At 31.6% G+C, this 126,316-nt stretch overlaps 3 long non-coding RNA genes across 5 annotated transcripts; 2 read left to right on the top strand and 1 right to left on the bottom strand.

Moving 5' to 3' along the window:
- The first annotated feature begins 20,522 nt into the window (after nt 1-20,522).
- Nucleotides 20,523-22,310, top strand: LOC127729576 (uncharacterized). The gene is made up of 2 exons (XR_007994727.1): nt 20,523-20,646; nt 22,177-22,310. It is a non-coding gene; the product is annotated as an uncharacterized LOC127729576 (long non-coding RNA).
- Nucleotides 22,311-25,476: 3,166 nt separating this feature from the next.
- Nucleotides 25,477-93,692, bottom strand: LOC127729566 (uncharacterized). Of its 2 annotated transcripts, none has more exons than XR_007994707.1 (3): nt 93,655-93,692; nt 28,073-28,135; nt 25,477-25,738 (listed from the first exon to the last, which is right to left on the bottom strand). It is a non-coding gene; the product is annotated as an uncharacterized LOC127729566 (long non-coding RNA). The 2 variants fall into 2 exon arrangements; XR_007994706.1 differs by lacking the exon at nt 93,655-93,692 and adding an exon at nt 28,605-28,708.
- On the top strand, nt 36,601-84,213 carry LOC127729568 (uncharacterized). 2 transcript variants are annotated; one of them, XR_007994713.1, is made up of 5 exons: nt 36,601-36,618; nt 80,496-80,687; nt 81,129-81,230; nt 83,042-83,159; nt 84,076-84,213. It is a non-coding gene; the product is annotated as an uncharacterized LOC127729568 (long non-coding RNA). The 2 variants fall into 2 exon arrangements; XR_007994712.1 differs by lacking the exon at nt 36,601-36,618 and adding an exon at nt 70,863-70,906.
- Nucleotides 93,693-126,316: the final 32,624 nt, after the last annotated feature.

Genomic DNA, 126,316 nt, shown 5'->3' on the forward strand with positions numbered 1-126,316 from the left:
GTTGAGGTTATTCCGAATAGACAGAAAAAAATACAGTCACTCCTTAAATAAGCGTACAAAATATTCAGATTCCTTAGAAGTGATAAATCATAATTTATTCATAATTAATCAACTTTCTTGTATGAGAAAGGGCTATTTTTATAACAGACAATACATACACTTTTATTCATACATTAGGATTCTCTCTTTATATAAATAGCCTAAATGAGAAAATGATTCATGACGTTATGTGTTTCAGTAATTGAAATTTTATCTTAATCCGTTGAAGCACGTGTTTACAAATACGAATTTAAAAGAAATGATTAAATTTTCATTTCAGTTTTAAAATTCAAATCATATTATTTGCTTAACAAACTCTTTTTGACGATTTTTACCAATTAGTTGATTTAATGCACTATTAAAAGTGTTGCATGTAATCAGAAAGGTTGACAAGGCATATATAAGTTGTGTCCGTAATTGTTATCATAGAACTTTTGAATTTAGAAAATATTTTAAATGCTTTCGACTGAAAAACATTGATAGATTTATAAATAGTATATCAGTATTCTAAAACATAGTTGGTTTGAAGTATGAAATAAGTTGTGTATGCCTGTTGTGGCGGTTTTTACAATATTGTTATAGTTTGTTCTGCCATTTTTATTCTGGTGTGTACCCTCTATATTTGGCTATGTAGGATGGCCGACCATATTTGTTTATAGGTAAACCTGATTTTTCATGTGATTGTTAGGCTTTTGAAACTTTGTTACCAATTTGAATTCATTCAGGCGTAAAAACGCGTCTACCGGCAAAACTATTTCCCTATATTAATCGGTGTTATATACCATTTGTTTTGGAAACGAATTCGTGAAAGTTGTTGGTTAAATCCTATTTTTTTTTTTTGCTCATAAATGGTGCAATATTCCCCTTATGTTGAAAGTATGTTATATGCTTCTTATCATACTATGAATTTTTCATTGTTTGCTTTTTAAGCGCTAGCTAGTCGCTAAAGCACGTTGTTTTAAGATATTTTGTGACAGGCCACTTAACTCCTAGAATTGATTCCTTATGGAAGGATACGCTAAAACCTTCATTTTTGTTTTTTTGACTATGATAATTGATTTATTGGTCTAAAGCTGTTACAATAACCTTTTTGCTACAGCTTTCACAAACAAGGTACCCTGGTGTATTAATATCTTTAAGAACAGGGTGTTTTAAAGATAAGTTTTACTTTATAATTGTTAGCTAATTACAAATCAGATGTATTATAATGTAAACATATATCATTGCAAATTATTTAAATTTGTATTTACGTATTTTTTTTTCCGGATTTGACCTTTACTTTTCCATCCTTATACAATCTACCAGACACATATTTTACTCGTTTAGAAAAATAGTGCGTGTGTCCAGTGTGATCAAATAATCGTAATCTGACATGATTGAAGGATAAAATAGTGCATGTGTTAATCTTATTGATTTTTGATTATAATCAAAAGGTGAGGTATTATATGTTTCTTGTTATTGAAATAGAATTTTTTATTGTATTTCATACTATTTCGTGAATTTTGTATTATGATTTAAAGTTTTAAAATATGTGTAATTTAAGGTTTTTCTTAACGGACGCAGAGGTGTCATATTTAAATTTGCACGTGCAGTATCTCATTTTATGGATACATTAGTTATTATTCTATACATGATGCTTCACAACTATATATGTATTTGTATATATTTTTTTTAATCTAGCACATTTTACAGAAATTTTTGAAATTTGCGACTTAGATTACTTTTGCGTTTTTTCATATGCTGCAAACATTAAACTTTAATGAAGTTTGGAAATACGTCTTTTTATTAGAGCGTCACTGATGAATCTTTTGTAGACGAAATATGCATTTGGCGTACAAAATCGTAAGCCTGGCATCTATGATGAGTTAATAACGACTTGTTTTTTTAGTAACTATGCCGGTCTTTCCAAGAGTCAACATGAAACAATACATTGATACAGAAGTATAATCAATTCACATTTTCAAATTTGCCGCTACATACAATTACGGTATATATGTGTCACAGATGACCTCGAATATATCCAATGCAATATTCCTATCTGCTTTCGGTATTGTTTCATCACTACGATTTATTTTTGTTATTTCATTTGTCATAAGAAAAGCGACGAATGATTCTAATGAAGCAGGAACTACGTACCCTTTGAACGCTCCTTAATTCATCGACGATTTTTTGTGGGGTTCATATTGCTCAATCTTTAGTCGTATATGTGGTGATTTCAAGATTGTTTTTTCGGAATTTTCATTTTTGACCAAAGAAGTGTGCGTTTTCTTCGACTTATGGAAATAACGCGTCTTAGAATGTTCTTTGTTTTATGTTGATGTAAAAAATGACTGTGTATTAGGAATATGATACTTATTTTCCATTCGATTGCTGTGTTTGAGCTATTGATTGTGCCATTTATTAAGTGATCCCGTTTTGAATTTTCCTTGCAGTTCGGTATTTTTAATTTCTAACTTCATTATTTTTAACTTCTCCATAATCTGGAATGAAATTCAGCCTATGAAGTTAGTCTTTCCTTATACCCAAGTTTATTAGACTTTAAAACATATTCTAAATGAATCAAACATGTCACATAACACATGAATATTTTTTTTTTTCTAAAAGTGTAAACGATCGTTTTTTTAAACATTTCTAACAGTTTGTTGATTATTTGTTTTACCCCGGGGAGTAAAAGATATACAGGAAAAAAAACCACCAAAAATGAATTTCAACAAATGCTTAGCTTAGTAAAAGATTGTTCGTTCGTCCGATGCACTATGTATGGATTTACCTTCATTCGACACGCTTTAACATAAATATTTGGAAAGTCAAAAATGTATCAATGCAAAGAATCGTTAGGAGCTAGATGACAAACCTCTATCCCAAAAAAATATCCAAATTCATCCAAGATAATTTTACTTGGGGGAGTTAGAATCTTGGCTTTTCTTTAAATTTCTTAATCTATCAAAGGCAAATTGTAGAAAAACCTGTTAAAGATCATGACAGTACCGCTTGAAATTCTTTGACAGTGACCACATGATTCAAAGGTTTAATGTTTTGGTACATTTTGACTTTTTTAAATTTTAAACCACAGGAATCACATTTGATAAGATGTATCCTCAATGATTGTTTCATGACAACTGATATCTAAAAATTTACAAACTTTAACATAACATTACTCTTTTATCCACTTTTTCGAGCTTGGTTTTATTTTACAGATTTTTGAAATTGATTCGACAAAACATTAAAGATTTCACACTAATTTTTTAATTAAGCATCTTTTATTTTTATCCATCTGATATATAAGAACACTTAGCAATTAAGGGCAGCTGACTTGGTGGTTACTGATATTATGACAGATCAAACTCAGATGAGGAACTTCCAACAAAGGTACATTAAGACTTATTTTGTATGAGGGTCTGGATCGGGGTCTTCATTTTCTGTATTCTTCATTTTTATAGGGCCTTTTTTTCTCAATTCTTAATTTGCTTCGCTCATTATTCTCTAGTCTTTAACTCTATCTAAACACAAGGAAACAGTCAGTAGATTTGTAAGACTGTAACTTTTAAGCTATTGAACCAAGAGTTCTAAGTGGTGAAGTTGGCATCATCCCTTCGTAAATTTTTCAGACGCCATCACAAGTTGGTTGACCGTTATGGAATATCCGTTTCACAGATGACAACGGATATGTTCCAATTGTCGTAACTACAATCCCGTCCCCGTTTCCCCGAATGTGACTTACAAATTAGACTTATCACCAGATTTGTATTAACATGAGCAGCACGAAGGGTGCCACATGTGGAGCAGGATCTGCTTACCCTTTCGAGGCACCTGAGATCACCCCCAGTTTTTGGTGAGGTTCGTGTTGCTCGGTCTTTAGTTTTCTATGTTGTGTTTTGTGTACTCTATTTTGTATGGTTGTCTTTTTCTGTTTAACCATGGCGTTGTGTGTTTATTTTCGACTTATTAGTTTGAATGTCTCTTTGATATCGTCCGCTTCTCTTTTAGCGTAGAAGGAGGACAGAAATATAACTATAAGACTTAGTGTTAATTATAAACGAACAATGTTAAATTTAATGATTTCTTAACTATTTTTTTTAATCACAACAATTATCGTTATATAATAAATAATAGGTAAACATGGTAAAGGTGAAGCAATAATTTTACACAATAAATTGCACAGGTTCAATAACAATGACCAGATAAATAGTGAAATCATTTCTTAAAATACTGCGAAACAATTCATTTTGATTTATTAACTGGAATTGCCATAAAGTGCGTTTTAAATGTAATGTGTATTAGGTTTTGGATGGATTTTCAAGTATTGTGACTTCAAGTATCACTGAACTAGTATACATATTTGTTTAGGGGCCAGCTGAAGGACGCCTCCGGGTGCGGAAATTTCTCGCTGCATTGAAGACCCATTGGTGGCCTTCGGCTGTTGTCTGCTCTATGGTCGGGTTGTTGTCTCTTGGACACATTCCCCATTTTCATTCTCAATTTTATTAATGTACGAAACAGGTTATACCGTATACAGTTATAGTTACCACATTAATTACTCAAAACAATGAGTTTTGATTTATTTGAAATTTGAAATATACGACCATCTGCACTATAAGAACAATATACTTATCTAAAGTATTAAAATTCCAAAGTGATGGATATTAGACTGATCAATCTACGTTCATATTACATTATATTTTCATGGTTTTGTTACTACAAATTATCTCTTTATGTTTTTTTTTTGTTTTTTTTTTTGTAAAATAATAACATGAAATATATCAGCCACTTGTGATACAATAAAAGTATCTGTGTATAAAACTAATAAATAAAATTATCTTCTGCACAATGGAAGGTAAGATATTCAAGTTTTTTATTAAAACATGTTGTTTTTAATTTTGAAGGGCCAAAACTAGTTATTTCAAAATTAAGTTTAATTTAGGAGGAAATCAAATGTGTTAACTCGTCGACTTACTGCACCTGGTTTTGCTCTTTTTTTATGTGCATGCGATATCCGCAGTTTCTGTTTGTTCGCGTTATTTGTCTCTTTAGTCCAAGGCAAACCTTAATGTATGTTGCAATACCCAAAAAATATTACTAATATAAAGATATAATTTAATTTTGGATGTAACACTTCTTCTGATTGGCTTAAAAGTTTTTGTCTATCAGCTCATAGACATAATTTTGTCATTTGACCGTGATGTCATCAACCTTTTTTCATGTTTTACTCAGTAAAAAAAATTAGAATAAATTATAAGGAGTGATTGTAATATTTTTTTCTGTTTATTCGAAATAACCTAAAAAAAAATGTGGTGCACACTTTTTAATAACCGCAGAGTGTTATTCAAAAGTGTGCACCATATTTTTAGGTTATTTCGAACGCGGCGGGTTATTCAAAAGTGTGCACCACATTGTCGAGGTTATTCCGAATAGACAGAAAAAATACAGTCACTCCTTAAATAAGCGTACAAAATATTTAGATTCTTTAGTAGTGATAAATCATAATTTATTCATTATTAATCAATTTTTTTGTATGAGAAAGGGCTATTCTTAAACCAGACAATACAATGTTATTCATACATTACGATTCTCTCTTTATATAAATAGCCTAAATGAGAAAATAATTCATGACGTTATGTATTACAGTAATTGAAATTTTATCTTAATCCGTTGGACCAAAGCTAATTAATTATGCAAGAAACTCAATGTTTCCCACCTCACCTTCTTAGACCTTCTTGAAGTATGTGTTTTCAAATACGAATTTAAAAGAAATGATTAAAATTTCATTTCAGTTTTAAAATTCAAATCATATTATTTGCTTAACAAACTCTTTTTGACGATTTTTACCAATTAGTTGATTTAATGCACTATTTAAAAGTGTTGCATGTAATCAGAAAGGTTGACAAGGCATATAAGTTGTGTCCGTAATTGTTCTCATAGAACTTTTGAATTTAGAAAATATTTTAAATGCTTTCGACTGAAAAACATTGATAGATTTATAAATAGCATATCAATATTCTAAAACATAGTTGGTTTGATGTATGAAATAAATTGTGTATGGCTGTTGTGGCGGTTTTTACAATATTGTGTTGTTTTGTTGTCATTTTTATTTTGGTGTGTACCCTATATATATTTGGCTATGTAGGCTGGCCGACCATATTTGTTTATAGGTAAAACCTGATTTTCCATGTGGTTGATTGGCTTTTGAAACTTTGTTACCAATTTGAGTTCATTCAGGCGTAGAAACTCATCTACCGGCAAAACTATTTCCCTATATTAAACGGTGTTATATATCTTTTTTTTTAAAAACTAATTCGTGAAAGTTGTTGGTTAAATCCTATTTTTTTGCTCATAAAAGGTGCGATATCCCCCTTATGTTGAAAGTATGTAAAATGCTTCTTATCATACTATGAATTTTTTCATTGTTTGCTTTTAAAGCGCTAGCTTGTCGCTAAAGCACTTTGTTTTAAGATATTTTGTGACAGGCCACTAAACTCCAAGAATTGATTCCTTGTAGAAGGATACGCTAAATATTAAACTATGAAGAAGTTTTGGAAATACGTCTTTTTAAATCGAGCGTCACTGATGAATCTTTTGTAGACGAAACATGCATCCGGCGTACAAAGCTTAAGCCTGGCATCGAATGATGAGTTAATAACGACTTGTTTTTTTTTAGTAATGTTGCCGGTCTTTCGAAGAGTTAACATGAAACAATACACTGATACAGAAGTATAATCGATTAACATTTTCGAATTTGCCACTACATAAGAGTACGGTATATATGTGTAACAAATGACCTCGAATATATCCGATGCAATATTCCTATCTGCTTTCGGTATTGTTTCATCATTACGATTTATTTTTGTTATTTCATTTGCCATAAGAAAAGCGACGAATGCTTCTAATGAAGCAGGAACTGCGTACCCTTTGAACGCTCATAAATTCATCGACGATTTTTTGTGGGGGTTCGTATTGCTCATCGTATGTGTGGTGATTTCAAGATTGTTTAACGTTTTTTTCGGAATTTTCTTTTTTAACCACAGTAGTGTGCGTTTTCTTCGACTTATGGATTTAACGCGTCTTAGAATGTTCTTTTTTTATATGCTGTTATGATTCTGATGAAAAAAATGACCGTGTGTTAGGAATATAATACTTGTTTTCTATTCGATTGATGTGTTTGAGCTTTTGATGTTGCCATTTATTAAGTGACCGTGTTTTGAATTTTCCTTGGAGTTCGGTATTTTCAATATCTAACTTCATTTATTTTAAACTTCTCCATAATCTGGAATGATTTTCAGCCTATGAAGTTAGTCTTTCCTTATACCCAAGTTTATTAGACTTCAAAACATATTCTAAATGAATCAAACATGTCACATAACACATGGATATGTTTTTTTCTATAAGTGTAAACGATGTTTTTTTAACACATTTCTAACAGTTTGTTGATTATATGTTTTACCCCGGGGAGTAAAAGATATACAGAAAAAAAAACACACCAAAAACGAATTTCAACAAATGCATAGCTTAGTAAAAGAGTGTTCGTTCGTCCGGAGCGCTTTGTATGGATTTACCTTCATTCGATGCGCTTTAACATAAATATTTGAAAAGACAAAATGTATCAATGCAAAGAATCGTTAGGAGCTAGATTACAAACCTCTACCCAAAAAGAATATCCAAAGTCATCCAAGATAATTTTACTTGGGGGAGTTAGAATCTTGGCTTTTCTTTAAGTTTCTTAATCTATCAAAGGCAAATTATAGAAAAACCTATTAAAAATCATGACAGTACCGCTTGAAATTCTTTGACAGTGACCACATGATTCAAAGGTTCAATGCTTTGGTACATTTTGACTTTAAAAATTTTAAGATGTATCCTCAATGATTGTTTCATGACAACTGATATCTAAAAATTTACAAACTTTAACATAACATTACTCTTTCATCTACTTTTTTGAGCTTGGTTTACTTTTACAGGTTTTTGAAATTGATTCGACAAAACATTAAAGATTTTACACTATTTTTTTAATCAAGCATCTTTTGTTTTTATTCATCTGATATATAAAAACACTAAGCAATTAAGGGCAGCTGACTTGGTGGTCACTGATATTATGACAGATCAAATTCAGATGAGGAACTTCCAACAAAGGTACATTAAGACTTAATTAGTATGAGGGTCTGGATCGGGGTCTTCATTTTCTGTATTCTTCATTTTTGTAGAGCTTTTTTTTCAATTCTTAATTTATTTCGCTCGTTATTCTCTAGTATTTAACATGTTTAACTCTATCTAAACACAAGGAAACAGTCATTAAATTTGTAAGACTGTAACTTTTAGGCTATTGAACCAAGAGTTCTTAATGATGAAGTTGACATCATCCCTTCGTAAATTTTCAGACGCCATCACAAGTTGGTTGACCGTTATGGAATATCCGTTTCACAGATGACAACGGATATGTTCCAATTGTCGTAACTACAATCCCGTCCCCGTTTCCCCGAATGTGACCTACCAAATTAGACTTATCACCGGATATGTACTTACATGAGCAACACGAAGGGAGCCACATGTGGAGCAGGATTTGCTCACCCTTTCGAAGCACTTGAGATCACCCCCAGTTTTTGGTGGGGTTCGTGTTGCTCGATCTTTAGTTTTCTATGTTGTGTTTTGTGTACTATTTTATGTATGGTTGTCTTTTTCTGTTTAACCATGGCATTGTCTGTTTATTTTCGACTTATTAGTTTGAATATTCCTTTGGTATCGTCCGCTTCTCTTTTAGCGTAGAAGGAGGTTAGAAACATAACTATAATTGTTAATTATAAACGAACAATGTTAAATTTAATGATTTCCTAACTATTTTTTTAAATCACAACTAAAGTTGAACAACAATTATCGTTATATAATAAATAATAGGTAAAGGTACAGTGAAGCAATAATTTTACACAATAAATTGCACAGGTTCAATAACAATGACCAGTCCATATCAAAATTAGTGATAGGGGTATATTTGGAAGGGAGATAATTCGTTAATACAACTTCTTGTAAAAACTAGAAAACACTCATCACCCATCTACTTTTTTCTAGAATTAGGTATCTGTGGTGATTTAGTTTACAAACATGAATTATAATTGATATGGTTATTATTGTTAATCAACTGCTTACAAAACGTTGATGTTTTCGGAATATTAAGGACTTTCTACCCCTGGAAAAGATTGCCTTAGCTGTGTTTAGCAGGACCTTTCGGAATTTTGGGTCCTCTGTGCTCTTCAAATTCGTGCTTTGCTTGGCCTTTTTGGATTTTTTTATTCGAGCGTCGCTGGGAAGTTTTGTTGTGGACGAAGTGCGCGTCTGGCTTCCGGGGTTTGGTCCTCGTAGCTGTGAGGAATTTATTAATAATACACAGATACGTACCAATATTCAGGTTGTATTTGTGTATTTTGCATGATAGAAACAAGTGTTTTCTTTGTTTTACCAGCAAACTGAGGATAACTTGTTGAAGTCTGGTCAAACTTGTCAACGTCGGTTCATTCATTATGACGTCGGTGATATGTCCGGGTAGAAGTTATAAGGGCCGGGTCAAGGTATTTGACGTCACAAAGCCGTGGTGTGCAATGTTATTACCAGCTAAGCAGAGTGACACAGCCAGTGGGACGGCCGATAAGCAATTTTATTTAGAGTAGAGCATTCTGGTAAAGACAGTGGGACGACCGATAAATAGTGAAATCATTTCTTAAAATAATGCGAAACATTTCATTTTGATTTAAAGTGATATTGCCATAAAGAGCTTTTTAAGGTAGATAGGGTGTCTTCCTCCATCTTGGATTTTGAATACCTGAAAAAAATCGGTCTAGATCTTTAATAGAATGTGCAAATTTTGAGAGTAGTAAGTAATTCATGTGTAAGAATTTTCATTTCAATATAGAAAATGACATGTTTTATCATATTTATGGTTGTATTTTACAAAAAACAGAAAACTTTTGTTTGATTCAATTTTTTCCAACTTTGCTACATAAGGGGAGGCAACTCAAATGTAAGGGCAGATAATTCAGATGAAGGTACTTTTACAATAGAATGTGTTAGGAATTTACCTATTTTATTATGTAGCAAGAAAACGGGTCCAGTGACCCCATTTTTTCTTTTTCTTATCTGAAAGCATACTATAAAATCTTTCTTCTCATATTTTATCTCAAAATTCTATGGTGTAGTTTTCGTTTTATGGCAGAAAATTGGGTTTTCCATGTATAATCTATACAAAATCTGTTAATTTTGAACGACCTGTAGCGTGAAAATAAGCCCCGTGACCCATTCTTTTTATCATTTTTTTTTAAAAAGCTTGATATCAACTACATTTTGGCAAATTATTACAAAATTCTATGGATTATAATTTAGACACCCCATCTACCTTAAATGTAATATGTATTAGGTTTTGGATGGATTTTCAAGTATTGTGACTTCAAGCATCACTGAATATAGATTAATGCACGAAACATGTTTAACCGTTTACAATGTACAGTTATAGTTACCACATTAATTACTCAAAATAATGAGTTTTGATTTATTTGAAATATACGACCATCTGCACTATAAGAACAATATACTAAGTGATGGATATTGGACTGATCAATCTATGTTCATTATACATGATATTTTCTTGGTTTTGTTATTACAAATTATCTCTTTATGTTTTTTTTTTTTTTTTTGTAAAAAAATAACATGAAATATATCAGCCACTTGTGATACAATAAAAGTATCTGTGTATCAAACAAATATTTCAAATAAAATTATCTTCTGCACAATGAAAGGTAAGATATTCAAGTTTTTTTCTTAAAACATTTTGTTTTTAATTTTGAAGGGTAAAAACTAGTTATTTCAAAATTAAGTATAATTTAGGAGGAAATCAAATGTGTTATCTGGTCGACTTACTGTACTTGGTTTTGCTCTTTTTTTATGTTCATGCGATTCCCGCAGTTTCTGTTTGTTAGCGTTATTTGTCTCTGTCTAATAGACTATTTTCATATTACCGACTTTTGACTCCGGATTATATAATTTGTCGATTGGTTACCTTGGACATCATGGTACTCGGTCAAGTAAGAGCAACCAAAATAAGTAAAATCAAACATATAATCGGTGAAATTTGAGGGGAAAGTTTACTGTTTTCCGATGATCTTGTAGTGAAAAAAAATATTTACCAGGTAATTTTCCCCCAAAATTGTACCGATTGAAAGCTTGGTTTTACTTCTTTAGCTTGCTCTTACCTGACTTGGTACCATAATGTCCAAGGTAACCTGTCGACAAATGATATAATCCGGAGTCAAAAGTCGGTAATATGAAAATAGTCTATTGAATCGCGAGATTTAAACGTCGACAAACTACTGTCGCCTTTATTTACAAACGGAATTTAATGTGTAAATTCTGTTCATCTGATATTAACTGCAGTTCAAAAACTTTAAAGTTTTAAAGAAAAAAATCTTAAAGAATTAGAAATTAATGTATCTGATGATTTTTTTAAAAGAAAATCGTCCTTTTTTATTTCTCAAATTTTAAGTAAATCGCAGATTGGGAACTGACGTGCTAGAAAAAAAAGCTAGTAGTTTCAAAATTAAGTATAATTTAGAAGAAAATATGTAAAGTCAATCGACTTACCAACGGAATTTCATGTATCAAATCCTTATATCTACTTACAACTGCAGTCCAAAAGCTTTAAATTAGAAGATACTGAATAAAAAACAATTGGAAAAAATGTTTTGGGTATTATGTTTAACAAAAAAGGTGTCCTTGATAATTTCGAAAAGTCAATCGCTGGTTGGCAAAGAAAGAGTGACTACCAAGGGAACAGTCACAACTCTTAATCGAATATCAAAATGGGAAAGGTAAAATCGTATCGTTTAACGTTTGTCAAAAAGTTTAATTCTCAGCCAACTTCATTATCAATTTATAGATGTAAGTCAAGATATAATGCAGGCTTTACTGCATTTAGTATCTTTTATTTCAAATTTGATTTGATAGGTGTCATCAGCATAGTCTTAAAACCAAGAATGATTTACTGATGACATCATAAAGTGGAACCTAAATTTAAAGAAGTTAAAAGAATAACAGGTTAATAATGGCTCCTTTTTATTCTTGCAAAGCTCCTGTATGGAATGTACCTCAGGTTGCCACGTAAAAGGGACACAGTTGGTTCCCTTATGACTAATGATTGTCTACGGGAAAATACATCTCCAATATTGAATGTAAATATACGCGCTCGGTTGGGATTAGGACGCTATGTTCATGTATCATATATATTTTGTCAACACCTACACCTGTGTTAATATATCTACTTATATATAAACTGTTAACCATAAAACAATGAATTCCTTAATCATGTACTGTTAAGATTAGAGTTTTAAAAAGACAGATATATTGTTTGCTAGCACACAATTGAAATGGCGGGTTAAACAGAAAATTAAACAAAGTTGAGCTTTCCCTTAACAATGAAGATTGTCTACGGGAAAACACATCTTCCAAATAGGGTGTACATTTACGCGCTCGGTCGGAATTTGGACGTTAATACCTATGGTCCGTATTGGGAGAATGTTTTGTGTCTTGAATATGGATGAAATATTTGCCTTAGGACATTTAGCAATCAACAATTGATCCTCAGACGCTTTATAGCTTTTAAACGATTTTACCACAGACATTATCTGACTGATTTTTTTTTCGTTAATAAGCTTTTCGATGTTTGCAGAAACGAACCAATTTGATTATCTGTTTAATTTTCAATACTTTTTCATGTATCATAATATATGTTTTTCTAATACCTTCACCTGTGTCAATATATCGACTATTGCATTACTAACGGGTGACACACGAGTTGACTACGCTTCCTTAACACCTTAGATGGTTTTGTCCGGTTCTCTTTGACTTTAGTGCCTTCAGCTTTTTTTACCAGGATATCAGTAAAATGAAATAAATAAGTTGAATATCAAGTATCTTTATTTTACAGTGAATTTGTAGAATTAAGGATTATGTGTAATCCCTTAAATTTTCAGGGATTATGCATAATCACTGGTAAATTAAAATGATTTTATCTAATTACTAAAATTTTCAGGAATTATACATAATCACTAGAAAATGTCAGGATTATACATAATAACTGGAATTAAAAGAAAATGAATAAAAGTAAAATAGTATACTGAATAAAATCACATTTGAACATCTTTCGAATCATCAACATCAAAATCTTAAGCACAATATTCTAATACAAATCATTAATTTTAATAAACTACATTGTAAATTTGGATGACATCTGCTATGAGGGTCTTGATTGGGGGGTCTCTCATTTCTTCATTCTTTAATTGTTTACATCATTTTGCTCTATACTATATATTTTAACGCACTATTATTCTCTATTCCTTTTTTGTGGGTCTATTTTTGTCTATTATTTTTCAGCCACCTATTTTTCACCGTTTGTCCATTATTCTCTATTCTGAAAACCCAATCCAAGTTAAAAAAAAAAAAAAAAAAAAAAGAAAGTTCTCACATACTGAATCTGATTTTACTTCACTTTAAAGATAAATAAAGTGCTCATTAGACACATCTGAAGGTGCTCAAAATGTCAATCAGACACCTTAAAAGATTCCTTCCTGTATTATCTGAGCATAATTTCATGATGCGTAGTCAGGAATTATCCTTTTCAACCATTTTATGATCGATGGCCATTATGGTTTCTAGGTTTCCCTTTCCACGATCAACATGAGGAATTGGTATTACAGCATTCTGCAAAATTGTGTTCAATCTGTCAAGCATGTGTTCTGTTTGTGTTTCTAAACGTGTAGTTGCATTTCTTTGCTCAGTTCGAATTCCTTGTTCGTAATCTTTCATTCTCTTTGTTTTATAGCAGGAGTGTTTGTTGTGTCTTGCATATTAATAAACAAAATTGCCATTGGACGTATATCAAACAACTATTGTTCCTCAGACGTTTTACAGCTATTAACCGATTTTAGTACTGACATTATCTGACTGATTATTTGTTTTGTTAATAAGCTTTCCAACGTTTGTAGAAGCAAACCATTCCGAATATCTGTTTGTGTTTATTACCTTTTTCTTGTATCATATATGTTTTGTAAATGTTAATACGTTGACTTTAATTTTGTATCAAAATTTGTCCGTTCTTTTGTTGGTATTTTCGGGCGTTTTTTATTTTTCCTATGTTTTTTATCGTTTTCTCTTTGACTTTAGTGCCTTTTGCTTTACCAGGAAATTGGTAAAATAAAATAAATAGGTAAATTATCAAGTATATACGCTTCAAACACATTTACACATTTAGAAATGTGTGTCGTCTTTATCGTTTTCTCTTTGACTTTAGTGCCTTTTGCTTTACCAGGAAATTGGTAAAATAAAATAAATAGGTAAATTATCAAGTATATACGCTTCAAACACATTTACACATTTAGAAATGTGTGTCGTCTTTATCGTTTTCTCTTTGACTTTAGTGCCTTTTGCTTTACCAGGAAATTGGTAAAATAAAATAAATAGGTTAACTATCAAGTATAAACGCTTTAAACACATTAACACATTTAGAAATGTGTGTCGTCTATATTTTGTATACTACGATATAGCATAGTGTTAGACTTGATTAATGTCCTAGAAAATTTTTAGAATACTAATTTTAACTAGTACTCGTTTGAAGTTTTATTTTGTAGCTTTTATAACAAATGTTTGAAGTTACCAACAAGCAATTGTAAAAATGGAAACATCACGTTATAAATTTCATGTATCCGAATTATGTATTAGGCAATTGTGATTTTATTTTGTCAATACAAGCATGAAAACGTTTTAAGTGTGTTGATCATTCTTAAAATGAAGTTCATTGGTTATTTACTGACATGTAACTGTTGTAAAGACTGTTTATTTACATTATTTATGAACAGTGAAAACAGATCATTAGAAGGTTTTCACATTGTTTCGTCCTATTTGGTTTTGTTAAAATCCTAATTCTATAACATAAAAACTGTCCTTTGAAACATTGAATTTTAATAAAGAAGCTGTCCAGCTAAGAATCCTGCAAGGGGTGATACATCAATAGTGTGGGATATTTATCTGCTATAGTTAAATTGATTCAACTTGAGGCAGAATTTATATAAATGGCAATCATCACACAAAAATTCAAGATGTTGCAAACCTAGCAACAAGGTCTTAACTGGTCTTAAGAACCTTTAATTTGTATTGTTTTTCTTATCAAAACAATACAGTAATGATAAACTGTTAAGAAAATATATACTAGATCTTACAATCTACAATGTTCAACTTAAATAGGAAACATTTCAAAAAATGGATGCAAGCAAGGCAAATTGGGTACCATGGCAACCAAAATATAAAATATTTTCATATCGGAAAAATGTAAAAAATTGTGCGTTTTCAAACTTGATTATCTTCCTAGACCAGGGTAATATAATTAATTTGTTTGATCATACTATTGCAGTTAACTCTTGTGTTAACATATAAAAAATAAAAATATGTAGCCTAGTAAAGAATTTTTTTGAATGTTCATCATGTCTTAACGTCTTTTACAATATTTATGCACTCTTTTCTCAATTATCATATAAATAAGCTTTCTGTACTCAACCTTATTCACTTTTTAGTACTAGTTTAATGTGAATGATGCTTTTATACAATTTTCAAAGATAGTCTATTGAAATTTGAAGCAAAGGCATAAATAATTTTGTGAAAATGGACTTTCTAAGGTAAATTTGATCCGTTTTTGATCAGCTTCTTTAAAAAACAATCCAACTTGAGATTTATGAAGACACATGAATAAGTAGAATGTTACATGTACTTAATTTTGCTAATCAATTCAAAGCATGCTGCGTTCAATTTTCTCGCTGCGTTGAAGACCCACTGGTGGCCTTCGGCTGTTGTGTGCTCTTTGGTCGGGTTGTTGTCTCTTTGACATATTGCCCATTTCCATTCTCAGTTTTATTCAATATAGCACCAACAAAAAATATACTGTGTTTAATGGTTTAACATGCTCAATATAATTACGAATTCAGTAATAGCTTAACAAGACCTTTCAATACAAAAAGGAATGTAAATTTCTGTGATTGACTGTGTATCACTATTTCATCATTTTGCATGATTCTTAGCCAGACTGCTACGTAATCATATTCAAAAACGAACACACGGTTTAAAGAATCAAATTTCTGAATTTCATAGTAATAAAGAAAAACGATGTATATAACTGTATTAAATATACATAAAATCGATTTAACGATGGAGTTAAGAATTATTTCAATATTAAACTTTATGAAATATAAAGACAATAACTGGGAAACTGTTAATCATAACACAATGAATTCCGTAATTGTGTACATTCAGGATCAGAGTTTGAAAAATACGGACATATCGTTTGCTAGCACACAATTAAAAGGGCGGGTTAAACAGAACAAAATTGAGCTTTGCCTTTAGAGTAGCGCTGAAAATTTAGTTCTTGGTATAATTAATTGGTATGTAGATTCATCTAATTTATGAAAGGTAAATTTACAAACAAAATATATAATTTTCAAATCATGCCAGTACCAAAGAACCGGCTACAGGGCGGATTGTACACTCGGAGAATGAAAGTATTCATGTAGCGGTGCTCACTTAGAAAAAAAAACGATGAAATAATCAACTACGCATCTTACTGTGATCGAAACGTGTTACTCAAGACTTATATTAGTCACACGAGACTCTTGAAAGCATTAAACCAAAAGAGCTCATATATAAATTTTAATTGATAAGAAAAAAATCCTCCAGGTAACCGTTGATTAATTGAGCTGTAGTTTTAGTGCAATTACATAACTTCATTGATTGAGTAATTGGTGTTTAACGCTACTTTCAGCACCATTGTCATTTTGTGGCGGTCAGTTTTTTTATGGGTGGAGGAGGCGTAACGACTGAAGAGAACCACCGACCTTCGGTAGGAAAACTGACAATCCTAGTCAATTAAGATAGGAGTCGATTGCACATGTTGCACCTGCCACGTGCTAGGTTCGAACTCAAAACCTCAGTGTTGACAGGCTATGATAGTGATCATACATTAGTTGAAATACTTAGACCACTGTGCCACCGAGACCCCACCAATTACATAACTAATGAACTGCGAAAATTCAGATAAAATACACCCTTGTGTCATGCCACTAGAGGATCGTGGCTACTTACTTGGCCAGAATGAAAATCATGGAGAGCAGCGGCAGAGGCGGATCCAGCCATTTTTAAAAGGGGGTTCAAACCCAGGATAAAGGGGGGTTCCAACCATATGTCCCCATTCAAAAGCATTGGTCGTCAAAAAAGGGGGTTCCAAAAAGGTTGGTACTATCTCTATTTGACCTTATATACTTTGATGTTTGTACGATCAACAAAGATGATGTATATATAACGTAAAAACATAAACTTGAAGATTCGCATATCGGTTGAAATTGAATTAATAAAAGTGTTAAATTAGTTATCATGGTTATTACTAAAAACGTTTAGCATGTTTGACTTTCCAACATCGGAGAGTTAGAATACTCCCAGCATGTGCTTTCAACAGCACGGCCATGACTGTTTGACGTCTCTTCAGCAAAATCTGCCAATATTGTCTGAATTTGTAACTTTTTTCACGATTCATAGTTCTTGAAAAACTGATATTTTCTTTTACCGATAAAGGTTTAATATTTGCGCTTTTGGCAATACTTTTTGCCGAAAGTGCAAATGGAACTAGAGTCCTGATGAGACCTTATAAAAAGATACAAATGTGTCCAGATGGCAATGTTCCAGATCAAGTTTTTCCAGATCAAGATCGATTCACATGCAAACCTGGACCTGGGCCTGGTAAAAATGTTAGGTGCAAAATATTCCGTAAGTATTTGATTTAGACGAATACTTCAATATGAATTTACGATTTCAACTTTGAAAATTGAATGTATAGTAAATTGTAAAAAGAAAATCTGCAAATGAATAATTAAACTATAATTATTGAGATAAAGAGTAAATGAAAGAAAAAAACTTTGTTCACCAGTCTAGTAACTCCATATTCTTATTTTTGCAAAGTAATGATAGTGATAATTAATATTATATAAGACTTCCTGGTTTCTAAATTTTAATATTATATAATAAATATATTTTTTACAATAGAAGAATCGGCGATTAGTCCTAAAACAAAATTGTTTTTGAAATGTTACCAGTATACAATGAATAAAGTGCATCTTTGGTTCCTATTTTAGGTCAATATATAGTTTCCTGATTTTTAACATTTTTTTATATTTGCGGCTCAAAAAGATATGTATTATATTTGACGTTTTATTTTGGAAGATTCCACGGTGAGCAATTTTTTCCAGTGTCCTAAATATGGTTACTTTAGTGGCTGGTTCCTCCTTGGTTTGAAACGTATGATGAAATGTTGTAGAGAGCAAGGTAAATATATAATATTCTTATTAACAGACATGCATACATCAATGTATAAATAACACATAGCTGGTAATAAAGCAGATTGTTTCCCCGAGAAAACATTGTCTACTGAGGTGAAGCCAAGGTTGACAATGTCTTTTCGAGGGGTAACAATCTGCTCTATCACCCTCTCAGCTATGTGTTATTTAATCTATTATACTGAATGTTCTGTCAATTAAATTTCAAATTCAAAGTAATAAACTATGTTGTCTTGTACATAACAATCATCCGTGTTTGTTAAAGCGCACACTCGAGCAAGCGTCTCCGTGAATGGTAATTTGCCATGGGATAGAGAAAATTGTCTCCCTCGTATTAACCAATCAAAATCTGGCATTTTGACATGACGTATTATAAATCAATTTATTTCATTCCTTCACGTATTCTAATGACATGGGAACGATCCCATTCACTTGATGTTCAGTAAAACAAGATTATTGGTAGACGGATATGTTCTTGCAATGTTATCGAACATGTAAATTTTTTGTAAGATGATATTTTCTCGCTACAAATATATTGAGAACATTCAAGCTACCATAGTCGACGAGACGCTAGTGTTCAACAAACTAATGATTTGTTGTAGGACTATGACACCAAACGTTGAAAACTGGTTCTAGAAATCTGGTGATATTTTGGATGTTTGGTCTTTAAAATTATCAGGATATGTCTACCATTAATTTCCAAGTACGTCAAACTCAATCAATTAAGATCTGAAACGGAATTTACGGGTCAGCAAGTTTTATATTGAGTATACATAAATGATCTTGTACATTATAAAGGCGAACAAGTCAAGCCTCCAAAACCATTTACATATTTGTATATTTAAATTTATTATACTTCACGTAAAAATGCAATATTTTGATTGGCTTATATGAGGGTGTTAATTTACTCTACTTTATGGTAAATACTCTATTACCCTTCACGGAGACGCTTGATCAAGTGTGCACTTTATTAAATACGGATGGTTGTTATGTACAAGACGTCATAGTTTATTACTTTGAATTTGAAATTTAATCGACAGTAATAACAGAACATTCAGTATAATAAATTAAATAACACATATTTGAGAGGGTGATAGAGCAGATTGTTACCCCTCGAAAAGACATTGTCAACCTTGGCTTAGCCTCAGTTGACAATGCTTTCTCGGGGTAACAATCTGCTCTATCACCCTCTCAGCTATGTGTTATTTATATAATCATTGAAAGATACTCAAACCTGTTTCCTGTAACAGTTTTATCTAAAGAGTAATAGTTTCATACATAGTACAACAACTGGAATGGAACACAAAGTTATCATGAAGCTATCAATTATACAAGAATGTTCAATATTTCAGTCTGGATGTCAAAAGCATGAATTGGAATTGTATTTTGTATAGACGGGAACGGGATGAAATGCTATCAAACATTTCGGCACATGTATTACGCGAGTGTTTAAGGGTTTATTATTGTGCTTGAAATTTACATTTCATGTGTTTTTGCAAACCTTGTTGTTTAACGACCTTGACCACCAATGGGGGTCTCGTACGGTCGGCCTAATTTTCATGAAAAAAATTGAAAACAACAAATGTCATAGAAATGTCATAGAAATTGTATTTTACACGTCAGGGAAAGAAAGTCTAATGCTTGATATAAAACTGCAACCAATTGGACTGACGTCAATAGACTGAATACATAAAATAAGAAAATCACATGGTATAAATGTAAATTATTTTTTTTGACAAGATTTTGTACGGCACAACCATTTACCAGCAGGCTATAATGCAGTCTCGAGGAAAACATTTTTTTTTTATTGGAATGAACAAATCATTCCGAGCATATATTACATAATGCAGAATAAGTCAAAATTATTTTTTTGAAATTTGCTTTTTTGGAAACACTTTAATGGATAAACGATCACAAGGAATGTTGAAACTGAATTCCAAGAGTTTAAAGAACCAAATGTGTTTAAGGGTAGCATTACCAAAAAGGAGTTAAAACAGCTAAAGATACCATGAAATCATGTAGTGAAAGTCAAGTTCCGCATCAATTTTTATGTTTAAACATTTTAGTTCTTTAATTAAATTGAACTTTCTTTAGGTATACAGTACTCCCTAAAAGATTGCAGACTTGATTATAATGCCATGGTTCCACAAGGACGAATTTTTAGAGTAGATAAAGGGAAGTTCATCACCACATCTTGGTCTCCTGATGGCGGGTTTGTATAAACGTAGTCACAATCGTTCAGGCCTCTTAAATATCCGATATATCTGTTAGTGAAAAGAATGATAACTCTAGTTTTACAAAACTATATGTATTTATAATAAATAATTCAAGGTTTTTATCAATTCCTTGTGTTCTCTAAATATATATTACATGTATAAACGGTATGTTCTAAGCGTAAGAAGAGTCGTGAAGTATTAGCACATTATGTAACTCAAGTTTAAACCTGGAGTATAGTTTAACATTCTTTTACTCCAGGGGTCGCAACCCATACAAAGCTATACTAAGCAGACCCTAACACAGGGAAGGATTACCTTAGCTGTATTTGGCAATACCTTTTTGGGTCCTCAATGCTCTTCAACTTCGTACTTTATTTAGCCTTTTTAACTTTTTTTTATTTGAACGTGAGTCTTTTGTGGACAAATCCTGTCATCTATGATGAGTTTATTCTAAACCTTAACCTTAACCATACACATACCTAAAATTTTCAGTAGCTCTAACCGTAACTGCAAATTGAACCAGGGGTCCGATGGTTGGTTCTCGCCCGTCTATTTTTGGCATTCTCCTTGTAAATGATTAAAACAATCTAGAATCCAACTTGCAGAAGTAAACATTAATCGACTACTGAAGATATATAAGCCATTGTTACTGAAATATCATTACATCAAAAAAAGGAAAATAGTATAGAGGCTTCATTAATGTTACCTATCGTTTCAAAATGAACACAAAAAAGATAGAGCCGATAAACGTACGTCCGAAATCGTAGAATAAGAATACAATAATAAATGAAAACAACACGTTAAATAATTTCATGCGTATGAAGCCCTTTCTGAATTTACCTTAATTAGGAACGCTCAAAGCCGAAAATTTGAGAGCCTAGAATGTATATGAACCGAAACAGTTGTAGAGCTATATGACAAACAAATACCTAAAAAATACCCAAATCCATCTATAATTCCAAAATTTATAAACGGGCAATTTTAGGGAGCTACCATTTGATTTTTATGGGGAGGGGGCTAGGATGAAATTTGAAAAAAATAGTCAGGACAGGAGTTTTGAGTAAAAAAAAAGGCAGGATGAGACACTTGCAAAAAAAAAGTGGGGATGACAATTTAGTTAAAAAAAAGTCAGGATAAACTTTAAAAAAAAAATAAAAATCAAATGGTAGCTCCCTTAGAAAGGTTCGTTATAAATCATGTCAGCACCGACGTACTGACTACTATGCTGATGATACTCTCGGGGACTGGTGGTCCACCAGCAGAGGTATCGACCCAGTGTTGTAAAAAATGAAAACAACACGTTAGATAATTTCGTGCGTTCAAAGAGCTTTTCTGGATTTACCTTCATCAGAAAGAATGATTTGTAGGATCTTTTCAAAACACTGAAAGTGAACTGAATCAAATTACCTAAATGGCTTTAAATTTACGCACGACTGAATTTTGGGGGACATATAACTGTCGCTTTAGCAGTAATATTTCACGTTTAAAATCAATTTTCTATATCAGATCAAGATTTCTCTTTTCAGGGTTACATGGTTTACCTATCAGTGCGCATACAACACAAGTCCTTCAATCACATATAAGAACTTTTTCAAACCACCTGGTAACTGGTAAATGTGTCAGCTTGAAAAATAAATGTAAAAGTTATCGTATAATTTAATGAATGTTGACTTTGTTATAACTTAATATATATATATATATATATGACGAAGTTAGAAAAAAAGAATAACTCTCTTTTCTTTTTCTTTTTTCTTTTTTTTTTTGTAACGACCTTTCCATGCTTATCATGGGAAAAAAACTTAGATCTATTGCAGTGTTGACAGAGCTCTTCTGTGATATAAAGAGTGCAAATGTTTCTACACATTTGAATTGGTAAAGATCCATATGTTTAAATTTGTATAAAATTAGATATTATATTCATGGATGTTTAACATTATAATAATAATACTTTATTTCCAAAAGCAATACACCTTTAAGGCATATTACAACATTAACATCATTCGTACAATAGTTGGTAAAATAACCTCATGTGTAAATGTATTTTTAAAATATATTAGCTCTGAACATTTATCATTCTTTAAATTGAAACTGTTCGGTGTGCTGATATAAAGAATAATTCATTTAAAGTTTTGTGAAAAAAAAACTTTCGAAATGTGTAACAAGTGATTATCTAAATCCCCACTGGAAGGCCTCTGACAGACTGTGTGAGCTTAAAATCATTGTTATCGATAGCCGATGACAAAGAAGTTAAAGGTAAATGATTCAGTATTATTAACAAGATACGTATTGCTGTTGTCCATACTGTCACGGTTTTACCTCTATGATCGCGACAATGTATATAACATATTTGTATAAACTCAAAATTGACATTTGACAAGTCTGAACAATAGTATAAAGGCAAATGCAAGAAACGTGAATACTGCAGAAAATTAATTCCAAGAAGAAAATTACCTTGAACATATGCAAAAAGGTTTAAATAATTTACCATCAACATCGGTGAACTGTTTAACACAGTTTTATTCTTTAATTTGATATCTAAAATGCGTTTTATCTCACCTTGACTTTCTGATGAAGAAGAGCAAAGTCGTGTATTAAAATACCATACACTTTCGTTTCCACTAAATTTGGTAAAATGACGTCGAATATATTCGTTCTGATTATGCCTAAACACCTACCACTGAATGAATGTCATGTAACAAACAAATTATGGCAATTCATACGAAGAAAAAATAATTATTGGTAAATTAATTGTATATTCAGGACAAATTGAAACAATCATTTAAATAGGAAAAGAATAAGAAAGCCTCCCAAATAATATTGCCGAAATGGATTAATCCTATGTGTAAAAATCTATCATTCAGACTAAATAAAAACTGAAATATTAAGGGAAAAATTAAATTGCTTACATCATTGAAGAAAACATGTTTCTTTATAGAATTAAAGAATCTTGTTAATTATCATTTTTTAAATATTGAAAGTAGCTTTAATTATACAAAATCATTTTAATAATATTGGTACTGAAAAACAAATTCAGCATTGTTCAGTACTTTTCATAAAAGATTTCAACAGTAATATGCCTATGAACGGTCCATAATACAGACTTCTCTTAGAAAATGGTTAAAGGGGCACTAGCTACGAGATATATAAAAAATCTAAAGTATGATTTTTTTTGTTCAATCATTAATGATAGTGAAATAGTGAAATAATAATTCGCTTTTAGCATCCAGTTTGGTTCAATTTTGTCAAAATAGCTAAGAAACAATGATGATGAATTATTCACTTGCAAGACTGGCGTCAAAACTAAAATACACACGAAGCAGAGCTACATATTATCGAGCCAATGCCCTGTAAATAGTTTATTTTAGACTTTTTATAATTTGGATAAATGTTATACATGGTTATAAATCAAATATGAGAATTTGAGTCAAATCGGTGAACATGAATTTGACAGCTAGTGCCCCTTTATAACCCATAGAAACAATGTATACACTGATTATAGAGAGCTATTGATTTGCTTTTTATCTCAACTGCACGCCAAGCGATAACTTTACGGCATTTATATGATAAGGAAAGAAAGACATGGTTTTGGAGCTTTAGGGGCTATTTCAATCTTCAAAATGCGCAAAAAAGTGAAATGATTGTGCCATTATAAGGACATAAGCTTATACAACCCGATGACCATTGATACAAAATAGCGGGGGCTAGGATGAAATTTGAAATAAAGGCAGGACACGAGTTTTGAGTAAAAAAAAGGGCAGGACTAGTAACTTGGCAAAAAATAGGCAGGAATACAATTTATGTAAAAAAAAAAAAGGTCAGGAAAAACTTATAATAAAAAAGGCAGGACCAAATAGAGTGAAAAATAAAAAGGCAGGACAGAGATTACAACTAAAAAAAATGCAGGACAAAATTTTCATCCTAGCTCCCCCCATAAAAATCAAATGGCAGCTCCCTAACATTCCGTAATCCATGATGGTCAATATTCATTTATTTCATTATAAAGTAGATTTAGATAAAAGTGAATTCTATTGATTTCTACTAAAACCATTAAATCGTCTTGGTATCCAGATTTCAATAAAACGCAACGTAATTGATTCGAACTGAACAATTTTATTGAGTGGTTGATATCAGGAAACGCTTACCCTGTTGGGGCACCTGGTCTTGCTTTGTTTAGATTTCACGTGTTTCCCTCGGTATTTCACGAGATTTAAACATCGATAAATTGCTGTTGCTTTTATTTGTACTTCAAAAGTAACTACAACAACAAAGTACTGCCATGACACAAAAAAGAGACTTGACAGATACAAGGACGAAAAAAAGTGTTTCGAATCCAGGTATATAATCTGTTTAAAGTAAAGGAAAATTATAATTATTTTCGGATCTTTACTGTTTTTGTGTGTTGTTTTTCTGTAATGCGTATATAATTTTACATTTTCTGGTTTAATATCAACTGTACATGTAACTGTTTATTTATTACTACCACTAAAATGCTAACGAAAGAGGAACCTAATTATGAGACCTTGAGAAATACAATAGGGAAGATTGAGTGCCTCGACTCATGTTAGTTTGTCTGCACAAAATCATGCTGTCATTCTCCATGTTTTCGATTGAAAATTTGATGTGGAAGTCAGTTATCATGGTTATTTGGTTGTCTGTTTTGATCATATTCACAACACAGTACACCTATACTTAGGGCGATTGAAAAGCTTACTATACACACTTGTCGCTAGTTTATTGAACAGGCGAATTTTAACTGTCACTGATGTTGAGTACTTGACGTTACCCCACATTTCCTGGTATTCTATAAATTATTAGTAATTTGGAAATTCAGTAAAGAGAAAAGTTTAATTAAAAAAACAAAAGAATTGTAAAGCTGCATAAACAATTAAATCATATTAATAGTTAGCGCCCTCTGTATCTGTTCCTGTTTCGGTTCCTCATACAAACGCGATCGACTCTACACTGGCAACGTCCTCGGACTTTTCTTTCACAAATTCCTGCACAACCTGCACACGTGGGTCTTAAAACTCGTCTCAGAGTCTTCCACACATTACCTTCAGCTAAAGGCGGGTTATTCGAACACAGTTGCTGCAATAGAAGAAAAGATTATTTAATAAGAGGTCAACCATATAACTTTAAGGGGTATGTCCTTTTTCTTCCGACCCCCCCCCCCCCAAAAAAAAAAAAAACAAAACAAAACAAAACAAACAAAAAAACAAAAAAACAAAAAAAAGCAACAAAAAAAACATGTCAGATAGTGATCCTAAAGCAGGGAACAGGGATAATTTTGTAAACTCCTTAAAGTTATATATAAAAAAAACTCGTCGCCGTTGTACTTATCAGTGAGAGTGTCATAGTAAGATTATTTACTTTTTGCACTTTTAAAGTCAACCCATTTTCTTTTCCTTCAGCACTTTGCTACAGATCACAACAACAGAAAACAAAATTCCCATCACTTCTATCTAACATTAAATGCTGTGTGCTTTCTGCAGAATCTGTGGTAACAGGTTCGTGTCATTTAAGAAGATCTTTGAAGATAATACATGTAAAACGCGTATAAAAAGCCTCAACTCATATTTAAAATTGTAAATATCTTTATATAGGTTTTTGATTTACCAGAAAAGTTAACAGTTCAGTTTTTGAAATATAAAATTGTTACATGTATGCCCATAAAAAAGTTCCAGTTCGTCTTTTTTGTCTATACGGTATGCCGTAATTACGATAAATGTTTGTTTTTCAATGTTGCCTTAGTCGGCATCCGTATATCTACAGCAAAAAATTAAAATAATGCTTAAAAAAGAGAACAGGAAACACAAAAAATACTAACTACAGACGCCCGACTAATCCGAAAACAAAAATTCCCAAAATTAACAACAACGAACATTTTTTCGTGGTCCAGATACTAGGCCAAATTTGTACGAGCACACAACGTGGTGCGGATGAACCAGTTTACCTGCACACAACGTGGTGCGGTAGAACCTGTTTACCTGCACACAAACCTCATTATTTGCCTATCTACATCATATGACGAACAAAAAATACGACGGCATATAGTTTGGAAAGCAGAGTTAAAATTTGCTCGCTATTACATAAAAGTAGCCAGAGGTATTGGTTAAATATGTCCTACTCTTTTAATTATCATAATACGGTATCATTATAAACTTTTTTCCCTGGAATACATGTACAAAATAGGAATAAAACTGCACGCCCCCACCTTTTTTCTGTAGTTTTCTGATCTGATATTACACCAACTTTGAATCAATATAGTAATATACAATGATGGTTCGTTGAAAAGGTGAACAACTAGGGTTTTTTGGGATGACAATTTTGGAAATTTATCGCTTCTAAGGGGCCGCAATTATTTTTCTTTTTTATAAAAAAATTTTAGACAAAAATCTGACGCGATGAAGTTAAAATTATTTTGACGTTTTGTGGCATTTTTTCACCTAGCACGCCACTTTGAATGATGCATACCGTTAAAACGAAGTCGGAGACTAAATTATTTTTACATCATGAAAAAAAAAATTCTGTACCAGCAGCATATAGTTTTTAAGAACAATCTATGGATTAAAAATTAGAAGTTTTATGATTTTAAGACTAATTTAAGAACGTTTTCCGAAGTTTTTTTGTGCTTTCTATACAAATCTTCACCTATTTTGAAAAAAATTCAATTAGTAATATTTCAGAGAAAAAGAAAGATAAATGCATTATGTTTTTGATTTTCAGTTAGAGTTCAACGAGCCAAAATTTTAAGAAAATTGGTAATAAAGCCTATTTACTGTAACTTGACTTTAAGCGCATACGATACAGTTTTTATTCCCACCATGAATTTTTGGCGAACAGAAGCTATTTTTCACCTAGTCAATTTAAATAATAAATAAAAAATATACCTTCATGTGCTACTTTAAGAGATGAATGGGGTCGACATTTTAGACATTTACTTAAATTTTCATTTATTTGATATTTCCTGTGGACAGACATACCTATTTTTTTTTTGTTTCAAAAGAAAAACACAAGCGTTTTTTGTAAAAGAATTTGAAATATCTTCTTTACATAAGTAGTGCTTTAAATATGTGTAAACAATATCATGGAAATAGTTCATTTTTATTAAATTTTCATAATTTTAGAAAAAAAGGCATCTCTTGCTGTATATTTATCTAATTTAACAACAAATCATCGTTGATTTGTTCATAAAAATTGGTAAAATTAATCTTCATACATAATCAAGCCAAATGTCATTTTCAAAAAGAGGGGTCCATGCACTCGTTTTCAAGCTAGTGGTGAAAATCAGTCGAGAAATCATCTACATCCGATATGTCACAGATTGACGTCGCGAAAAATAACATTTTACAGTAGCAACGTTATGACCTCTCATGTAAGTTGTAACTGTATCGTATGCCCTTAAATAGTATGTATACTTACTATTGATATGAAGGTCAATACGAAGAAAGCCAACTTGAGATGTAAAGAATTCATGGTGTATTTCTGCAATATGAAAATACTGGTTCAATAAGTCGTTCATATAATGAAATTGGTGCTTCGGACCCTCCTAAATTCGTTTCTAGTGAATGAAAGATGTAAATTTAGAAATTAAAAGACTTAGTGCAGTATGTCATCTCTTTCAAAAGAACCAAATTACACTGAATTTGAAAAATAGTACGTCGATTCTGCCGTAAATTTGCTTGATTTTTTAGTGTGTATTCTTTGTGTGATAAAGTTTATACGTATAATTAAGCATCATAAACGAGAATAAAAGAAGATTTGAAGTATACGTCAATAACACAGAAACCCAACAACACAAAACCAATGAAAAAAAAACAATAAAAAAAAAAAAAAAAAAAAAAACAAACGACATATCATTTTCCCCCAAATTGCATATTGAATAAAAGTATGCATTGAAAAGTAATCCTTATCAAACATCCCCCTTTTCGCTAGTGTACAATATAAGTCTTACCTTAGAAATGTTTTACATTCAAATAAAACAGTTAAATGTAATACCGAATATAATTTCAACTGCGCTAGTTACATTTATATATGAGATCAACTGAAGTGGTCACTTAAAAACAAACTTTCCAAAAATGCTATTTATAACGGGAAATACTTTCAAGAAAAGATGTTTACTGTACATCATGTAACTGTACTTGTTGCCACCGATGTGGGGTCTCTGATAACTGGCTAATCAGACGTTGATTCTTGCTGCCATCTCTTAACCAAACAATTTCTAACAATTCCCCATTATGTGTATCCGTGTTAACAGTATCACCATAAGACCAAAACACATAATTTGATTGACTTCCAAGTTCAGAATACATTTAAGAACTACGAAAGCCGACAATTCTGCAACACTTCTAAAATTTCAGATTGTTAATGAAACTCCATCTAAGATCAATTGTTTGCATGTGTATATGTGATAACAGAAAAAGGTTATGCATCCACACTGTCTAGGGTGATTGTGGGGTTACGATCTTGTTCTCTATAGCTCTTTAATACATTTTCTTCTTTTCCTGTTGTATGTCCAAAACATATACATTTTGTATTTTATATCACTCCGTACAACCAAACATGTTTTGTAAGACCCGACGGTTACTATCACGCACCACTGTAAACTTTGGGGCGCTTCGGGAAGTATGTATTTGGATATTATATAAATAATAAATAGCTGAGAGGGTAATAGAGCAGAGTGTTACCCCGAGAAAACATTGTCAACTGAGGAGAAACCAAGGTTGACAATGTGTTTTCGAGGGGTAACAATCTGCTCTATTACCCTCTCAGATATGTGTTATTTAATTTATTATACTGAATGTTCTGTTATTACTGTCGATTAAATTTCAAATTCAAAGTAATAAACTATGACGACGTCTTGTACATAACAACCATCCGTATTTAATAAAGCGCACACTTGATCAAGCGCCTCCTTAAAGGGCAAAAGAGTATTTGCCATAGGATAGAGTCGTATTTAATAAAGCGCACACTTGATCAAGCGTCTCCATGAAGGGTAATATAGTAAGTTAACACCCTCGTATTAGCCTTTCAAAATATGGCATTTTAACGTGAAGTATAATAAAAGAAGATGTGGTATGAGTGCCAATGAGACAACTCTCCATCCAAGTCACAATTTGTAAAAGTAAACCATTATAGGTCAAAGTACGGCCTTCAACACGGAGCTTTGGCTCACACCGAAAAGCAAGCTATGAAGGGCCCCAAAAATGATTAATATAAAACCATTCAAAATTCTGTTTTACATTTAGAATAAAGTGAAAAGGCGTTGCGGTTCAAATTACAGTAACGTTTTTGTTGTTATACTTGACATGATCTTTTGCAAAATGTGTTTTTAATAAACATAATGAAAATAGAAATAAAAAGATGTGGTATGAGTGCTAATGACACAACTATCCACCAGAGTCCAAATGACATGCATGTAAGCAAAATTAATACAGGCCGTCAACAATGAGCAAACCCCAAACTGTATATTCAGCTTTAAATGGCCCTGACATTACCAAAAAGTGAAACTATTCAAACTAGAAAACCAAAGGCCTGATTTAAAATACAGCCCTTCATATGCGTATATGAAATCAAACATTAATGGAAAAGAATTTCCAGAATCTTTCCCTCTTAACTTTTTCAGACACCTTTCTGAAATACTTGTTATTGAATGAAAAAGGATATTTTGGGAAACCTCAACTTTAATAAGTCCGGTTTTTTTTTTCTCGAGAATAGTACTAGTCAAGGTTGTTTTAGTAGCTCCCAGGTTTTATCGAAGTCTCAGCAAATGCTTATAGTATTAATGTTTCCATTACTCTTAATCATGTTAGCTTTGTATTTGTAATGATGGCTTCGAAATTATTTGATTATTTATACTTTTTACTTTATTTTATGGCCATTACATTAATAAACTAACGGAGACAAATTTCTGGAAATATAGATATATAAAACTGAAAATCATATATAAAACCGTGTATTGGTATGTCAAAACTGACATTGCCTTTATTGCAATTGGAAACTCCAGATTGATTGGTTGATTTTTGGTGTTTAACGCCATTTTCAGTACCATTGGCTATACCGTGCCGGCTAGTTTGTGTTTTCAATAACATACAGTCACTACATTGTTTTCAAATTACAACTTTTTCATTTTTTCTAGTTTTTAAAAAGAATCAATATATTTTTTTTTCACACTCCCTTCTAAAACATTTTTTTAAGACACCTGATTGAAAAAAACCGTTCTCCTACAAAAGATAAACGTTCGATGTCTTATACTATTTGTATTGATACATCTTTGATATTCTTGGTTATTTCCATGCTTGCAGATAGTTGGCTATTTTTTGCCAAAGTCACGTTCAGGCTAAATATCTGTTTCTCTTTTAGACCTTCAAATCAACGAGTCTTGCTGTTTGGTAACAAGCTTAATCTGGCCAAGACACACGATTTAGGGCATTTTTTAAACTTTGTGTGTGCCAAATACATATATGTCTTTAATTGGCAGTGTATGCTAAATAAAAAAAAAAGGATATGGGTTATCTATCCCCGTCACAAAATCAGTACATGCACAGTAAAAAACACAAAAAGCAAAGGAACAGCGCCTTTATAGCTGTTCTTCATCTCAAAGTCAAAGTGAGGACTTCAACACGGAGCAAACACTCTCACCTCATTGCAAGTTTTAGACGGCCCCTATCACCGGTTTGAGAGTAATTCTTTGCAAACTGACGATCACGCCACACCTGTGAATTGAAGAATAAAAAAACCATGGAGTAATATCAATTATCCGGCAAAGAAATCAAACTTTTACTGTCATACTGTAGCCCGACAATCACACTAAAGACTGCAAAAACAATACAAACATTAAGACAACCACGTTTTAATATGTTTAATATTCTTTGAAATTCATTTCAGCTCATCACTTTATCATGTTTATAAAATACCACCGAGTCAAATTTGATTTATGTATATCTATTATGCTTTCATTTTGCTAGAGGTTTTCATAAAAAACAAAAAACAAAAAAAAACAAAAAAAAAAAAAAAAAAAAAACGCATCCCGTCAATACTAATCTAGATTTTTATTATAACCTGATTTATACTCAAGTAATACGAAAACAGACGTGTTAGTTCGACTTCCTGGTATGAAAAGGAAGTACTTAATATTGAACACTTCGCAAAGTAAGTAATTCTGTTTTCGTTATAAATTGTGCATATTCCAAAAATGTCAATTAACACGAATCACGAATGTCATTCAACCCTTGAAATAGTTTCCTTCCCATGTTATCACCATTGCAAGCACTTGATTTATATTTCTTTGTTCTTCTTTTTAACTTGATATTCCAGGAGGCAGGAGGATTTTTCGGTGGAGCGAATATTCATTTTAATCTGTTTCTATGCTGCTTATTTTTTTTTCTCGGCTTCGCAAAAAATCAAATGGTCGTCTTTTTATTATATCTTACATGTTTTCACAAAAATCATGAAATTGGCAGTATTCGATCAACACTTGTCCGTTTAACGAAAAGAATAAGATGTCCGCTAGGATCTCATAGAGATTTGCATCAACTGGTGAAAAACCGTGAATAAAAACATGTAAAAGAAAAAAAAAATGTCTCGCTTTCAGTTACGTTGTTGATAAATGCAAAAATGATAACGATAAAGGATTACTTACTTTGCCAAGTGTCAAAGATTAAGTACCTCATTAGAATACAAGGAAGTCACACTAACGTGTTTGTATCCAATCATTCGAGTATGACATAATGGGGTCGATGGCCGTATATATATAACACACCTATTCAAACTATTGCCTGACGAATGCTGGATGATGGAATATAATATGTGCCTCTAGTCCAAAATGTAGTGCAAACTTTTTTTACCATACACGGTCTTAACTTTGTCCTAACATAACTAAGGTAAAAGCAGTTAAGAAAAAAATCCTAAATTCACATTTGATTAGTTACTATGGAAAACGATGACAAAATTAGTATATTTTGTAAACTTCTTGATTTTACTTGTTTTGTTTTTCAACTTTAAAGTATATTTTTGATTGGGCACCCTAAAATAACAACCTTATATTTGGTTAGATCATTTAAATTTGAATAAGTATACACCCTTTCTTAAACATTTTAAATGCGGTTTAAGAATGGATTCGATATTAGTGGCACGAGAGGTGCAACGGTCAAAAGAACTTATATCAACCAATCTCATGAGTGTATGTAATGACGGGAAAAACAATAATAAATTTTCGTCATTTTATTTCGAGCAGTTGGCCCGAGAACACAGTTATTTCGTAGTGCATTTCTTTTAGACAATGAAGTCAAATTAAAAACATCGCACCTGCTCTATCTCAAAAAGATTTTTACAGTGTAGTGTACTACTATTGGGACAAATAATATCAAAATTATAGAAAAGTCTACCAGCTCTAACTCAAAATATTGACAATTCTATGTAAAGGGGGTTTAAAATTCAGTTTGACAGCTTCAGACATTCTAGTTTTTGACCTTTTTTAACTGGACCAAATCACTACTTAACATAAAGATTCAGCACCCAAATTTTTTTAACATGTAATTTCATCCCCTTACTTAATATTTCCTGCATAAAATATCAAGAAATAAATTTGGAAAGTGTATGAAAAAAAATTGCAAGTTATACACTTTCCACACTAGGCACTATATTTGTAGACAACGAAAATCTAAGGACGATAAATGTGTCCTCGGACGGACCTAATAGTATAGAACGACTTGACCAATTCTAATAAAACTTTGCATAACCTAAGCTTAAGGAATTATAAGACAGTTGGCCAAGTTTCATGGCCATAGTATATATATTATAGAAACTATGGCAATTTTAATATTGAAATTTGATTGTTTAATTTTGACGTTTAAATCAAATATTTTCAACTATCAAGATTTGGGCTTAAAAAATTTAAATATTGCAAAAATTTGCTTTTTAAATGCTCTTAAATATAATATATTAAGTATTAAAAGCAACTGAACACTCATTTGATTTATCAGATTTATTACAATTATTCAAAAGTCAAATTTATATGAGCGTGTGCCTGAAAATAGAGATTTTCGAATTAAGGGGAGCCTTTCAGAAACATGCATTTTTTTCAACCAATTTGAAGTTTTTGAAGTTTTTTACCATAACTTATTCTTTCATATGTATTAAATGTACTTTAAATGGAAAGAAAAATTACAAAAAGCATACCAAATGAGTATAAAATGGTCTTAGGCTATGCAAGACTGAAAATTATTTAGCGTCAATTAGCACATATTTACATATAAAAATGCATACAGAAGCTATAAGAAATGGAAATTTGTTACTTTGTGCTCAGTTCTATGCTAAGATGTCATGATACAAGAAGTCTAATTGCAAAAGGACTCTTGCATTCAACATTTTTTGCAGACAGTATGGTCTGATGCACAGTTTTTTCACTTTTCAATGGAAAACTTGCATGTAGTTTTAGTCTCAACTGGCATATATTTGAACCACATACTATCCTACAGAAGAATATAAAGGTAGTATATGAAAAGGATAATGTGCACAGATCATTGTCAAGTGCTTTTTTTACAGATTTAGTGAATTTTTTATGATAGACTACACATTCTATGTACAAAGCTCTTCACATTTCACATACATTAAACAGGCCGTTCGACCAGGGCCTAAATACAACATAGTTTGCACTTTTTTTCTGTGATAATCTACTTTTCTCTATATTCAGAGTTCACAAATGGTTAATAGAATTTGAATTAATCATAGAAACACAAATATCAAAGCATAAAAAGCTGTCAGATAGAAAGTCAGCATGCCTCTTAGGCTTAAAAATGGAAACTGCTTTAAAATGCTTATTTCAGCCGTATAATGTCAAAATGGGACATTTTAACAGAATTTCTTTCAAATAAAGATGTAAATCCTTTACTTTTATTGAGTTTGACAAATTGAAACCAGCAAACAATTCAGGGACGTTGCCAAAGTACAGTTGCCAAAGTACAGAATCTACATTTCCTGATTTCATCTCTTAGGCCCGAGAACACAGTTATTTTGTAGTGCATTTCATACTGACAATCAGACACACCTGCCTATCTGACAGGAGAACTAGAATTCGAATTACTCAAGTTATGCTTACTAAAGATAAACTTGCAACATGCCATCATTCGGCTGCATGTCAGTATTATCGTACTTTAATTTTGAACTGATATAGGTGAGGGCGCTGGCGCCATGTTGTTGACTTTTGAAAAAAAGAAGATTGAAGTTTTAAAGCGATGTTTGACAGTGTTATATTTGAAATAATTTAATGTATGTTTGATAATCGTTGAAATTTGCGCATCATCCTATGGACGATTATCAGAAGCATAGGTTGAACATGCATTGGTATCTAATTTCATTAAAAAAAATATTGACTGAAGTTGTTCCCACAGGAATTCCAATTTAATCATCAATACAATTCACCGCGTTTCAATTGTCATGTTTTCAGCAAATATCACTCTAATTAATAATTTTAGTCAACCATGATTACAAAACATGCGTGTACTGTATCTATTCAGACAGAAAAGGAAAACATTGACTCGTCTATTTATTCACATAAAATATAAACACATTGATCGATCGAACTAATATACACATCTACCATCTATTAAATATAAGTCGAAGAGAGACAATTGATACGTGAGAAGACTACAAAAGACCATTAGTTTAGGTACTTTAGTCCTTCTCAAGAAACATGAGAAAGGACGATGTAAAATTCAAGACAATTGGAAGCCAACACCTTATAAGGTTGTCGACAAATTAAATGACAATGTTTATGGTATTCAACTAGCAGATGGATCCGGTCCAATCAGAAACGTCACCAGAACTGAAATTCTGGATACAGGTACTCAAACTGTTGAAAAAAAACGCTGAAGACAGCGATTCATTTTCTGAGGAGTGGGATGGATATTTAGAAATATCTCATACTCCAGAGACAGGAACTTTATTAGACAAGACTGCAGAAAGTGAAACAAAAGAAGATTCTAATACCGTACCAGCTGATAAAACAAAGAAGAATTATGATACCGTGTTAACCGACAAAACAAGGAAGAATTCTGATACCGTGTTAATCGACAAAACAAGGAAGTATACAGATTCAGTGTTATCTGAAGATTTAAGTGATTCTTCAACTGATATTCAAGATCAACCAGTTCGTATGAAGACAACTCGTTCATCAGCAGGAAAGCATTCAAACCTGTATAAATTACCGAAATTTGTGTTGAACCATAATAAAGTTCATACTCAAGAAAATATTGTGTTTTGTGAAAATAAGTCTGAATATCAAAATGTGTTGGTGAAATCTGAAAAATGTGACCAACAAGTAAGCAGTTTAGTGAATTTCGAGGAGTTAGGACAAGCAATGGCTGCACTAGGAGAAAGTCTAGGGAAATCACTGGGACAGAATCTTAAAGAAGTTTGGCTGAAAAACAATCACTTTAACAATTAAGATTTGAACACTGTTTTGTACATTTACATTTTAGATTTTATTTTCAAATTGTATTCATATGATGTTTTTTTATATATCGGAAAAAATACAAGGAAAAAATAATATAAAGAAAAATGTAAGAAAATATTTTGATATTTTTTTATTTTATTGTTGAGGGCAACAATTTGGAAACAAGGAAGATTTGTAGCATGAGAGAATGAGATTTTGATAATTTTTTAGATTGAATTGTTTCCCTTTGTATAGTTATTGAAATTTAGTTTGGAAATTATTTTTACTCTAAAATAATTACTATTTAGTGATTAAGATATTCAAAGAATATATAAAAAGAAGATAAAGATAAAAATAAATAGATTTTAATTTTATTGTAAAGAGAGATTTTTGATACCCTCGTAGGTTAATTGCGCAGATAATAGCGTGGGTAGTTAAAAGAGGTTGACATTCATTTTTGTCACTCACTGACAATTTTTTGGGAACACAATGTGACGTGTGTAATTGGAAACAGAATTGTGAACATTCAAATATTGTAAGTTGAATTATGATTATTATGAAGTAATATTATATGTTTAAAACAAGTTTTTATCACAGTAAACTTTCAAGTGAGAAGCATATCACGTGTAGCATGTGGTTTAGGTGAAAAACGATAATTTAAGTTGTTACACGTTTAAGACAGTTTTAAAATAAAGATATAGAAGTTATTAAAGTCATAATTCATTCACAAGTTATAATTTAGTTATGGAGAAGCTATTTAGATTTTTAGTATTATAATTGTATACTAATTTCTCTGTAACATTATGTTTATGAGAATAAAAATATTCGTATTCGGAACTTCTTGCTCAAATATCCATATGTAAAGGATATAAGTCGATAACAGTCCATTCTGTAAAATACTGTACAGGTCTGAGGCCGCAGACTGTTAGAGGCTTATATATTACTTAAAAATTGGTTTGAAATGTAAACTAGGTGAAAAAGAAAACAAATAAAAACTTTTGTTAGGATTTATTTTCATCAAGTGTGTAAATTGTTTTATGGATAAACTCTATTAATATTATCTTACATGTTGGCCCCTTCTAAACAGTAGCTCAACTTAAACAATAGACAAAAATAAACTACAGCTGAAGGAAAACAACATGTATAGCTATATTTGCACTTGGTACACAGGGTGATGTTTAGGTTGTTAATCAAATTCTTGATTAGCTATTTTGTCAAAGGAACAATATGTGGCTTGTACATCAACACTTTGTAAAACATCTACTTCAGATGAACGATTTTCTCCTCATTATGATAATATAATTATTTTACTTGTGGCCCTTGTATTGCGACATGATGTGTCAAGCGTTAGAAGCATTATTTATTCTTTTTATTTCATTTGTTGCTGAAAATGATATTCGCAAGAAAAAGAGAAGAGGGCGATTTTTATATCCAAAGAAGACGAAGATAAATCTTTTGCAAAAGGAAATGCCTAAAAGCACAAAAAATTGGTTGATTTTTTTAGTCCTTGAACTATCATATACCTGTACGATTCAATTATGCTACCTTCAGCTGTCCAATATTTTTAAGAAAGAAGAGGGTTATTTAAAAAAAATATTTGACAGTTAAAGGTAATGGTTTCTTACAGGTAAATGATAGTTTAATCACTGAAATAAAGAACGGTACAACAATAGAATGACGTCACACCAATGTTTTAATTTTAAAAACATTTCTTTATGACCAACAAAAACCAAAATTGACAGACATGTTCCTTTGATCCCTTCTAACGATTTATATATTTCAAAAATTGTTCGCTATGCCAATATCCGCAGTGACGTTTCCTATTTCGATGAACGTGATTAATGTATTACTGTTGAAATACGGGATTAAGTTAACACAATTTACATAAAACCGTTACTAAATTCATCCATAAATACATACATTTGGTTCGAAAGTTTGGTTGTCATTGTACAAAACTTATTCCAAACGGAATATCACATCCCATTATTTATTTATAAGAGTTCGCATTGCGGAACAATATTACTGACCTTTTGAACAAAATAGAGAGTACCGTGAACAGTCTCCGGGACAAGTTTGCAATTCCGCTGAGTACAAAAGTTGTCATCTTAATTTTTGGAGGTAGGTCAAAATAAAGTTGATAACTTAGTTGGTATTGGTTCCCTGATATTTGTCCTAACAAAAATTGGCTCTAGCACCACTGTTGAAAAAGTTATGCCACTTTTTTTACAAACTTCCTCAGAGGAAAAGTTGTTTTCCTCAAGGGAAATCAAATTTCCCTAATGGAAAAAGATTTTTCACCAAGGGAAATTTTTTCTTCCTCAAAGGAAAAAGATTTCCCTTAGGAAATTTGCTGCATAAATATTTCCTTTGAGGAAATTCTTTTTCCTGTGCGGAAATTTTGTCAAATTCCATTTCCTTTGAGGAATTTTTGACAAACATTTTTCCTTGAGGGAAAATTCAAGACAGTAAATTTCCTCTAAGGAAAATATTGTTCTCCAAATTTCCTCTATGGAAATTTCTGTACATCAAACTTCCCCATAGGAAATGTTTTCCCCTATTTTTCCTCTATGGAAATTTCTGAACAATACAAACAGTATGAATATAATTTTTGCTAGACTGAATAAATAATACAAATGATATTTAAAACTTTAATAAATTTTTGACTGATAAGTATCATGACATGTATAAAAAAACAATACAGTCTGACTGTTTAGGTCTAGGTATTGTACATACTTTATATGACAAATTTTGATTCGGAAATTTTTTTTTGTAGCAAAGTTTTTAGTTTTTTGCTTTCTTTGCTATTGTTTCATTGCAATACATTAATAAGCAAACAATTTGAATATCATATCATTTGTGGTGTTCTTACATTGTAATAGTGTGTTCATATTTGCAGATTAAACCAAAAAAAAAAACACTTTTCATGTTAATTTTAATTTTCTTCTGTTCCAGCTGCTGTGTACAGTTATTCAATCAAATATTAAGAGTTCAGTGCATAAATTATTCCATCCACTAAACATTTTCCTTCAACTCTTAGAGAAAACATTTTTGCAATTTGTTCTTCAAAGATCTTCCTCTGTATATTTAATATGAGGGAGCGATGTAAATGAGTGGATAAAGCAGGTGTTCCTTTCAACAACAAAATACTATTTTTTTCATCATTTCTCCCTTCTTTCAAGGAATATTTAATATGTTGTTGCATTTACACAATTGTGTTTTTGTGCATCTATGATAAAACTCCATTTTGTTTATAGCCATTATCATGTGATTATGCTGAAATTTCATATTTCTTTTTGCAGGAAAGCACACATTCCATTTCACATTAATCCAATTAGCGCACAATGTAGAAAAATATCAACTTTAAGTTTCCTCTTCAGTATTGACCTATTGATGCATGTGATGATCATGAAAACCAAGATGTCTGACCTATAAATACACAAAATAAACAAATAAAATGTTATAAATGGAGAGAGAAATAGCAATAAAAAAGCTTATCTTGTGAGGTTTATGAACATTTTAAGAAACTTTCATTTCTTACTTGTGAGTTCTCTTATTTCCGTGCTTTTTGTCTATGGTTTTTATATTAGATGATTTTGTGCATGTTAGCGATCTTTTGAGTTGAGACAATTGCAACGGTTTTTTACAGTTTGTTCTTATGTTGAGCTGTTAAACCACTATCCCAAGTTAGGGTAGGGTTGAGGGCTCACAAACTTGGGTTTTTTTTTTTATTATAAGTTGTTATTGGTTTTGAACTAGCTGTCAGTAACTGTGAGTACTAACAGATCTGTACTTTGTGTCTTTTCTGTTATGGGGGATGTATAAATGTCCTGCCTAATCCGGTCTGTGTTTTTTTGCAGGAAATCGGCACCAGCAAACGTGTTCAAATCATGCCACATCTTCTTATATTTTTATATAACCCCCTCATATTCTTAATGTGTCTGTCCCAAGTTTGGAGCCTGCAGTTTAGTCTGACACTAAACTTTAGTGGTTGTTGTTGTTTCATGTCTGTCATATTTAATTTTTTTGTCAATTGTTTTGTTATAAATTAGGCATTTAGTTTTATAGTTTTATAGGGATTGTTTAAAATATTTTCATCCTAGGGCCTTTTATAGCTGACTATTATGACTATAGGGTATGGGTTTTCTCATTATTGAAGGCCGTCACTGGCCTATAATTGCTATCATAGACCTATAATCGATAGTTTTCTTATCATATATAACACATCTTGTTATTTTTATAATAGTCATCATTCAAGGACAATAACATTTATAGAAGTGGCCTTACAAGTTAGGCTTTGTTGACCTCTGCAAATCTTGCTTCGCCTATCATTTCTGCTGTTTATAATTTCTCTTTATCTTCGATAGTTCTTGCCCTACACATAAAAAGGGTAAAAATTATTATTTAATGACATCTTGCATCAATTATTATTTTGCTGTTTAATACATATTAATGCGTGTTTAATAAAGGGCTGCGCCATAAGTGCATGATTAGCATGTTGCCCTTTTAGCTTGTCTTTATGCTTTAAATGAATTTTAATGATCAACTAGAAAAACTGTGAGCACTGCTCAAATAGAAAATTGGTGAAAGCATTTTTAAGTTACTGTCGAAAGTCCTAATACTAAAAAAACTAAAATCAAAAATTTAAAAAAATTGAAAGGGAAATTATGTTAATATATTTAAACAATTCACCAAGTTTCATGAAAATTGCTCAAAGCATTTTTGAGTTTTAGTCAGAAAACTGGAAAATCCCCCCTTTTTTATGAATAAAATCCTTGGAATTATAAAATCTAAAATCTATAAAAATCGTAAGGGAGCTTACGTCAATAGATAAAAACAATTCACCAAAGTTTTATAAAAATTTTATGATTATTGTATTTTCATCACATTGATAAAATTCAAAAACTATCAAAGACTCAATATGGTTTGGCGCAAGACATTTTATCGAACATTTTGAACTACCAGGGGACATTTTAGCGCAGAAATTATAGCCCATTTTAGCGCAGGATTAATCCATTCACCTGTTTTTTCGATAGCCCATTTTAGCGCAAACTTACCTGGTTGATACTCATCATACTAAAACCACGAACAGTAATTTATGCTGACTTAATGTTTAAGTTGTTTGCATTTACAGTTTGGTTAATCATGTATAAAACGTTATACGTTTTTCTGGATACTATCATCAAATTGAAAACAACAACATTTATCAAAAAAACAAGTGTAGATGAATGTGCACCTCAATCTAGACAAAATAAAGAAAAGGAACAGTGCCTACTCCAATTTTATGAACAGAATTGCACAGGGGGTATATCAAGAGCCCTTTACGTACGTTCTCTATGATATAAATTTCAGACTAGAACGGACTTGTAACATTTGAGTTATAAATAACCTTTTAGACTTTTAGTGTTGTATTGTAATTGACATAATATTTTTTTATATTGTGCTTTATTGATTGAAATTTATTATTCATAATTTCTTGTCGCTAAAATGGGCATTGATAATTTCACTTTTCGCTAAAAGGAGGTTGAAAATCTTGTGCAAAAATGGGCATTGATTATTTAACTTTACGCTAAAATGGATTTATAATCTTGAGCTAAAATGGGTTTTACTATGGTGCTAAAACGTCCGATTTTTCTCGCTAAAATGTCCTGTCAATGCGCTAAAATGTCCTCCGCCGAAATGGTTTGCTTCAATTAAAAAAATTGGAATTAAGTGCCTGCTAAAATTCAGGGCGTCGGAGCAAAACTGACTATCTCCTAGACAATAAACTATAGAAAAGGAATTTTGTTTTTGCTTTTCTTTTTCAATGTTTTCAGCTTTTTTTTTGTTAGCTATGTCATTAATATCCACTGAACTAAGCCAATTTAAATTTACCATATTTTTTTGTCTATTCTCTCTAATTAATTAACATTACAAAGATAAGACAAAGAGAAACTGATAATGCCAAGGCAAAAAACAAGATCCAGAAAAGAAAAGCAGAACACTTAATTAAAAAACTTAAGACTAAGCAACACCAACACCACCAAAAAACTGGGGTTGAATTCATGTGCTCAGTGAGAGTTAGCAGATCCTGCTCAACTATATTTATGCTTTAAAACCTAAACATCATAGAGAACTAAACGTTACATTTTTTGTTTATACTTGATTAAAATCTTGTCATATATAGCATGGACACCTCTTATTTTTGAGGACCATATCTCTATTGTGTGAGCATATGTGTTTGTACATGCGTAAGATTGATTTGACTTTGAAATTAAAGAGGTATTGCCATATCTCTGAATTCATTGCACTATACAATGCAATAGGGCAGTTTGAAAAGGTATGTTAGTTGATATGAGTAATGTTAGATTCACAGCTCAATGTGTACATTTTGAGAATCTTACAAAACTGTAAATTCAGCCATTATTGCGAGTTTTTTTTTTGTGTGAATGATGCGACTGTTAGTTGTATCGCATTCTTATATCTGATACATATATCTGTATGCAGATTTTCCTGAATTTATAAATTATCTCGCATCTTTGTGCATTTTTTAAAATTGGCAATAATTTCTGAAATTTACAGTATTCAGGCTTTTAAATTCTAAAATTATAAATGTTAGGCTTCTTGTTGATTTATTTTACATTTGTCATTTCGAGGCCTTTTATCATGTTTATAGTTTTCTATATGGTATGGATTTTGCTCATTGTTGACGATTGTACGGTTAACTATAGCTAATTTGAACATCATTTGGTCTCATGTGTGGATAGGCCTACTGCAGATGGCCAAAACTGGAAGTTTGTCAAAATTTGACGAATTATGAATATTTATCCAAAAATTTAAAGATAGATATTCATAACCATGATAACCAAAACCAAAATTATGTTGGATTTAAAGATGTTAATTGTCTGTTACATGTTATTTCATTTTGACTAGTGACGTCCTGGTGAACTGAGGCAATTTATAAATATAACCTCTCGACCTTAAGGGGTTACCTACTGGAGTCCTAACCCTATTCATCTTTCCGACTTTCGGACCATTTGTTGATTTTTCATGAATATGTTCCATTCCAATATAAAATATGTATTAAAAAAACTTTACACTAGAAAAGTGCGGGATAGTTACTCATTTGGGGAACTATTCCAATTTGGTGGGTTTTCCCTCACCATCGTTGTCCTGTGGAAGAAACGAATTTGGCACATTAACAAACAGATCATGTTTGTGGTTGACTACTGTGACATGTTAGTGTGTGTGCATACAAGTATTTGAATTTTCTGTGCCTTCTTTTTGAATAATTTTCCATTTGTTGGTACTCAATACTGACGTCGAGTGCTGTTGTTGTTACATTATTCTACTGTGCTGTTTATTTTTTACAAGAGCGATCGAGGAATGCTGGGGAAGGAAACATAGCATATATATGTTTACTTTTAAGACCGAAATGAGCCGTGTCGAGGAGGTTACCGATAGTGCTCGAGAACAATACATACATACATTGTTTTAAATATAACTAATAGTACATAAATATTTTACTATGCAGTCAGTATCCCGATATACATTTATATATGTCTCTGCGCCTCATTTCACAAAAAATCGTACGAGTGAAAATACTCGTACAAAGTTATGAAGACCATGAACATTTTTAGTATTTATAACCCAAGGAATTGTATATTTAAATATTCAATTCATTGTTATAACTTACGATCAATTTTAATGGAAAGATAATTTGTCAAATGAGCCCCTGGTTCATAGACCCGGTGCAGCGTTAAATACCAGTTAAACTTGAAGTGGACTTGAGCTTTCAAGAGCTTATTTTATCGTATCAATGTCTGTTACTGTGAATTAATTATTTATCACAAAAAAAACTACTCGGTTAATTTTTGTTTTAATATGAAGCCCCCCCCCTCTCTCCAGCTTATCCGATTAATTTACGATCACTCTGACTAAAGAAAGTAAGTAAGTCACAGTTGCTTATATCAGGTATTTTGAATTCTGGTTGATAGTTGTCTCATTACCAATCACACAACATCTCTTTATTTTTTTTTATAAGAAAGCTTTATTTAGATTCGGTATATTGATGAATGTGTAAACATGCAGCATGCTTGTAAATAAATGTTAAAATACAGCACAAAAGATGCAGAATAAATCAAACTCGAGTCGAAGACAAACTGACAACGCCATATCAAAAACTAAAATAAGAACGACCAAATGACAAATAATCTATAAAACACAACTATAGCATATTGATTTTAGTTAGTCTATTTTCATGCAAACCCAGTTTCTTTAATACAAAACGACTGATACTCCAACCTTACGATTAAAAGTCAAATTATGTGTGTGCAAGTTTATTAGAAAAATTAACGAGACACGTTCTAATCAGGTAAAATCCAATATACCAATTTACAAATTCATATCTACTACATGCTGTATATTGCTAACTTAAAGGTGTTTGATTGTATATTGCCAAACCCCAACATCGTGAATATGCCATGTATGTGCGAGGTGTTGGCTATGTTTGGTACGGGATGGCGGCTTCAAAGCGGAGACAAAAAGACTTAGGTAAATAAATGGAGGTGTAGAATTTTGTTGTTGAGAATTTTAAGTACTAGATTCATATTTCAGAATTTGAATATAACATCTCGTTTCTTTTAGATAAATTGTGAGCTATTGCTGACTATAATAATTACCCCATTATAAGTATTCGAAAAACATGAAGTTAAGTCTAGGTTAGTCTATGGAAAGGTATATACTATGAAATTTAGAGCGAGGGGCTTGCCCCGAGCTCTTAATTTCATAGTATATACCTTTTCATAGACTATCCAATTTAGCATATATTTACAACTCGAGTAGTCTTTTAATTGGTCTATTGATAATTTATTTTGGCTGACTACTTGTATCACAGGTGTTTGTAAAAAGGAGGTCATTAACAAAGTTTTGTATATCTACTCACTAGTATTATTGTAAAATATGTGATTTCAAAAGGCCCTTCACTCCAGAATGAAAAGATGGTAGCTGCTGGTGTAAGTATGTATACTGATATAAAGCGGTGTTTTACTATACATGTACAATAATTAAATTGCAGTGGAAGCTTTACATGTTTTGAAAGAATTTTTTTATTTCACAGTAAAACTAAAGCTATAATAAATTTGAAACATAGAGATAGTTTGTCCCCATAGATATAGTCTAGCAGATTGGCATTAAAAAGCAACTACCAATAGATCAGAGATTATAGGTTTTGAGTTTTGTGTTTTTTTTTTCCATTATTTCAAAGAAAAAACTAAAAGATTTATCAGAATATGTTTATATATATATATAGGTGGCATATTATCTTCAGACATAATCACAGTTTTTCAATTCATGACATCGTCCTAAACATGCATGAAATATTTGCCACTGGACTTTAAGCAACCAATAATCAATAAATCAATCAATTCATGACGAAATAGATCACCTTCCTTAAGAAAGTTTAAAAAATTATCACCAAGTTGCTTTAATTTTCCTGCACAAGGTTTCATAGTACACACTTTTCTGTGTACAAAGTAATTGCATGGATGATACATTATCATAATTTTAAGATATCGTTGTACTCTAATCAAGGTATAAAGAACCATATGTATTACCCTTTATTTAAATGATAAAATTTGCAATTGTCAAAAACAATTTTTAGATCCAAAGATTTTAATAGCAGGATATTTAAAAATCAATGTGAAAACTAATTACTAACTATGAATAAGTACGAGCGTTAGCGAGTACTTATCATGAAGTAAGGGATAATCATTCTCTTACAAACTTAGAATATTGTAAAGTGCTCAAGGCTCAAATGATCTATTCAAGAATTAGTTTCATTGTCAGTGCAATGTTTATAATTGATGCATGACTTCCTTTTTCTGTATGTCATTTATGGATTAGTTTTAGTGATGTGAGGACTTTCTTATCATTTGAGAAATATTTAAAAAAAAAAATGCGTTATAGATATTAGATGACACAACAGTAGAAAGAAAAGGTAGGAATTGTATGTTTCCTGATTGTGAGTATGAATGTAAATCATGTAATATTTCAGTGAGGAATTATCCTTTTTTTATTTACAGTTTAAATCAATTAATACATTTGAGTTACAACTAAATTTTATTTCACAGCCAATAATTTGGTCCGGATTTTTACATCAAATACTGTTTCATTATGTCAGGGAAATGTTCAAAAATAATACCCTTAAAAGTTTTTAATATGTTCAAAATTAAATTTCTGTTTTTTTTTTATCGGAATACATGTATTGGAAATAACTATTCTCCCCAACCGCTGATCAAGTAATCAAAGTTTTGGAAAGACAAAGATTTAGGTTGTTTTTTATCTGAAAGATTTTTTTCTTTTTTTTTGCATTACTTTGGTATTGTTTAATTTATAGTAATTTGAAGTTATTAATATTTTCATAATAAAATTCACGGTACCAATTTTACTGCACTAGTAAACTTCAACTTATTTTGAGATTTTTGTTTGTTTCACAATTCAACTTTTAGTCAGTTTCAATCACTGTGTGATAAATCCTTTCAATCTGATAAATGTGCTTCGGGGCAGTTGTAACTCATTTATATAAACTCTTTGTTTTGAACTGTAAATAGACCCAAATAATAGGATAATCCCTTACTAAGAACATGATTTACATTCATTCTTCACAATTAAGAGGCATCCAATCCTACAATTTCATTGGTCGAGAGTACTTTGCCATATTCTAAATTTAATTTGTAACACAGCATTTTATTTCAAAATAGCCAGTGGCAATTTTTGTTTTAAATATCTTGATTACGAAACAATGAAATCTTACCCTTGTGGTCATTCATGCGTAGTTACTTAGTACACAGGAAAAGTATGTACTATGAAAATTAGAAGGCAAATATAAGCAATTTGATTGGACGAGAAGTTGTAAGTATGTGCTAATGAGCATTGTAAGTATGTGCTAATGAGCATTATCACATACTTACAACTTCTCGTCCAATCAAATTGCTTATATTTGCCTTCTAATTTTCATAGTAAATACTTTTCCTGTGTACTAAGTAACTACGCATGAATGACCACAAGGGTAAGATTTCATTGTATCGTAATAAAAATATTTAAAACAAAAATTGCCACTGGCTATTTTGAAATAAAATGCTGTGTTCCAAATTATATTAAATAGTTTGTAATTAGTTTTCACATTGATTTTTAAATATCCTGCTATTAAAATCTTTGGATCTAAAAATGTTTTTGACAATTGCAAATTTTATCATTTAAATAAAGGGTAATACATATGGTTCTTTATACCTTGATTAGAGTACAACGATATCTTAAAATTATGATAATGTATCTTCCATGCAATTACTTTGTACACAGAAAAGTGTGTACTTTGAAACCTTGTGAAGGAAAATTGAAGCAACTTGGTGATAATTTTTTAAACTTTCTTAAGGAAAGTGATCTATTTCGTCATGAATTGATTGATTTATTGATTATTGGTTGCTTAATGTCCAGTGGCAAATATTTCATGCATGTTCAGGACGATGTCATGAATTGAAAAACTGTGATTATGTCTGAGGATAATGTGCCACCTATATATATATATATATATATATAAACATATTCTGTTAAATCTTTTAGTTTTTACTTTGAACTAATAAAAAAAAAACAACACAAAACCTATAATCTCTGATCTATTTGTAGTTGCTTTTTAATGCCTATCTGCTAGACTATATCTTTTGGGGACAAACTATCTATATGTTTCAAATTTATTATAGCTTTAGTTTTACTGTGAAATAAAAAAAATGTTTTCAAAACATGTAAAGCTTCCACTGCAATTGATTTATTGCCTGCTTTTAGTCAATTAATTTTGTCATCTTACCTTGTAAGAAGAACATGTGTAGTAAAAAAACCGCTTGATATCAGTATACATACTTACACCAGCAGCTACTATCTTTTCATTCTGGAGTGAAGGGCCTTTTGAAATCACATATTTTACAATGATACTAGTGAGTAGATTTACAAAATTCGTTAATGAGCTCCGTTTTACAAACACATGTGATACAAGTAATCAGCCAAAATAGACTATCAATAGACCAATTAAAAGACTACTCGAGTTGTAAATATGTGCTAAATTGGATAGTCTATGGAAAGGTATAGACTATGAAATTAAGAGCTCGGGGCAAGCCCCTCGCTCTAAATTTCATAGTATATACCTTTCCATAGACTAACCTAGACATGGATATGAAAACACTTCACAAAGTATAAGTATTGGTAAACGTACAGCAAGTCACAGGACAAAAGTTCAAATAAATTAGTTTACAATAATTGTTTAAAGGCTGAGACTACTATAACTGTTATAGAAGTCTCAGTTTAAAGGTTATGAGAGAAAAATCTTGATGAATTTATTTTTATTAGATAAATTTATTTTACAGTAAAGGCTTCGCTTTCATATTTTTTTTTCAATTATTTGTAAAAGAAAGGTGATATTTTTACACCATGGAGCCAGTTAATTAACAAACCATTTTGGCGGATTGTTTTCTTAACAATCATTGATCATTATTAACATTTAAGAATAAATTTTGTTTACAAATTCGTTTTATAAATGATGGTTAAAAAAAAAAAAAAAATTCTTCAACGTTTTTGAAAATAAGTCTTTTGGTATCCAAAGAAAAAAATATCCCAAAACTGAACTGTGAATTTTTAATCGTTACTTTTTGTTGTACGTTTTTAGTGTTAATCCCAGCAAAAACAAATTTGGTGATAAAAATCGATTTGTTGGTCTTTCGTAAAATTAAAAAAAAACACACGTCACAATGTAATTTTAGGTAAACGGACAGAAAGTCACAGGACATAAAGTCACAACTTTGATAGGACAAAAAGTCACAAATAATTTGTTGACAATTGTTCGAATATATTAGGGAAAGATCTTGAAATATTTTCTTTTTATTACATATTTTATTAATTTTTTTGGGGCAAAAATGGAAGAAATTATATATTGATCCTTCAAGAGACAAGTGAATGTGGGAGATATTCATTCCCTATTGTAAAATATTGACTGTTGGTTGCTTAACGTCCAGTGGCAAATATTTGATTTATGTTCAGGACGAGAACAAATTAACAAAGCTAACAATAAATACGATAGGTAGGTCTTGTAATTGATGCCGTCCGGGATAAGGTCGGGAAAATTTCAACTGCCACTGAAAAATGAGGGACAGAAATTTGGCCTAACAACAGGCCACCTACGGTCCCCTCAAAGAGTTGTTGCAAGGGTTCTTCATGTGGAAAAGTATTGCACTCACGCTTCACGTGGCATCGGATTCAACGTCCCCCATTCTGACCGGACGTGGCTGAGTACGTCTACATACATACCGCACAGCCCAATGGACGTCCCACTTCTGCTAGGGTTTTATTGCGGTCAGAAGAAGACCTGTAACGACCATATTTCTATTCCCAAGTCACCCGTGAGGGTGTTTTGTTGTCATTATTTTTTTTGCCTTATTGTAAAAAATAATGTTTCACGCCATTAAGGACGTTACTCTAGTTCTCTAACGAATTCATTTCTTGTTTCATTGAATATAAAGAAAACAGTTATCTAAAAAATATATATATTTTTCTTGAACTATTATATATAAAGTAATTTATTTAAAAATTTATTCTTAAAAAGTCAATAATGATCAATAATTGTTAAGAAAACAATTAGTCAAAATGGCTTGGTACATAAATGGCTTCATGGCTAATAAACAATTTCCTAAATTGAAAAAAATGGAATAAATAGAAATCTTTTTAAGAACTTTTTCTTATATATTTGAAGAATTATAAATAAATTATTCTTTACTTTTTGTCCACTTACCAAAAAGGTATGGCCAATTTCCCCTTTATTTGTTTCGCCCACATGTTCAAATTTAGAAAATTAATGAATTTAAGAATTTTTTAAAATCAAGGATTTGTATAATCCTAGTATACAAATCCTTGTTAATATATTTACTTCGGTAGAAAAGAAAGTTCTTCTCATCTGGACTTTAATCTGTATATCCATTCTCTATTTTGGGATTGAAAAAAAATATCTTTAAAAAATGCGGTTTTGAGCCTTCTTTCTGCCTTTTAATTTAGTTAGACGTTCAGCAAGACGTGATACAAATGGTACATCTCAAATATTAAGCCATATATTGAAGCTGTTCAAAATTTTGTACCTTATAGGTACATGTATCAGATCGGAAGTTTTTTTTTAATTGTCATATATAAAGAGTTACAGTTATCTCAGGTCTAGTTATCTAGTATGAAATAAGTCCACTGGAAATTAGCCCTTAAAACACAAATCTGCGTTTACTCAATGCGTAGTTACAGAAGTTTATTTGCTAGTGTTTTTTCAATCTTTTTTTAGTGATTTTATTAAATTATCTTTTTTGTGAAAATTTTGAGTGGAAGAATATGAAATCGACACAGATACTACATTTAACAGAAGAAAATTTGTGTAATGTCATCAGTTGCAATATATATTAAGAATTACACGTGGACAGGATGTTCCCCAGAAATTTAAGATATTCCAAATAAGTTGTACACACCCCATGGTACACGCTACTGTCATATGGAAAATTACTGCTTTACCTGTAATCAGCCATGCAACTAATCAATTGACTGACTATGCCACTAAAATTTAAAAAGTTTGTCAAATTGAAAATATTCAGTTTAATTAAAAATTGTAGAACTAAAAAGGATTTACTTTATCATAATTATGAAGTGAAATAATTTAACATGAAAACATATCGGATTATTTCCCAAAGATTAAAAGAAAATTATTATCTATTCCGGGAATAATAGAAAACTGTATTTATAAAGGGTCCCATCAAGGATTTCTATAGAAACCATTGGTCTCATGAAATGGATCTCACACAGACATGCATTATTAAGATCTATACATTTATTGATTCTATGATTTCTTGAGAAAAAATCAGGAGGGAAGTATAACAAATATTTAGTTTTGATATTAAATTATAAAATTCAACATTGAATTTTGAAAAAAAGTTTCTGGTTGGTCTTAAAAAATAATAAGATTTTGAATCAAGATGGAAACAAATTCTTTGTCCAAAATGAAACAAATCAATGTCCCCCCTTTTTAGCCACACACACGCACATGATGAATTGTGGGGCTCAAGTAGAGACACACGGTCACATTTTAAAACTGCACTGAGGTCACACAGTCTCGTAAAGCAAATTTGACTGGCAGGTTTTATTTCTTATCAAATTATACCATTCTCTGTTTTGAACATTCTTATAGGTCAGGTCGCAAGGTGACATGTAGGATTTTACCATGTTGACAATGACTCTATCCTTAGTCTTAGGTGTAGATCATTCGAGCTTGTTATGTTGGCGAAATGTACCTGCAAAATGTCCGAAATGCATAGGCACTGTATACATCCGGCAATCTTAACAAATTTAGATTTATCTTTCCTCGCTATAATTGTTTTTCATTTGACTTAACATGAGACTTTATTGAGGGGTTTAAGGGTTATTTCCGTACAACGTGTTTGTCATTAGTAACTCACATGACTTATTGTTTTCGTGCTTGAAGCTCATTATTCACCGTGTTTCAGACAAGATGGTGAAAATAACGTGCAAGGTATTTTTTTCGATCATCGTGAAGTGGCTATTTTAATTCCCGTTCGTCCGTGCACACTCCCCCTTTTCTAGAATTGTAAATTTATAATTCCTTGTCCTTTTACCACCCTCTTTGTGATCAACTTAACACACACGTTGTGCTAACTGTGTCAGGACTTGATATATATGTAATATATAAAAGTCACAGTACACGGGTTCACAGTCATATATTTGCCTGTCTTGTAATTATGTTACCCTGCCCAGCAACGGGCATCGTGATAAGCAAATAAAATATCTTGTAGCAGTAAAATACACAAAAGTATATTGATTGTTTACATACATGTATACCTTCAGAAGCACCTGTTTTGTGAAATATACAGCTAATAAACCGTAAATAACTGCGAAATAATGAATAAATTTGCAAGTTTGATAATTGTCTCACTTCTGCTAATTAATTTACCTGCAATTCACCTTCAGATTCATTTGTGAGACCACCGACACTATTTATATTAACTCAAAGATAGAAGTTCTCCGTTACTGGGAACTTCATATCTGATCCGATCAATTTATTAGTTCCATTCACCTATCACCAGTGATCCATTTGCAGTGAACGGTGACAATCTAAAAGGTATACTGTTGATCACATAGGTGCTTGAGGACAGGATCCTGTTATTAGCCCCACATAGTCCCTCCCCCTTATTATCATAAATCTTAGATTTTTCAATATATATCACTTATTTGTACCATATATATACTAATATACCATATTTTTACTCTTAATATGCATGTTTACTATCAACGTGAATCTCGACTATACAGCGAAGCGAAAGGTTGCCAAGGAATTGGGGCTATGGTCGGGAAAAATTGTTTTAAAATGTAATAAAATGTTACTTACCGGTCTAATCAACGAGTACTTGCTGTTCCCAGATAATTATCCTTATTGAATATCAATATCCAGACATAATATATTACCGTTTAAACACTTTTAATTATTTTTTTTCGCAGGCGGTGTTGCATTTTTTTTCTCCATTCGACTTCGATCAACAGAAGTTACAAAACAACGACATCTGTGTGGTCTTCAGCTCAAGAAGGATAACTCCACCTGAAAACGCGGGAAATTAGATGAGTTCCGAGAAACAATGTACAGAACGAAAAGGTAAGAGAGTTTCGAATAAGTAAACAAACGACATAAAATATATACATAAACACTTCAAAACAAATCTAAATGTTAGACGAATATCAGAAGATAGCTTTTATTTATCAAATGGGCATAATCTCATTATCAGTGGTCAGGCAGGAACAGGTAAATCCTTTCTTATCAAATATATCGGTAAGGACCAACGTGAAAAACATAGAAATGTATCCATAGTTTGTTCGACGGGTATAGCATCCACCCTCTACGATGATTTGGGGGCCAAAACTTTACACAAATGGGCCGGGATAGAGGATGGAAGGCATCTTAATGAGGAGATTGTACACCTGGTTCAATCAGAAGAACGTTTTATGTCTGTAAAACATAATATTGAAACGACAGATCTCCTCATAATTGACGAAGTTTCAATGGTTAGCGCTAAAACATTCAACAAAGTTGAGGTACTATGAAGAAAAATTAATGATAATGCTAAATACTTTGAAGGGATACAAGTAATTCTGTCGGGTGACTTTTATTAATTACCCCCTGTTCCAAATAAAATTATTGGAGATTCTGGTAGCCACTGTTTTAAACTGCCATGGTTTAATGATTGCTTTCCACACAAGGTACAATTGAATATAATTCATAGGCAAAGTGAAACTGCATTGATTCAGTGCATAAATGCACTCGAAAAGGGAGAACTATCAAAAGAAAATGTTGCTTTTCTAAACTCTTTAGATCGTCCATTGCCAGATGAGGACACAGCTGTTCATGTTTATGCTAGAAACTATGATGTTGATATTTTTAACTATAATAAAATACAACAGTTGCAAGGCGAACTTAAAACATATAAAGCTAATGATGTAGGATCTGACTTCTACTTGCGAAAGTTTTTGGAACCAAAGAATTTGGGTCTAAAGGTTAATAGTCGTGTGATGCTTTTGAGAAATTTAAGTGATACATTAGTAAATGGATTGTGTGGTACGGTAAATCAACTGAACTCAGATTCAGTTGATGTCAAATTAATAATCAACAATAAGTTGTTCACAGTAACACTGAAACCTGTTGAACATATGATCCTGCAGATAATGTCTTTCTTGCAAAAAGATCTCAAAAACCTCTAAAATTATCTTATGCTATTACAGTTCATAAGGCACAAGGTATGAGTTTAACAACTGTTGTTGTCAATTGCGAATACTGTTTCCAACCAGGACAAATAGGTGTGGCTGTAGGCAGGGCAGAACAAGTTGATGGTCTGCGAGTTCGCAACTTCAAAAAATCAATGTGTCGAAAGCATCCTTCCCATGTTTTAGATTTTTACGACAAGTTTACATTAGGAATTTTGAAGGATGATCTTTCATGTTGTAGACATGGTATAGGAAATAAGGGAGAAAAACATGATGACTCTGATTCTGATGATGAAAATGATAATGATGACGATGATGATAGTAATGATAATACTGATGATACATGTACATATGCCAAAATTGATGATAATTTTAACTCTGATTCTGATTTTTCTGACAGTGAAATTGAAAAACTAGAACTTCTTGATTGTTTCATTAAAAAAAATGTTTTGACAAAAGATCAATCATCATCACAAGCTAAGGCTGCCATTGATTCTGTTTTTAATGAATATGTTGGGTCACAGTTAGAAAATGACATGAAATCTTTAAAAATGAAAATTTTAGAACATTTTTGTATTTTTGATGAGTGGTATCAATCACAATTATCGGCAATTGAAGACATTGGACTAATAAGTCTTCCAGAAGGAGAAAAAAACTATTCAGCTAAAGGACAACATGATTTCTGTATAAAGTTTCATAAATATTTGAATTCGGAGGAGTATGTTAAAAGTGTACAGTCTTTACTAAGTATGTATTCCAAAGATGAATGTGCATCTGAAATATATTATCAGTTTATGACAGCTGTTTTATATTACTTGGAAAGAAGATTTTTTGAAGATTTACCTTCTCATTTAAATTTACAAGAGCCAGAATCATTTAAAAACATTCCCACATCTGATGAGTTGTCTTCCCCTGCAAGAGGAAAAATGTGATATATTAGTGGCTATATCCTAGCTAAATTAAAACATAATTTGTTTATTAAAATAAGAAATTCTTTGTTTGCTGTAGGATCAGAATAAAAAAATATCAAAGCTTCAAGATCAAATGAACATATTATCTTCTCTTTGTATCTCCTATGATGTCTAAATGAATTCAAGCATTGATCCAGAAAGTTTAGAAGAGACTAAAAGAAAACAGAATTAGCGTGAAAGTTTAACCAACATTTCTGATGTAACTTTTGAATTCTTTAGTAAACTTGAAACTTTGTGTAGACAAAAACTATCTCACATAAATCTTGTTGAGCATGGAAAAAAATTATTTAGCTATGTCACAGATGAATTATTGAATGACAAATATTTATTTGATTTATGGGTTCAAACACTAACTTGTAATTACAACATCCAGTATTATTCACTCCATAACCCTTTCAAGTGAAAATTATATAGACATTTACAATTTAGCTGTGCATCTGTTTTTGAAGGTGTCTTTCAGTCAATTCAGAAGGGATTATTTAACTTTTCTCAAAAAAGAGAAAGGAAAGGCACTTCGAAATAAGTATCAGAGAAATCAAAAAAAGTGGTGAAATCTTTTAATATGCAATTTTTGGTTGAAGACAAGCCAAAGGACAAAGAAGGTTAACATTTGAGACTGAAATCAGAACTTATGCAGAATGAAAAGTTTCGTTCAGAAAATTCTTTCACTAAAAAAGATTTGCTAATGTTGTGTCTTATGTACAATGTAAATATTTCCACTCAAAAACGAAAGGCAGAAATAAGTTTTGAATTGGGTAAAGCAATATTAAAAAGTGATTCCATACCATATCCGGATAAAAGTGATGTTTCTGGAACAGGTGCTAAGCCAACTTCTAAAATTATAGTTTCAGCAGCTCCTCAATCAATGGACTCAGAAGTTCCAGGCCCTAGTAATGTAGCCTCTACATCACCTGATTCTTTGTCTTCAGAACTCCAATCTACAATTCAAAATAAAGAAAAAATACAAAAAAGGAAAACTTCAAGGAGAGGTAAAGGAAAGGGGAAAGGGGAGAGTAGAAAGAAAAATATTCTAATATCTGATGAATCTGATGAAAAATGTACCGTGTGTAATAAGCCGGATATTGGAGATGAGGATTGGATATGTTGTGATGCTTGTACTTTATGGTACCACAGGGATTGTGCAAATTTACAAGATGGGCTAGTCTTAGTGAAGCAGTTGCTTTCATCACCTGCCCACTGTGCCAATAGAGTATATTCACATGTAATTTGTTCTTTTGTGTAGATTTATTTAATCCCCCCCCCAAAAAAAAAGGGGAGGGGGGAATTTGTGCTACCCTCTAGGAATTTTGGCCATTAAGGTTACTCAATTTTCTTTCATCTTTAAAAATATTAAATAAGAATATGATGTATGATTGCCAATGAGACTACTTTTCACCTCTGCTCTGCATAATTTTTTTTCTGAAAGATTTCTTTTATCGCATTAAAACATACACTGTCAGTTTTCAGTTTCAGAGTTATATTATTATATAACAACTTATTTGGTATAAAATTGAGTTGTGGGGTATATGCAAATGACAGTAACCTAACAACAAAAAAATATGAAAAGCCATCTACATGGCAATGTACATTCTTCAACAATAAACCTTTGTACATTTTTATTTGCCCTTACTGCTTGGTTCAGTTGTCCTCCCTCTCCACCTCCTGCATTAGATTTGCAAGATATTGATGTCGGTCCAAGAATAACTGAATTTACTGAGTGACAGTAACCTAGATATGTTGTGTAAGTATTAGCCCCATTATGAAGTGTTCTCTGTTGACAAAATATGTTCTCTATGACATCACTATTTACACGACTTGGAATTATTGATGCATTTGAACACTTAAGTTTATATATACACATTTCTTCAAATCCCATGATTGAAGAAATTATATCTTCCCTAGTCTGATGGGATATAAGATGTTTTTCCTTGTTTGTTATTTCACTATTGTCTTTAATAATTTTTTAACCACTGAATAAACCACTGTAAAACATCATGGTTTTTTTAATCCTCTCATCGCTTGAATCTGTTATAGGCCGTGAGTCTTTAAAGTTTTGAATGAGCACACTTGTATGTTGTAGCAATTCTATGGTTGCATCAACCTTGGTTCCTGCATCACCTAAGCTTGACTTGTAAAGTTTCATTAAATGTAACATGTCACTATTTAAAACTTCCTCTGCTAAATGATTCCTCATTTTATTTTCTGATGTTAAGAAAATATGTTCTTGTATCAGTTTATGATGAACTGGAAATGGGTTTGTTGAAATGTCTCATAGATAAGCCTGTTTAAAGTGAGTCCATTCTATGAAATTGTTCTTAAACTGTAACCTCCGTTTACAAAAAGCACCATCTCCACTTTTAGAAATGTTATTTCTTATTTTCTTAACAGTATGGCAAATGTCCATGATAAAAAATAATAAAAAATGTTTTGAAAAGAGCATGTGATTGCATTTATACCTGTACGATATGTGACGCCTGTAAATGACACAGAAACCAGGCGTAGAAATCATACTTTATCCTGGCGTCATTGCAGTGTTTAAGGAATGCATGTCCAGGCGTCAACCAGGCGTAAACCAGGCGGAAACCAAGCGTAACTGAGGCGGAAACCAGGCGTAAAATTAGGCGTAATATTTAAAAGAGTACCCCTGGTTGAGAGAAAACCAGGCGTAATATGCAAATGAGTACGCCTGGTCAATAAATAAACCAGGCGTAATGTTCTTACATAATACTACACTTAATTTAAATTAGTGTATTACCCTAGCTGTGTACTTTGTGTATTTGATACAAACTTGTACTGTTGCTTAAAGTTCTCACTCTTTGACATAAAACTTGAAATATCAACCATTGAAGAAGCTATATAAATAAATACATATTAGACAGACACTGGCTCAATTAAGTTTAAGTTTTAATAAGAATTATGACAATTAATTTTTCTTGAAATAAAACTAGCATTTTGACTAAGTTGTTTCGAAAATTAATATCATTTAAACTAAAAAAAATCAATGATAATACTGTAATTTTACTTGTGAAAGATTTAAATGTTGTTATCCAAGGATGAGGGTTTCCAGAATTTGAAATTAATGGTAAAAAATTAAAAAAATAATAACTTAGTTACTCACATAATTATTATTTACCATGGCTATGTATACTACTTTCCTTTCATTTCACAGTTTTCATTCACCAATTTGATTCCATAATTCCAATTTCAAATTCTTTCAAAAAGCACAAAAAAAGCTTATTTCCCCTGAATATATCAAGCTGCCATATGTCCAACTCTTGCAAGCTAATAACAGAGAGCCAAAGTTTGAAAAAAATTCCCATGATCCTTTAAACAAAGCATTATGGGTATTATGATTTACACCCTTCCAACAGTTTTACGCCTGTAGGAAAATTTACGCCTGGCTTATTGTAATTTACGCCAGGTTTACCACTTTTTTCTACGCCTGTAAATGCTAAAATTTACGTTTCCTGCTCCATTACGCCTGGATCTGGACACGAAACTACCACTTACGCCTGGTTTACGCCAGATTTCCAGGCGTAATACGCCTTATTATTTCGTACGGGAAGTGTTGAAGTCTGGCAACAAAATTTTGAAAAGGTCTCTATTGCTTTGTGCCCCATCAGTACTGATATATTGAATTTTAAATCCAAATGCTGATAACATATTAACAGATTTCCATACAAGTAAGTAAAGTTCATGTCCTGATGCAGTATGAGAAGGAAAATGTGCAAATGGAAAACGGTTACCTGTAAATCCTAAGAAAACTAATGAAGGAACATGCGTAGCAAGAGTTATTTCTTTTTTATTACTCTTTATTTGCTCAAATATAATTGACTCCGGTGAACATTCAGTGAAGCCAATCAGCTCTATATTGTGTTTTCGCTTACGAAATTGCAAATCTTGTTGTATAGACATCTCATCTATAATAAGTCCACCTTGATATCCCTCAGGGGGTATACCTTTCATTGTTGCTTCATTTGCCATCCAATCTAACATATCACTATTAATGGCTGCCTCTTGATAAACAGAGTTTTTATAACGTTGAAGCAAGTTTTGGGATGGTAATATTATGAAATTGCTATTTCTTAATTCACTATAGCCCCTTGGACTTCTGCAGTACAAAGTTAAACACAACCGTATAATTTCCTTGTTCCACCTCCGGCCATTTGGGTTCTTTTCTAAGGCCACTTTTTGACTAATTAAAAATGTCTGCATTTTCATAGAACAATCAGGAATTTTTTTTGTCAAAATGTCACTCAAATCATTATGATCAGTCTCACCTAGAATAACTTCATTATCGTGTGTATTGTTGTCATTTAAGTTTATATCATTATTATTTTTCTCATCTGTGTCACACTTTTGTTCTTTTGTTTTTAATTTTTTACAGTTACCACAACTCAAGGAGGCAGCATTAGAAGTTTTGAATGGCAAAACCTTACAACACGTCTTGGCACGAAACCGTATTTGTTCCGAGTTCTCGTCACCTACAAGACACACTTGCTCTTCAAAATGAGGTAAATCTTGCTCGACACTATTAACGCCACTACAGTACCTAAGTTGTTTTAAAAAAAGAGATTCAACTGAATTTATTGTCATTGAAAACATTTCCTAAAGTCCTATCTTTTCAAGTCCAATTTTCTTTCCTACCACTAGGAGAGAAATGTCCCCATCTGCTTCTAATTGAATTTCAATCATTATTTTACTACATTTTAAAATTTCTCCCGTAAAATGTCCTATTTTCATTGATGTTTGAGTTTTCGATATTACAAAATAGTCTTCAGGGAGAAGAGTTTGAATGTCAATAAATGATATACCAGGCTGAATAATTGTGTCCTGTTTCCATGACAAACCATAGTATCTTTGGGTAGATTTACACCAGTTTTCTTTTCAGCGACCTGATTTTATTTTAACATTGTTGGAATTTTTTGTAATGACATTACCCACAGCAGAACTTGTCACTTCAAATTAACATTTTTTTCTTAATTTCAATGAGATCAACCAATTCAGATTCATTGCGTGGTTGTAAATTTTATACAACCCAAGTGAAAATGGGTGTTTTGTTAGTTGCCATCACTATCTACTATTGTTTTCCACAGTTTAAGATTTTTTTTCACTGTTTAAAATATCAGCCAAATAATCAATTCGAAACTCTCTTACCTTTTCGTTCTGTACATTGTTTCTCGGAACTCATCTAATTTCAAGCGTTTTCAGGTAGAGTTATCCTTCTTGAGCTGAAGACCACACAGATGTCGTTGTTTTGTAACTTCTGTTGATCGAAGTCGAATGGAGAAAAAAAACCAGCAACACCACCAGCGAAAAAAAAATAATTAAAAGTGTTTAAACGGTAATATATTATGTCTGGATATTTATATTCAATAAGGATAATTATCTGGGAACAGCAAGTACTCGTTGATTAGACCGGTAGGTGACATTTTATTACATTTTAAAACAATTTTTCCCGACCATAGCCCCAATTCCCTGAAACGAAGTTGGCAACCTTTCGCTTCGCTGTATAGTCGAAATTAATAGTTAAACGTTAATAGTAAACATGCATATTAAGAGTAAAAATATGGTATATTAGTATATATATGGTACAAATAAGTGATATATATTGAAAAATATAAGATTTATGATAATAAGGGGGAGGGACTATGGGAGCTCATAACAGGATCCTGTCCTCAAGCACCTGTGTGATTAACCATACTAATGGGACTAGTTGCCCTAAAATGAAGATTTTTACCAATTTTATTTCTTCATATTTGCCATTTTATCTTGAAAACTAATATATAAATAGAAACAGTTAAATCTTATTGGAGTTCCCTTCAATGATGATGTTTACCCATTATTTGCATATTTTGCAAAAACTGAGAAACTTTAAATCTTGGGTCTACTCCTTATAGTAGTTATTGCCCTTCAATTAAGTTTTTTTGTATTGCCTGCAACGAAATTTGCAGAATGTGAGACTTGTATGTTTCATAACGAGTGAGAATTGGATATCGCTTGATATCAACTAGAGTTATTTAGTTTCAATATACATGTACCGGTAATAAGTGAGCCTTTGGTGCGTTTATTATTACTATTTAAATTAAATAACGAGAGTTGATATCAGGCGATATCCAATTCTCTAGAGTTGTTAAACCTATTGCTCTTATAGTTAACACTCTTATTGTTAAAATAAAACTTCCGCGAATCGTTGAAGTAGTCTCCTGCACATAACAGTATGACGTCATATTTCCTTTTCCAGCGTCCAACTTTAACACCAGACATTTTAAATTTTTTTGTATTTTTGGAGAAATCACATCATGCACATATATGTCCGTTGCCATGGATGAAATGTACATCGTCTAAACCTTTGAAAGTTATCAATGACCTAACGAATAGCCAATGGAAATGTCGTAATATCGTCTCATGGTGCTGGATAAGCTAATCAAATTAAGCATTTAAGGGAAGTAGAGATGAACATAATAATTTTCAAAATATTATATATATTTTTTTATTGTTCTAAGGTAGACAAATAATAACAAATGTATTTGCATTCAATTTGTTTTAGATTTAATGTTTTTACCAAAAGAAATATAATTTAAGGAAGATATTGTGAAAGGTGACAAAAAAATATTATTTGGTATATGCAAAGTCTACATGTCAGTCAGGTAGGGGTTCTCCTGACCTCAACCTCATTTCATGGATCAGTGATCAAGGCTACAGTTACATGTTCAAGTCCGTATCTCAGATACTATAAGCAATAGGTTAACTGTATGGGGTGTTTTGAATCATTGTAAGGTGTTCATGTCAGACTGACAGGTTTCATCTGACCTTGATCTTGACCTTTTTTTATGGTTCATTGGACAATGTTTAGTTTTTGTGGTTTAATCTATTTCTCAGATACTACATGTATAAGGAATAGGGCCACTATATTTGGTGCATGGAATGAGTGTAAGGTGTACATGTCTCTCTGCAAGGCTTTAGATGACCTTGACCTCATTTTCATGGTTCATTGGTCAATGATAAGTTTTCTTGGTTTGTCATTTATCAGATACTATAACTAAAAGGTAAACTATATTTGATGCATGGAATCAAAAATTCTGAACAAAACTAAAGCAGGCGAGACATTTCAGCATGTGAAATCTTGTTTGTCCGGGGACACAGTTATCATCCTTTGATTTTCGTTTTCTACAAATAGAGTCCCTAGTGTGGACAGTGTACAACTTCCAAGTTTATTTCTTCATATATTTTATGCATAAAATAGTAAGTAGGGGGGATGAAATTACATTTAAAAAAAATTTGGGCATGCCTCAGACTTCTTGTATCATGTCACCTTAGCCTAGAAATTACCGAAAAGAAACATTGTTTTTATTTCTTCTAGCTTCTGTATTCATTTTTCATGTTTTATATGTAAATATGTGTTACAGTCTTAATTGACCCTAAATAATTTTCAGTCTTGCATGGCCTAGGACCTTGTTTAACTCATGTGGTATGCTATTTGTAACTTTTCGTTCCATTTAAAATACATTAAATATATATGGAAGAATTATTTATAGAAAAATTACTTCACAAATTAAAATTTGATTGATAAAATTACAATTCTATATTAGCCTCCTCCCCCCTTCAATCTCTATTTTCAGGCACAGGCTCATATAAATTTGACTTTTGAAGAATTGTAATAAATCTGAGACAGCAAATGAGTGTTCAGCTGCTTTAAATACATGCAAAATTATTGATAAGGCATTTAAAAAGCAATTTTTTGCAATATTTAAATTATGTAGGCCCAAATCTTGATAGTTGAAGTTTTTCGATTTACACGTACAAACATAAACACCCAAAGTTCAAACATAAGAATGACCATATAGTCTTTAATGTGTATGCTATTGCCATGAAACTAGGTAAACTCTCTTATAATTCCCTAATCTTAGTTCATGGCAAGTTTGATTAAAATTAGTCATTGACAAGTATTTCTACTCTCTTAGGTCCCTAAGGTGGAAAGTGTAGAACTTGCAAATAATTTTCATACTCCTTCTAAATTTATTTCTTTATATTTTATGGATAAAATAGTAAGTAAGAGGATGAAATTACATTGGAAAAGAATTGCGGCCATTTTTATAGGTAAAGTGGTGATTTGGTATAGTTTGAAAAGGTAAAAAATTAGTATGTCTGAAGTTGTCAAACTGAATTATAGACCCCCTAAACATACAATTGTCCATATTTTGAGTTATAGCTAATAGACTTTTCTATATTTTTGATATGATCTGTCCCAAAAGTAGTACACTACACTGTAAAATTCTTTATGGGATAGAGCCAGTGCATTTTTTTAAATTTGCCTTTTTTTGTCTATAAGAAATGCACAACATAAAACTGTGTTCTCGGGCCTGTTACCTATTTCTTTGGCAAAAATTGTAATAGGTAAAAAAAAGGAATTAAACAGCAAAAATGATAAGCAAGACTAGATCTACAAATGAGTCAACATTGCCAAAATTGTCAGTTGACTACTCAAAGTAGTTATTGTCATTAAATGATAATTTTTACCCTTTTTATGTTTAGGGCAAGAACTATAGAAGATAAAGAAAAATATAAACAGTAGAAATGATCGGCAAAACAAGATTAACAGAAGACAAAAAGGCCTAAATGGTAAGGCTACTTCTATAAAAGTTATTGCCCTTGAATGATTACTATTATGAAAATAAGAAGATGTGGTATGGTAAATGAGAAAACTATCCACCAGAGTTCAATGAAGTGGATGTAAGCCATTATAGGCCAATGACGGCCTTCAATAATGAGAAAACTCATACCTTATAAGTCAGCCAATAAAGGCCCCAACATGACAAAATTTAAACAATCCAAACTATAAAACTATGTGCCTAATTTATATAACAAAACAATTTACAAAAAACAAATATGACAGACATGAACCAACAACAACCACTGAACTTCAGGTTCCTTACTATGGACAGGCACATTATGATTAAGAATATGGCGTGGTTAATCAGTGTTAATATAACAATAAAAATATGTGGCATGATTGCCAATGAGACAACTACCCACCAGAGACCAAATAACATAGAAACAACAACTATGGTTCTCCGTACAGCCTTCAATAATGAGCAAATCTGATACCATACAGTTAGCTATTATAGCTAACTGTATGGTATCAAAAGGCCATGACATGACAAATGTAAAACAATTCAAAGGTTAAAGCTAACAGCCTGATTTATGTACAAAACATAAAAACGAAAAATAAATATGATATACAGCAAAAAAGGACAACTACTGAATTACAGGCACATACAAAATGTGGTGGTGTTTAACATGTTTGCTGACCGGACGTGGCTGGAAATTTATACATGTCCTATAACAGAAAAGACACAAAGTACAGATCTGTTAGTACTCACATTACTGACAGCTAGTTCAAAGCCAATTACAATTAATAACAAAAAAATCATGTCTGTGAGCACTCAACCTTACCCTAACCTGGGACAGTGGTTTTAATAGCACAACATAAGAACAAACTGTAAAAACTGTTGCAGGTGGCTCAACTAAAAATATCACTGCAAGGCACTAAAACGACTAATATTAAACCGTGGACACAAAGCACTGAAATAAGAGAACTCACAAGTAAAAATATCAAATAGAAGTTTCTCAAAATGTTCATAAACATGATAAAATAAGCTTATTTTATATTGCTGTTTTTTTATCCATTTATAACATATTTTTTTCATTTTTTTTATAGGTCAGACATTTTGGTGTTCTTGATCATCAATAGGTCAATACTGAAGAGGAAACTTAAAGTTGTTATTTTTCTACATTGTGTGCTAATTGGATTAATGTGAAATGGAATGTGTGCTTTCCTGCAAAAAGAAATAGTAAATTTCAACAAAACGGCGTTAAACAAAATGGAATACTATCATAGATGTACAAGAACACAATTGTGTAAATGCAACAACCTAAATATTCATTGAAAGAAGGGAGAAATGTAGAAAAAAATAGAGTTTTGTTGTTGAAATGAACACTTGCTTTATCCACTCATTTACCTTATATCAAATATACAGAGGAAGATCTTTGAAGAACAAATTTCAAAAATGTTTACTCTACCAATTGAAGGAAAATGTCTAGTGGATGGAATAATTTATGCACTGAACTCTTATATAGTGGATTGAATAATTGTACACAGCAGCTGAAACAGAAGAAAATTCAAATTAACATGAAAAGTGTTTATTTAATTTAATCTGCAAATATGAGCACAATATTAAGAACATCACAAATGGTATGATATTCATATCGGTTTGCTTATTATTGTATTGCAATGAAACAATAACAAAGAAAACAAATAACAAAAAAGTTTGCTACAAAAAGTATTTTATGAATCAAAATTTAAGTCATATAAAGAATGTACAATACCATGATACCTGGACCCATACAGCCAGACTGTACTGTTTTTGTATGTCATGTTACTCATCAGTCAAAAATTTATTAAAGTTTTAATTATCATTTGTATCATTCATTCAGTCTAGCAAAAATTATCCTCATACTGTTTTATTGTTAAGAAATTTCCATAGAGGAAAAATAGGGGAAATTTGATATACATAAATTTGGAGAACAATATTTTCCTTAGAAGAAATTTGCTGTCTTGAACTTTCCCTCAAGGAAAAATGTTTGTCAAAAAATTTCCTCAAAGGAAATGGTAGTTGACATTTCCTTACAGAAAAAAAAATTTCCTGAAAGGAAAATTTAATGCAGCAAATTTCCTCATAGGAAATAGAATCTCCTCAAAGGAAAAATGTATGCAGCAAATTTCCTAAGGGAAATCTTTTTCCTTTGAGGAAGAAAAAAATTCCCTTGATGAAAAATCTTTTCCCATTAGGAAAATTTGTTTTCCCTTGAGGAAAACAACTTTCCTCTGAGGAAATTTGTAAAAAAAGGGGCATAACTTTTTAAACAGTGGTGCTAGAGCCAAATTGTTTTAGGACAAATATCAAGGAACCAATACCAACCAAGTTATCAACTTCATTTTGACCTAACTCCAAAAATTAAGGTGACAACTTTTGCACTCAGCGGAATTGCAAACTTGTCCCGGAGACTGTTCGTTGTTAAATGTCATACATCAATTTAAAACATGCAAATAAATTTATTGTTAAACTTATTGTTTAAGTTGTTTTGACATTATGTTCTTACGTTGTGCGGCTACGCCGCTGTTCCAGGCTAGAAAGATGTTTGATTGCTCATAGGTATGTTAACTATTGAGACGCTTATGGTAATCAGAAGAAAGAGAGATGGAAGATACCAAAGTGATATACAAACTCACAAGTCAAAGTCAAACTAGCAACGCCATGACAAAAAAGCAAGTAGATCTCATCATCATGTATTACCATATGAGGCTGCGTAGGATTTCGTCATCCCCTTTGAAAGTTATGTCCCCTTAAAGCAATTTCTTTTATTTTCATTTTTCTTAAAAAGTATTAGAGATAGAATCGATTTGAAAACGACAGCATGTACAGGAACAGATGGCAATGTTAATGAACATAAACAATTATTTTGATATCAACCCTTATAAGGAGTTATTTCCCTTAAAAAATTATACACAATTTTTGAAAAATTCTATTTCGAGAATCGGAAGTCGTAGAGACTTGGGGCCTTCACCAATAATCTCTAATTCATGTGACCTTTAATTTGCACCCAAGGTCAAAGGTCATTGAGTGCAAAAAAAATCTACGCTGCAATTTCAAGCTTACATATTAAGAAAACCATAAGCGTTTGCTGCATACATACTGTGTATAAAATGTTCCTTTCGACGAGATCTACATTTGATACATTAAGCTCAAAACTGTCCGACCGTCTGTTCAAAAGTTGCAACGAGATAATTCTTAAAAGTATAGTATTGTGTGTATATCTTTTTAAAGGTAACAGATATCAACCTACTACTAACTGCAAAAATGATAAGTAATTTAAGACCTTCAATTTGAGGTCAATGTCAGGTCATGATGAAATTTTACCTTGACCTTCAAAGTGTACTATGACCTTAACCTTGTAATATTTGAAAGGTCAATATGGTCCTGAGTTGAATGGTGGTAGTCCCATGTCTCTACGACTTCCGGTTCTTAAGTTTCGTATTGCATCATATATTTGATGATTCATTGTGGCCTTGATGAACTTCGAAATTGTCCCAAATTTTTTTTACAATGTTGTCTTTTCACTGTAGATCATTTTACTTTTAACAGATTTGAGATATCTGTTGATGTTTTAGAGATAATGCACTTTGAAATTTTGCGAGCACCGGCATGTATTTCTGAATCAACAACAGGTAACCACCTGAAATTATCAGAAATTGAATGAAGAGTTTAACATGGTTATATGTTTGACCAAATACCAAAAACATTCAATGAAAAAAAAACCCAAAAAATCAATTTGAAATTTTCATGTTTTGCATTGACTTTGTAAGTTTCATAAGTTCTATTTATACAATTGATATTGCATCATCTTTGGCACTTTACCAGATTGGGTCATTTGATATATCAAATTGAAGGTCTTAATGAGCTCTACTCAAAAATGAAAATTATAAACCCCTTTTTCATCCCAGTGGGAAGGGTGGGGTCATTTAGTGCAAAAAATTCAAACTTCTCAGATGGTTAGGTTGTCGCATATGAAATGAAAGTCCATAAAACGTACATTTCAAATATCAAATTGACGTCCCCAAAATATGGGTTGGGTGGGGTCATTGAGTGCAGAAAATAAATTGTCTTCTAAGGTAAGGTTTTTGTATATCAAATGAAAGGTCATAATGTGTACATTTCAAATATCAAATTCCTGTCCTCCAAAAATGAGGTGGATGGGGTTATTAAGTGCAAAAATCAAACTTTCTAGAACATGGCGTTGTCGCATATCATATGAAAGATCATCAAGTCTACATTAAATATATCACACTTCCGATATCAAAAATTTAGGCGGATGGGGTCATTAAGTGTAAAATGTAAAAATTTTCAGAAGGTATGCTTGTCGTATATCAAATGAAAGTCTTAAAGAGTACATTACAAAAACATCACTTTTACATGAAAGACTAGTTTGTTTTTTTTTCTTCCAGCATTTTTTTGACATGGCCTCCCCCTGTTTCTATTGGAGTTATCAAGACCAAACATGGACCATCGATAGACCTCATCATGAAGTATTACCAGATGAGGCTGTGTAGGATTTCATCATCCCCTTTAGAAGTTATCTCTCTTTTATTGTTTTTTTTTCGACATGGCCCCCTCGTTGTTTTTTAATATATCATGACTTTATTTAAACAATAGGTAGATCTCATCATTATGTATTACCATATGAGGCTGCGTAGGATTTCATCATTTCCTTTGAGAGTTATATCCGCTTGAAGCAATTTCTTTTATTTGCATTTTTCTTAAAAAGTATTAGAGATAGAATCAAATTGAAAATGTAAGCATCTACAAGAACAGATGGCAATGTTAATAAACATAAACAATAAGTTTGTTATCATCCCTTATAAGGAGTTATTTCCCTTTAAAAATTATACACATTTTTTGAAAAATTATATTTCGAGAACCGGAAGTCATAGAGACTTGGGACCTCCACCAATAATCTTAATTTATGTGACCTTTAAGTTGCACCCAAGGTCAAAGGTCACTGAGTGCAAAAAAAAAATTACGCTGCAATTTCAAGCTTACATATTAAGAAAACGATAAGAGTTTGCTGCATACATACTGTGTATAAAATGTTCCTCTAGAAGAGCTTTACATTTAATACATAAAACTCAAAACTGTCCGGCCGTCTGTTCAAAAGTTACGACGAGATAATTCTTAAAAGTATAATATTGTGTGTATATCTTTTTAAAGGTAACAGATATCAACCTACTATAAATTGCAAAAGTGATCAGTATTTTAAGACCTTCAATTTGAGGTCAATGTCAGGTTATGATGAAATTTTACCTTGACCTTCAAAGTGTATAATGACCTTGACCTTGTGATATTTGAAAGGTCAAGTGGTCCTGAGTTGAATGGTGGTGGTCCCATGTCTCTACGACTTAGTTCTCAAGTTTGGTATTGCATTCTATATGTGATGATTCATTGTGACCTTGATGAATTTTGGAATTGTCCCATTTTTTTTCTACAATGTTGTCTTTCAACTGCAGAGCATTTATCAGTTAACAGATTTGAGATATCTATTGTTGTTATAGACATAATGCAGTTTGAAATTTTGCGAGCGGAGCATGTATTTCTGAATCAACAACAATTTCCACCTAAAATTTTCAGAAATTCAAGAGTTTAACATGGTTATATGTTTGACTAATTACCAAAAACTTTAAATGAAAAACGCAAAAAAGATCAATTTGAAATTTTCATCTTTTACATTGACTTTGTAAGTTTCATAAGTTCTATTTATATAATTGATATTGCACCATTTTTTGCACTTTGCCAAATGCGGTCATTATGTATATCAAATTGAATGTCTAAATGTGCTCTACTCAAAAATGAAAATTTAAAACCCCTTTTTCATCCCAGTGGGAAGGGTGGGGTAATTTAGTGCAAACATTTCAAACTTCCCAGATGGTTAGGTTGTCGCATATCAAATGAAAGTCTATAAAGCGTACATTTCAAATATCAAATTGATGTCTCCCAAAAATGGGTTTGGTGTGGTCATTGAGGGCAAAAAATAAAATGTCTCATAAGGTAAGGTTGTTTTATATTAAATGAAAGGTCATAATGTGTACATTTCAAAAACAAAATTCCTCTCCTCCAAAAATGAGTTAGATGGTGTTATTAAGTGCAAAAATCAAACTTTCTAGAAGATGGTGTTGTCGCATACCAAATGAAAGGTCATCAAGTCTACATTACAAATATCGTAGTTACGATCTAGAAAATTAAGTGGATAGGGTCATTAAGTGCAAAAAGTGAAAAGTTTCAGAAGGTATGCTTGTCGCATTTCAAATTAAAAGTCGTAAAGAGTGCATTACAAATATCAGACTTTAACTGGAAAGGACTTTCAATTATTTTACAAACAATTGAGATACTTGTTGATATGGTTATTATTGTAAATCAACTGCTTACAAAACTTTAATTTTTTCGAAATATTTAGGACTTTCTACCCTTTCAAGAAAAGATTACCATGGCTGTGTTTAGCAAGACCTTTCGGAATTTTGGGTCCTCTGTGCTCTTCAACTTCGTGCTTTTGTTGTGAACGGAGTGCGCGTCTGGATTCCGGGGTTTGGTCCTCGTACCTGTGAGGAGTTTATTAATAATACATAATACACAGATACGTACCAATTATCAGGTTGTATTTGTGTATTTTGCATGATAGAAATAAGTGTTTTCTTTGTTTCACCAGCAAACTGAGGATGACTTGTTGAATTCGGGTCAAACTTGTCAACGTCGGTTCATTAATTATGACGTCAGTGATATGTCCGGGTGAAAGTTATCAGGGCCGGGTTAACGTATTTGACGTCACAAAGCCGTGATATGCAATTTTATTAACAGCTGAGCAGAGTGATACAGACAGCGGGACGGCCGATAAGCAATTTTATTAAGAGTTAAGCAGACTGGTACAGACAGTGGTACGACCGATAAATAGTGAAATCATTTCTTAAAATACTGCGAAACATTTCATTTTGATTTATTGTAGTGGTATTGCCATAAATTGTGTTTTAAATGTAATATGTATTAGGTTTTGGATGGATTTTCAAGTATTGTGACTTCAAGCATCACATTAATGCACGAAACAGGTTAAACCGTATACAGTTATAGTTACCACATTAATTACTCAAAACAATGAGTTTTGATTACTTTGAAATATACGACGATCCGCACTATAAGAACAATATACTTATCTGAAGTAATAAAATTCCAAAGTGATGAATATTAGACTGATCAATCTATGTTCATTATACATTATATTTTTTTGGTTTTGTTACTATAAATTATCCCTTTACCATGTTTACGGCTTTTTTGTAAAATAATAAAATGAAATATATATTAGTCATTTGTGATACAATAAAAGTATCTGTGTATCATACAAATATTTCAAATGAAATTATCTTCTACACAATGAAAGGTAAGATAGTCAATTTTTGTATAATTTTGAAGGGCCAAAATTAGTTATTTCAAAATTAAGTATAATTTAGTAGGACATCAAAGTGTTAACTCGTCGGCTTACTGAACCTGGTTTGCTCTTTTTTTAGGTTCAAGCAATTCCCGCAGTTTCTGTTTGTTAGCGCTTTATTTGTCTCTTTCTAATCGAATTCCGAAATTTAAACGTCGCCTTCATTTACCAACGGAATTTAATGTGTGAATTCTTTTCATCTGATATTAACTGCAGTTTGAAAACTTTATGGTTTTAAAGAAACAAATCTAAAGAAATAGAAATTAATGTTTCTGATTTTTTGTTTTTGAAAAGAAAATCGTCCATTTTTATTTCGCAAATTTAAAGTAAATCGCAGACTCGGAACTGACGTAAAACTGACATAGGGTAAAACTGATTATCAGGTCAAGATCTATCTGCCCTGAAATTTTCAGAAAAATCTGACAACCTGTTGTTGGGTTGCTGCCCCTGAATTGGTAATTTTAAGGAAATTTTGCAGTTTTTGGTTATTATCTTGAATATTATTATAGATAAAGATAAACTATAAACAGAAATAATGTTCAGCAAAGTAAGATCTACATATAAGTTGTCATGACCAAAATTGTCAGTCGACCCCTTTAGGAGTTATTGCCCTTAATAGTCAATTTTTAACAATTTTTTGTAAATTTTTGTTATCTTTTACAAAAATCTTCTTCTCAGAAACTACTGAGACAAATTTAACCATACTTGGCCATAATCATTATAAGGGTATCTAGTTTAAAAAATTTGTCCGATGACCCCGCTTTCCAACCATCATGGCCGACTTGGTTGAAAATAGAACATAGGGGTAAAATGCAGTTTTTGGTTTATATCTCTGAATCTAAAGCATTTAGAGCAAATCTGACAGGTGGCAAAAATGTTCATCAGATTTAGATTTATCTGCCCTGAAATTTTCAGACGGATCCGACAACTCGTTGTTGGGTTGCTGCCCCTGAGTTAGTAATTTTTTACAAAGATTTTGCAGTTTTTTGTTAATATCTTAGATATCATTATAATATCTAATATCTAATACTATTAATTATGATTTTAACCTTATTTTACATGATTTCCAAAACATCAGTAAATACAGGTGAGCGACACAGGCTCTTGAGAGCCTCTAGTTTTTATTGTTTTCTCTTTGACTTTAGTGACTTTTGCTTCTTTACCAGGAAATTAGTAAAACAAAATAAATAGTTTAAATATCAAGTCTATACGCATTAAACACCTTTACACATTCAGAAATTAGTTTCGTCTATATTTTGTATACTACGATATAGCATAGTGTTAGACTTGATTAATGTCTTAGAAATTTTTTAGAATACTAATTTTAACTAGTACTCGTTTGAAGTTTTATTTTGTAGTTTTTATGACAAATCTTTGATGTTACTAACAAGTAATTGTAGAAAAATAAAAACAACACGTTATAAATTTCATGCGTCCGAATTGTGTATTACGCAATGTGAGTTGTTTTTTTGTCAATACAAGCATGAAAACATTTTAAGTGTGTTCATCCGTCTTAAACTGATGTTCACTGGTTATTTACTGACATGTTATTGTTGTAAAAACTTTTTTTACATGATTTATGAACACCGAAAACAGATCATTAGAATGTTTTCACATGTTTCGTCCTATTTGGTTTTATTATGTGATATTGTGTATAAAAACATAATTTTATAACAGAAAAACTGTCCTTTGAAACATTGAATTTTAATAAAGAAGCTGTCCAGCTAAGAATCATGCAAGGAGTGATACATCTACAGTGTAGGATATGTATCTGCTATACTTAAACTGATTCAACTTGAGGCAGAATTTATATGAATGACAATCAGCACACAAAAATTCAAGATGTTGCTATGGAAACAGCTCTACCTAGCAACAAGGTGTTAAATGGTCTTAAAAACTTTAAATTTGTATTGTTTTTCAAATCAAAATAATACAGTAATGATAAACTGTTTAGAAAAATATACTAATTGTTACAATCTACAATGTTCAACTTAAATAGGAAACATTTGAAAAGACGGATGAAAGCAAGGCAACTTGGTTACCATGGCAAGCAAATTATCAAATATTTTCATGTTGGAAAAAAATAAAATATTTGACGTTTTCAAACTTGATTATCTCCCTAGAACAGGGTATTAGAATTATTTTGTTTAATCATACTATTGCAGTTGACTCTTGTGTAAAACATTATTATATAAAAATATGTAGCCTGGTAAATTTTTTTTTAAATGTTGATCATGTCTTAACGTCTTTTACAATATTTATGCACTCTTTTCTCAATAATAATATAAATAAGCTTCCTGTACACAACCTTTTTCACTTTTTAGTACTAGTCAAATGTGAATAATGCGTTTATACAATTTTCAAAGATAGTCTATTTAAATTTGAAGCAAAGGCATGGATAATTTTTATGAAAATGGAGATTTTAAGGTAAATTTTGTCCGTTTTTGATCAGCTTGATTTAAAAACAATCCATCTTGAGATTTATGAAGACACATGAATAAGTAGAATGTTACTTAATTTTGCTAATCTATTCAACAGTGTACATTTTTTAAAAGGTGATTCGAAAAACGAGCATGTGTGTACCACGTAAGAAACGATTGCCTATATTTTAATTCATCAGTACGCCGACGTGTCAGAGAGCACCCTTCTTGCATTATAAAAGGGAACGATAAATAATTCATACAAGTGGTAGGTTAAGCTAGCTAAATAACCAGGGTTAACCTACCATTGAATAATGTCTGTACCAAGTCAGAAATCTAGGGCAGATCCAAAATTTTCTTTAAAAAAGTGGGGGGGTACGCAATTACAGAAAACGGAATATATACCGCCAAGCTAAGTGAATGCTAACACATCTTTTTTTATATTTTGTGCTAAAACATTATATCGTTTCCAATCAAAGGGGCATACACCATCTACGCAATTGGTTACAAATACCTTTAAAATAAGACATACAACATGTACAATGTTGAATATAATTTACATGAAAGTAAAGAACATTATTACATATCATTTAAGATAAAATATTCATTTTTGTTAAAAGATCAGGATTATTCTTGATCTTTAATCAGTAAATACAATAGGTTGTTATTACATGTACATACACATTAATAAAATTTTATCACATTCAGGAAGGTGGTTCTCTGTATTTAGTCATGTAAATCATGTAAATGGTCATAGAAAATCTAATAAAATTTCAATCAATTTTGTAAAGCAGTTCTATATCATTCCCAAACTGTCAGAGACAGTATCATGACAATACACCCTCATTGTATGTAAATAATATTCGGAAGGGGTATAAAAACTTTTTAAATTAGCCAGAAAAATTTCTATTTTTACAACCATTAAAGATTGCTTCAATGTTGTTGCCTTAGTGGGTGTGTAGCAGTATAGGTTATAAATTTCTGATATAGGCAATTGCATGTTCATGTACATTATTCGGAATATCGGGCCTTTAACAGAATAAACAAATCACTTTATTGAAAATATTTTTAAATGGGGGACAAAGGGCGGTTGAGGCATATTTGTAGTTATTTTATTTGGGTTTTTTCTGGAGGGAGTACATTTGTTGCTATACATGTGGGTGTCAGAAGGGGTAAAACAGATGTGTGTAAGGTACTAACTTTATGAAAAATGATTTTAAAATGTGTTTTAACAAGTGAAATACAAAACAGAATTGATCAGTGAATAATGTACATGTTCAAATTGATGGTTACTGATTTTTTTATTTGATGGTGCCAAAGGGACTTCACCGTCCAAGAAAAAAAAATTAACAAAAGGGAACAAAAAAATGTCCCTTTGTCGTAAATTTTAGTGTAGAGTTCGCGTGTAAAACTGAAATGAATAAATATAGGAAAGGACAGTTATAACCGTTTATAATTGATTTTTTTAAAGTAAGTTCCTTTGGGTATATTTTAGCAGTATATTTAGAAAATTCTTGATTATTTAGCGAGAAAATGTCATCAAGATAAAGGTAAGTGCAAGTTGAATTTATCAATTAAATGCAATTAAGACGGGTCCTTAGTCATTTTAGTCAAATTTTGTAAATTCATCTTTCGTTGTGCGTGATTGTCTACTCCCCCAAGTTTTAAAGAGGTACTTGTTTTGTAAGCATGTATTGGCAATAACAGTGAGCATCAATTCGACTTCATTTACAAAAACATAGTCTATTGGATTTTTAAAGATAAATCATAGAAAATTGGGGGGAGGGAGTGGTGATGTAAAGTAATACGTACACTGTTATATTATTACAATGGACCCTGATGGGTTTTTATATCATTTGATTACATTTTCTCAATATAAATCTATCCTTCACAGGAGAATAATGAATTTACATTCAATTAAAACATGTATAAGTATTACCATTACTTACATGTACATGTACCATTACTCCATGGTCCATCTTGATCTTCCTGTTTTGCTGACTGGTTACTTCTCTAATCGCTCTCCCTATTCAACTGGGTAGAGGGTGAATACACTGTGTTCCCTGTTTTTCTGATGGAAAGGGCACACAGCCAAAAGAAAGGTTATTAGTGAAAAAAAGCCACACATGGCCTAACGACGACATATAAAAACGTCCTCACAAGTTATGCCATGCTTGCTCATTTTAAACTTTCCCTTTGTCATGTTGGTACTATTGATATTTCTATATCAGTTTTCGTAAATGATTTACAATGTGTATGTGTTGCAGTCTTATTGTCTGACTGGCTGGTCTTCTGGGGATATCGCTGATAAAGTCCTGATAAATTGAAAACTACTAGTACAACGAATGGAATTCTCCTTGAGAAATCAACATGTCAATGGAAAAGTTATGAAAAGACTTGCCTTTGTCTAAATCAATTCAAAAATATCTCCACATCATGCACAGTATCTTCTCATAAGGGATATGAACGCCCGTTACGGTAAAACGACACAAAAATGTGTAATATCAAATGAAACATACCAGCCTAAAACTCTTTTCAAACAAAAAGTGAGTAAATGTAAACATTGCAGTTCAGGGGTAAATGAAGAGTAATATTGTTTGTATACTATTCATTCCTTTTTGTTGAATATGAACCACTAGTCTGTATTGTCATAAAAAGGACTAAAATGGTTCAAAAATGTTTTAATTCCATTTAGATAATGACCTTGAATATGTTTTAGTCACATGGCAACTGTTTTTATGTGTGAGGGAGTTATATTTCATAGAAAGAGTTATCTTTCATAGAAAGAGTTATCTTTCATAGAAAGAGTTATCTTTCTTATATCATGTTTACTCTAAAATAAAACCAAATTTACTCAAAACCAGTATAAGGCTACATATTTCATTCTATCATATGTGTTAAAGAAAATTATTCTCTTTAGTTTGGATTTAACAATTTTCCTTAAAACATCCGGCCTTTGTAGAAAATAGTGAAATTTCTATACTAGAATAAGTGGGGAAAGTTCATATTTTCAAAACATTCAATATAGTACCAAGACAAATATACTGTGTTGAATGGTCTAATATTACAAAGTCAGTACTAATTTTACAAGACCTTTCAATACAAAAACTATAGTAAATTTCTGTGATACACTGTGTATTACTATCTCATCATTTTGCATGTTTCTTAGCCAGACTGCTACTTAATCATATTCAAAAAAGAACAAACTGTTGAAAGAACTAAACTTCTGAATTCCATAGTCGTTAACAAAAACGGTGAATAAAACTGTAATGAATTTACATAAAATCGATTTTAAAGGGACATTAGCTGTCAAATTCAAGTTCACCGATTTGATTCAAAATCTCATATTTGATTTATAACCTACTAAAACGTATATCCAACTTACAAAAAGTCTAGACGCCATCTTATTAACCAACGAGGTGACCTCCGAAGACTGCAACGGTCATATAACCCGATATAAACATAAATATAGATATAAATAAATAGCGAACACGTGCAGTTGAATTTTTCTAGGCCTGTTTGATTTCATGTTATAGATTAAACAAATATGTTAATCATCGTTTTTACCTGTATAAGAATGAGTTTTTGTGGATCGAATCAGTCAATCAAATGATTTATCCTTGTTTCATTTTCAATGTTGACATTATTATCCTTTTGATAGCTGAACATGCGTAACCTATCTCTAGCTAAGGAGTTGAATAAAAGGTCACTTGAAAACGGATTCAATGAGGTCGAATTATTAACTTGCAAGTGAATAATTAATCAGCGATATTTCTTAGCTTATTTTGACAAAATTGAACCAAACTGGCTGCTAAAAGCGAATTATTATTTCAATATTTCACTTTCATTAATGATTGAACAAAAAAAAAATCTTATTTTTTTTTATATCCCGTAGCTAATGCCCCTTTAATGATAAAGTTATTAATTATTCCATAGTTAAACGTTATGAAATATAAATACAATAACTGGCAAACTGTTAATCATAACACAATGAAATCTGTAATCGTGTACAATCAGGATCAGATACAGAACAGATATATCGTTTGCTATCACACAATTAAAAGGGCGGGTTAAACAGAACATTAAACAAAACTGAGCTTTGCCTTATGGATTAACGCTGAACATTTAATTCTTGGTTGGTAGATTTATCTAATTTATGAAAGGTAAATTTACTAACAAGATATATAAATTTTAAATCATTCCAGTACCGACGCACCGGCTACAGGGTGGATTTGACACTCGGAGAACGAAAGTATTCAAGTAGCGGTGCTAACTTTAGAAAAAGAAACGATAAAATAAGCACATACGCATCTTACTGTGAACGAAACGTGTTACTCAAACCACTTATATTAGTCACATTGGAGACTTAAAAGCATTAAACCAAAAGAGCTTATATATAAATGTTAATTGATGAGAAAAATATCCTCCAAGTCACCGTTGACTAATTGAGCTGTAGTTTTAGTGCAATTACATACCTTGATTAATTGAGTGATTGGTGTTTAACGCCACTTTCAGTCCCATTACCTATTTCGTGGTGGTCATTTTTTATGGGTCGAGGAAGTCGTAGTGACCGGAGAGAACCACCGACCTTCTGTAGGAAAACTGACAATCCTAGTCAATTAAGATTGGAGTCGATTGCACCTACCACGTGCAGGGTTCGCACTCACAATCTCAGTGTTGAAAATGCAGAAATACACCCTTTTGTAATGTCACTAGAGGATCGTGGCTACTTACGTTGCTAGAATGAACATCACGGAGAGCAGCGGATTCAACCTAGTGAGTAGGATAAAACTAAAATTCATTACAAGTTGTTTTCTTTAAAAAAGAAATGCAATCGTGAACCTACATGCCGGTTTGGTATATAAGATGAGATAATTGTTAAATAAAGATGTATGATTTTACTTCATTTTTTATATAAGATGTAGACACACTGCTGTTCAATAATGGGTATAATTTTCTCAAAGAAATTATTCCTCTCTCTCCCATTCCTCTCTTTTACAATAGATAACATTAAAACGTGCCAAATAGGAGACAACCACTGTATGTTCCATTTTGAGGTGCTGATTTGGGAATATGAGGTAGCTTCCTGGATATAGTCGACATTTCTGTGAAGAAAACAAATGAATCATGATTATTTGTTTTTGTAGCCAGTTTGAAAATAGTTCAAAACCCTAAGCTATATTCTTATTTGTTAATTCCGAACTAAAACCGTTTTGGAAAACCAATTACACTGGATTATATGGTTTGGTCATTGGCTATCATATTCAAGATATGCTTGATCTCAATTTATTTATACACAAGGCAATACACTCCAATCAGGTTTTTACAGTAGAAATAGTTTGAAACCTCAGCTTTATACTTAAATCAGTTTGTTCAAACAAATCTCACTTTTTCATTTCATAACTTGGCCTTTTCCAAATTAGCCAAAATATAATGAAGTTGTTTATCTCTTCTTGTTATACGATTGTGTGACAGACAGAAGGAAGCAGGAATAACTGTGCCAATTTAGTATAGCTCATGTCCAGTACGCTATTTAAAAATCCGGTTTTTGCGATCGCATTTCCGTTGAATACGGAAATTGATTTTGAGAATAAAAAACCATTTGTTTCTTAGTTGTGCTAATTTTTGCGTATGAATACAAACTTTAAGAAATCGTCCTATTGTGTTACCAAAAACGTTCCAGGCCTCTGTCAACTAGACCCTTTAAATTCGCTTATGAATAGAGATTGCCTCAACTCCTTGAAAACACATTGACGGAATTCCCAGAAGAATCTTGCACTGATTCTTCTTTAGGTGGGACATGACGTTGTCCACCAGCTACTTCAACTTTAAGTCTGATTTTGTGTGTATGTTGGGGAGGGGGTCACCTATCACAAAGAATATCACTCAGTGTGTCTGTAAATCGTTTCATGTCTATAGTATTATTTTAAGGACTCAAACGCATATTTATTTATGAACTGTTTCAATATGACAAATAATTTCTGCTTTTAACGCACCTAAAAGGCGCCTTTAAATTTCATCGTAATTTCCAGGGTTAACTTGCATTTTTAAATAAGATTTAGTATGGTTTCTTTATTTAAAAAGGAAGATGTTGCATGAATGCCAAAGAGACAACTCTCCACCAGGGACTAAATGACGTAGAAGTTTACAACTCAGTACATGTCACCCTACGGCCTTCAAAAATTAGCAAAATCCGCAAAGTAAGCTATAAAAGGCTTCGAAATGACAAATGTAAAACAATTCATACGAGAAAATTAACTGCCTGATGCCATTGAGTTGTCTTATTATTGCTTTCGTTTCCTTTTTTTTATTTTGATAAAAAGGTAAAACCTTAATTACTATAAGTAGAAATTCATTACTAGTATCTTAACTCTGACTGTATCTATCATCACTCAGTCTCTATAAAACTAGACATTCGTTATTTTATCTCTGACCCAGTATTAGAATTTCATCACTGCTATTACATATGCATAATATCTGACATCACAGACTTCACGCCCAAACATTTTAATATTCTTTCAGAATCGTCATCATACCTCTAAAAATATGTTTATAACTTTAAAAATATAATGTTTCGTTGTTGCATCTTATATCTGTATTTTAAACATCTCAACGATTCTGAGGTTCAGTTTGCTTTTCTATATTTTTTTTCTAGTTAACTACTTTTGGAGGATATCAATCAGCCTCGATTAACACTTATCTCTATCTCCTAGGTATGGCCAAAACAAAACAAAAGCATATTATTCAGTTGCAGACAACTGTACTAGTAAGAACATCTCACGTTGTGTATATTTTGGTACTATCGCTATTTGACCTTATATACTTTGATGTTTGTTATATCAATGAAGATGATGTATGTATAACGTAAAAAAACATAAACTTGAAGATTCTCATATCGGTTGAAACTAAATTCATAAAAAATGTAAAATTTGTTATCATGGTTATTGCTGAAAACGTTTGATATGTTAGAATTTCTAACATTGGACAGTTGGAATACTCCAGCATGTGCTTTCCCAAGCTGCTTGACGTCTCATCAGCAAAATCTGCCAATATTGTCTGAGTTTGTAATTTTTTCAAGATTTACTGTTCTTGAGAACTGATATTTTCTTTTACCGATAAAGGTTTAATATTTGCGCTTTTGGCAATACTTTTTGCCGAAAGTGCAAATGGAACTAGAGTCCTGATGAGACCTTATAAGAGGATACAAATGTGTCCAGATGGCAATGTTCCAGATCAAGTTTTTCCAGATCAAGATCGAATCGCATGTAAACCTGGACCTGGGCCTGGCAAAAATGTTAAATGCAAACTCTTCCGTAAGTATTTGATTTAGACGAATACTTCATTATGCATTAACGATTTCAACTTTGAAACTTAAATGTAGAATAAATTGTAAAAAAAAAATCTGCAAATGTATAATCATACTATTATTGAAATCAAGAGTAAATGAAAGAAAACACTTTGTTCACCAGTCTATTAACTCCATATCCTTATTTTTTCAAAGTAATGATAGTGATGATTAATACATAAGATTTCCTGGTTTCTAAATTTTAATATTATATAATAAATATTGTTTTAATATTTAAGAATCAGCGATTAATCCTGAAAAACACAAATTGTTCAAATGTTACTTGTATACAATGAAAAAATATTTGGTTTTAATTTTAGGTCAATATATAAATTCCTGATTTTTAACATTATTTTTATTTTTGCGGCTCAAAAAGATATGTGTTATATTTGACGTTTTATTTTGGTAGATTCCACGGTGAGCAATTTTTTTCAGTGTCCTAAATATGGTTACTATGGTGGCTGGTTCCACCTAGGTTTGAAACGAATGATAAAATGTTGTAGAGAGCCAGGTAAATATATAATATTCTTAATAAGGATGTACTTAGTTGAAATTAAAAAAATCTAAAATTTAAAATTGATACTATAAGTCAAAAGAGCATTAGTTAAGGAACAAAATAAGCTAAAAATATATTTTCGAGATATTTAATTTTGTTTAAATGGCGGGAAAAGGCTGACTCAGACTTTTACCTTAAATTTGCATTGGTATTATTTGGGTCTCAAATCGAAAGAAAAGAAATCTAGAATCTGCTTAAATTTTGGTAAATGACCTTTTATGAGCTATTGAAGTTTTATATGAAAAGAAAAATGGGTGTTATGGGGCAAAATATTTTACCCTGTATAGTAGGAAAAAACAAAGGAGTTCGAACATCTGACAAAAACTCCTTAACCTGACATAAGTACATCCTTAACAAACATGCATAAATCAGATCAATTTATTTCATTCCTTCACGTATTCTAATGACATGGCAACGATTCTATTTACTTAATGTTTAGTGAAACAAGATTATTTGCAGATGGATATGTTGTTGCAATGTTATCGTACATGTACATTGTTTTGTAAAATAATATTTTCTACACTCGCTACACATATACTGAGAACATTCAAGCTACCATCGTTGACAAGATGCTAGTGTTCAACTAACTAATGATTTTTATAGCACTATATGACACCAAATGTTGAAAACTGGTTCTAGAAATCTGGTGATATTTTGAATATTTGGTCTTTAAAATTATCAGGATATGTCTATCATTAATTTCCAAGTACGTCAAACTTAATCAAATAAGATCTGAAACGCGATGTAGGGGTCTGCAAGCATTGTATTGCGTATAAATTAAATGATCTTGTAACCACATTATAAAGGCGAACATGTCAAGCCTCCAAAACCATTTACATATTTGTATATCTATATATAAATTAAAGATGCCCGAACCTTTTTCCTGTGTTATTTGAAGAGTTATATTTTCATTCATAGTCTAACAACTGGAAGGAAACACAAAGATAATCATGAAGCTACCAATTATACAAAAATATATAATAATTCAGTCAGGATGAAAAGCATGAATTGGTATTGTATTTTGTATAGACGGGAACGGGATGAAATACTATCAAACATTTAGGCACATGTATTACGCGAGTGGTTAAGGTTTTTTTTCCGTGCTTGAAATTTACATTACATGTGTTTTTGCAAAATTGTATTGTCATACTACTAGGGGGTGTTAACGACATTGACTACCCATGAGGGTCTCGTACGGTCGGCTATAAATTTTCATGAAATATCATAGAAGTTGTGTTTCACACGTCAAGGAAAGAAAGTCGAATGCTTGATATAAAACTGCAACCAATTGGACTGACGTCAATAGACTGAATACACAAAATAAGAAAATCACATGGTCTAAATGCTAATTATTTTATTTGACAAGATTTTGTACAGCACAACCATTTACCAGCAGGCTATAATGCAGTCTCGAGGTCAATTTCTAATATCAAACAAACAGTCAAAACTTTGTTTTATTGGAATGAACAAAAGATTCCGAACATATATTACACACTGCAGAATAAGTCAAAATGTTTTATTTTTTAATTTTGATGTGCGTGTTGGAATCACTTTTATGATTAATCAATCCCAAGGAACGTTAAAGCTGAGTTCCAAGAGTTTAAAGAACCAAATGCGTATAAAGGTAGCATTACCAAAAGGAATGAAAACAGCTAAAGTTACATGTACCATGTAATCATGTAGTGAAAGTCAAGTATCGCATCGATGTTTATGTTTAACCATTTTAGTTCTTTAATTAAATTGAACTTTTACTAAAATATCTTTAGGAATACAGTACTCCCTAAAAGATTGCAGACTTGCTTATAATGACAAGCTTCCACAAGGACGGATTTTTAGAGTAGATAAAGGGAAGTTCATGACCACATCTTGGTCTCCTGATGGCGGGTTTGTATTAACGTAGTCACAATCGTTCGGGCCTTTAAAATATCCTATATATCTGTTAGAGAAAAGAATGATAACTCTAGTTTTACAAAATTATGTTTATATATAATAAATAATTCAAGGCTTTCATCAGTTCCTTATGTTCTCTAAATATATATTACATGTATAAACGGTATGAAAGTTCATTACATAAAAAAAAGAAAATAGTATAGAGGCTTCATTAATGTTACCTATCGTTTCAAAATGACCACAAAAAAGATAGAGCCGATAAACGTACGTCCGAAATCTTAGAATAAGAATACAATAATAAATGAAAACAACACGTTAAATAATTTCATGCGTCCGAAGCTCTTTCTGAATTTACCTTAATTAGGAACGCTCAAAGCCGAAAATTTGAGAGCCTAGGATGTATATGAACCGAAACAGTTGTAGAGCTATATGACAAACAAATACCTAAAAAATACCCAAATCCATCTATAATTAGTCAAATCTATCAACGGTCAACTTTGCCTGAGGGAGTTGAAACCTTAGTTTCTTTATAATTTCAAAATTTATAAACGGGCAATTTTAGAAAGGTTTGTTATAAATCATGTCAGTACCGAAGTACTGACTACTAAGCTGATGATACTCTCGGGGACTGGTAGTCCACCAGCAGAGGTATCGACCCAGTGCTGTAAAAAATGAAAACAACACGTTAGATAATTTCATCCGTCCAAAGAGCTTTTCTGGATTTACCTTCATCAGAAAGGATGATTTGTAGGATCTTTTCAAAACACTGAAAGTGAACTGAATCAAATTACCTAAATGGCTTTAAATTTACGCACAAGTGAATTTTGGGGGACATATAACTGTCGCATAAGCAGTAATATTTCACGTTTAAAATCAATTGTCTATATGAGATCAAGATTTGTCTTTTCAGGGTTACATGGTTTAGCTATCAGTGCGCATATAACACAAGTCCTCCAATCAGCTATAAGAACTTTTTCAAACCACCTGGTAACTGGTAAATGTGTCAGCTTGAAAAATAAATGTAAAAGTTATCGTATAACTTAATGAATGCTGACTTTGTTATAACTTAATATATATAGGACGAGGTTAGAAAAAAGAATAACTCTCTTATTTTTTTTTTTTTTTTGTAACGACCTTTCCATATTAATCATGGAAAAAAAAGAGATCATTGCAGTGTTGACAGAACTCTTCTGAGATATAAAGAGTGCAAATGTTTTTACACAGTTGAATTGGTAAAGATCCATATGTTTAAATTTGTATAATATTAGATTTCATATTCATAGATGTTTAACATAATAATAATAATAATACTTTATTTCCAAAAGCAATACACCTTTTAGGCATATTACAACATTTACATCATTCGTAAGATATTTTGTAAAATAACCACATCAACGTAAAGTTTTCACAATGAAAACCGAAATGTGTAAATGTATTTTTTAATGATATTAGCTCTGAATATTTATCATTCTTTAAAGTGAAACTGTTCGGTGTGCTGATATTAAGAATAGTTTAAACAAATTCCTTTAAAGTTTTGTAAAAAGAAAGTTTCGAAATATGTAACAAGTGATTATCTAAATCCCCACTGGAAGGCCTCTGACAGACTGTGTGAGCGTAAAATCATTGTTATCGATAGCCGATGACAAAGAAGTTAAAGGTAAATAATTCAGTATTATTAACAAAATACGTGTTGCTGTTGTCCATACTGTCACGGTTTTAATTCTATGATAGCGACAATGTATATATAACATAATTCATTTGTATAAACTCAAAATTGACATTTGGCGTCTGAACAGCAGTTTGAAGGCAATTGCAAGAAACGTGAATAATGCAGAAAATTAATTCCAAGAACAAAATTACCTTGAACATTGCAAAACGATTCAAATAATTTACCATCAACATCGGTGAACGTTGTAACACAGTTTAATTTTTTAATTTGATATATAACATGCGTTTTATCTCACCGTGACTTTGAGATGAAGCAGATCAATAACTATGGGTAGACAATTTTCGTGTATTAATATACCATATACTTTCGTTTCCATTAAATTTGGTAAAATGACGTCGAATATATTCGTTCTGATTATGCCTAAAGACTTACCACTGAATGAATGTCATATAACAAACAAATTCTGGCGAAGACAAAATAGTTATTGGCAAATTAATTGAACATTCAGGACAAATTGAAACAATCATTAAAATAGGAAAAGAATAAGAAAGCCTCCCAAATAATATTGACGAAAGGGATCAATCCTTTGTGTAAGATCTATCATTCAGACTAAATAAAAACTGAAATATTAATGGAAAAATTAAATTGCTTACATCATTGAAGAAAAAATGTTTCTTTATAGAATTAAAGAATCTTGTTAATTATCATTTTCTAAATATTGATAGTAGATTTAATCATACAAAATCGTTTTAAAAATATTTTTACTGAAAAATAAATTCAGCATTGTTCAGTACTTTTCATTAAAGATTTCAACAGTAATATGCCTATGAACGGTCCATAAAACGGACGTCTCTTAGAAATGGTTAATAAACCCATCGAAACAATGTACATGTATACTCTGATTATAGAGAGTTATTGGTTTGCTTTTAATCTCAACTGCACGCCAAGCGATAAATGTATGGCATTTATAATGATAACGAAAGAAAGACATGGTTTTTGGAGCTTTAGGGACTATTTCAATCTGCAAAAGGCGCAAAAAAAAGTGAAATCACCATGCCATTATAAGGACCTAAGCTTACACAACCCGATGATCATTGATACAAAATTAATGGGTGTCAAGTATTCACACGTTTAAAGCCATAACAGTACAAGTTTATAAAATTGACTGTGTCACAGTCAGCTTTTCAGCTCGACAATGAATTGTACAGTACGAAAGTAAAATTGCGTCATCCAAGATGGTCAATATTCATTTATTTCATTATAAAGTAGATTTAGATAAATGTGAATTCTATTGATTTCTACTAAAACCATTAAATCGTCTTGGTATCCAGATTTCAATAAAACGCAACGCAAATGATTCGAACTGAGCATTTCTATTGAGTGTGGATTCGCATAGTGGCTGATGCATACATATCAGGAAACGCTTACCCTGTTGGGGCACGTGTTTCCCTCGATATTTCACGAGATTTGAACATCGGTAAACTACTGTTGCTTTTTTTTTGTACTTCAAAAGTAACTACAACAACACAATTTACTGGCAAGTCACAACAAAGAAACTTGACAGATACAGAGACGAAAAAAAAGTGTTTAGATTCCAGAGTATATAATCTTTTTAAAGTAAAAGAAAATAATTCGGATCTTGACTGTTTTTTGTTTTTTTTTTTTCTGTTATATAATATACATTTTATATTTTCTGTTTTTTTTTTCTTTATTAACTGTACATATAATGTTAACTGTCTCTTAATTGCTACCACTAAATTTAAAAATGCTTACGAAAGAGGAACATAGTAATGATGCTTAAGATACACACGAGGGGAGATTGAGTACCCCGGCTGATGTTAATTTGTCTGAAAAGAAGTCAAGGATATCGTCAATAGTTGTCATTCTCCATATTTATGTCAATTGAGAATCTGATGTGGAAGTCGGTTATTTGGTTGTCTGTTTTGATCATATTAACAACACACCTATACTTAGGGGCGATTGAAAAGCTTACCATCCACACTTGGATTTGGTTTATTGAACAGGCCGTACGTATACCTACGGCGACTTTTAACTGTCTTCTTTATTAACCACTGATGTTGAGTAATTGACGTATACTCCACATTTCCTGGTATTCTATAAGTTATTAGTAATTCAATTTAGTGAAAAGTTTTTTTAAAAAGACAAAAGAACTGTTAAACTGTATAAACAATTAAATCATATGAATAGTCAGCGCCCTCTGTATCTGTTCCTGTTTCTGTTCCTCATACAGCCTCGACACTGGCAACGCCCTGGGCTTTTCTTTCACAAATTCCTGTACAACCTGCACAAGTGGGTCTTAAAACTCTTCTCAGTCTTCCGCATATCACCTTCAGCTTAAGGCGTGTTATTCGAAAACAGTTGCTGCAATAGAAGAATAAATTATTTTATAAGAGGTCAACCATATAACCATAAGGGGTATGTCCTTTTTCTTCCGACACTCCCCTCTAATAATATTAGATTTCATATTCATAGATGTTTAACATAATAATAATAATAATACTTTATTTCCAAAAGCAATACACCTTTTAGGCATATTACAACATTTACATCATTCGTAAGATATTTTGTAAAATAACCACATCAACGTTAAGTTTTCACAATGAAAACCGAAATGTGTAAATGTATTTTTTAATGATATTAGCTCTGAATATTTATCATTCTTTAAAGTGAAACTGTTCGGTGTGCTGATATTAAGAATAGTTTAAACAAATTCCTTTAAAGTTTTGTAAAAAGAAAGTTTCGAAATATGTAACAAGTGATTATCTAAATCCCCACTGGAAGGCCTCTGACAGACTGTGTGAGCGTAAAATCATTGTTATCGATAGCCGATGACAAAGAAGTTAAAGGTAAATAATTCAGTATTATTAACAAAATACGTGTTGCTGTTGTCCATACTGTCACGGTTTTAATTCTATGATAGCGACAATGTATATATAACATAATTCATTTGTATAAACTCAAAATTGACATTTGGCGTCTGAACAGCAGTTTGAAGGCAATTGCAAGAAACGTGAATAATGCAGAAAATTAATTCCAAGAACAAAATTACCTTGAACATTGCAAAACGATTCAAATAATTTACCATCAACATCGGTGAACGTTGTAACACAGTTTAATTTTTTAATTTGATATATAACATGCGTTTTATCTCACCTTGACTCTGAGATGAAGCAGATCAATAACTATGGGTAGACAATTTTCGTGTATTAATATACCATATACTTTCGTTTCCATTAAATTTGGTAAAATGACGTCGAATATATTCGTTCTGATTATGCCTAAAGACTTACCACTGAATGAATGTCATATAACAAACAAATTCTGGCGAAGACAAAATAGTTATTGGCAAATTAATTGAACATTCAGGACAAATTGAAACAATCATTAAAATAGGAAAAGAATAAGAAAGCCTCCCAAATAATATTGACGAAAGGGATCAATCCTTTGTGTAAGATCTATCATTCAGACTAAATAAAAACTGAAATATTAATGGAAAAATTAAATTGCTTACATCATTGAAGAAAAAATGTTTCTTTATAGAATTAAAGAATCTTGTTAATTATCATTTTCTAAATATTGATAGTAGATTTAATCATACAAAATCGTTTTAAAAATATTTTTACTGAAAAATAAATTCAGCATTGTTCAGTACTTTTCATTAAAGATTTCAACAGTAATATGCCTATGAACGGTCCATAAAACGGACATCTCTTAGAAATGGTTAATAAACCCATCGAAACAATGTACATGTATACTCTGATTATAGAGAGCTATTGGTTTGCTTTTAATCTCAACTGCACGCCAAGCGATAAATGTATGGCATTTATAATGATAACGAAAAAAAGACATGGTTTTTGGAGCTTTAGGGACTATTTCAATCTGCAAAAGGCGCAAAAAAAAGTGAAATCACCATGCCATTATAAGGACCTAAGCTTACACAACCCGATGATCATTGATACAAAATTAATGGGTGTCAAGTATTCACACGTTTAAAGCCATAACAGTACAAGTTTATAAAATTGACTGTGTCACAGTCAGCTTTTCAGCTCGACAATGAATTGTACAGTACGAAAGTAAAATTGCGTCATCCAAGATGGTCAATATTCATTTATTTCATTATAAAGTAGATTTAGATAAATGTGAATTCTATTGATTTCTACTAAAACCATTAAATCGTCTTGGTATCCAGATTTCAATAAAACGCAACGCAAATGATTCGAACTGAGCATTTCTATTGAGTGTGGATTCGCATAGTGGCTGATGCATACATATCAGGAAACGCTTACCCTGTTGGGGCACGTGTTTCCCTCGATATTTCACGAGATTTGAACATCGGTAAACTACTGTTGCTTTTTTTTTGTACTTCAAAAGTAACTACAACAACACAATTTACTGCCAAGTCACAACAAAGAAACTTGACAGATACAGAGACGAAAAAAAAATGTTTAGATTCCAGAGTATATAATCTTTTTAAAGTAAAAGAAAATAATTCGGATCTTGACTGTTTTTTGTTTTTTTTTCTGTTATATAATATACATTTTATATTTTCTGTTTTTTTTTTTTCTTTATTAACTGTACATATAATGTTAACTGTTTCTTAATTGCTACCACTAAATTTAAAAATGCTTACGAAAGAGGAACATAGTAATGATGCTTAAGATACACACGAGGGGAGATTGAGTACCCCGGCTGATGTTAATTTGTCTGAAAAGAAGTCAAGGATATCGTCAATAGTTGTCATTCTCCATATTTATGTCAATTGAGAATCTGATGTGGAAGTCGGTTATATGGTTGTCTGTTTTGATCATATTAACAACACACCTATACTTAGGGGCGATTGAAAAGCTTACCATCCACACTTGGATTTGGTTTATTGAACAGGCCGTACGTATACCTACGGCGACTTTTAACTGTCTTCTTTATTAACCACTGATGTTGAGTAATTGACGTATACTCCACATTTCCTGGTATTCTATAAGTTATTAGTAATTCAATTTAGTGAAAAGTTTTTTTAAAAAGACAAAAGAACTGTTAAACTGTATAAACAATTAAATCATATGAATAGTCAGCGCTCTCTGTATCTGTTCCTTTTTCTGTTCCTCATACAGCCTCGACACTGGCAACGCGGCAACGCCCACGGGCTTTTCTTTCACAAATTCCTGTACAACCTGCACAAGTGGGTCTTAAAACTCTTCTCAGTCTTCCGCATATCACCTTCAGCTTAAGGCGTGTTATTCGAAAACAGTTGCTGCAATAGAAGAATAAATTATTTTATAAGAGGTCAACCATATAACCATAAGGGGTATGTGCTTTTTCTTCCGACACTCCCCTCCCCCCCCCCTAAAAAAACATGTAAGATAGTGATCCTTAAGCAGGGAAACAGTGATGATATTGTAAACTCCTTAATGTGATATAAAAGTTTCAACAACCTCTTTTTGTGTCCCGCGATATCCCATCTCCAACTCGTCGTCGTTGTACATTAAATTTTGTACTTATCAGTGAGAGTGTCATAGTAAGATCATTTACTTTTTGCACTTTTAAAGTCAATCCATTTTCTTTTCCTTCAACACTTCGCTACAGATCACAACAGAAAACAAAATCCCCATCACTTCTATCTGACATTAAATGTTGTGTGCTTTCTACAGTATCTGAGGTAACAGGTTCGTGTAACTTATCTTTTGAAGATAATACACGTAAAACGCGTATAAAAAGCCTAAACGCACATTAAGAATAATTGTAAATATCTTTATATGAATTTTTGATTTACCAGAAAAGTTAACAGTTCAGTTTTTAAAATATATAACTGTTGCATTTATGCCCATAACAAATTTCCAGTTCGTCTTTTTTGTCTATACGGTATGCCGTAATTACGATAAATGTTTGTTTTTCAATGTTGCCCTAGTCGGCATCCGTATATTTACAGCAAAAAAATAAAATAATGCATAAAAAAGAGAACAGGAAACACAAAAAATACTAACTACAGACGCCCGACTACTCCGAAAAATAATTCCCAAAAACTAACAACAACCAACATTTTTTCGTGGTCCAGATACTAGGCCAAATTTGTACGAGCACACAACGTGGTGCGGTAGAACCTGTTTGCCTGCACACAACGTGGTGCGGTAGAACCTGTTTACCTGCACACAAACCTCATTATTTGCCTATCTACATCATATGTCGAACAAAGAATACGACGGCATATATACTAGTCAACAAAAGTAACGATACACAAGTTTGAACTCCAATTTATCATAAAATATAATAAATAGGAAAAACTGTGAAATTACCTAAGAAAAAACATTCATTTGCAAAGCAAATGCACATGATTAAAAGAATCTGACCAAATTTGAAAGTGAGAAAATATCGTGTTATTGAACACAGGGGTTAAATTTATTTAGCGGAAAATGATGACAAAAGTCGGTACTTAAATCGAAGATATGAATTAAGTATACAAATATCTGCAAAGGCATTCAAAATTTTAAGCAGACCATGTTTAAGTTTTTTTTTTTTTTTTTTTGAAAGTGACCATGTTTAAGTTTAGAGTTTTAAGTTCTTATATCGATTTTTGAATTTTTGGGTGAAAATACGATTTTTGAAATAACAAAAATTGCAACAACAAAAAATCGCATATTTGCCTTAAATCAATGGTTTTGATAAGAAAAAAACACTCTGTAAATATTAGACCAATTGGGCAATTATTTACCTTGGTCCAGTGTATCCAATTTTATTATATATGGAAAATACATTGCCTTGTATCGTTTCTTTTGTTGACTAGTATAGTTTGGAAAGCAGAGTTAAAGTTTACTCGCTATTACATGAAAGTAGCCAGAGGTACTGGTTAAAGATGTCCTACTCTTTTAATTATCATAATATGGTATCATTATAATTTTTTTACCTTGAATGCATGTATAAAATAATAATAAAACTGCTCGCCCCCACCCTTTTTCTGTAGTTTCCTGATTTGATATTACACCAACTTCGAATCAATATAGTAATATACACTGATGGTCCGTTGAAAAGGTGAGCACCTAGGGTTTTTAGGGTTGACAATTTTAGAAATTTATCGCTAATAAGGGGCCGCAATTGTTTTTTTTTTTTTTTTATATATATACAAAACATTTTAGACAAAAACCATCTGAAAATCGACATTTTACGACCTACAACGCGATGAAGCTACGATTATTTCGACGTTTTGTGGAATTTTTTTCAACTAGTACACCACTTTGAATGATGTATACCGTTAAAACGAAGTCGGTGACCAAATTATTTCTATATCATTAAAACGGAAATTTCTGTACCAACAACATATTGTTTTTTAAGAAAAATATATGGAATAAAAATTGGAAATTTGATGATTTTAAGACAAATTTAAGAACGTTTTTCGCCGTTTTTTTTGTGCTTTCTATACAAATGTACACTTATTTTGAAAGAATGCAATCATAATATATCTGAGAAAAAAAAGATAAATGCATTATGTTTTTGATTTTCAGTTAAAGTTCAACGAGGCAAATTTTAAGAAAATCGGTGATATAGCCTATTTATTGTAACTTGAGTTTAAACGCATACGATACAGTTTTATTCCCACCATGAATTTTTGGCGAACAGAAGCTATTTTTCACATAGTCAATTTAGATAATTAATAAAAAAATATATCTTCATGTAGTACTTTTTGAGATGAATGGGGTCGAAATTGTAGACATTTACTAAAATTTAGATTTCTTTGATACTTCTATCCTATGGACAGACATATCTTAAATTTTTGTTTCAAAGAAAAACACAAGCGGATTTTTGTAAAAGAATTTGGAATATTTTCTTTACATAAGTAGTGCTCTAAATATGCGTAAACAATATCGTAAAATAGTTCCTTTTTATTAAATTTTCATAATTTTAGAAAAAAAAGCCGGCATTTCTTGCTGTATATTTATCTAATTTAACAACAAATCATCGTTGATTTGTTCATAAAAATTGGTAAAAATAATCTTCATACATAATCAAGCCAAATGTCAATTTCAAAAAGAGAGGTCTATGCACTCGTTTTCAAGCTAGTGGTTAAAATCAGTCGAAAATGCATCTTTATCCGATATGTCACAGATTGACGTCGCGAAAAATAACAGTTTACGGTAGCAACGTTATGACCTCTCCTGTAAGTTGTAACTGTATCGTATGCCCTTAAATAGTATGTATACTTACTATTGATATGAAGGTCAATACGAAGAAAGCCAACTTGAGATGTAAAGAATCCATGGTGTATTTGAAAATTATGGTTCAATAAGTCGTTAACTTAATGAAATTGGTGCTTCGGACCCTCCTAAATTCGTTTCTAGTAAACGAAAGATGAAAATTTTACAAGACTGTCATCTCTTTCGAAAGAACTAAATTGCACTGAATTTGAAAAATAGTATGTCGATCCTGCCGTAAATTTACTTGATTTTTAGGGTGTATTCTTTGTGTGATAAAGTTTGTACGTATAATTATGCATCATAAACGAGAATAAAAGAAGATTTGAAGTATACGACAATGACACAGAAACCCAACAACACAAAACCAATGAAAAAAAGCAAAAAAACAAACGACAAATAGAGGCGATCCTGTATGATCATCATGATCGTGAAAATAGTACGTTTTTTTAATTGTAGTATTACATGTACGTTATTAATTATTTATTAAACAGTTTTCATTAAAAGACCTGCATCATTTTCCTCCAAATTGCATGTTGAATAAAACATGTAAAAGTATGCATTGAGAAGTAATCCTTTATCAAACATCCCCCTTTTTGCTAGTGTACAATATAAGTCTTACCTTAGAAATGTTTTACATTCAAATAAAACAGTTAAATGTAATACTGAATATAATTTCAACTGCGCTAGTTACATTTTATATGAGATCAACTGAAGTGGTCACTAAAAAAAAAAAACTTTCCAAAAATGCTATACATATTGGGAAATACTTTCAAGAAATGCTATTTGCTGTACATCATGTAACTGTACTTGTTGCCACCGATTGGGGATCTCTGATAACTAACTAATCGGACGTTGATTCTTGCTGCCATCTCTTAACCAAACAATTTCTAACAATTCGCTATTATGTGTATCCCTGTTAAAAGTATCTCCATAAGACAAAAACACATAATTTGAAGGGCTTCCAGGATAAGAATACATTTAAGAACTACGAAAGCCGACAATTCTGCAACACTTCTAAAATTTCAGATTGTTAATGAAACTCCATCCAAGATATTCATATTGTTTGCATGTGTATACGTAATAACAGAAAAAGGTTATGCATCCACTGTCTAGGGTGATTGTGGGGTTACGATCTTGTTCTCTATAGCTCTTCAATACAGTTTCTTCTTTTCCTGTTGTTTGGCCAAAACATATACATTTTGTATTTTATATCACTCAGTACAACCAAACATCTTTTTTAAGACCCGACGGTTACTATCACGCACCACTGTAAACTTTGGGGCGCTTCGGGAAGTATGTATATAGATATTATATAAATAACACATAGCTGAGAGGGTGATAGAGCAGATTGTTACCCCGAGAAAACATTGTCAACTGAGGCGAAGCCAAGGTTGACAATTTGTTTTCGAGGGGTAACAATCTGCTCTATCATCCTCTCAGATATGTGTTATTCAATTTATTATACTGAATGTTCTGTTTTTACTGTCGATTAAATTTCAAATTCAAAGTAATAAACTATGACGTCTTGTACATAACAACCATCCGTATTTAATCAAGCGCACACTTGATCAAGCATCTCCGTGAAGGGTAATAGAGTATTTGCCATAGGATAGAGTCGTATTTAATAAAGCGCACACTTGATCAAGCGTCTCCATGAAGGGTAATAAAGTAAATTAACACCCTCGTATTAGCCTATCAAAATATGGCATTTTAACGTGAAGTATAATAAAAGAAGATGTGGTATGAGTGCCAATGAGACAACTCTCCATCCAAGTCACAATTTGTAAAAGTAAACCGTTATAGGTCAAAGTACGGCCTTCAACACGGAGCCTTGGCTCACACCGAAATGCAAGTTATGAAGGGCCCCAAAAATGATTAATATAAAACCATTCAAAATTCTGTTTTACATTTAGACTTAAGTGAAAAGGCGTTGCGGTTCAAATTACAGTAACGTTTTTGTTGTTATACATGACATGATCTTTTGCAAAATGTGTTTTTAATAAACCTAATGAAAATAGAAATAAAAAGATGTGGTATGAGTGCTAATGACACAACTATCCACCAGAGTCCAAATGACATGCATGTACGCAAAATTAATACAGGTCGTCAACAATGAGCAAACCCCATACTGTATATTCAGCTTTAAATGGCCCTGACATTACCAAAAAGTGAAACTATTCAAACTAGAAAACCAAAGGCCTGATTTAAAATACAGCCCTTCATATGCGTATATGAAATCAAACATTAATGGAAAAGAATTTCCAGAATCTTTCCCTCTTAACTTTTTCAGACACCTTTCTGAAATACTTGTAATTGAATGAATAGAATATTTTGGGAAAGTTTAACTTTAATAAGTCCTGTTTTTTTTTGAGAATAGTACTAGTCAAGGTTGTTTTAGTAGCTCCCAGGTTTTATCGAAGTCTCAGCAAATGCTTATAGTATTAATGTTTCCATTACTCTTAATCATGTTAACTTTGTATTTGTAATGATGGCTTCAAAATTATTTGATTATTTATACTTTTTACTTTTTTTTATGGCCATTACATTAATAAACTAACGGAGACAAATTTCTGGAAATATAGATATATAAAATTGAAAATCATATATAAAACCGTGTATTGGTATGTCAAAACTGACTTGCCTTTATTGCAATTGGAAACTCCAGATTGATTGGTTGATTTTTGGTGTTCAACGCCATTTTCAGTACCATTGGTTATACCGTGCCGGCTAGTTTGTTTTTTCAATAACATACAGTCACTACATTGTTTTCAAATTACAACTTTTTCATTTTTTCTAGTTTTTAAAAAGAATCAATCTATTTTTTTTCACACTCCCTATTAAAACTTTTTTTTTAAGACACCAGATTGAAAAAAAACGTCCCCCTACAAAACATAAACGTTCGATGTCTTATACTATTTGTATTAATACATCTTTGATATTCTTGGTTATTTCCATGCTTGGAGATAGTTGGCTATTTTTTGCCAAAGTCACGTTCAGGCTAAATATCTGTTTCTCTTTTAGACCTTCAAATGAACGATTCTTGCTGTTTGGTAACAAGCTTAATCTGGCCAAGACACACGATTAAGGGCGTTTTTTAAACTTGTTGTGTGCCAAATACATATATGTCTTTAATTGTCAGTGCATGCTTAATAAAAAAAAAAGGATATAGGTTATCTATCCCCGACACAAAATCAGTACATGCACAGTAAAAAACACAAAAAGCTAACGAACAGCGCCTTTATAGCTGTTCTTCATTTCAAAGTCAAAGTGAAGACTTCAACACGGAGCAAAAACTCTCACCTCATTGCAAGTTTTAGACGGTCCCTATCACCGGTTTGAGAGTAATTCTTTGACAACTGACGATCACGCCACACCTGTGAATTGAAGAATAAAAAAAACCATGGAGTAATATCAATTATCCGGCAAAGAAATCAAACTTTTACTGTCATAATGTAGCCCGACAATCACACTAAAGACTGCAAAAACAATACAAACATTAAGACAACCACGGTTTTATATGTTTAATATTCGTCGAAATTCATTTCAGCTCATCACTTTATCATGTTTATAAAATACCACCGAGTCAAATTTGATTTATGTATATCTATTATGCTTTCATTTTGCTAGAGGTTTTCATAAAAAAAAAAAAAACAACAAAAAAAAAAAACAACAAAAAAAAAACGCATCCCGTCAATAATAATCAAGATTTTTATGATAATCCTGATTTATACTCAAGTAATACGAAAACAGACGTGTAAGTACGACTTCCTGGTATGATAAGGAAGTACTTAATATTGAACACTTCGCAAAGTAAGTAATTCTGTTTTCGTTATAAATTTTGCATATTCCAAAAATGTCAATTAACACGAATCACGAATGTCATTCAATCCTTGAAATAGTTTCCTTCCCATGTTATCACCAATGCAAGCACTTGATTTATATTTCTTGGTTCTTCTTTTTAATTTGATATTCTAGGTGGCAGGGGGATTTTTAACATTTTCATCTGTTTCTATGCATGCTTAATTTTTTTTTCTCGGCTTCGCAAAAAATCAAATGGTCGACTTTTAATTATATCTTACATCTTTTCACAAAAATTGTGAAATTGGCAGTTTTCGATCAACACCTGTCCGTTTAACGAAAAGAATAATATGTCCGCTAGGATCGCATAGAGATTTGCATCAACTGGTGAAAACCCATGAAAGAAAACATGTAAAAGAAAAAAAGAAAAAAATGTCTCGTTTTCAGTTACGTTGTTGATAAATGCAAAAATAATAACGATAAAGGATTACTTACTTTGCCAAGTGTCAAAGATTAAGTACCTCATTAGAATACAAGGAAGTCACACTAACGCGTTTGTATCCAATCATTCGAGTATGACATAATGGGGTCGATGGCCGTGTATATATAACACACCTATTCAAACTATTGCCTGACGAATGTTGGATGATGGAATATAATATAGGCCTCTAGTCCAAAATGTAGTGCAATCTTTTTTTACCATACATGGTCTTAACTTTGTCCTAACATAACTAAGGTAAACGCAGTTAAGAAAAAAATCCTTAATTCACATTTGATTAGTTACTATGGCAAACGATGACAAAATTAGTATATTTTGTAAACTTCTTGATTTTACTTGTTTTGTTTTTCAACTTTAAAGTATATATTTGATTGGGCACACTAAAATAACAACCTTATATTTGGTAAGATTATGTAAATTTGAATAAGTATACACCCTTCTTAAACATTTTAAAAGCGGTTTAAGAATGGATTCGATGTTAGTGGCACGAGAGGTGCAACGGTCAAAAGAACTTATATCAACCAATCTCATGAGTGTATGTAATGACGGGAAAAACAATAATAAATTTTCGTCATTTTACTTCGAGCAGTTGGCCCGAGAACACAGTTATTTCGTAGTGCATTTCTTTTAGACAATAAAGTCAAATTAAAATAATCGCACCTGCTCTATCTCAAAAAGATTTTTACAGTGTAGTGTACTACTATTGGGACAAATAATATCAAAATTATAGAAAAGTCTACCAGCTCTAACTCAAAATATTGACAATTCTATGTTAAGGGGGTCTAAAATTCAGTTTGACAGCTTCAGACATTCTAGTTTTTGACCTTTTTTAACTGGACCAAATCACTACTTAACATAAAGATTCAGCACCCAAATTTTTTTAACATGTGATTTCACACCCTTACTTAATATTTCATGCATAAAATATAAAGAAATAAATTTGGAAAGTGTATTAAAAAAATTATACACTGTCCACACTAGGGACTATATTTGTAGACAACGAAAATCTAAGGACGATAAATGTGTCCTCGGACGGACCTAATAGTATATAAAGACTTGACCAATTCTAATAAAACTTTGCATGACCTAAGCTTAGGGAATAATAAGATAGTTGGCCAAGTTTCATGGCCATAGTATATATATTATAGAAACTATGGCAATTTTAATATTGAAATTTGATTGTTTAATTTTGACGTTTAAATCAAATAATTTCAACTATCAAGATTTGGGCTTAAAAATTTCAAATATTGCAAAAATTTGCTTTTTAAATGCTCTTAAATATAATATATTAAGTATTAAAAGCAACTGAACACTCATTTGATTTATCAGATTTATTACAATTATTTAAAAGTCAAATTTATATGAGCCTGTGCCTGAAAATAGAGATTTTCGAATTAAGGGGAGCCTTTCAGAAACATGCATTTCTTTCAACCAATTTGAAGTTTTTGAAGTTTTTTACTATAACTTATTCTTTCATATGTATTAAATGTACTTTAAATGGAAAGAAAAGTTACAAAAAGCATACCAAATGAGTATAAAATGGTCTTAGGCTATGTAAGACTGAAAATTATTTAGTGTCAATTAGCACATATTTACATATAAAAATGCATACAGAAGCTATAAGAAATGGAAATTTGTTACTTTGTGCTCAGTTCTATGCTAAGATGTCATGATACAAGACGTCTAATTGCAAAGGAACTCTTGCATTCAACATTTTTTGCAGACAGTATGATCTGATGCACAGTTTTTTTCACTTTTCAATGGAAAACTTGCATGTAGTTTTAGTCTCAACTGGCATATATTTGAACCACATACTATCCTACAGAAGAATATAAAGGTAGTATATGAAAAGGATAAGGTGCACAGATCATTGTCAAGTGTTTTTTTTTTACAGATTTAGTGAATTTTTTATGATAGACTACACATTCTATGTTCAAAGCTCTTCACATTTCACATACATTAAACAGGCCGTTCGACCAGGGCCTAAATACAACATATTTTGCACATTTTTTCTGTGATAATCTACTTTTCTCTATATTCAGAGTTCACAAATGGTTAATAGAATTTGAATTAATCATAGAAACACAAATATCAAAGCATAAAAAGCTGTCAGATAGAAAGTCAGCATGCCTCTTAGGCTTAAAAATGAAAATTGCTTTAAAATGCTTATTTCAGTCGTATAATGTCAAAATGGGACATTTTAACAGAATTTCTTTCAAATAAAGATGTAAATCCTTTACTTTTATTGAGTTTGACAAATTGAAACCAGCAAACAATTCAGGGACGTTGCCAAAGTACAGAATCTACATTTCCTGAATTCATCTCTTAGGCCCGAGAACACAGTTATTTTGTAGTGCATTTCATACTGACAATCAAACACACCTGTCTATCTGACAGGAGAACTAGAATTCGAATTACTCAAGTTATGCTTACTAAAGATAAACTTGCAACATGCCATCATTCGGCTGCATGTCAGTATTATCGTACTTTAATTTTGAACTGATATAGGTGAGGGCGCTGGCGCCATGTTGTTGACTTTTGAAAAAAGATTTAAGTTTTAAAACGATGTTTGACAATGTTATATTTGAAATAATTTAATGTATGTTTAATAATCGTTGAAATTTGCGCATTATCCTATGGACGATTATCAGAAGCATAGGTTGAACATGCATTGGTATCTAATTTCATTAAAAAAAAATATTGACTGAAGTTGGTCCCACAGGAATTCCAATTTAATCATCAATACAATTCACCGCGTTTCAATTGTCATCTTTTCAGCAAATATCACTCTAATTAATAATTTTAGTCAACCATGATTACAAAACATGCGTGTACTGTATCTGATCAGACAGAAAAGGAAAACATTGACTCGTCTATTTATTCACATAAAATATCAACACATTGATCGATCGAACTAATATACACATCTACCATCTATTAAATATAAGTGGAAGAGAGACAATTGATACGTGATAAGACTACAAATGATAAGACCATTAGTTTAGGTACTTTAGTCCTTCTCAAGAAACATGAGAAAGGACGATGTAAAATTTATGACAATTGGAAGCCAACACCTTATAAAGTTGTCGACAAATTAAATGACAATGTTTATGGTATTCAACTAGCAGATGGATCTGGTCCAATCAGAAACGTCACCAGAACTGAAATTCTGGATACAGGTACTCAAACTGCTGAAAAAGAAAACGCTGAAGACAGCGATTCATTTTCTGAGGAGTGGGATGGATATTTAGAAATATCTCATATTCCAGAGACAGGAACTCTATTAGACAAGACTGCAGAAAGTGAAACAAAAGAAGATTCTAATACCGTAACAGCTGATAAAACAAAGAAGAATTATGATACCGTGTTAACCGACAAAACAAGGAAGAATTCTGATACCGTGTTATTTGACAAAACAAGGAAGTATACAGATTCAGTGTTATCTGATGATTTAAGTGATTCTTCAACTGAGATTCAAGATCAACCAGTTCGTAGGAAGACAACTCGTTCATCAGCAGGAAAGCATTCAAACCTGTATAAATTACCGAAATCTGTGTTGAACCATAATAAAGTTCATACTCAAGAAAATTCTGTGTTTTGTGAAAATAAGTCTGAATATCAAAATGTGTTGGTGAAATCTGAAAAATGTGACCAACAAGTAAGCAATTTAGTGAATTTCGAGGAGTTAGGACAAGCAATGGGTGCACTAGGAGAAAGTCTAGGGAAATCACTGGGACAGAATCTGAAAGAAGTTTGGCTGAAAAACAATCACTTTAACAATTAAGATTTGAACACTGTTTTGTACATTTACATTTTAGATTTTATTTTCAAATTGTATTCATATGATGTTTGTTTATATATCGGAAAAAATACAAGGAAAAAATAATATAAAGAAAAATGTAAAAAAAATATTTTGATCATTTTTTTATTTTATTGTTGAAGGCAACAATTTGGAAACAAGGAAGATTTGTAGCATGAGAGATTGAGATTTTGATAATTTTTTAGATTGAATTGTTTCCCTTTGTATAGTTATTGAAATTTAGTTGGAAATTATTTTTATTCTAAAATAATTACTATTTAGTGATTAAGATATTCAAAGAATATATAAAAAGAAGATAAAGATAAAAATAAATAGATTTTAATTTTATTGTAAAAAGAGATTTTTGATACCCTCGTAGGTTAAAGTTGACTGCGATTGCGCAGATAATAGCGTGGGTAGTTAAAAGAGGTTGACATTTATTTTTGTCACTCACTGACAAGTTTTTGGGAACGCAATGTGACGTGTGTAATTGGAAACAGAATTGTGAACATTCAAATATTGTAAGTTGAATTATGATTATTATGAAGTAATATTATATGTTTAAAACAAGTTTTTATCATAGTAAACTTTCGAGTGAGAAGCATATCACGTGTAGCATGTGGTTTAGGTGAAAAACGATAATTTAAGTTGTTACACGTTTAAGACAGTTTTAGAATAAAGATATAGAAGTTATTAAAATCATAATTCATTCACAAGTTGTAAGTTTGGTTATGGAGAAGCTATTTGGATTTTTAGTATTATAATTGTATACTAATTTCTCTGTAACATTATGTTTATGAGAATAAAAATATTCGTATTCGGAACTTCTTGCTCAAATATCCATATGTAAATGATATAAGTCGATAACAGTCCATTCTGTAAAATATTGGACAGGTCTGAGGCCGCAGGCTTATATATTACTTAAAACATAGTTTTACATGTAAACTAGGTGAAAAAGAAATCAAATAAAAACTTTTGTTAGGATTTATTTTCATCAAGTGTGTAAATTGTTTTATGGATAAACTTTATTAATATTATCTTACATGTTGGCCCCTTCTAAACAGTAGCTCAACTTAAACAATAGACAAAAATAAACTACAGCTGAAGGTAAACAACATGTATAGCTACACGTACATGAAGACACAGTGCATGTGTATCATGCTGTGTGCGTGTCTAGGACTATATTTTCCGTGAATACCTTCATTTACCGGATTTGTAATAACATAAGCAACTCGACGGGTGCCACATGTGGAGCAGGATCTGCTTACCCTTCCGGAGCACCTGAGATCACCCCCAGTTTTTGGTGGGGTTCGTGTTACTAAGTCTTTAGTTTTCTATGTTGTGTCATCTGTACTATTACTTGTCTGTTTGTCTTTTTATTTTTGGCCATGACGTTGTCAGTTTGTTTTCGATCTATGAGTTTGACTGTCCCTCTGGTATCTTTCGTCCCTCTTTCACATGCGTTTGGTGTCTCAAAATGGATAAAGACGATGAAAGTATATTCTTAATGCAAAAAAAGAAGAAATTGATGTCGTATATATAGTGATTGTGTTGTTTTAAACACTGGATTTAAATCAAATGTGTATTCAGATATTTCCGATTTCAGTGCGGACAACGAGGAGGATATAGTTATAGCAGCTAATAAAGGCAAGTTTATACAATGTATATAGATATAAGAAGATGTGGTATGAGTGCCAATGAGACAACTCTCCATCCAAGATACAATTTGTGAAAGTAAACCATTATAGGTCAAAGTACGGCCTTCAACACGGTGACTTGGCTCACACCGAACAACAAGCTATAAAGGGCCCCAAAAATTTCTAGTGTAAAACCATTCAAACAGGAAAACCAACGGTCTAATCTATATAAAAAACGAGAAACGAGAAACACTTATGAACCACATCAACAAACGACAACCACTAAACATCAGGTTCTACCTTTGCGATCTAAACTAAAGTGAAATGTTTGAAACTGTTCATAAATACATTGGAATGAAACAAATGTAATTCGTTATTTGATGTTATGTATAGTCAAAATACTTTAATTAATAACTCCACCCCCTCCCCTTTTCAATCAATTCCATGCAAGAAAGGTTTTTATGTTCAAATTTATATATCACAATTACAAACTGTCTAAAACGTATATTAAACAAACACATGATTAAATTAGCACCTACGTTATATTAAACAAACATATGATTAAATTAGCACCTACGTTTATTTAATTTCAAGATAGTACATCGGTTTCTAACAAATCGTTCACTCCGAACAAAGTGCGAATCGGACACATGATTTATTTCTTTAACCTGGGGTAACGTGTTCCTTTGTTCTGTTACCATATTCATCGTCGTTGATAAGCGAAGTTTTACATTATATTCCGTAACAGACAATAATATCAATTTATTTAAATAAAAAAAAAAAAAACAACTTTCAAATCAACGCCGACACCTGAAAATTATATAAAATCCCTAGTTCATGAAGCAAGTTCTCGATTTGCACTTGGTACACAGGGTGATGTTAAGGTTGTTAATCAAATTCTTGATTAGCTATTTTGTCCAAGGAACAATATGTGGCTTGCACATCAACACTTGGTAAAACATTTACTTCAGATGAACGATTTTCTCATCATTATGATAATATAATTATTTTACTTGTGGTCCTTGTATTGCGACATGATGTGTCAAGCGTTAGAAGCATTATTTATTCTTTTTATTTCCCTTGTTGCTGAAAATGATATTCGGAAGAAAAAGAGAAGAGGGCGATTTTTATATCCAAAGAAGAAGAAGATAAATCTTTTGCAAAAGGAAATGCCTAAAAGCACAAAAAATTGGTTGATTTTTTTGTGTCCTTGAACTATCATATACCTGTACGATTCAATTATGCTACCTTCAGCTGTCCAATATTTTTAAGAAAGAGGAGGGTTATTTTAAAAAATATTGGACAGTTAAAGGTAATGGTTTCTTACAGGTAAATGATAGTCTAATCACTGAAATAAAGAACGGTACAACAATAGAATGACGTCACACCAATGTTTTAATTTTAAAAACATTTCTTTATGACCAACAAAAACCAAAATTGACAGACATGTTCCTTTGATCCCTTCTAAAGATGTATATATTTCAAAAGTTGTTCGCTATGCCAATATTCGCAGTGACGTTTACTTTTTCAATGAACGTGATTAATGTATTACTGTTGAAATACGGGATTAAGTTAACACAATTTGCATAAAACCGTTACTAAATTCATCCATAAGTACATACATTTGGAACGAAAGTTTGGTTGTCATTGTAAAAAACTTATTCCAAACGGAATATCACATCCCATTATTTATATTATTTAAAGAGTTCGCATTGCGGAACAATATTACTGACCTTTTGAATAAAATAGAGAGTACCGTGAACAGTCTCCGGGATAAGTTTGCAATTCCGCTGAGTGCAAAAGTTGTCATCTTAATTTTTGGAGGTAGGTGAAAATAAAAATGATAACTTAGTTGGTATTGGTTCCCTGATATTTGTCCTTAAACAATTGGCTCTAGCACCACTGTTGAAAAAGTTATCCCCTTTTTTTACAAACCTCCTCAGAGGAAAAGTTGTTTTCCTCAAGGGAAATCAAATTTCCCTAATGGAAAAAGATTTTTCATCAAGGGAAATGTTTTCTTCCTCAAAGGAAAAAGATTTCCCTTAGGAAATTTGCTGCATACATATTTCCTTTGAGGAAATTCTACTTCCTGTGAGGAAATTTGCTGCATCAAATTTTCCTTTGAGGAAATTCTTTTTCCTATGCTGAAATTTTGTCAACTTCCATTTCCTTTGAGGAATTTTTGACAAAAATTTTTCCTTGAGGGAAAATTCAAGACAGTAAATTTCCTCTAAGGAAAAATTTGTTCTCCAAATTTCCTCTATGGAAATTTCTGTACATCAAACTTCCCCATAGGAAATGTTTTCCCCTACTTTTCCTCTATGGAAATATCTTAACAATACAAACAGTTTGAATATAATTTTTGCTAGACTGAATAAATGATACAAATGATATTTAAAACTTTAATAAATTTTTGACTGATAAGTATCATGACATGTATACAAAAACAATACAGTTTGACTGTTTAGGTCTAGGTATTGTACATATTTTATATGACAAATTTTGATTCAGAAAATATTTTTTGTAGCAAAGTTTTTAGTTTTTTGCTTTCTTTGCTATTGTTTCATTGCAATACATTAATAAGCAACCAATTTGAATGTCATACCATTTGTGGTGTTCTTACATTGTAATAGTGTGTTCATATTTGCAGATTAAACAAAAAAAAACACTTTTCATGTTAATTTTAATTTTCTTCTGTTCCAGCTGCTGTGTACAGTTATTCAATCAAATATTAAGAGTTCAGTGCATAGATTATTCCATCCACTAAACATTTTCTTTCAATTCTTAGAGAAAACATTTTTGCAATTTGTTCTTCAAAGATCGTCCTCTGTATATTTGATATGAGGGAGCGATGTAAATGAGTGGATAAAGCAGGTGTTCCTTTCAACAACAAAATACTATTTTTTTCATCATTTCTCCCTTCTTTCAAGGAATATTTAATATGTTGTTGCATTTACACAATTGTGTTTTTGTCCAGCATCTATGATAAAACTCCATTTTGTTTATAGCCATTATCATGTGATTATGCTGAAATTTCCTATTTCTTTTTGCAGGAAAGCACACATTCCATTTCACATTAATCCAATTAGCGCACAATGTAGAAAAATATCAACTTTAAGTTTCCTCTTCAGTATTGACCTATTGATGCATTTGATGATCATGAAAACCAAGATGTCTGACCTATAAATACACAAAATAAACAAATAAAATGTTATAAATGGAGAGAGAAATAGCAATAAAAAAGCTTATCTTGTGAGGTTTATGAACATTTTAAGAAACTTTCATTTCTTACTTGTGAGATCTCTTATTTCCGTGCTTTTTGTCTATGGTTTTTATATTAGATGATTTTGTGCATGTTAGCGATCTTTTGAGTTATGGCAATTGCAACGGTTTTTTTACAGTTTGTTCTTATGTTGAGCTGTTAAACCACTATCCCAAGTTAGGGTAGGGTTGAGGGCTCACAAACTTGTTTTTTTTTATTATTAGTTGTTATTGGTTTTGAACTAGCTGTCAGTAACTGTGAGTACTAACAGATCTGTACTTTGTATCTTTTCTGTTATGGGGGATGTATAAATGTCCTGCCTTGTCCGGTCTGTGTTTTTTTGCAGGAAATCGGCACCAGCAAACGTGTTCAAATCATGCCACATCTTCTTATTTTTATATAACCCCCTCATATTCTTAATGTGTCTGTCCCAAGTTTGGAGCCTGCAGTTTACAGTTTGGTTAATCATATATAAAACATTATACGTTTTTCTGGATACTATTATCAAATTGAAAACAACAACATTTATCAAAAAAAGAAGTGTAGATGAATGTGCACCTCAATCTAGACAAAATAAAGAAAAGGAACAGTGCCTACTACAATTTTATGAACAGAATTGCACAGGGGGTATATCAAGAGCCCTTTACGTACGTTGTGAGCCAAAATTTGTTCCTGTGAAAAAAAGTTCCAGTGGAACTTATATCACAGGAAATATGTTCTGGGAGAACTTTTTTCACAGGTAATTTCTATATAATTTGTTCCATCTCTATAAAATAAGTTCCACACTTTACCTGGTGAAATAAGTACCGGGTTGGTGAAATTTGTTCCTTACCAAGTGAAATAAGTTCTGGGTTTATGAGATTTGTTCCTTACTTGGTGAAATAAGTTCTGAGTTTGTGAGATTTGTTCCTCACCTGGTGAAATAAGTTCCTTGTCTGTGAAATATGTTCCACTTGTTAAACAAGTTATCTTATATCAATGCATGTATATACTGAGCATTTGTCATCAGTGAGTTTAAAGTTATCATTCAAGAGCATTATAAAAATAAGTATTATATTAATAATATAATAGATAAAAAGTGTAAATCATCCAGTTTGGATCCTATGGAGTATAGCAAATGTTTAATTATATACTCTGTAAAAAATATCTAAATTACACTTTTGAACCAGAAAAGATTAGATTAAGAAAAATCATTCAGAAAAAAAGTATAGTTTAAGAGGAACATATGTACTTATTTGAAAAGGACAAAGTGACTTGATCATTTATAAATATGAAAAGACATGTAGAAAAAAAAGACACACTCTTTTGAAACTGTGCCATGTCCTAAGAACATGTATGACTAGAACACGGGGCCATGACAGTTAACAGGAACCAAGGAGGAATACCGCATAAAACATAAATACAAATTATGATACATTACCATCGCTTTTATTTCTTATCTTCATCCTATAGTTACAGTCATGCCTTCAATTGCAAATGTATCCCATGCAAGTACACTCAGTACAGCATTTAGCTTGCATTATAATTTAAGTGTAACAAGAAAATGTTTCGGTATGCAATAATGATTGAGCGGAACTTATTCATTAGTTTCTATGAAATATTTATATGTTCGTTTAAAACTAATGTCGCAGGAACTTATTTAAAACTTTTTAATATTAATTGAAACAAAATTCATTGAGCTATGTTTTTTGTTCTGGAACTTATTTCACATTTGGCCAAAAAATTAGTTCCGGAACAAATTTTACAGTGCTGGAACATATTTTCTGTGATATAAATTCCGGTGGAACATATTTCCTATGAAATTTGTTCCGGCGGAACAAATGTCACGCCGGAACAAATTTTTTGTTACAACGTTCTCTATGATATAAATTTCAGACTAGAACGGACTTGTAACATTTGAGTTATAAATAACCTTTTAAGACTTTTAGTGTTGTATTGTAATTGACATAATATTTTTTTATATTGTGCTTTATTGATTGAAATTTATTATTCATAATTTCTGTCGCTAAAATGGGCATTGATAATTTCACTTTTCGCTAAAAGGAGGTTTAAAATCTTGTGCTAAAATGGGCATTGATTATTTAACTTTACGCTAAAATGGATTTAAAATCTTGAGCTAAAATGGGTTATACTATGGTGCTAAAACGTCCGATTTTTCTCGCTAAAATGTCCGTCAATGCGCTAAAATGTCCCCCGCCGATATGATTTGCTTCAATTAAAAAATTGGAATTAAGTGCCTGCTAAAATTCAGGGGCGTCGGAGCAAAACTGACTATCTCCTAGGCAATAAACTATAGAAAAGGAATTTTGTTTTTGCTTTTCTTTTTCAATGTTTTTCAGCTTTTTTTTTTGTTAGCTATTTCATTTATATCCACTGAACAAAGTCAATTTAAATTTTCCATATTTTTTTGTCTATTCTCTCTAATTAATTAACATTACAAAGATAAGACAAAGAGAAACTGATAATGCCAAGGCAAAAAACAAGATGCAGAAAAGAAAAGCAGAACACTTAATTAAAAAACTTAAGACTAAGCAACACCAACACCACCAAAAAACTGGGGTTGAATTCATGTGCTCAGTGAGAGTTAGCAGATCCTGCTCAACTATATTTATGCTTTAAAACCTAAACATCATAGAGAACTAAACGTTACATTTTTTTTTATACTTGATTAAAATCTTGTCATATATAGCATGGACACCTCTTATTTTTGAGGACCATATGTCTATTGTTTGAGCATATTAGTTTGTACATGCGTAAGATTGATTTGACCTTGAAATTAAAGAGGTATTGCCATATCTCTGAATTCATTGCACTATACAATGCAATAGGGCAGTTTGAAAAGGTATGTTAGTTGATATGAGTAATGTTAGATTCACAGCTCAATGTGTACATTTTGAGAATCTTACAAAACTGTAAATTCAGCCATTATTGCGAGTTTTTTTTTGTGTGAATGATGCGACTGTTAGTTGTATCGCATTCTTATATCTGATACATATATCTGTATGCAGATTTTCCTGAATTTATAAATTATCTCGCATCTTTGTGCATTTTTTAAAATTGGCAATAATAATGCATGCAATAATGTCTGAAATTTACAGTATTCAGGCTTTTAAATTCTAAAATTATAAATGTTAGGCTTCTTGTTGATTTATTTTACATTTGTCATTTCGAGGCCTTTTATCATGTTTACAGTTTTCTATATGGTATGGATTTTGCTCATTGTTGATGATTGTACGGTTAACTATAGCTAATTTGTACATCATTTGGTCTCTGGTGTGGATAGGCCTACTGCAGATGGCCAAAACTGGAAGTTTGTCAAAATTTGACGAATTATGAATATTTATCCAAAAATTTAAAGATAGATATTCATAACCATGATAACCAAAACCAAAATTATGTTGGATTTAAAGATGTTAATTGTCTGTTACATGTTATTTAATTTTGACTAGTGACGTCCTGGTGAACTGAGGCAATTTATAAATATAACCTCTCGACCTTAAGGGGTTACCTACTGGAGTCCTCACCCTATTCATCTTTCCGACTTTCGGACCATTTGTTGATTTTTCATGAATATGTGCCATTCCAATATAAAATATGTATTAAAAAAAACTTTACACTAGAAAAGTGCGGGATAGTTACTCATTTGGGGAACTATTCCAATTTGGTGGGTTTTCCCTCACCATCGTTGTCCTGGGGAAGAAACGAATTTGGCACATTAACAAACAGATCATGTTTGTGGTTGACTACTGTGACATGTTAGTGTGTGTGCATACCAGTATTTGAATTTTCTGTGCCTTCTTTTTGAATAATTTTCCATTTGTTGGTACTCAATACTGACGTCGAGTGCTGTTGTTGTTACATTATTCTACTGTGCTGTTTATTTTTTACAAGAGCGATCGAGGAATGCAGGGGAAGGAAACATAGCATATATATGTTTACTTTTAAGACCGAAATGAGCCGTGTCGAGGAGGTTACCGATAGTGCTCGAGAACAATACATACATACACTGTTTTAAATATAACTTATAGTACATAAATATTTTACTATGCAGTTAGTATCTTGATATACATTTATATATGTCTCTGCGCCTCATTTCACAAAAAATCGTACGAGTGAAAATACTCGTATAAAGTTATGAAGACCATGAACATTTTTAGTATTTATAACCCAAGGAATTGTATATTTAAATATTCAATTCATTGTTATAACTTACGATCAATTTTAATGGAAAGATAATTTGTCAAATGAGCCCCTGGTTCATAGACCCGGTGCAGCGTTAAATACCAGTTCAACTTGAAGTGGACTTGAGCTTTCAAGAGCTTATTTTATCGTATCAATGTCTGTAACTGTGAATTAATTATTTATCACAAAAAAAACTACTCGGTTAATTTTTGTTTTAATATGAAGCCCCCCCCCCCCCCCCTTCTCTCCAGCTTATCCGATTATTTTTACGATCACTCTGACTAAAGAAAGTAAGTAAGTCACAGTTGCTTATATCAGGTATTTTGAATTCTGGTTGATAGTTGTCTCATTACCAATCATACAACATCTCTTTTTTTTTTTTTTTTTTATAAGAAAGCTTTATTTAGATTCGGTATATTGATGAATGTGTAAACATGCAGCATGCTTGTAAATAAATGTTAAAATAAGCACAAAAGATGCAGAATATATCAAACTCGAGTCGAAGACAAACTGACAACGCCATATCAAAAACTAAAATAAGAACGACCAAATTACAAATAATCTATAAAACACAACTATAGCATATTGATTTTAGTTAGTCTATTTTCATGCAAACCCAGTTTCTTTAATACAAAACGTCCGATACTCCAACCTTACGATTAAAAGTCAAATTACGTGTGTGCAAGTTTATTAGAAAAATTAACGAGACACGTTCTAATCAGGTAAAATCCAATATACCAATTTACAAATTCATATCTACTACATGCTGTATATTGCTAACTTAAAGGTGTTTGATTGTATATTGCCAAACCCCAACATCGTGAATATGCCATGTGTGTGCGAGGTGTTGGCTATGTTTGGTACGGGATGGCGGCTTCAAAGCGGAGACAAAAAGACTTAGGTAAATAAATGGAGGTGTAGAATTTTGTTGTTGAGAATTTTAAGTACTAGATTCATATTTCAGAATTTGAATATAACATCTCGTTTCTTTTAGATAAATTGTGAGCTATTGCTGACTATAATAATTACCCCATTATAAGTATTCGAAAAACATGAAGTTAAGTCTAGGTTAGTCTATGGAAAGGTATATACTATGAAATTTAGAGCGAGGGGCTTGCCCCGAGCTCTTAATTTCATAGTATATACCTTTTCATAGACTATCCAATTTAGCACATATTAACAACTCGAGTAATCTTTTAATTGGTCTATTGATAGTTTATTTAAGCTGACTACTTGTATCACAGGTGTTTGTAAAAAGGAGGTCATTAACAAAGTTTTGTAAATCTACTCACTAGTATTATTGTAAAATATGAGATTTCAAAAGGCCCTTCACTCCAGAATGAAAAGATGGTAGCTGCTGGTGTAAGTATGTATACTGATATAAAGCGGTGTTTTACTATACATGTACAATAATTAAATTGCAGTGGAAGCTTTACATGTTTTGAAAGCATTTTTTTATTTCACAGTAAAACTAAAGCTATAATAAATTTAACACATAGAGATAGTTTGTCCCCATAGATATAGTCTAGCAGATAGGCATTAAAAAGCAACTACCAATAGATCAGAGATTATAGGTTTTGTGTTTTGTGTTTTTTTTTTTTTTCATTATTTCAAAGTAAAAACTAAAAGATTTATCAGAATATGTTTATATATATATATATAGGTGGCACATTATCTTCAGACATAATCACAGTTTTTCAATTCATGACATCGTCCTAAACATGCATGAAATATTTGCCACTGGACTTTAAGCAACCAATAATCAATAAATCAATCAATTCATGACGAAATAGATCACCTTCCTTAAGAAAGTTTAAAAAAATATCACCAAGTTGCTTTAATTTTCCTGCACAAGGTTTCATAGTACACACTTTTCTGTGTACAAAGTAATTGCATGGATGATACATTATCATAATTTTAAGATATCGTTGTACTCTAATCAAGGTATAAAGAACCATATGTATTACCCTTTATTTAAATGATAAAATTTGCAATTGTCAAAAACAATTTTTAGATCCAAAGATTTTAATAGCAGGATATTTAAAAATCAATGTGAAAACTAATTACTAACTATGAATAAGTACGAGCGTTAGCGAGTACTTATCATGAAGTAAGGGATTATCATTCTCTTACAAACTTAGAATATTGTAAAGTGCTCAAGGCTCAAATGATCTATTCAAGATTTAGTTTCATTGTCAGTGCAATGTTTATAATTGATGCATGACTTCCTTTTTCGGTATGTCATTTATGGATTAGTTTTAGTGATGTTAGGACTTTCTTATTATTTGAGAAATATTTATAAAAAAAAATGCGTTATAGATATTAGATGACACAACAGTAGAAAGAAAAGGTAGGAATTGTATGTTTCCTGATTGTGAGTATGAATGTAAATCATGTAATATTTCAGTGAGGAATTATCCTTTTTTTATTTACAGTTTAAATCAATTAATACATTTGAGTTACAACTAAATTTTATTTCACAGCCAATAATTTGGTCCGGATTTTTACATCAAATACTGTTTCATTATGTCAGGGAAATGTTCAAAAATAATACCCTTAAAAGTTTTGAATATGTTCAAAATTAAATTTCTGTTTTTTTTATCGGAATACATGTATTGGAAATAACTATTCTCCCTAACCGCTGATCAAGTAATCAAAGTTTTGGAAAGACAAAGATTTAGGTTGTTTTTTATCTGAAAGATTTTTTTCTTTTTTTTTTTTGCATTACTTTGGTATTGTTTAATTTCATAGTAATTTGAAGTTATTAATATTTTCATAATAAAATTCAAGGTACCAATTTTACTGCACCAGTAAACTTCAACTTATTTTGAGATTTTTGTTTGTTTCACAATTCAACTTTTAGTCAGTTTCAATCACTGTGTGATAAATCCTTTCAATCTGATAAATGTGCTTCGGGGCAGTTGTAACTCATTTATATAAACTCTTTGTTTTGAACTGTAAATAGACCCAAATAATAGGATAATTCCTTACTAAGAACATGATTTACATTCATTCTTCACAATTAAGAGGCATCCAATCCTACAATTTCATTGGTCGAGAGTACTTTGCTATATTCTAAATTTAATTTGTAACACAGCATTTTATTTCAAAATAGCCAGTGGCAATTTTTGTTTTAAATATCTTGATTACGATACAATGAAATCTTATGTATTATGAAAATTAGAAGTCAAATATAAGCAATTTGATTGGACGAGAAATTGTAAGTATGTGCTAATGAGCATTGTAAGTATGTGCTAATGAGCATTATCACATACTTACAACTTCTCGTCCAATCAAATTGCTTATATTTGCCTTCTAATTTTCATAGTAAATACTTTTCCTGTGTACTAAGTAACTACGCATGAATGACCACAAGGGTAAGATTTCATTGTGTCGTAATCAAGATGTTTAAAACAAAAATTGCCACTGGCTATTTTGAAATAAAATGCTGTGTTCCAAATTAAATTAAATAGTTTGTAATTAGTTTTCACATTGATTTTTAAATATCCTGCTTTTAAAATCTTTGGATCTAAAAATGTTTTTGACAATTGCAAATTTTATCATTTAAATAAAGGGTAATACATATGGTTCTTTATACCTTGATTAGAGTACAACAATATCTTAACATTATGATAATGTATCTTCCATGCAATTACTTTGTACACAGAAAAGGGTGTACTTTGAAACCTTGTGAAGGAAAATTAAAGCAACTTGGTGATAATTTTTTAAACTTTCTTAAGGAAAGTGATCTATTTCGTCATGAATTGATTGATTTATTGATTATTGGTTGCTTAATGTCCAGTGGCAAATATTTCATGCATGTTCAGGACGATGTCATGAATTGAAAAACTGTGATTATGTCTGAAGATAATGTGCCACCTATATATATATATATATATATATATATAAACATATTCTGATAAATCTTTTAGTTTTTACTTTCAAGTAATAAAAAAAAACAACACAAAACCTATAATCTCTGATCTATTTGTAGTTGCTTTTTAATGCCTATCTGCTAGACTATATCTTTGGGGACAAACTATCTATATGTTTCAAATTTATTATAGCTTTAGTTTTACTGTGAAATAAAAAAAATGTTTTCAAAACATGTAAAGCTTCCACTGCAATTTATTTATTGCCTGCTTTTGGTCAATTAATACTGTCATCTTACCTTGTAAGAAGAACATGTATAGTAAAAAAAACGCTTGATATCAGTATACATACTTACACCAGCAGCTACTATCTTTTCATTCTGGAGTGAAGGGCCTTTTGAAATCACATATTTTACAATGATACTAGTTAGTAGATTTACAAAATTCGTTAATGAGCTCCGTTTTACAAACACATGTGATACAAGTAATCAGCCAAAATAGACTATCAATAGACCAATTAAAAGACTACTCGAGTTGTAAATATGTGCTAAATTGGATAGTCTATGGAAAGGTATATACTATGAAATTAAGAGCTCGGGGCAAGCCCCTCGCTCTAAATTTCATAGTATATACCTTTCCATAGACTAACCTAGACATGGATATGAAAACACTTCACAAAGTATAAGTATTGGTAAACGTACAGCAAGTCACAGGACAAAAGTTCAAATAAATTAGTTTACAATAATTGTTTAAAGGCTGAGACTACTATAACTGTTATAGAAGTCTCAGTTTAAAGGTTATGAGAGGAAAATCTTGATGAATTTATTTTTATTAGATAAATTTATTTTACAGTAAAGGCTTCGCTTTCATATTTTTTCTATCAATTATTTGTAAAAGAAAGGTGATATTTTTACACCATGGAGCCAGTTAATTAACAAACCATTTTGGCGGATTGTTTTCTTAACAATCATTGATCATTATTAATATTTAAGAATAAATTTTGTTTACAAATTCGTTTTATAAATGATGGTTAAAAAAAAAAATACTTCAACGTTTTTGAAAATAAGTCTTTTGGTATCCAAAGAAAAAAATATCCCAAAACTGAACTGTGAATTTTTAATCGTTACTTTTTGTTGTACGTTTTTAGTGTTAATCCCAGCAAAAACAAATTTGGTGATAAAAATCGATTTGTTGGTCTTTCGTAAAATTAAAAAAAAAACACACGTCACAATGTAATTTTAGGTAAACGGACAGAAAGTCACAGGACATAAAGTCACAACTTTGATAGGACAAAAAGTCACAAATAATTTGTTGACAATTGTTCGAATATATAAGGGAAAGATCTTGAAATATTTTCTTTTTATTACATATTTTATTAATTTTTTTGGGGGAAAAATGGAAGAAATTATATATTGATCCTTCAAGAGACAAGTGAATGTGGGAGATATTCATTCCCTATTGTAAAATATTGACTGTTGGTTGCTTAACGTCCAGTGGCAAATATTTGATTGATGTTCAGGACGAGAACAAATTAACAAAGCTAACAATAAATACGATAGGTAGGTCTTGTAATTGATGCCGTCCGGGATAAGGTCGGGAAAATTTCAACTGCCACTGAAAAATGAGGGACAGAAATTTGGCCTAACAACAGGCCACCTACGGTCCCCATAAAGAGTTGTTGCAAGGGTTCTTCATGTGGAAAAGCATTGCACTCACGCTTCACGTGGCATCGGATTCAACGTCCCCCATTCTGACCGGACGTGGCTGAGTACGTCTACATACATCCCGCACAGCCCAATGGACGTCCCACTTCTGCTAGGGTTTTATTGCGGTCAGAAGAAGACCTGTAACGACCATATTTCTATTTCCAAGTCACCCGTGAGGGTGTTTTGTTGTCATTATTTTTTTTGCCTTATTGTAAAAAATAATGTTTCACGCCATTAAGGACGTTACTCTAGTTCTCTAACGAATTCATTTCTTGTTTCATTGAATATAAAGAAAACAGTTATCTAAAAAATATATATATTTTTCTTGAACTATTATATATAAAGTAATTTATTTAAAAATTTATTCTTAAAAAGTCAATAATGATCAATAATTGTTAAGAAAACAATAAGTCAAAATGGCTTGGTACATAAATGGCTTCATGGCTAATAAACAATTTCCTAAACTGAAAAAAATGGAATAAATAGAAATCTTTTTAAGAACTTTTTCTTATATATTTGAAGAATTATAAATAAATTATTCTTTACTTTTTGTCCACTTACCAAAAAGGTATGGCCAATTTCCCCTTTATTTGTTTCGCTCACATGTTCAAATTTAGAAAATTAATGAATTTAAGAATTTATTAATATCAAGGATTTGTATAATCCTAGTATACAAATCCTTGTTAATATATTTACTTCGGTAGAAAAGAAAGTTCATCTCATCTGGACTTTAATCTGTATATCCATTCTCTATTTTGGGATTGAAAAAAAATATCTTTAAAAAATGCGGTTTTGAGCCTTCTTTCTGCCTTTTAATTTGGTTAGACGTTCAGCAAGACGTGATACAAATGGTACATCTCAAATAGTAAGCCATATATTTGAAGCTGTTCAAAATTTTGTACCTTATAGGTACATGTATCAGATCGGAAGTTTTTTTTTAATTGTCATATATAAAGAGTTACAGTTATCTCAGGTCTAGTTATCTAGTATGAAATAAGTCCACTGGAAATTAGCCCTTAAAACACAAATCTGCTTTTACTCAATGCGTAGTTACAGAAGTTTATTTGCTAGTGTTTTTTCAATCTTTTTTTTAGTGATTTTATTAAATTATCTTTTTTGTGAAAATTTTGAGTGGAAGAATATGAAATCGACACAGATACTACATTTAACAGAAGAAAATTTGTGTAATGTCATCAGTTGCAATATATATTAAGTATTACACGTGGACAGGATGTTCCCCAGAAATTTAAGGTATTCCAAATAAGTTATACACACCCCATGGTACACGCTACTGTCATATGGAAAATTACTGCTTTACCTGTAATCAGCCATGCAACTAATCAGTTGACTGACTATGCCACTAAAATTTAAAAAGTTTGTCAAATTGAAAATATTCAGTTTAATTAAAAATTGTAGAACTAAAAAGGATTTACTTTATCATAATTATGAAGTGAAATAATTTAACATGAAAACATATCGGATTATTTCCCAAAGATTAAAAGAAAATTATTATCTATTCCGGGAATAATAGAAAACTGTATTTATAAAGGGTTCCATCAAGGATTTCTATAGAAACCATTGGTCTCATGAAATGGATCTCACACAGACATGCATTATTAAGATCTATACATTTATTGATTCTATGATTTCTTGAGAAAAAATCAGGAGGGAAGTATAACAAATATTTAGTTTTGATATTAAATTATGAAATACAACATTGAATTTTGAAAAAAAGTTTCTGGTTGGTCTTAAAAAATAATAAGTTTTTGAATCAAGATGGAAACAAATTCTTTGTCCCAAATGAAAAAAATCAATGTCCCCCCTTTTTAGCCACACACACGCACAAGATGAATTGTGGGGCTCAAGTAGAGACACACGGTCACATTTTAAAACTGCACTGAGGTCACACAGTCTCGTAAAGCAAATTTGACTGGCAGGTTTTATTTCTTATCAAATTATACCATTCTCGGTTTTGAACATTCTTATAGGTCAGGTCGCAAGGTGACATGTAGGATTTTACCATGTTGACAATGACTCTATCCTTAGTCTTAGGTGTAGATCATTCGAGCTTGTTATGTTGGCGAAATGTACCTGCAAAATGTCCGAACTGCATAGGCACTGTATACATCCGGCAATCTTAACAAATTTAGATTTATCTTTCCTCGCTATAATTGTTTTTCATTTGACTTAACATGAGACTTTATTGAGGGGTTTAAGGGTTATTTCCGTACAACGTGTTTGTCATTAGTAACTCACATGACTTATTGTTTTCGTGCTTGAAGCTCATTATTCACCGTGTTTCAGACAAGATGGTGAAAATAACGTGCAAGGTATTTTTTTCGATCATCGTGAAGTGGCTATTTTAATTCCCGTTCGTCCTTGCACACTCCCCCTTTTCTAGAATTGTAAATTTATAATTCCTTGTCCTTTTACCACCCTCTTTGTGATCAAATTAACACACACGTTGTGCTAACTGTGTCAGGACTTGATATATATGTAATATATAAAAGTCACAGTACACGGGTTCACAGTCATATATTTGCCTGTCTTGTAATTATGTTACCCTGCCCAGCAACGGGCATCGTGATAAGCAAATAAAATATCTTGTAGCAGTAAAATACACAAAAGTATATTGATTGTTTACATACATGTATACCTTCAGAAGCACCTGTTTTGTGAAATATACAGCTAATAAACCGTAAATAACTGCGAAATAATGAATAATGTGCAAGTTTGATAATTGTCTCACTTCTGCTAATTAATTTACCTGCAATTCATCTTCAGATTCATTTGTGAGACCACCGACACTATTTATATTAACTCAAAGATAGAAGTTCTCCGTTACTGGGAACTTCATATCTGATCCGATCAATTTATTAGTTCCATTCACCTATCACCAGTGATCCATTTGCAGTGAACGGTGACAATCTAAAAGGTATACTGTTGATCACATAGGTGCTTGAGGACAGGATCCTGTTATTAGCCCCACATAGTCCCTCCCCCTTATTATCATAAATCTTAGATTTTTCAATATATATCACTTATTTGTACCATATATATACTAATATACCATATTTTTACTCTTAATATGCATGTTTACTATCAACGTGAATCTCGACTATACAGCGAAGCGAAAGGTTGCCAAGGAATTGGGGCTATGGTCGGGAAAAATTGTTTTAAAATGTAATAAAATGTCACTTACCGGTCTTATCAACGAGTACTTGCTGTTCCCAGATAATTATCCTTATTGAATATCAATATCCAGACATAATATATTACCGTTTAAACACTTTTAATTATTTTTTTTCGCAGGCGGTGTTGCATTTTTTTTCTCCATTCGACTTCGATCAACAGAAGTTACAAAACAACGACATCTGTGTGGTCTTCAGCTCAAGAAGGATAACTCCACCTGAAAACGCGGGAAATTAGATGAGTTCCGAGAAACAATGTACAGAACGAAAAGGTAAGAGAGTTTCGAATAAGTAAACAAACGACATAAAATATATACATAAACACTTCAAAACAAATCTAAAATGTTAGACGAATATCAGAAGATAGCTTTTATTTATCAAATGGGCATAATCTCATTATCAGTGGTCAGGCAGGAACAGGTAAATTCTTTCTTATCAAATATATCGGTAAGGACCAACGTGAAAAACATAGAAATGTATCCATAGTTTGTTCGACGGGTATAGCATCCACCCTCTACGATGATTTGGGGGCCAAAACTTTACACAAATGGGCCGGGATAGAGGATGGAAGGCATCTTAATGAGGAGATTGTACACCTGGTTCAATCAGAAGAACGTTTTATGTCTGTAAAACATAATATTGAAACGACAGATCTCCTCATAATTGACGAAGTTTCAATGGTAAGCGCTAAAACATTCAACAAAGTTGAGGTACTATGAAGAAAAATTAATGATAATGCTAAATACTTTGAAGGGATACAAGTAATTCTGTCGGGTGACTTTTATTAATTACCCCCTGTTCCAAATAAAATTTTTGGAGATTCTGGTAGCCACTGTTTTAAACTGCCATGGTTTAATGATTGCTTTCCACACAAGGTACAATTGAATATAATTCATAGGCAAAGTGAAACTGCTTTTCTAAACTCTTTAGATCGTCCATTGCCAGATGAGGACACAGCTGTTCATGTTTATGCTAGAAACTATGATGTTGATATTTTTAAATATAATAAAATACAACAGTTGCAAGGCGAACTCAAAACATATAAAGCTAATGATGTAGGATCTGACTTCTACTTGCGAAAGTTTTTGGAACCAAAGAATTTGGGTCTAAAGGTTAATTGTCGTGTGATGCTTTTGAGAAATTTAAGTGATACATTAGTAAATGGATAGTGTGGTACGGTAAATCAACTGAACTCAGATTCAGTTGATGTCAAATTTATAATCAACAATAAGTTGTCAACAGTAACACTGAAACCTGTTGTGTTTACAACATATGATCCTGCAGATAATGTCTTTCTTGCAAAAAGAACTCAAAAACCTCTCAAATTATCTTATGCTATTACAGTTCATAAGGCACAAGGTATGAGTTTAACAACTGTTGTTGTCAATTGCGAATACTGTTTCCAACCAGGACAAATAGGTGTGGCTGTAGGCAGGGCAGAACAAGTTGATGGTCTGCGAGTTCGCAACTTCAAAAAATCAATGTGTCGAAAGCATCCTTCCCATGTTTTAGATTTACATTAGGAATTTTGAAGGATGATCTTTCATGTTGTAGACATGGTATAGGAAATAAGGGAGAAAAACATGATGACTCTGATTCTGATGATGAAGATGATAATGATGACGATGATGATAGTAATGATAATACTGATAATACATGTACATATGCCAAAATTGATGATGATTTTAACTCTGATTCTGATTTTTCTGACAGTGAAATTGGAAAACTAGAACTCCTTGATTGTTTCATTGAAAAAAATGTTTTGACAAAAGATCAATCATCATCACAAGCTAAGGCTGCTATTGATTTTGTTTTTAATGAATATGTTGGGTCACAGTTAGAAAATGACATGCAATCTTTAGAAATGAAAATTTTAGAAATTTTTTGTATTTTTGATGAGTGGTATCAATCACAATTATCGGCAATTGAAGACATTGGACTAATAAGTCTTCCAGAAGGAGAAAAAAACTATTCAGCTAAACGACAACATGATTTCTGTATAAAATTTCATAAATATTTGAATTCAGAGGAGTATGTTAAAAGTGTAGTCTTTACTAAGTATGTATTCCAAAGATGAATGTGCATCTGGAATATATTATCAGTTTATGACAGCTGTGTTATATTACTTGGAGAGAAGATATTTGAAGATTTACCTTTTCATTTAAATTTACAGGAGCCAGAATCATTTAAAAACATTCCCACATCTTAATAGTTGTCTTCCCCTGCAAGAGGAAAAATTAGATATACTAGTGGCTATGTCCTAGCTAAATTAAAACATAATTTGTCTATTAAAATAAGAAATTCTTTGTTTGCTGTAGGATCAGAATAAAAAATATCAAAGCTTCAAGATCAAATGAAAATATTATCTTCTCTTTGTACCTCCTATGATGTCTTAATGAATTCAAGCATTGATCCAGAAAGTTTAGAAGAGACTAAAAGAAAACAGAATTAGCGTGAACGTTTAACCAACATTACTGATGTAACTTTTGAATTCTTTAGTAAACTTAAAACTTTGTGTAGACAAAAACTATCTCACAAAAATCTTGTTGAGCATGGAAAAAATTTATTTAGCTATGTCACAGATGAATTATTGAATGACAAATATTTATTTGATTTATGGGTTCAAACACTAACTTGTAATTACAACATCCAGTATACATCCTCAGACAATATTTACAGTATTATTCACTCCATAACCCTTTCAGGTGAAAATTATATATTATACTTTATGGTACCACAGGGATTGTGCTAATTTACAAGATGATTAAACTTGGGCTAGTCATAGTGAAGCAGTTGCTTTCATCACCTGTCCACTGTGCCAATAGAGTATATTCACAGGTAATTTGTTCTTTTGTGTAGATTTATATAATCACCCCCCCCCCCCAAAAAAAAAAAACAAGGGGGGGTGAATTTATGCTACCCTCTAGGAATTTTGGCCATTAAGATTACTCAATTTTGTTTTATCTTTGAATATATTAAATGAGCATATGATGTATGATTGCTAATGAGACTACTTGTCACCTCTGCTCTGCATAATTTTTTTTCTGAAAGGTTTCTTTTATCGCATTGAAACATACACTGTCAGTTTTCAGTTTCAGAGTTATATTATTATATAACAACCTATTTGGTTAAAAATTGAGTTGTGGGGTATATGCAAATGACAGCAACCTAACAACAACAAAATATGAAAAGCCATCTACATGGCAATGTACATTCTTCAACAATAAACCTTTGTATCTTTTTATTTGCCCTTACTGCTTGGTTCTATTGTGCTCCCTCTCAACCTCCTGCATTAGATTTGCGAGATATTGATGTCTGTCCAAGAATAACTGAATTTACTGAGTGACAGTAACCTAGATATGTTGTGTTAGTTTTAGCCCCATTATGAAGTGTTCTCTGTTGACAAAATATGTTCTCTATGACATCACTATTGACACGACTTGGGATTATTGATGCATTTGAACACTTAAGTTTATATATAAACATTTCTTCAAATCCCATGATAGAAGAAATTATATCTTCCCTAGTCTGATGGGATATAAGATGTTTTTCCTTGTATGTTATTTCACTATTGTCTTTAATAATTTTTTAACCACTGAATAAACCACTGTAAAACATCATGGTTTTGTTTAATCCTCTCATCGCTTGAATCTGTTATAGGCCGTGAGTCTTTAAAGTTTTGAATGAGCACACTTGTATGTTGTAGCAATTCTATGGTTGCATCAACCTTAGTTCCTGCATCACCTAAGCTTGACTTGTAAAGTTTCATTAAATGTAACATGTCACTATTTAAAACTTCCTCTGCTAAATGATTCCTCATTTTATTTTCTGATGTTAAGAAAGTATGTTCTTGTATCAGTTTATGATGAACTGGAAATGGGTTTGTTGAAATGTCCCATAGATAAGCCTCTTTAAAGTGAGTCCATCTATGAAATTGTTCTTAAACTTTAACCTCCGTTTACAAAAAGCACCATCTCCACTTTTAGAAATGTTATTTCTTATTTTCTTAACAGTATGGCAAATGTCTATGATAAAAAATAATTTTTGACTCTCCTTTGGAGACAAAATGTTTTGAAAAGAGCATGTGATTGCATTTATAGTGTTAAAGTCTGGCAACAAAATGTTTAAAAGGTCTCTATTGCTTTGTGCCCTATCAGTACTGATGTATTGAATTGTAAATCCAAATGCTGATAACATATTAACAGATTTCCATACAAGTAAGTAAAGTTCATGTCCTGATGCAGTATGAGAAGGAAAATGTGCAAATGGAAAACGGTTACCTGTAAATCATGTAAATCCTAAGAAAACTAATTGAAGAACATGCGTAGCAAGAGTTTTTTCTTTTTTATTACTCTTTATTTGCTCAAATATAATTGACTCCGGTGAACATTCAGTGAAGCCAATCAGCTCTATATTGTGTTTTTGCTTGCGAAATTGCAAATCTTGTTGTATAGACATCTCATCTATAATAAATCCACATTGATATCCCTCAGGGGGTATACTTTTCATTGTTGCTTCATTTGCCATCCAATCTAACATCTTACTACAGGTCTTGGCACGAAACCGTATTTGTTCGGAGTTCTCGTCACCTACAAGACACACTTGCTCTTCAAAATGAGGTAAATCTTGCTCGACACTATTAACGCCACTACAGTACCTAAGTTGTTTTATAACTTTAAAAAGAGATTCAACTGAATTTACTGTCATTGAAAACATTTCCTAAAGTCCTATCTTTTCAAGTCCAATTTTCTTTCCTATCACTAGGAGAGAAATGCCCCATCTGCTTCTAATTGAATTTCAATCATTATTTTACTACCATTTATAATTTCTCCCGTAAAATGTCCTATTTTCATTGATGTTTGAGTTTTCGATATTACAAAATAGTCTTCAGGGAGAAGAGTTTGAATGTCAATAAATGATATACCAGGCTGACTAATTGTGTCCTGTTTCCAAGACAAACCATAGTATCTTTGGGTAGATTTACACTAGTTTTCTTTTCAGCGACCTGATTTTATTTTAACATTGTTGGAATTTTTGTAATGACATTACCCACAGCAGAACTTGTCACTTCAAATTCACATTTTTTCTTAATTTCAATGAGATCAACAAATTCAGATTCATTGCACGGTTGTAAATTTTATACAACCCAAGTGAAAATGGGTGTTTTGTTAGTTGCCATCACTATCTTCTATTGTTTTCCACAGTTTAAGATTTTTTTTCACTGTTTAAAATTTCAGCCAAATAATTAATTCGAAACTCTCTTACCTTTTCGTTCTGTACATTGTTTCTTGGAAGTCATCTAATTTCCCGCGTGTTCAGGTGGAGTTATCCTTCTTGAGCTGAAGACCACACAGATGTCGTTGTTTTGTAACTTCCGTTGATCGAAGTCGAATGGAGAAAAAAAAAACAGCAACACCGCCAGCGAAAAAAATAATTAAAAGTGTTTAAACGGTAATATATTATGTCTGGATATTGATATTCAATAAGGATAATTATCTGGGAACAGCAAGTACTCGTTGATTAGACCGGTAGGTGACATTTCATTACATTTTAAAACAATTTTTCCCGACCATAGCCCCAATTCCCTGAAACGAAGTTGGCAACGATATATATTGAAAAATATAAGATTTATGATGATAAGGGGGGGGGGGGGGACTATGGGAGCTCATAACAGGATCCTGTCCTCAAGCACCTATGTGATCAACCATACTAATGGGACTAGTTGCCCTAAAATGAAGATTTTTACCAATTTTATTTCTTCATATTTGCCATTTTATCTTGAAAACTAATATATAAATAGAAACAGTTAAATCTTATTGGAGTTCCCTTCAATGATGATGTTTACCCATTATTTGCATATTTTGCAAAAACTGAGAAACTTTAAATCTTGGGTCTACTCCTTATAGTAGTTATTGCCCTTCAATTAAGTTTTTTTGTATTGCCTGCAACGAAAGTTGCAGAATGTGAGACTTGTATGTTTCATAACGAGTGAGAATTGGATATCGCTTGATATCAACTAGAGTTATTTAATTTTAATATACATGTACCGCTAATAAGTGAGCCTTTGGTGAGTTTATTATTACTATTTAAATTAAATAACGAGAGTTGATATCAGGCGATATCCAATTCTCTAGAGTTGTTAAACCTATTGCTCTTATAGTCAACACTCTTATTGTTAAAATAAAACTTCCGCGAATCGTTGAAGTAGTCTCCTGCACATAACAGTATGACGTCATATTTCCTTTTCCAGCGTCCAACTTTAACACCAGACATCTTAAAATCTTTTGTATTTTTGGAGAAATCACATCATGCACATATGTCCGTTGCCATGGATGAAATGTACATCGTCTAAACCTTTGAAAGTTATCTATGACCTAACGAATAGCCAATGGAAACGTTGTAATAGCGTCTCATGGATAAGCCAATCAAATTAAGCATTTAAAGGAAGCAGAGATGAACATAATAATTTTCAAAATATTATATATATTTTTTTATTGTTCTAAGGTAGACAAATAATAAAAAAGTAATATTCTGATATGTATTTGCATTCAATTTGTTTTAGATTTAATGTTTTTACCAAAAAAAAAATATAATTTAAGGAAGATATTGTGAAAGGTGACAAAAAAATATTATTTGGTATATGCAAAGTCTACATGTCAGTCAGGTAGGGGTTCACCTGACCTCAACCTCATTTCATGGATCAGTGATCAAGGCTACAGTTACGTGTTCAAGTCCGTATCTCAGATACTATAAGCAATAGGTTAACTGTATGGGGTGTATGGAATCATTGTAAGGTGTTCATGTCAGACTGACAGGTTTCATCTGACCTTGATCTTGACCTTTTTTTATGGTTCATTGGACAATGTTTAGTTTTTGTGGTTTGATCTATTTCTCAGATACTACATGTATAGGCAATAGGGCCACTATATTTGGTGCATGGAATGAGTGTAAGGTGTACATGTCTCTCTGCCAGGCTTTAGATGACCTTGACCTCATTTTCATGGTTCATTGGTCAATGATAAGTTTTGTTGGTTTGTCATTTATCAGATACTATAAGCAATAGGTAAACTATATTTGATGCATGGAATCAAAAATTCTGAACAAAACTAAAGCAGGCAAGACATTTCAGCATGTGAAATCTTGTTTGTCCGGAGACCCAGTTATCATCCTTTGATTTTCGTTCTCTACAAATAGAGTCCCTAGTGTGGACAGTTTATTTCTTCATATATTTTATGCATAAAATAGTAAGTAGGGGGATGAAATTACATGTAAAAAAAATTTGGGCATGACTCAGACTTCTTGTATCATGTCACCTTAGCCTAGAAGTTACCGAAT

Source organism: Mytilus californianus, unplaced genomic scaffold (assembly GCF_021869535.1).
Source record: "Mytilus californianus isolate M0D057914Y unplaced genomic scaffold, xbMytCali1.0.p SCAF_2, whole genome shotgun sequence".
NCBI classification, from domain to species: domain Eukaryota; kingdom Metazoa; phylum Mollusca; class Bivalvia; order Mytilida; family Mytilidae; genus Mytilus; species Mytilus californianus.